This window comes from Salminus brasiliensis, chromosome 23 (genome assembly GCF_030463535.1).
Source record: "Salminus brasiliensis chromosome 23, fSalBra1.hap2, whole genome shotgun sequence".
NCBI classification, from domain to species: Eukaryota; Metazoa; Chordata; class Actinopteri; order Characiformes; family Bryconidae; genus Salminus; species Salminus brasiliensis.
The window spans coordinates 27,671,617-27,815,795 of NC_132900.1; the positions used below are offsets into that span (position 1 = coordinate 27,671,617).

At 43.7% G+C, this 144,179-nt stretch overlaps 6 protein-coding genes across 7 annotated transcripts; 3 read left to right on the plus strand and 3 right to left on the minus strand.

The window, feature by feature from the left end:
- Positions 1-17,720: 17,720 nt before the first annotated feature.
- On the minus strand, positions 17,721-20,196 carry selenop2 (selenoprotein P2). The gene is made up of 4 exons (XM_072669168.1): positions 19,979-20,196; positions 19,638-19,850; positions 19,274-19,382; positions 17,721-17,975 (listed from the first exon to the last, which is right to left on the minus strand). The coding sequence occupies exons 1-4, from the start codon at positions 20,194-20,196 to the stop codon at positions 17,721-17,723; spliced, it is 795 nt and encodes a 264-aa protein (XP_072525269.1).
- A 5,556-nt stretch (positions 20,197-25,752) lies between these two features.
- On the minus strand, positions 25,753-34,919 carry LOC140545658 (uncharacterized). Its single transcript, XM_072668571.1, has 4 exons — positions 31,793-34,919; positions 31,486-31,639; positions 29,341-29,513; positions 25,753-28,283 (listed from the first exon to the last, which is right to left on the minus strand). The coding sequence occupies exons 1-4, from the start codon at positions 31,940-31,942 to the stop codon at positions 27,909-27,911; spliced, it is 852 nt and encodes a 283-aa protein (XP_072524672.1). The 5' UTR covers positions 31,943-34,919; the 3' UTR covers positions 25,753-27,908.
- Positions 34,920-35,029: 110 nt separating this feature from the next.
- toe1 (target of EGR1, exonuclease) lies at positions 35,030-41,033 on the plus strand. The gene is made up of 7 exons (XM_072668570.1): positions 35,030-35,455; positions 37,636-37,676; positions 37,789-37,885; positions 37,969-38,127; positions 39,012-39,271; positions 39,362-39,524; positions 40,304-41,033. Exons 1-7 carry the CDS (start codon positions 35,339-35,341, stop codon positions 40,979-40,981), a joined length of 1,515 nt encoding a protein of 504 aa, XP_072524671.1. The 5' UTR covers positions 35,030-35,338; the 3' UTR covers positions 40,982-41,033.
- Positions 41,034-41,878: 845 nt separating this feature from the next.
- tesk2 (testis associated actin remodelling kinase 2) lies at positions 41,879-91,094 on the minus strand. 2 transcript variants are annotated; one of them, XM_072669023.1, is made up of 11 exons: positions 90,786-91,094; positions 81,438-81,745; positions 72,565-72,686; positions 65,657-65,705; positions 52,268-52,414; positions 49,330-49,412; positions 47,837-47,921; positions 46,677-46,760; positions 46,180-46,266; positions 45,835-45,973; positions 41,879-44,329 (listed from the first exon to the last, which is right to left on the minus strand). In XM_072669023.1, the coding sequence occupies exons 2-11, from the start codon at positions 81,660-81,662 to the stop codon at positions 43,290-43,292; spliced, it is 2,061 nt and encodes a 686-aa protein (XP_072525124.1). In that variant the 5' UTR covers positions 81,663-81,745; positions 90,786-91,094; the 3' UTR covers positions 41,879-43,289. The 2 variants fall into 2 exon arrangements, with proteins under 2 accessions (XP_072525124.1, XP_072525122.1); XM_072669021.1 differs by having other exon boundaries at positions 90,530-91,094.
- Positions 91,095-93,970: 2,876 nt separating this feature from the next.
- On the plus strand, positions 93,971-109,130 carry tmx3a (thioredoxin related transmembrane protein 3a). The gene is made up of 16 exons (XM_072668997.1): positions 93,971-94,001; positions 94,284-94,338; positions 95,558-95,597; positions 95,686-95,809; positions 98,542-98,587; positions 99,758-99,838; positions 100,329-100,428; positions 102,366-102,443; positions 102,547-102,613; positions 104,636-104,734; positions 106,273-106,330; positions 106,627-106,680; positions 106,788-106,844; positions 107,778-107,907; positions 108,667-108,735; positions 108,918-109,130. Exons 1-16 carry the CDS (start codon positions 93,971-93,973, stop codon positions 109,128-109,130), a joined length of 1,302 nt encoding a protein of 433 aa, XP_072525098.1.
- A 4,399-nt stretch (positions 109,131-113,529) lies between these two features.
- dsela (dermatan sulfate epimerase like a) lies at positions 113,530-118,898 on the plus strand. The gene has a single exon (XM_072668829.1). The coding sequence runs from the start codon at positions 113,685-113,687 to the stop codon at positions 117,276-117,278; it is 3,594 nt and encodes a 1,197-aa protein (XP_072524930.1). The 5' UTR covers positions 113,530-113,684; the 3' UTR covers positions 117,279-118,898.
- Positions 118,899-144,179: the final 25,281 nt, after the last annotated feature.

The following is a 144,179-nucleotide window of genomic DNA, read 5'->3' on the forward strand; positions in this document are numbered from 1 at the left end:
ACATCTAGGAAAATAAGTACTTTTCTTGACTTGAAATAAGAAAATAATGCATTGTAAAGGGTCCAGGACCTCATGAACATTGCTTGTGACTAAAGGCGTGGTAGCGAAGTTGGGCGCAGCAATGATGCCGGTCAGAGGTTGACGTGGTAGCAGTACTAGGCGAGGCCTGTGCAGTATTAGTAGATGCTAATGCTGGGCGAGGCTGTGGGCGACACGGTACTGATGCTGAGCGAGGCTGTGGGCGACACGGTATTGATGCTGGGTGAGGCTGTGGCCGACGCGGTAGTGATGCTGAGCGAGGCTGTGGGTAACACGGCACTGATGCTGGGCGAGGCTGTGGCCAACGCGGTAGTGATGCTGAGCGAGGCTGTGGGTAACATGGTACTGATGCTGGGTGAGGCTGTGGGCGACGTGGTATTGATGCTGGGCGAGGCTGTGGCCAACGCGGTAGTGATGCTGAGCGAGGCTGTGGGTAACACGGCACTGATGCTGGGCGAGGCTGTGGCCAACGCGGTAGTGATGCTGAGCGAGGCTGTGGGTAACATGGTACTGATGCTGGGCGAGGCTGTGGCCAACGCGGTAGTGATGCTGAGCGAGGCTGTGGGTAACATGGTACTGATGCTGGGCGAGGCTGTGGCCAACGCGGTAGTGATGCTGAGCGAGGCTGTGGGTAACATGGTACTGATGCTGGGCGAGGCTGTGGCCAACGCGGTAGTGATGCTGAGCAAGGCTGTGGGCTACACGGTACTGCTGCTGGGCGAGGCTGTGGGCGACGTGGTAGTGATGCTGAGCGAGGCTGTGGGCGACGTGGTAGTGATGCTGAGCGAGGCTGTGGCCGACGCGGTAGTGATGCTGAGCAAATGGAGCGGCATGGAGTAATAATGCAGCAGTAATGATGCTGGCTAAGGCCAAATACTAGCCTGGTGTATTTATTAGCCTACAAATCAGTTGCTAGGCTAACAGGGAGCATAAGCTGAGCGTCGTGGGCATTTAGAAAAGTTGCATGATGCATGCAGGGCGTTGTAAGAGAATACTGATGTAGAAGAAGGGGAATTCTGTCAAATTGCATGCTGAGGCTGATTTGTACAGTACGGAGCTACAGAATTCTGCACAATGCGCTAGTTTTAACCAGAAATGGGCCTTTAAGGTGGCGCTGTGTGGCAGTATTATCCATAACATACAAAAACCCAGTCAGGTCAGTATTAAGTGGACTGGGGTTGTGGCCAGCAAAAACAACTTAATTTGGACATTCCGACTAATCACTGCTGACCGCTATGCAGACGGCCGTCCTCTAGGCTAGAACCTCCAATCACGCTGGGCATTCCTGTCATGTTATTGGCGTAACGCGTAGAAACTGCAAATGAAGGGGGAGTGGACTTCCCTCAGCTTTGACACCATCACCCACAGTGCGCCATAGCCGTAGTGTTATTATCGACCGGGGCAGGCCCGCCGCCCCCTACTCAGCCGCGTTCAGCGCTGGGGAGGGGGGAGATGGAGAGGAGCTGTGGGCTTCCTGCGGCCTGGCTGGCTCCAGTGAGCTGGAAAGGTCACTTAGAGGGCCTGGTGCTGGAATGAGGAGTGCGCTAGAGCGCTACACCTACAGGGAAAGAGAGGGAGGAGACCAAACCTGGACTGAACCAAGTCAGCAGATTCACTGTTCAAGGCATTAGCAAATCCAACCATCCAACACAGATGAGACAATAAATAATAAATAAACGATAATAAATAAAATGTTTGAATATATAAAATGATCATATACTGAAAAATCTCTCAGCTTTAAAAGAACACATAGAATAACTTCCTGGGCTGGGCGATATGGTAGAAATACTGCATCACGATATTTAGTTTATATGCCATTACTGAGTTGTAGTCAGGCTGGTCTGACCCCAAGAAAACGGAGCATGTAGTGTTGTTATTATAATAGTAAGACTACATAATTATTTATAATATATTATAATTCATGATTTTTTTAATGTAAATTATGGTGGGAAAAAACACCCTTGGCTTAGATGACACTAGCGTCATCTGACATCATGGTATTGGCTGTATTAGGGGACGGGGAGTGGTCATTACAGAGGTTAGCTGCTCTACAGTGGTGCGTTGAATGCTCTGTACCACTCGCCGGAGTCATCATTCCCCTCTGGCATGGCATGACCCATTGGGCACCACTGATGGGAGGCACTCAATGTGCAAGAGGTCCATTCTCAGTACATCTTCGCTATGGTGGCTCTAGAACATTCCAAGAAGTTAGCGGTTTCCCAGACACTACCACTTTTCTCCAGGTCCCCATTATCATCTAAGCAACATAGTTTTAACCACCTTTAGCCTCATAGCTGAGGCGAAGTTCGGACACATGTCCCATCTCATCAGCAGTGTTTGGGAAAAGGCAGTTTGATTTATCACCCAACAACTCCTTTAAAAGATTGTAGAGGGGGCTCAGAGTGGCTTAGCAGTCTACTGCGCTACCACTGCGGCCCCGGGGTCGCTAGTGCGAATCCCGAGCCATGCTGCTTTGCTGCTTTGCCATCAGCAGCCGGGTCGGGGAGAGCACAATTGGCCGTACTCTCTCTGGGTGGGTAGATAGCGCTCTCTCTCTCCTCTATCTCTCTCTCTTAAAGCGATGTTGGTCAGCACAGGCATCTGTTAGCTGGTGTGGAGGAGCTGGGTACCTGGCGCTTTCCCTCCGGCAGTTCAAAAGGACGCAGTGGATGGCTATGCATGTAACAGAGGAAACGTGTAAAGTCCTTACCCTCCGAGTGTCTCCTCCGGAGCATTGCCAGGGCTAGAGTGGGTTAATTGGCAGTAATTGGCCAAATATATATGACAAATAAAAAAGAGAAGGTGCTTAGTATGACATGTATGAGTGTTATCTGTGTCGAGCAGGCCTTTTTTTTACACAGGGAAGTGTGTGCTGCAGTGGCGTAGAACGGATCTACATCAGAAGCCGGAGCTTCACTGAAAATCTGCTCCCATGATCATCCTCCACCTCCCTCATCTGCCCGGAGATGCACGGCCGCCGCGTGAGGAGGAGGACGAGGAGGGAGGGAGGAGATGGGGAAGATAGATATGTATATCTTTCTTATTCTCCCCTTCATCTCTTTCACAGGCGCATCATAAAGAAGTGGGGGGTGCTGGTGCTGCTGAGGGTGGGGAGGGTTTGTGCTGGAGTAAATTAACAAGAGCCCTTGATATGCAGATCAGTGCCTATTAATCAAAGAAATGCGATTAGGATTTCAAATGGGGGATGAAGAAAGGCTCCATTATCTCGCTGGAGTGTCACGTCTAATAACGCGGAACAGCGCCGTAATTCACCGCGCGCTGCACAACGAGGCCCTCTGCAGACCCCGCTCTGCGTCAGGTGACCCGGGACACGGGGGCAGGGACGAGGACGTGCGGAGAGAGCAGAGGGAGAGAGAGACAGAGTGAGCGAGAGAGCAAAAGAGAATGAGGGAATCAAAAGAGGAAGCTCCGGCGGGATGCGGGCGAGGCAGCCATGTGCACAGGGCTTTGATGTTAAAGTGGCTCTCCATGCTCGGTGGGACGGGCCTGTGCTGAACATGAAAAACCCAGCAGCCTAAAGGGAGATTCAAGCAGCCAGTCAACAGCCAGACCCGTGGCTCACCAGCACTTCTGCTTGCAGAGTTTGGGTCTGTGTATGGATGAGAAATGTATGTTTGATAAGTGGGGCCAGGCATTCGGCCCTCGCATGCGCATCACCGTCACAACTTAAACGCAGTGCACCCTTGACCGTTGGTGGATAGACACAGGAAACAATGATGCTTGACATGGAGCACCATGCGACACCTTCACGAAAGAGCCATTTCCTGTGTCCTCACTACAAAATCGGAGGTCAGACGTTTTCAGGGGAACCTCTAAACAAGCCTGATGCAATGAACGAAGATATGTTTGGAGGAAACAGACGAATTTTATGAAAAGCATACCTCGCCAACTGTTAAGCATCATGCTTTGGGGTTGTGTTGCAGCCAGTGGCACAGAGAGCGTTTTACTTGGAAGATTGAACAATTGATTCCATTCAATAGCACCAAATTCTGGAAGCAAGCATCACACCATCTATAAAAAAGCTGAAGAGCTGAAGGCTTCTGCAGTAGGTTCATGATTCCTAACTTACCTCACAATGCTCAATGGACTACCTCAAGAGGCGCAAGGACAAGGTTTTGCCATGGCCCTCACAGTGCCCAACCTAAAGATCATCAGAAATCTGGATAGTCCTCAAAAGAACAACACAACAAGACAGCCCAAGAATCTCACAAAATTTGAAATGACTTCGAGGCTTCAAGTGGATCATCAGTCTAAAGTTCTACCACTAGGTCCCTTGGGTTGCAAAGTAAAAACCAGAGCCATGCTGCATTGCCATCAGCGTGCAGAGTCCGGGAGGGCATACCTGGCCGTGATACTCACCCAAGTTGGTGTACAAAGTACTGACAATGCAGGGCGCCCAAACTTTTGCTTCAGGCCGTTTTCCTTTCTTTGTTATTCTGACATTGGAAAAGCTGAGCCCAGCTCAAGTTCTTTAACACAAATAGGTCAGATCATGGCCTTGCCCGTCCCCATCCACAGTCAGTCCATGGTTAGGCCCACACATACACCTCAGAACATGCAGGGCGAGCAAGCGAAGACCAAAGAGATCTCCGTATGCAGCAGGCCAGAGAGCGAGAGAGCAATAAGCCACTCAGTGGCAGAATATGAAGCCTCTCCAGTATTAATGAAGTCATAAGCTCCTAAACGCAGTTTTAAACACAGCTGTTCCTCCAGCCAGTGTAGAATTGATTTAGACAATCTTCTTGCTACTGGGAAAAACACATAACTCACGGATGACTGTTGGGGCCTGCTCGGTTTGGCTCCTTTGGAGCTTCCGAAATTATGCCAACATTAATATTTAATCTTGTCAGGGACTTGGGAGATACACACATGTACAAGGTCCTTTGTCTTTGTGTCAGGAGAGAGTCGGCTGCGAGGCGCGGCGGAGAAGCTTTCGTCCAGAACGAAGGGAAGGTGTTTTCAGTGGAGGGCCGCGTGGAGAGCGCTCCGCCTCGGCCACTTCATGGTGAATAATGCAAAGAAAGACAACAAAGAAGCTAGTGGACCAGCGCGGAGAAGCTAGCGTGTAGAAAAAGCCACTCCAGAGAGCACAAGCAAACACAACCTTGCCTCTGCGCTGAATACAACATATACAATAGCACCCAATAGAAGGATTTAATGGCCTTGGCAAGGCAGTGAACCAGGGCTTACATGCTAGAACTCTATAGACGTAGAGTAGACTATTGTATTGTTGGGGGGCACTGTGAGGTTGATGTGGTCAATAAAACGTTGAAGTAACAACATGAGCGACCTCCTGATAGACGTCACATGGGTTGTGTATCTCCGGCTTGTGCACTTTGATGGACCACCAAGTTGGATAGACACTGGAAACAATGGAGCACCATGTAACACCAGCGCAAATATGACCTTCACAGAAGATAACCTTTGTCCTGCATCCTCACTTCAAACTTTGACGTTTTCAAATGAACATCCAAACAAGCCTTATGTGCTATGAAGGCACAAAGTCTTGTGGTTGATGATGTCAAAACTGAACTTTTTGGCAGCAGTGAGAAAATATATGTTTGTAGCAGGCGGGAATTTATAAAAAGTATACCACGCCAACTGTTAAGCCACATGCTTTGGGGTTGTGTTGCAGCCAGTGGCACAGAGAGCGTTTCACTGGTAGATTGAACCACTCTGGAAGTAAACATCACACCATCTGTAAAAAAGCTACAGCAGGTTAATGATTCTTAACAACATGCTCTGAGGGTGATGTGGTCAATAAAACGTTGAAGTAACAACATGAGCGCACCTCCTGATAGACATCACATGGGTTGGTAAAGTCCATCTCTGGTTTGTACACTCATTTGTATGAGGTTTGTATGGACCCATATAGAAATCTATATATAAATATATAATCTATATATAAAGGGCAAGATATAGAATTGAGTGTATGACATTATATTTTAATATATAAAGAATGCTCTTATAGCCAACATATATGTGTCACATAAAAAAAAATGCATATATGCAACTTATTTGAAATTGTCCATATATATATATTATATATATTATATATATATACTGTACATATATACACAGATACATATATGTACTATATATATATATATATATATATATATATATATATACTACATATATCTATACGTCTTAACCTAACAATCAAAAATATATGTATGATCCATATATTATGCATATGCGTTTAATGTATATATCTGTGGTAAGCCTGCCTACTCGCCTCCTAGAGTGTTGCTGCAGTACTGTGTAGAATAAGATTTTCTGGTATGAAGACCAGGACCCCCCCCCCTCCCCTTTTGATGATGTATCTTGAAAGTGGGAGGGGCTTCTACAAAATTACAAAGGCTTTGTGGCAGATGCTGGAGGTAGGGCTGTTACTGGTAGAAATCTGGTAGAATATCATGCATGTGTGGCTATGCAGTCAGGATTTCTTTAGCACTGTGGGAAAGATTCCAAATGAGTAGTATGTATTTGTGCAATGCATGCTGGGTACTGTAGTTAAAGTAAATTGATTGACAAAAAAAACAAAAACAGAAATGATGCAAAATTCTCTACAGATTATTACTTAACATTACAGTGGAGATACAACTATTGAACTGGTGTTAGCCAGCTGATCTTAGCTGATCCTTATATGTTAAGAATGATTTATTAAGAATAATTATTATTTATATACAATAGCACTACCTTCATTTTAGGTCCTTTAACTTCTGGCCACGTCAGGTCAGACACAACTGCGGGATTTGTACTAATTGCAGACGCCATTGGAACACAATAAGAGATGAGCGTTGCTCACTTGGGCCTTGTGCGCAGGCCTGGTGAAAAAATAGTGCTTACCAGGGCGTGCTATGAATCTAAAAACTGCACCGACAGATATTTCATCCCCTGATGTGGAGGCCAGGGGACAGCCACGGGCCTGGCAGAATGAGCCCACTCTGATGCAATGTATGTGAAACTGTATGTGAAACCTCGGCTGGAACACTCATGCATAAAACTAGGAGTTAACTGGGTCCAAAAGAAGTTCTGTCCATTAGGGGACAAGAAGGTCACCCCTCCACAAAACTCTTAATAATGAATGGTGCCGAAAAGAGTTCTGTGTTCTGTGCACAATGCTGTAGGAACCACCTCAGCCACGACTGAGGCTGCGTTCAAGCTAACACTGCTGCACATTACAGGGTGGGCAACCTCACCAAAACACCCCACCCAAACCAGCAAACTCTGTCACATGAGGTTAGTTAAGAGCACAGTTGAAGAAGCTGGTGTTGTTGCACAATCGTGTTACTAGCATGACTGTAGCATAGTTTGTGCACTATATGGACAAAAGTATTGGGACACCTCTTAATCGTTGAATTCACTCAAAGATTGGAGTATCATGCAACCAGCAAAAAACCTTGAATCTTTTTTCACTTTATCACATCATGTGAATCTGGCAGTTTCATGATAAATTGACCAATGGAAATGCTCCAAAATCATTTGGAGTAAAATCTTTTCATATGACTCCCAAATTATTCTGAGCTGCTAACGTGGTATCGTAGATGACGCTGTGTGAGGGTTTTACTGTAACGGTAATGTGCAATGTACAGTATTAATGAGTAATTAGCTCATCATGCTACCTTCTTGTCGATAGTTAGGATCCACTACTAACCTAGCTTAGCTTATAGCTAATGCGGCGTTCCAAGCTCTGAGTAGGAAATTTCAGCTGGAACGCCTCCCACAAATCCCACAGAGCCTCACTAACTTTGGGTTAGAATCCAAGATGGCTGCACTTTTCTTGTCTTTTAGCAAATAGACTTCCAACTATTTGTGTCTCATTAAAGCTGTCATACACACAGTACTGTCCAACACCTATCTGTGGACGAGTTTCCATGATGTTTGGACACACAGAATATCATAGTATAATGTGTGAGCTACTGGTATCGCTAGCAATGCAAACCTGGGACAATGCTTATAATTAGAGTGGGACTTATTTTGGTTAGATTGGCCATAATACACCAGTAAAGGATCGTCAAACCAGTTGAACTCAATTATCAGTTAACAGTTAACAGTTATCGGGATGTTTAACTGGAACGCGGGCATCAGACTTCCGAGGTAAAGGAACGCAGCATTACTTTTGGACTATTCAGAGCTGATTAGCAGTGTTTGAGAAATGGCCTTATTGATGGATTTGACTGTAGACGTCCGAGTTCCATATGGATCTGAACGTTTTAGCATTAGCATTAGCACAAAAAACACTGAGAGTAAACGTTCGTGACAAAACGCCTGTCTCCTCGAAGGATTCTTCTTCAGGCTGGCCCAGCACATAAATCCCGCAATGCTAGCTCTCAGGGTGATTGAAAAGCTCTCAGTGCTGCCCATAGCAGTCTGTTTGTGTCCAAATAGGGGTCGTCTCACACAGATGGGTCTTTCCTTTTCAGAAGTAAAAAGGTTCATCCCAAACCCCATTTCAAGATGTCCCAAGTGAGATGTATAATCAATGTGCCAAATGAGCAGATCTGCAAAAACCAGGAGCCATAGAGCTTCCATTAATCATCACCACGTGGAATCTGATTGAAAGGATGCGCTGCACGCTTGGTTTAGGGAGGACCGAACTGTGCTGTTCTTATTCCTGTATAAAACGCTGAGCATGTTTCAAAGCGCCGGCGTTTCTGTTTCAGAGCTAAATTAGAGAACTGCAGATGTGTCGCATGTCTTTGTGGGTTGCTGATTATGCGAGGTGTGTGAGGTGTGAGGAGATTTCGGTTTCAGGTTGAGAGCATGGCTCGGGAAATGTATTCAGTATCATGAAATCTCACAGGATATAAATAAAGATGGTGTCACTGAAGGTGAAATATCTGCTGCTGTATGTCTTGCTGCATGAAAAAGGCAGAGTCACTGTTGCCTGCTGGCACTCAGGACAGCATGTATGTGTGTGTGTGTGTGAGTGAGAGAGAGAGAGAGATAGAGAGAGAGAGTTAAGTATGAAGAAATTCATATTTCAATTCTCTTTCTCTTTCTATGCATATATATGCACATCAAAATGTTATATATATAGGTTACATTAAACATTACATATATACATTATACATTATATATTGTATATATAAATATACAATACAAATGGATCATACTATTGTTACATGAGTACACACATATTTGTACATATATAAAACATACTATGTATACTATTATAAATATAGATATTTACATATAAAATGCATACTAGATGCATTCATATTCCATATAGATGCATATATAACACATATGGCCCATTTTATTTTTATCATATATATACATTTTATCAGATTTTTCACCCATTTCCTTCCCAATTTGGAATTACCCAACCCGTACGTTTCCAGGACTTCTTCTAAAAGCAAGCCCTGGTGGATTTTGAGGTATGCTTGGGATCATTGTCCCGTTGGAAGGTCTAATGACGTCCAAGCTTCAGCTTCCTCACAGAAGGCATGACCTTTTCTCCTAGGATTTCCTGCTACTTGACTGAATCCATCTTGCCCTTCCACACGCTGCAGGTTTCCAGTGCCAGAGGAAGCAAAGCAGCCCCAGACCATCACAGAACCACCACCATGCCTTCCTGTAGACCATTCTTCCTCCTCCAGATGTCCCGGCCTAAAAAGTTCCAGTTTTGTGTCTTCACTCCACCGAGATTTTGGAAACTTTTGGGCCTATGGATCAGCGATCCAGCAATCCTAAAATGTCATCATGGGATCTACAGGGAGCTCTTACCACAGCTGAAGTCAAAGTCTGGGACTGCTTCTCTGCAGTAGGGCCTGGAGAGCTCTTCAACATAGAGTCCACTAGGAATTTGTATTGTATCCAAGGACGCTGGAGGAAAAAAACTAAAGCTGAAAGGTTGCACAGCTGAAAGAGTTCTGCTTGGAGGAGTAGGAAAGACGTTTTCACAGTTGATGTCAGAGACTGGTAGATCATTATAAGAAACATCTAACTGAAGTTATTTTGGCCAAGGGGGAAATATCAGCGATTAGGACATAGGGGTCCTCATATTTTCCTCTAATTGCATTTCTATTAATTTATTAATTTTATATTAAAAAAATAAAGACATTTCTATAGTTTTATTGGTTTAGCTATATTACCTCCATCTCTTAATATTGTTTAAATGAAGATCAAGCTTTTTCAAACTGCACATAAAAAGTAAGAGTATTGCATATAGTTGTAGGCGAGTCTTTGTGTGTGAGCCTCCCCTTTGTTGTTTTTCCAACACCATCACCCCATCCTCCACCGTTTTTCCTGCTGTCCAGAATGAAATGTTTGCAGCATCACCTCCATGACACCACATCCTGCGGTCACCCTGCGTCACGTGACTGACCCGTGACCTCTGCACCAGCTTGCTTCCTCAGTGCAGAAGCTAAAGTGTATGATCATGGCCAAGGTTGCTAACCCCCTTGTTAACCCTCTTTGTCTGAAAACCGCAGCTAACCTAAAATTCCATCATCAGTGCTTCATTCTGGTGGCTCTCAGCAAGCGTGTGTGATTACTGGCCAGCCGCAGCGGGGGCGGCCCAGACCCTCTCTGAGTGATTACTAATTACAGCCCAGACGGAGGATTCTCAGAGGAAGGTGGGGAAATATGTGGAAACTCCAGGATTCGAACTGGTGTGGATCACCAGGGCGCGAATGCTCCTTAGATGAGCCTGCTGGTGAGACTGTGCCGAGGCTGAATGTCAAGCAGGGTTTAAAGGTACGGGTAACCCAGATGTGGTCAGTCAGCCAAAGCCATATGTGTGTGTGGTTAGTTTAGCAGTGCAGCTACGAGGCAAATGTAGCTTGAGTAGGATGCTTATATCATCGTGGACCTGCCTCAGGAGCTGTTGAGTAATCTCAAAACGACTGGTTTAGGAGGTTTCCGGGGGGCTGTAGGACACACTGTTGGCTGCAAACATTGGCTAACGTGAGTTAGCATAGCTCAAAACAAGAGGAGCAGCTAGCTTTGAGCTTGACTTTTTGTAGACACCAGTTTATTAGAGCGTCAGGATGCTAAGTAGTCGCTTTCATTACTTGTTAGCGACATTAGCCTCGTAGCTTCAGCGCAACATTAAAGAAGTTAGACTCCAAAGACACTGAACCTGATTACCGATCAACTACATTGGAGGTAAGGGTTAAATCTGATTAACTGAGGATAAACGACTTGTCTGTGTGCTCAGTTCAAAGCAGTTGAAAATCCACTGTCCAAAAGTATCCGGACTATCCTTCTAATTAGCCATTGAGATGGTATAGGGCCTTCCTGAAGGATCTATCATCAATAGCCCAGTACTCTAACCGCTGAGCCACCACTGCTACCCAACTGTATACACTAGGTGTTGTATATAGAGGATATAGGGATGCCCTGAAGCAGCCGTGAACACCTGAGTCCAGGTCACAGGTCAGCAGGCCCAAAGATCCAAAGGAGTTCAAAGATCCTCCAGAGCTGGGCTGTGGAGCTGTTGGGGTGCTGGAGCTCCAGCCAATACTACCTGACATGAGTGCCAGGGACTAATCATCCAACACCAGTACTTGACCTCACTGATGTTCTTGTGAAGTGGGGCTCTTGTGAAGAAGGCACGGGTCATGCTGCCTGCCATCAGCAGCCGGAGTCTGAGAGAGCACAATTAGCCTTGCTCTATCAGGGGTGGGTTGATGTTGGTGAGCACAGGCGTCTGTTAGCTGTTGTCTTGGAGCTGGGCATCCGTGCTTTCCTTTCGGCATGTGCTAGTCTTCACCCGCCTAGTGGTTGGTGAAGTTGGAGGCATTGCTAGTGATAGTGATGGAGTTCACATGAATGCGGATTGGGTAATCTGCCTTCCAAATTAGGTAGAAAATGGGGTAAAATTAGAAGTAAATAAACAAGAAAAGATGTTCCACGCCTAGAGTCAAGCCTTCGAGAAGTGTAGAGTCTGTTACTACAGCAAAAGAGGACAAACCGCCCATTACGCTCTTGATTTCAGAAGAAACGTAGGGTGAGCAGGTGTCTGCAAACTTTGGGACATGTAGGCTAGAGGAGGGAAGGAGGTGGGCAGACGTTCCTTCGTCTGCTGTTCTTCTCTGAAAGCCCTTTTTTTTGTCATCCTTCAAGGAGGACCTTCACTACACACCTCAACAAAGGGTGCCTGCAGAAAGAATGGCCCGTACTTAAAGTGACAGCAGCATTAAAGAATGGCCTTCATGCGGCATCTCTGGAGGAAAGTGACATTTAGAGGCACACCCAGAGAACTGTCAGATATTTACTGTGCTATGGGCTGCATGCAGGCGAGTGGCCATTGTAAACCACGCTGACGGCATTGTGGGAGATTCGCATTTAGGCTAGCGGAAAAAAAAACACTTCTCAGGCACATTCTGTCAGCTGCATGACAGGACGGAGAGAGGCTTCTGTCTCTTTCATTACAGTGAGAGACAGCATGGGTCTCCTGGCCTTTCAGGTATTCCTGCTTCTCCCACAATTCTTCGCAGAAGAGGATGTCAGTTTGAGTGCAGATATTAACAATTTCCTAGTAATGCTCAGGGTCATTATTTACTATATTTAATCTTTTTCGTCATTTTATTTTCTGACATCATCCAAATCTGGCTGTTTGTCTATACATTGTGTCAGTTTTCATGATTAATGGACCAATAGAAAAGCTCCAAAATGACTTTGTAATGTAATTAAAGCAGCATTATGTGAAAATGGGTAGTTTTTGCTCCTGGGCTCCCCCTACTGCTAGGATGTATAATTCACTTTTGCTCCACTGCAGTAAATACAAATTGTGCTTTGAGCCAAAAAGGTTAAACTGCCTGTTAACCAATAATTATTGATTTCAATGCTTTTCCAGCTTCCTTCAGTTTCCCTTCTCCAGTCAGCCTTGTGTTAGCCTTTTTAGCTTTAGCTTTAGGCTTTTTAGCTGCTGCCCCAACGCCCACTCTCCACCGATACCCACAGTGACACTTCCACCGGTCAGCCCGTCTCCCTTTTTTCGTCAGCTAAGTGTTAGCTTTTAGCCTTTTAGCCTTTTTAGCTGCTGCCCCAACGTCCACTCTCCACCTGCTTCTCCACAAGGATACCCACAGCGATGCTTCCACCAGTCTGCCCGTCTCCCTTGTCCAGTTGGTCTAGTGTTAGCTTTTAGCCATTTTAGCAAAGCCATTTCAGTAAACAAGTGGACAGTTGAGGTTTAGTAATTAAGCACAGCCTATGAGTCGGGATGGGAGGAATGGCTGCAGGAGAAACATGGTTTCAGGGAATCCATCAACATTGCAGGTGTTCGCCGCTGCTGAGCTGACGTTTGGAGCCTGTGTCGTTTCGGACAGTTTGCAGTAATGTCTCACTTCTCTGAACAGCGTAGTGTGGAATGTTCCAGTACACTGTAGCTCCTTCCTCCAGGCAGCGCTGCTCCAGACACCAATTCCATACCATTACCTTCCTCTGCCAGGAAGGGAGCCCAACACTGCTGTGACACATGCCACTCAGGTGATATACTGGAGGTGTGTGTTTCTCCAGCACAGCTGCAGTGCTCTTCATCATAACAACTAGCTGAGCCTATTTTCTCAGTGTGTTCTTCTTCACCGAGCAGCGCACACACACACACACCAGTGAGTGGAAGCACAGGGTAGGTAGGTGTTTCTAATAAAGTGGCCAATGAGGGGACATACAAGACAGATAGGTGTTTCTAATAAAGTGGCCAGTTAGTGTAAGCACAAGGTAGGTAGGTGTTTCTAATAAAGTGGCCAGTGAGTGAAAGCACAGGGTAGGTAGGTGTTTCTAATAAAGTGGCCAGTGAGTGAAAGCACAGGGTAGGTAGGTGTTTCTAATAAAGTGGCCAGTGAGTGTTAGCACAAGGTAGGTAGGCGTTTCTAATAAAGTGGCCAGTGAGTGAAAGCACAGGGTAGGTAGGTGTTTCTAATAAAGTGGCCAGTGAGTGTGAGCACAAGATAGATAGGTGTTTCTAATAAAGTGGCCAGTGAGGGGAAGTACAAGACAGGTGTTTCTAATAAAGCGGCCAGTGAGTGAAAGCACAGGGTAGGTAGGTGTTTCTAATAAAGTGGCCAGTGAGGGGAAGTACAAGGTAGGTAGGTGTTTCTAATAAAGTGGCCAGTGAGTGAAAGCACAGGGTAGGTAGGTGTTTCTAATAAAGTGGCCAGTTAGTGAAAACACAAGGTATGTAAGTGTTTCTAATAAAGTGGCCAGTGAGTGAAAGCACAGGGTAGGTAGGTGTTTCTAATAAAGTGGCCAGTGAGTGAAAGCACAGGGTAGGTAGGTGTTTCTAATAAAGTGGCCAGTGAGAGTTAGCACAAGGTAGGTAGGCGTTTCTAATAAAGTGGCCAGTGAGTGTTAGCACAAGGTAGGTAGGTGTTTCTAATAAAGTGGCAAGTGAGTGTAAGCACAGGGTAGGTAGGTGTTTCTAATAAAGTGGCCAGTGAGTGTTAGCACAAGGTAGGTAGGTGTTTCTAATAAAGTGGCCAGTGAGTGAAAGCACAGGGTAGGTAGGTGTTTCTAATAAAGTGGCCAGTGAGAGTTAGCACAAGGTAGGTAGGCGTTTCTAATAAAGTGGCCAGTGAGTGTTAGCACAAGGTAGGTAGGTGTTTCTAATAAAGTGGCCAGTTAGTAAAAGCACAAGATAGATAGGTGTTTCTAATAAAGTGGCCAGTTAGTGAAAACACAAGGTATGTAAGTGTTTCTAATAAAGTGGCCAGTGAGTGTGAGCACAAGATAGATAGGTGTTTCTAATAAAGTGGCCAGTGAGGGGAAGTACAAGACAGGTGTTTCTAATAAAGCGGCCAGTGAGTGAAAGCACAGGGTAGGTAGGTGTTTCTAATAAAGTGGCCAGTGAGGGGAAGTACAAGGTAGGTAGGTGTTTCTAATAAAGTGGCCAGTGAGTGAAATCACAAGGTAGGTAGGCGTTTCTAATAAAGTGGCCAGTGAGTGAAAGCACAGGGTAGGTAGGTGTTTCTAATAAAGTGGCCAGTGAGTGAAAGCACAGGGTAGGTGTTTCTAATAAAGTGGCCAGTGAGTGAAATCACAAGGTAGGTAGGTGTTTCTAATAAAGTGGCCAGTTAGTAAAAGCACAAGGTAGGTAGGTGTTTCTAATAAAGTGGCCAGTTAGTAAAAGCACAAGGTAGGTAGGTGTTTCTAATAAAGTGGCCAGTGAGTGGACGCACAGGGCATGTAGGTGTTTCTAATAAAGTGGCCAGTGAGTGAAAGCACAGGGTAGGTAGGTGTTTCTAATAAAGTGGCCAGTTAGTGGAAGTACATGACAGATAGGTGTTTCTAATAAAGTGTCCATCACCATCGCGAGCTGGGATCTGTGAGTCTCGCGCTTGCTGCATTATCTCGGCTCACAGTCAAACTGCTGCGTCTGCAAGGCTCTGCTGATGTGGGCGGGCCGAGGCACAGAGGGGCAGAGACAGATGCGGACGGGACACGCCCCCAGCCCGGCAGGGATTGGTCGTTCTTGATCCAGTGAGTTGTAAGACAAATGAAGTGTCACAGTGGGGAGATTAGATAAGTAAAGTCCACTCGGGTTTATTTCAATTTGGCCAGACCGCTAGAGCGTTACAGGCTGGATCCCTAATGACCAGAGGGGGATGGGCGAAGGAGGAAGGGGGGTGACGGTGTGTGTGAGTGAGTGTGAGTGTGTGTTCTAGGGGAGGGTACACATGGACACGGTTCAGAGATAAAGGATTTAACAGAGTCAGGATATTCACCCTCCACAATGGACCCAATACGAGGCCCTACTGCCACACATGAGCCGGAACCTGCTCACTCGGGAGGTTGGGCTCCTGCAGAGAGCAGAGATGTTCCACACGAGAACCAGAAAGTGTGTGTTTGCCCATGCTGGCCACATCTACTATGTGTGGGCATACACTATATGTCCAAATATTTGTGGACACCCCATTCTAATGAATGTGTCCAGACACACAGCTTGTCTGGTTCCTGTAGAGAGGGGTGTAAAGCCCCCCAGCATTGAGCTGTGGAGCAGTAGAAGAACTGTGTTCTCTGGAATGATGATGGTGCTCCATCCAGTAACCTAAAACTGTCTCTTCTCTGGACAGTAGAGACAGGTACTCTCACAAAAGCAGGATGGTTTCAGAAGAAATAAGGAATGAGCAGGTGTCCCAATACTTTTGTCCTTGTTGAGTACATAGTGGAGATCTAATGTATAATGTATAATTTAATAAAGTGGCCAGTGAGTGGAGGTACACGGTGGAGGTTTTTAATAGAGTGGACAGGAAGTGTATATGTGTGTGTGTGTGTGTGTGTGTGTGTGTGTGCTGAAGTGGATTTCTGATACAAGACACCACCCAGTGGCCGCCAGTGGAAAGGCATGGCAGGCTATCTTTTCCATGCATGGCCTTTGGGACTGCTGTCAGCTGGTTAGGAGGTTATTCTGGTATTCTAAGGTTTGATCAAAATAATGACTCTCTTCAGCCCAGCCTTTAGCTTTCATCTTTATTTGTACATTTTATTCATTTTGCACATTTTTAATATTTAAAAAAATACAGTTAGGATGCATATTTTTTATTATACTTATTTCATTTCTCACTTTTTATATTGATATTTATAAGAAAAGAATAGAGAAACTGCAGTAAGAATTTCATTGTATGGTGAAACTGCTGTTTTCTGCTGTGCTCATGACAATAAACTCTTGATACTTGAATTTAAACGAACTCATTCAGACTGGTTTGGTGTGAAATGCTCTTTTCCATAGAAACGTATCACAGCAGAGGTGAACGGTAGGGTTTACTACCTCTGAACCGTACCTGACTGCATGTTGTTACACCACCTGATGCCTTATACGCTGTTTTAAGGCGGTTCTGCTAACAGATTTAGGCCTGAAAATGCCATTCATGGTGGAGGGGTACATGCAGGGCGCTGTGAGGCAAACTAGTCCGCATAGAAAACGTTTCTTTAGATTTCTTAAGCCCTGTTTGATGGAATTAGTTTACATGTGGAGGTGAGGTAGCGTAATTATTAGCAGAGCTTCTCAGTGATTTTAGCCTAGTCTGAATGCTGAGCCATGGCAGTCACTTTTACAGACTGCGCGAGCCAGCGGCAGTAAAGATTCCGGTGCCTTTTTACCTTCCGTAAATCAAGCTGTAAAAATAAATGAAAAATTAGGTAAATTAAATTCACACCAAACCCCACCCGATTAATGTGTTCATCTCCAACACTAAATTATGCAAGGATGTTAGGTCAAATGTTGCTCCTCACACCTGAGCGAGGTCATCAGCAAAGCCTGCGCTACACCTGTCAGACCACCTGGATCAGAGTTGTGGTCAGAGTTGGAAAAGCATGAAGCTATGGACAGGCCAGTCCAACCAGTGACAGAACAGAAGTGATGGTGCTTCCCACCATTGCGCTCCAGCTCAGCATCCACATGCACGCACCTGCCACAGGTTTGAAGCGCACGCTTCATTAAGAGCTAGGAGGGGAACCTGGGAGCGACCAAACACCAAATGTGTTGGGGTTGCCTGAAGCTTTTCCTCTGAGCCGAACAGGATTTGAGCCACTTGACAGTGGAATGTGGTTGTAGATCAGGTGCTTATCTGAAACGTGGTCACGTGACCTTGAGATGCTAATAGAACTATAGAGGCCTAGCATCAACGCTGAGGTACGACAGGACGCTATTATGGTTTCCCTACTGCATGAAAGGCCTAGACCTTCATGTTTGTTGGTTGACGCTCCTATTTGTGTGTGATGTGGCCCTCTCGCCCCGTGTTATGTGTGTTATGGTGACTGTGTTCGTCTCCACCCGTGGTTATGACCGGATTTTCACTTTGCGAGGAGTGGCTATGGCTGCAGATGGGACGGTCCTGGTGAGGAAGAACCGCTGTGGGCTGTGGCTGGTCTGCAGTGGTTGAGTTCTGCAAAAGACTTTGTCCGGTGGCCACAGTGCTGGAATTTTCCTGATGGGCTGAAAGGGTAGAGTTGAAGCCCACCTAAAACAAAGACATGATTAAATAGGGTCTCGCAAAACCACAGCAACCACCTGGGATAACATAGCAACACTTTAGCAAGCACTTAGCAACACACCAACAGCAAACACCTGGGATACTGTATAAAACCACCTTTTAAACACCATAGTAACCGTTATAGCAACCACATGGAACACCCTAGCAACCACCTAAAATATCATAGCAACCGCTAGTTTTACCCTAGTGACCACGTAGCAGACAAAGCATCTAGTTATTGATGCTATCCATCATAGAAAACCACAGCTACCCACCTGAGCTATCATAGCAACTACCTTGCAACACTTTAGCAAGCACTTAGCAACACACCAACAGCAAACACCTGGGATACTATATAAAACCACCTTTTAAACACCATAGTAACCGCTATAGCAACCACATGGAACACCCTAGCAAACACCTAAAATATCATAGCAACCGCTAGTTTTACCCTAGTGACCACGCAGCAGACAAAGCATCTAGTTATTGATGCCATCCTTCAGAGAAAACCACAGCAACCACCTGGACTACCGTAGCAACTCCCTTGCAACACTTTAGCAACACACCAACAGCAAACACCTGGAATACTGTATAAAACCACCTTTAAACACCATAGTAACCGTTATAGCAACCACATGGAACACCTTAGCAACCGCTAGTTTTAACCTAGTGACCACATAGCAGACAAAGCATCAATTATTGGTGCCATCCTTCAGAGAAAACCACAGTAACCACCTAGTCTACCGTAGCAACTCCCTTGCAACACTTTAACAAGCACTTAGCAACACACCAACAGCAAACACCTGTATAAAACCATATTTCATACACTTGTATAAAACCACATTTTAAACACCATAGTAACCGCTATAGCAACCACATCGAACACCCTAGCATACCATACCTAAAATACCATAGCAACCGCTAGTTTTACCCTAGTGACCACGTAGCAGACGTAGCATCTAGTTATTGAGGCCTTTGACACTGGGAAGGTGAGGACAAGCACATGCCTCCTCCGGTACATGTGAAGTCAGCCTCTGCCTCTGCCTGTCTAACTGCCACTAGTGCAGCATCAGCAGCTCTCAGAGGAAAGCGCCGGACCCCAGCTCTGATACATCAGCCAACTGACATCTCTGCTGGCATAATGGGAGTGATGAGGGGACAGAGCGCCATCTACCAGCCCAGAGAGAGTACAGTGCCCTCTTGGGCTCCGGCTGCTGATGGCAAAGCAGTGTGTATACGGTATACGCTGAGAGACAAGCAGAGACAATGTAGAGATATATGCTCACAGTGCAGTTGCAGATGTCTCGGTGGTACGTGGCTCTGATGGCGGCCTCCACGTAGGGCAGGTGAAGGTAACTGTACGGCAGGATGATGTGAAAGGTTAGCCTGCCACAGCTAGTCAGACAGAGAGACAGAGGGAGGGACAGAGACAAGGGAGAGGCATAAGTGTACATGAATAGGCCTCAATTTCTCAGTTGTCTTTCCGTGCTTCATATTTTGACCTTGTATGACATGGTTAGTGGACTCCAGATCTACTGGACCAGACAAATCAGTGATGCAAACATCTGCTCCACTGAGAGAACCAGAACTAGGACAGTCTCTGCATCAGCAGGCTTCCGTTTCTTCCCTCGCTTGCAGTGAACAGCGTACCGATCGTAAACTAAGAAGTCGTCCTTGTCTCCACGCAGGGTCGCCCACACGTCCGACTGCAGTGGACTCTGCTGGAAGACCGGGATACCCTCAGCGGTCCTTTTCTTCAGCTCCCAGTACATGGCTCTGGAATGGGCCTTCTGCTCGTTCACCACCAAAAAGCCCACCTGCGTCAGATTGCTCCGAGACAGCTTATCACGCAGACCACCCAACCTGCACAAAGCACAAGCTCTGACCTTCAGACATCTGACCTGGTCTTACTCACCAATACAGAATAATACAGAGATCCCAAAATTTCCCCCCTTTTCCCATTTTTATCACCCCCCTCCCCCTCTTATTACCTGGCGGCCTGCGTGAGGCAGAATTGTCAGCTGGCCTTCAGCAGAGCCACCACGGCCACTTTTCCCAGCAGCTCCGTCATGGGGGCCTGGCCATCGATCTGCCAGTGTGGAGCGGGCTTACAGATCCGTGATCCGTTATTGTCCCCCTCTACGAATAGCGGGGACGCCCAGAGCAGAGCGGGCAAAGCGGACAAACACAGAACCAACAGACCCTGCATCGTCCCGGCCTGATTCTACAGCTGAATGCAACAGACATACAAAGGTTAGTTTCCAGGTCCTTCTGATGACTGGAGCACAATTAAAGGGCCACATTGTAACCAATGAAAAATGTAACCCTCACTGGATTGTGGTCCAAGCTTGCCTACGCTCCTCCTACCGCCGTGCCGGAGTCGTCTCTGCACTAGATTTCCCTGATTGAAGACTAGAAAGACCTTCTGATGATGTATCCTGAAGGTGGGCGGAGCCTTGTAGTTTGGAAATACTACAAGATATTTGGGGAAGGCTAATTATATAGTGTGGTCTGCTAGGAAACGTCTGTAGCGTCTGTATTTGTTAGCTGCTGCATCGGTATTTACATCAGCTAGAGCCAGGATTTTTGAGTATTCTCAGTGGTTGCATGCATTTGTGTGATTGTAATGCATTCTGGGTATTGTAGTGAGAGAGTTTGGGAACAGTGGGGGAAGCCACCAGGAATGAACATCAGGAATGTAGAGCTAGGGCCCGATTTTAGCGGTCTTTTGGAGAGTCGTCAACCGTGGACCATACAGCTTGATTTAGGGTGTGTCGGTGTATCTTTGAAACACTCAAAAGTCATGGACTAAGTCTCTCTATTAATCATGGGTGTGTTTTGGAGCGTAACGTACAGTAATAAACCAATTAGTGTGTACGAGCGTCGGGCTGCACGCTTGACAATTCACTGCCAAGACAACAACGCACGTCTGACTGTTGACGTCTGCCTGGGTTGTTTTCGGTCAGTGGAGCTCCTCCTGTGTTTTCGGTAGCTGAGATACATAGCAACACGCCAGAAACTGACCTGAACACCCCTCATTTCGAGACCACCGCGCCCATCAGCGTAGATATAGTCGTAAGCTCTGTTGCTATTTAAGCGACGCAGGCGGAAGGTGTGAAAATAGACTGCTGCCTTGCACAGGGTGTAAGATAGGCCCCTAATCTTTGGAGGCTTTTGTAGAACTCTAATGCTAATGCCAATGCTAGTTTTTAACCTGAAAGCCCATTAAAGCCCAACGCTAAAGCAAGATTATGGTCAAATATAAAATATATATGGATTTCCCTTTAAGACAAAGTCATGATAGCATCTGCCTTTAGTTCTGCACTGGAGTTACAAGGCTAATGTGGCTAACAGGTTAGCTTATAACCACCACAAACTGCATTAAAACCTGCTAATTTCATTCCAGACATGTTATCTGTAAGCCTGGCCAAAACTTATCATACTGAACAGCTAAAAACATTGTAAGATGAGCCTGTACTCTTAGAGATAGCGGAAGGTCCTGCAGTATCTAGAAACTAAATAGGCTAAGCAAGTCTAACCCAGATAGCGAGCGTTTATCAGTACGCTGGCTCGGTAAGGTCGGCACCCCACTGACTGTTTGCCTTGGACCACCCTTGGACCACCCAGATAATGGTCACGCATACAATATCTAGTTTTAATTTTCTCTGACAGATTTGTAATGAGACTTTTATTTTAGAAAATAAACGAAGACAAATATTATAAACAACTGAGAGATGATAATAATAATGATAATAATAATACTGACAAGGTCTGTTAATAAAGGATGTTGCTGCTGAAACTTTACTTATTACTAGTTTTTTACTAAATTATGAAGGATTACAAAATAAAAGTTGGACTTTTGGTGGAAAACAAGCAATGAAAAATGCCTTAACCACCGACGAGGACGCCCCGAAAAAGAACGTGAACAGTTAGCGTTGCCGTTAGTGGGCCAACAGTGGTCCGCTAGCCTCTTGCTATCAGGCCTGAGGTAGTTGTAGGCTTCTACTACGTGTTACTAGCTTCATTAGCTTCGTAGCTCCAGTTCAAAACCAATAAATAAATAATAAAAAAGATAATAAAGTAATAATAATAGTAGTAATATAATATAATATAATAATAAAATAATAAAAAAATAATAAATAATAAAGCTAACACGAAATGGAAGCTAGCCAACAGTTAACAGTTAGGTAACGGTTAGTAAATCATCACACACTCCCCTCAAACCGGACAAATGTAGGCCACAGCTAAAAGCCTGAATGCTAACTGGTGGAGTTTGGAGTTAATGCTAGGACTACGTGTTAGCTTCATTAGCCTCGTAGCTCCAGTTCACAACCAAAGAAGCAGTCAAGGTTTCTGAAAGTGTCTAAAATATACATTCATGGAGCTGTGAGGCTAATGTAGCTAACACAAGACAAAACACCAGACAGAACTAGTTAGCATGACAGTAGGACTAGCCATCTTGAGGCCTAACTGTTGTTATAGAGAACAGTGTGTCAGAAACCACAGAAATAAGACCATTAGAGGTTGAAGGCAAGTGCGTGACAATTTACCATGAGCTGTTTTCAAACGATTGGCTATTTATAAGCGTCTATGTCTTGTTAGCTACATTAGCCTTGTAGCACAGGGCAAAACAGAAGAACGTGTTTGGTGTCTGAAATGGAAGCTAGCCAACAGTTAACAGTTAGGTAACGGTAAGTAAATCATCACACACTCCCCTCAAACCGGCACTGTTTATAAAAACAGACGAAAGTAGACCACAGCTAAAAGCAGGAGTCGTCATTTTGAAGCCAGAATGCTAACTGGTGGAGTTTGGAGTTAATGCTAGGACTACGTGTTAGCTTCATTAGCCTCGTAGCTCCAGCCAGGTTTAAAAGACACCCTGAAAGTGTCTAAAAACTGAGAGTTTAAAGTTTAATGCTATTACTAGTTGTAAGTTAGCTGGTGCTACATTAGCCACATTAGTGCTAACTAAAAAAAGCAAACATGTCTTGGCTGATTAGCTACATTCTGAGGTGAAGGGGCTGAACTCCATTGCCCTAAACACGTTTAACACCTCATCAACACCTAGCACTGCAGTTGTCCTCATGTGGAGCAGCCAGACGTCCCCAGAAGATCAAAATGTGGATGTTTGCATCATCTCGAGCACATTTAGTCCCCATAAAGAGCTAAAAACACACACGCAAAACATTCCAAATCTCAATAATGAACCATTTTAGAAAAGTAACAGTGATCCGTTACTTGTTGAAATCTACCTACCTCTGTTATCTCGCTCGGCCTGTCCTCCAACCCCAAAAAACAAGTGGCGTCTGTTTACTCAGCACTTTTTAAAGGCTCGTCCAGCCCAGGCTGCCCTCCCCTGCACAAACACACACAACCAATGCAGGCACAGTTCAGGGCCTTGGGCTTCTACTACATCCAAAGCAATTGATTTTCTCATCCAAAGCAAACCTCCAAATCCATTCGCAGTAATCCATTACCCTCCACGCTGTTGATCCGGCTGGAAGGCCGTAATGACATCATTTGCAAGTGGGTCAAGCTTGGAGGGTGAAATAGGTACAAAAGCACAGGCCATTCCCGGTTTGAGTACCGGGCCGGTGAGCTTAGGTACGGTAGGTAAGACAAAAAAGGACACCGATGGAAAAATCACACCATTGAGTCACAAATTCCACCATATTATTGGATTTGGAATTGGAGACAGATGAGCGACAAGATAAGAAGTATCAGAAATGTCCATGAAAGTGCTTGTGGACGATGTTCTGCACTGTAAAGCGGCCGTATGGGCGCTAATGCGAGAAGCAGATGACAGTGAAAATGTGGCTTGGACGTTTGCTCAGCCTTATTTGAGCTCCCCACTCGCTGGCGCGGACTGTTGACCATTTGGCGCTGTTTGTTTGAGCTAAACATTTGGCAATCCTGACACATGGAAGGCCATGAAAACAGCCTGGAGTTCGGCGGGACGGCTTCTAGGGGAATGACTGAGAGAGCGGGGTTTTCATTATTGACCAATCAGAAGCTTCTCCCACATACCAGTGGAGATGTCCAGTCCAGGGCCAGACGCCACTGAGAGCTGATGATTTCCCTCGAATCAGAAATGCCGCATCAACGTTTTCCACTGCGGGCCATCTGTGGGGCCAAGAGGCCCTTAAATGGAGCTCTACAGCTACTTTAATGGTTCAGATTTAGGTTTTGGGTTTGGGTTTAAACCTGAGCTCTACAGAAACTTTCCAAGGGATTTCACATGGATTGACATTCTCATTGTTAGCGCCATTAGCTACGACTGGCCGTACCAGCATGGACGCTAATTGGTCCTCATGGCCCTGATGAGAGACTGCACATGGAAATGGCACATCTAGAACCAACCCCGGGCCTTTTGTTAGCTCCCTCTGTTACCAGAATCAATGACCCATTTGGTCAAGAAACGAGTGAGCAGCCAATTTCACTACATGTCCAAAAGTTTGTAGACAGAGCTTTTAAAATCAACGCTAATAAGAGGGGGTTTATTGTCCTATTGCTGCAGTTATAGCTTCTACTCCTCTGCAAAGGCCTTTCATTAGATTTTGTTAGAACATTGCTGTGAGAATTTGATAGCATTTAGCCAGGTACTGATAATGGATTATTAGTCATAGACTCAAAAATGCCACACAAGCAGTATTGGCTGGAGCTCCGGCACTCTAGAGAAGTCAGAGGACTCAGTGCTGCGGGCTTTATACCCCTCTATCTATCGGATGGCTTTGGGAACGGTGAGTTTAGACCCATGCATGGCTGCTCCAGAGCGCCCTGTTACATGGCGATTGCATGCTCACGCATTAAAAGGAGTGTCTTCAATACCTTTAATATGGACTACATGTTCAGTCATGTCAACACAACTGTAAGTGCGTCATTCAGTGTGATAACCCTTTGCTGGGGAGGGTTCAATACCTCCTGTACATCAATAAGCACTGAGGCCCCGTCCTCACGTATAAGGGGAGACGTAGAGACATGGATATTAAAGGCCAAATTATAAAACAAGACAAACATATTCACCATTCGTGTCGCCTTTAACATGTCTGGACGGAGCCTAATCCTTAGAAAATCACTGATCCTGGTTTGACAAGATAGGAAAAAGGTGGGCAAACCAGCCCAAATTCATACTGATGAGTTTGGTTATTTACAGTGTTGTTACGTCAGTGGGGGAATGGATTAATGCATCACTAAAGGTTAGCAATCTACATTTTTCCACCAATTTTAGCCAATTCTGAGTCAATTATCCTGTTTACAGCTTTACTTTCTAATTTCGTGCTGATGTGCTGGTTTAGCTTCTGCTTTACTATTACTCACACCTCTCCCCGAGGCTTTAGCGTGTTATTTGGGACCAAAAAGATCCTGAAAGTGAAGAAAAGAGACTTAGAGTCTTTAGTACTGGACTCCTAAACCTCCTATAGAGCCTAAGTGACGGCCACGGACAGAAAGCTCCATATTTGGGGAACTTTAAAGGGTTAAACGAACCTTCAGATAATCCACATTAACTCTTTTGTGGACACAGTCATTCAATGTTTCCTCTAAACCGAAGATTATTAAAACGGACGCAGCGACAGCCTTTAATCATCTGTTCCAGAGCATCCTGGAACATTGCTCTGAGGATGTGATTGCATTTAACCACGTGACATCAGGTACAGATATCTGACAGCTACTTCTGGTCACTGAATTACAACCGATCCTGGGGCAGGGCAGTTACTGAAATGAAAACCAGGCAAACAAACACAAAATCAAATGTGACTCCATTTTCTTCTCGCTTTATTTTTTTGTCAGGAGTAGCCTGTCCATCGTTTGTTTGGTCGGCGTTCTTGCACAAGTCAACAGCAAGAAGCAGTAAGAAGGAGCGTTAAGCAAGCGGCCTGATCTCTTACTACTTCCTTCAGAGTGGGGGAACCTACCGACAGACCCCTTATTATAGTGGTGGCGAAGGAAACCAGGGGTCGCCACGAATCTACAAAACAAATCCAGCCATTTTACTGCCTCTGTCAACCCACCAGTGACCCTACAGCCAGAGTTTTATATGGAATGTCGATGGTAAGAGATGGGAAATCTGCAAAAAGCAGGGGTTCTTTGGGGGCTATTTTGCCCCAGAACTCCCTGCATGTACCCCATCCACCATGAACAGAGATTTGAGCCCAATCATCTTTAATACCAGCATTAAAAACAATGTCTGAGGTATCAGGCAGTGTATTCATAACCATGCCATCTCATGTCATAACTTTCTTATGTAGCTTGTAAAGGGCTGGTTCTATTCAACACCACTGTAAACGATTCAGATCCGGCAGGTTTAAACACCCCCTTTAAAGATAAATGAAGCCAGAGGCTGAAGGGTGATACTTGAAACTGGTTAAAGTGATGATTTATTTATTCAGAAATCAAGTTTACTCGATCACTCAAGACAAGTCTAAAGCCTCGCTCTTCAGGTTTTGCGCAGCAGCTTCAGGGCTAATATAGCCGACAATCAATGGAAGCCACCAATGAACATTTAGCCACTGTATAATAAACTGTTATCTAGTTACCAGACAACAGTGTAAACTGGATTCCTGGCTGAATCATCATTTTAACCTAACAGCAGGTCGACATACTTGATTAACCATAGTTCTTACTTAGGTTAGAACTTGACGACGATCTAAACCTCTTATTATACGGATAAACAGTCTCTGAAATCCTCTACAACCCAATTAAAGGAATATCTTAGCAAAGGTTCAAATGAACATGATTTATCCCCGGCCCCCAGATGCAGTCAATCAGCCAAGACAGGACTGAGGTCTGTGCTTCTTTACTTGAGAATGGGAGATGGTAGGCTAACATAGCTAGCTTCCCCCCTAGCGTAACCCCATCCCTGAGAGAGTGAGGCCAATTGTGCTTTCTTGGACTCTGGCTGCTGATGGCAAGCAGCATGGCCCGGGACTCCGAGCCTCCTATTTGGTTTTATTTTAACAATCATCTCACCGTAAACATCCGGGCGTGTTTCTGCATTTATTTATGGAAATGAAATCTGTGACCGTTCCAGTCCAGTCTTTGTTAGCATTATTAGCTTAGCATCTTCCACTAACTAAGACATCAGACCTCTGTCCTGGCTGATAGACTACATATTTTACCAAACCTTTAAGAACACTGAGCAGTTTAGGTTGTTAATGATATGTGCATTAACCACAATATAACCCTCTGACTGAAGTCACACTCCCGAACACTGTTAGACATGATGAAACCTAAATAGGCACAGTTAGGGACGACCCGATCCATTGTTCCCGCCCTTGATTGGTTACCGATTGTGACATTCTGGACTGACATAGTTAGTTTGGTAGCCTTATATCTTCTAATCCAGTCTGACTGACCTCCCTCAGCATTCAGCTGTCAGTGAAATCACTACATTGAGTGTGTGATATTCAGTGCTGGTTTAAAGCTGAACAAAGGTCAAATTAATGCTAAATGCTACAATTAAGCATTACCAGATTACCAGCATTACCCCAAAAACAAAGACATGGTGGGACTGCATTTCCCCGTGTGGTTTAGACAGCATGGGCCAAAATGTCTGGAGAAAAAAAAAAAAGCAACTCAAATGCAGTGAAAGCTTTTCACACGCTCCTCACTGCTGCAGGCTGGGAATAATGTCTGTTAAGGGCGCCTACAGGATGCCAGAGGGCACTGCTGTACAACACAGCAGTAAAAACGGAACTGATCGGATAGAGACTACCTCGGGTTCGAGATAGCTGATACCCAATCAGGTTAAATAGGCTTGGATCACCACAGTAGAACGGGAAGAATCTGGACATCCCTTGATATACATTGTAGAGGGCTGCTGTTGCTTGGACTTGTAATGTAGTAATTTCTGTTATCCTTCTTCATCAAAAATAGAAACACACACACACACACACACACACACACACACACACACACCAAGTCTTAGGTCATAATTCCAATCAGTCCGTCATCGCCCGTGCCGTTGCCTTCAGGGCTATTGCACGCCGTTATGATGCCCAGGCCTAAATCCGCCAAGTCCTCCTGCATGCTGGTCGTCATCATCATTTTAGGCTCCAGGCGGTTACACAGCGTCCTGTAGGAGGGCAGGGGGTAGCCCAGTTCTCGCAGGAACTCGTACCCTTTGACTCCGACGGCGCAGCGGATCTTGCGGGCGGTCAGCACAGTGTTGTGAGACCACACGGCCCGCCGGGAGCGCTTGGCCAGGGTTAGGGCCCGGATCTGGTCCTCGTACAGAAACATCTGCAGTCCTTTTTCCATCTTGCTCAGCTTGTGCAGACGCTTCTTCATCTCCTCCGCCTGGAGGGCAAAACAGGGTAGAGCAGGGTTAAGCTACTTTTGAAGCGAGGAGGGATGAGTGACTCATTGAAGTTGCCAATTAACCGTATACCATATCGGGAACCACATTTTAAATTACTTAAAAGGATAATTTCATACCCTGTTCCTCTCGTAATACCTTTTTGTTACTGTACCTTTAAGGCTGATCTATGTAAATGATCACTGTTCTGACTGGATGCTAGGTATTGTTCCTTTTATAGCCCCGCCCATTTACACTGACATTTCTGCGCACTGAATGAGGCACAACACAGGGCAGCCAATGAGATATGTATCCCAAATATCAGTCTTAGTCCTAAGGTTCTTGTCATGTCTTAAGGGTACAGTAACAAAGAAATCTTGTTTAATTGAAAAAATAGGTTGGAAAAATGAAAAGGGTTAAAAAGTAAGCTAGGAAATGGTCATGAAAATTAATTATGACTGTATTTGGTGCAAAAACATCATTAAGTGAAAATAATTTAAGACATACAATAAATGCAGGATACAGGCTCAATTCATTTAAATTAGGCTGTTTTTGCAGCTTAATTCTCATATATAAACCATATGAAAGTGGATAGTATATTTTTTACCTTCTTTTATTAAAGGATGTTGTTTTTGCATGATATGGGCCCTTTAAACCTCAACACTATTTAGTAATATTACCCTCTATTTCTTGTTAGCTACATTAGCCTAGTAGCTCTAGTGCTAAACAAGCCAAATCTTGACCAAAGCATTTGCCTAATGAAATTCCTAATGTCAAGCCAAGCTTAGCACCCAGAAAAGGAGAGGGGTGTTTAAGTGGAATGCTCAAAAAGTGCGTAACGGAGATGAGATTCTGGTTATATGCTTCCTTCCAAGCCATACAGAAACTGTGCCAGCACAGAGACACAAAAGTAATAAGCAAAGGGACGGCACTCAGCTAAACCGCTTCTATTTTTACTCTTTATTATGCTCCAACTCCCAGACGCAATTTGGCACCGGGTCTCTGTCTGCATGCGCTGGGCCCTGTCCTGTTTGTTCTAATGGAGGATGAAGTACTGGCCTCTCTCTGGAGCCGGGCCGTGTGCTGCTGCTGCTGCTCCAGCTGGCTTTTGTAGTGCTGGCAGAGGGAGCAGGGCCGCTCCTCCTCCGCTCTCTGCCGTTCTTCCTCCTCTGGGTCCACTCGCGGCTGCCGGCGGGCATAGCCGTGATCCCCGACATTCAAATCCTTCTCCGCTAAAATAACAAGACAGATATTAGATGTTATTTCAGCCCTCTATTTCCAGATTCTGCAGTCCTCCTCTTAGAGTACCTTTGCTCTGCATATGTTAAAAATGACATATTGCTGTACTTGTACCCACTTTAAACTGAGAACAGGCTTGTTAATGGATGAACTGAAACAGGTGTGCTAAAGTATGGAAACACCAACATCTGCAGGGCTCGTACACTGCCTTGAGGTCCTTCCCGGAGGTAACAACAAGGATTTCCCAAAGCTGAGGACTGTGCAAAAGGATTGTTCCTCAGAATGTTCTATTGGGCTTAAGTTATCTAGCTAAATTCAGTATCATATCTTCCATTTTTGGGCTCCAGGGGGTTATTTCAGACAGTAGGACTTCTATATTTAGCCAGATAACTTAAGCTCCAATTCAAGCCTGTCCAATAGGAGAAGAGCTGATGAATGTTGCGATTGGACAGTCTCTAACTTTGGGCTTATTTTATCTGGCTACACTGAGATGGTCAAGGGGGGTTATTTCACAAAGCAGGATTTCTTATTTTATCCAGATATCTTAAGCCCAAAGTCAAGCCTGTCCAACAGGAGAAGAGCTGATGGATGTTGCAATTGGACAGTCTTGAACTTTGGGCTCAGGTTAGCAGGCTAAACTGAGAACTGGGAAATCCAGGGTGTTATTTCTCAGTTTAACAAGATAGCTTAAACCCAAAGTCAAGCCTGTCCAATAGGAGAAGAGCTGATGGATGTTCCAATTGAACAGTATAAGACTCTGGGCCAAAATGATCTGTCTGACTAAACTTAATAAAGCAGGATCTCTCAGTTTAGCCAGATAACTATAACCCAAAGTTAGTCTGTGGAATAAGAGAAGAGCTATGGGACCATTCCCTCTGAATTGTGGGCAAAACTATTTGGCAAAGCTAGATAGTTTAAACCCAAAGGCAAGCCTGTCCAATTAATTAAGAGCTGATGGTGCTAAGGTTATTTGTCTGGGTAAACTGAGAAATCTCTGGGGTTATAAATTGTATTTTTTCACAAAGCAGGATCTCAGGTTAGCTAGACAGCTTAAGCCCAAAGTCAAGACCATCTAAAAAGAGAAGAGCCAAGACAAGACAGGGCAAGCATATTCACCATAAGCGTTGGACACAGAATTTGGCCTCCGTCTTAACCCATCTGTGAAGTGAACACACAGAGTGACGGCGAGCAGCCATTGCTGCAGCGCCTGGGGAGCAGAGAGGGTGAAGGGCCTTGCTCAAGGGCCCAAAAGTGGCAGCTTTCCAAGTCCCGGGTATCGAACCCACAACCCAGTGCTCAAACCTCTCAGCTGCCGTCAAACTTTTTTCTTAATTATTATTTGCTTGTTGAATTTTTCCTGTTATCCTCCCAACCTGGTACAGCTCGGCCCGGGATTTGAACCCCTGGCAGCCACAGTGGTAGTGCTTTGGACCACTGCGCCACTCGGACGGATGTTTCGATTGGACAGTCTTGAGATTAGGGCATTTCTGGCTAAACTGAGAAATCCAGGGGTTATGTCTTAGTTTAACAGGATAACTTAAGCCCAACTTCAAACATTTTACATTACATTTACAGCATTTAGCAGACGCTCTTATCCAGAGCGACTTACAAGGTTACTCGTATTACAGAGGTGGGCCAATGTAGTATTAGGAGTCTTGCCCAGGGACTCTTATTGGTGTAGCACAGCATAGTCACCCAAATCGGGAAATCGGGAATCGAACCCCAGTCTCCCACATGGTGTTGCTGTAACGCAATGGCAGGTGGTGGTGGTGTTATCTGTTGCGCCACACCAACCACAACCAGATCCTGAAAACCTGTCCAATAAGAGGACACCTATGGGACGCTCCTATTGGACAGCCTTGCATTTTGGGCTCAAGTCATTTGGGAAGATCCTGAAATCCTGCAGAAGCAACACAGCTCCAAACGGGCAGCACATTTCCCCTGTAAGGATGCTGATCTGAGTACCTGGTTCATGCTTGAGTGGGAGGACAACATGAGGGGTGATGGGTGAGGGTGGGTCTGGTACATTGAACAGTGTGGGGATTGCATTGGGCTTCAGTTTCCTCCCCCCTGCTGGCGAGCGGGCGATTTCCTCAAACTGGCTCTCCTCGAAGTGATCCTGCAAGCCAAGACGTACTTTCAGCACATTTCTAATCCAGCATGGAGCCTCCACAATTTTCCAGACTCACCTGAACAGCTCTGACCAGCCCAGCCGGCTGGAGCTGCTGCTGCTACGAGTGCGGGGAGTTGACCGCTAGCTAGCTGCACTTGCCTGGCAGAGCCTGGAGCAGGGGGTGGGCACGAAGTCCCGGCGACAGTTCACAAGCCACCTCCTCATCCGCACCGGGTCTTTCGGGAAGCGAAAGAGCTGCTTCCCGATGGTCGTGGAGTTGGAGCAGTTTGGAGCAGAGCACCCACCCATGGCCTTAAAAACACACTAGTTTTGAGCTCGCGACCGAAGTGACGGGAGCCTGGCCGCTGGCTGCAGCCTCCGGCGCTACCGCGAACACGCAGCTAGCCTACGAGCAGCTCCTCGCTTCAATAGAAACAAACACAACCGCAACCAAAAAGGTGGCCAGTCTCCAACAACGACCCCGGCGAGGTAGATAATCGACCAGCACCTCGAAATACGTAGAAATTTAGCCTAGAAAGAAGTGCAACCCGGAGTTGTTAGAGCCACAATGGCGCTTGTGTGTTTCCTCAGGACGGCCTCGGTGACGCGGCGGCGCTGCGGGTCGGTTGTGGCGCTGCCTGCGTGAATTTATATACATATATAAAAAAAATACGATAACAGTTAAATACACAAATAATAATAAATACTAAAATGCCATCTTATCAATCTGCACCTCCTTTTATTTCCATGTCCTTTATTTTTATTTTTGCCAAACTGGAGATCCAGCATTAGCTAGCGATCTGCTCAGGCGTTCACACGGAAGTCCACAGGCTCACATGGAGTAGTTCTGTAGTTGAGGCAGTTCTGTGGATTTTAGGGGAAAACGGAGGGTTTTAGACTTAATCTGAAGCACAGAAAGTGTTGAGAAGGAAAGACACTATCACCGGCTCACTGTAATAGTTTAGTAAAGCTGGAGAACAGCAGAGATCTGCCCGCTAGCTCTTTAGCTGCGTGTGGCTAACGCTCGTTAGCATCCCCTGCATGTTGCCCCGGGGGAAACACGGCGACTCCGGACGGTTCGGCGCTCAGAAATCAGAGCTTTTTGTTGTACCAGCGGGGAAAGACGAGAAATGGCGACCTCGTCCATGGTTGTACCGGTTATAGACGTGCAAAATGACAACTTTAAGGAGCTGTGGCCGTCCATGGTGCTCGGCTTTAAAACGTCTTCTTTCATTGCTGTGGACACGGTGAGGACCCACTTCTCAAATGACCTCAGGATACACCTCAGCTAAACCTCACCCTGGTCAATATAGATGCACTATAGGGACAAAAGTATTGAGAATTGTGGGCAAAACTATTTGGCAAAGCTAGATAGTTTAAACCCAAAGGCAAGCCTGTCCAATTAATTAAGAGCTGATGGTGCTAAGGTTATTTGTCTGGGTAAACTGAGAAATCTCTGGGGTTATAAATTTTATTTTTTCACAAAGCAGGATCTCAGGTTAGCTAGACAGCTTAAGCCCAAAGTCAAGACCATCTAAAAAGAGAAGAGCCAAGACAAGACAGGGCAAGCATATTCACCATAAGCGTTGGACAGAGAATTTGGCCTCCGTCTTAACCCATCTGTGAAGTGAACACACAGAGTGACGGCGAGCAGCCATTGCTGCAGCGCCTGGGGAGCAGAGAGGGTGAAGGGCCTTGCTCAAGGGCCCAAAAGTGGCAGCTTTCCAAGTCCCGGGTATCGAACCCACAACCCAGTGCTCAAACCTCTCAGCTGCCGTCAAACTTTTTTCTTAATTAATATTTGCTTGTTGAATTTTTCCTGTTATCCTCCCAACCTGGTACAGCTCGGCCCGGGATTTGAACCCCTGGCAGCCACAGTGGTAGTGCTTTGGACCACTGAGCCACTCGGACGGATGTTTCGATTGGACAATCTTGAGATTAGGGCATTTCTGGCTAAACTGAGAAATCCAGGGGTTATGTCTTAGTTTAACAGGATAACTTAAGCCCAACTTCAAACATTTTACATTACATTTACAGCATTTAGCAGACGCTCTTATCCAGAGCGACTTACAAGGTTACTCGTATTACAGAGGTGGGCCAATGTAGTATTAGGAGTCTTGCCCAGGGACTCTTATTGGTGTAGCACAGCATAGTCACCCAAATCGGGAAATCGGGAATCGAACCCCAGTCTCCCACATGGTGTTGCTGTAACGCAATGGCAGGTGGTGGTGGTGTTATCTGTTGCGCCACACCAACCACAACCAGATCCTGAAAACCTGTCCAATAAGAGGACACCTATGGGACGCTCCTATTGGACAGCCTTGCATTTTGGGCTCAAGTCATTTGGGAAGATCCTGAAATCCTGCAGAAGCAACACAGCTCCAAACGGGCAGCACATTTCCCCTGTAAGGATGCTGATCTGAGTACCTGGTTCATGCTTGAGTGGGAGGACAACATGAGGGGTGATGGGTGAGGGTGGGTCTGGTACATTGAACAGTGTGGGGATTGCATTGGGCTTCAGTTTCCTCCCCCCTGCTGGCGAGCGGGCGATTTCCTCAAACTGGCTCTCCTCGAAGTGATCCTGCAAGCCAAGACGTACTTTCAGCACATTTCTAATCCAGCATGGAGCCTCCACAATTTTCCAGACTCACCTGAACAGCTCTGACCAGCCCAGCCGGCTGGAGCTGCTGCTGCTACGAGTGCGGGGAGTTGACCGCTAGCTAGCTGCACTTGCCTGGCAGAGCCTGGAGCAGGGGGTGGGCACGAAGTCCCGGCGACAGTTCACAAGCCACCTCCTCATCCGCACCGGGTCTTTCGGGAAGCGAAAGAGCTGCTTCCCGATGGTCGTGGAGTTGGAGCAGTTTGGAGCAGAGCACCCACCCATGGCCTTAAAAACACACTAGTTTTGAGCTCGCGACCGAAGTGACGGGAGCCTGGCCGCTGGCTGCAGCCTCCGGCGCTACCGCGAACACGCAGCTAGCCTACGAGCAGCTCCTCGCTTCAATAGAAACAAACACAACCGCAACCAAAAAGGTGGCCAGTCTCCAACAACGACCCCGGCGAGGTAGATAATCGACCAGCACCTCGAAATACGTAGAAATTTAGCCTAGAAAGAAGTGCAACCCGGAGTTGTTAGAGCCACAATGGCGCTTGTGTGTTTCCTCAGGACGGCCTCGGTGACGCGGCGGCGCTGCGGGTCGGTTGTGGCGCTGCCTGCGTGAATTTATATACATATATAAAAAAAATACGATAACAGTTAAATACACAAATAATAATAAATACTAAAATGCCATCTTGTTAATTTGCACCTCCTTTTATTTCCATGTCCTTTTTTTTTATTTTTGCCAAACTGGAGATCCAGCATTAGCTAGCGATCTGCTCAGGCGTTCACACGGAAGTCCACAGGCTCACATGGAGTAGTTCTGTAGTAGAGGCAGTTCTGTGGATTTTAGGGGAAAACGGAGGGTTTTAGACTTAATCTGAAGCACAGAAAGTGTTGAGAAGGAAAGACACTATCACCGGCTCACTGTAATAGTTTAGTAAAGCTGGAGAACAGCAGAGATCTGCCCGCTAGCTCTTTAGCTGCGTGTGGCTAACGCTCGTTAGCTTCCCCTGCATGTTGCCCCGGGGGAAACACGGCGACTCCGGACGGTTCGGCGCTCAGAAATCAGAGCTTTTTGTTGTACCAGCGGGGAAAGACGAGAAATGACGACCTCGTCCATGGTTGTACCGGTTATAGACGTGCAAAATGACAACTTTAAGGAGCTGTGGCCGTCCATGGTGCTCGGCTTTAAAACGTCTTCTTTCATTGCTGTGGACACGGTGAGGACCCACTTCTCAAATGACCTCAGGATACACCTCAGCTAAACCTCACCCTGGTCAATATAGATGCACTATAGGGACAAAAGTATTGAGACACTGCCAAGGGTCCAACCAAGGGTATTAGAAGAGTCTATCCTGCTTTAGTTGGGAGTAACTGTCCCTACTGTCCAGGGAGGAAGGCTTTCTGCTAGGTCACCACCTCAGCTCATCCCAAAAAGTACTGGATGGAGCACCAGCCATCAATCCAGAGAGCACAGGTCTTCTTCTGCTCTACACCTCCATCCATGCTGGGGGGCTTTATACCCCTCTAGCCCACGCCTGGCATTAGGCAGCATGGCACATACTTCTCTATGGGGGCTAGACAAGCTGTTTGTGTGTTTGCACATCTGTGTCAGCAATGAGTGCATGCATTCATTAGATGGGGTGTCCACAAACATTTGGACATGTAGTGTATGTAGTGGCACAGATTAGCGTATGTATATAAAATGTAGGTATTAATGTCATGTGAAGTGATTAATGGATTTAACAGCTCCTTTGTAGAAGATACAATGAGGCGTAGTCTCGGGAAATATTGGAAAGAAGAGGTTTTTAAGTCTAAGTCTCAGCATTTTTTGGTTTTTCTAACTTTTCACCGCATTTCTGTGTTATTTCCACTTGTTATTTTCAACTTCTGAAAAGCTGGTCATCCAGAAGAACACGCACCCTATGCTGGTAACACTGGCTGCGGAGCCCCTGACCAGCTGAGGGCTGTATATTGGCAAAAACCTGGTGATATGTCTCACAATACGGGAGTCAGAATTCTTTGTGATCCTGTAAGCAAGATGATTTATTGTAATTAAAAAAAAATCTAATTTTAGGAAAAAAGCAGATTTATTTGCATAAAATCTAAGTATAAATAAAACAGTGCGATCTGTGGCTAGAGCTCAACACTGAAATCTAGTGGTCAGGATTGGCTGCCATCAATCTTTACATGCAAGCTATTAATACACAGTCTATACTGAGCTTTTGAGAATTAGTATTAAAAACATAGGGCCCTATTTTAGAGATCCATTTAGTGAGCCGTCAACCGTGCACCATACAGCTTAATTTAGGGCGTGTCTGTGTGTCTCTGCTGTCGTAACGATCGAAACACTCAAAAGTCACGTACTAAGTCTCTTTATCAATAATGGGTGTGTTTTGGGCGTAGCATGCAATAAACCAATCAGCGTGTCCCTCATCGTTCCCTTTAAGAGCCAGCTGCGGTCTGACTTTGCTGGGTTGCTATTTCAGTGGTGTAAAGCGTGGTGGGGTGTACGAGCGTCGGGCTGCACGCGCCTGTGTTGACAATTCACTGTCAAGATAGCACTGAACATTTCACTGCTGACGTCTGCCTAGGTTGTTTTCAGTCAGTGGAGCTCCTCCTGTGTTTTCCATTGCTGAGATGCGTCGCAATACGCCAGAAACTGACCTGTACGCCCCTCATTTTGAGACCACTGCGTCCATCGGCTTAGATATATTCACAGGCACTGCTGCTATATGTACGATGCAGGCGGAAGACATGAGAATAGACTGCTGGCGGGGTGTAAGATAGGGCCCGATATCATGATACTTCGATAAAGCTAAACCATCAAACCCAAACATACCCTTTACTGGTGAAGGCCAAAGCTAGGCAGGCTCGATATACACGCCTCCATCACCTTCAAATAGCGTGATGATGACCAATCTTCAAACCCATTGATAGTAAAAATAACGAAATTTTGCAGCTACATGTTCAGAACCTGTATGTAGGCTTCAGGCTGGGCTGCACCACGACTTGCCTAGCACTAACACTGCCAGAAGTGCTTTGGCTGAGGTGTTTGTGCCGAGTATGACGAAACTCAGCGCCTCCTCGAGCACCTCCATATCTGAGAAAAGCTGTGAAAAAGTCCTTTTCTACTGGATATGACAGAATATTTACCCACATGTCGATTCACACAGGATTAATATAAGCTGAGGTTATTTTTACAGCTTGTTTTACAGAAGGTAAAATGTGCCAGAATCTTTTCTGATCCTTTACTGATCTTTAATGACTGACACGGCACCGAAGGCACTGAGAACCTCTGCTAGTCCCTTATGAATAGGGCTTAAGTCAAACCTAATGTCCTACTACCAGAACCTTTACCTGACCGGCCCTAACTGCTGTATCTCCTCCTCTGTTGTAGGAACTGAGCGGCCTTGGAGCGAGGAAAGCTCTTCTTGCAGAGTGAGTGAGTTTCAGTAAAGGCTACTGAGAGCACTGATGATGAATGACACAATGAATGTTTACATGTTCGTGTGCATCATAAAGGTGAGTTGTTGTTTTTTTTTCTCTTCAGGTCAGTTGAAGATCGGTACAAAGCGATATGCCATGCCGCTCGCACCCGCTCAATACTGTCTCTGGGGATTGCCTGCTATAAGAAGCTTGATGAGAAAGTAAGTCTTCTGACTTGGCAGACTTCCCTGCTTCCTTTCTGTATACCTTGCATTAAAGGCAGGTCTTTGATCTCTGTTTCCAGGCCGACAGCACATACCTGGTCCAGGTTTACAACCTGACGCTGTTGTGCTCGGAGGAGTACATCATCGAGCCTCAGTCCGTGCAGTTCCTCGTACAGCATGGGTTCGACTTCAACAAGCAGTATGCTCAAGGCGTCCCGTATAACAAGGGCAACGATAAGGTGAGACCTCCACTATATACCCGTATGTTTGTGGACACGTCTTCTCAGGAATGCATTTCGCTGCTGTGTTGCAAGCTGCACATGCGCACACACACAGCTTGTCTAGTCCCCGTAGAAGAGTATTGCCAAAAGAATAGGACTCCATGGAACTGATTGGAACCATGCCGAATGTCAGGTGTGGGCATATGTCTGTGTTTTCTGGAATGATGGTTGGGGCTCCATTTAATACTTGTGGTGTGAGTTGGGGATGAGGTGAGGTAGAGATCGTCCAGCGTTATCCTGACCGCACTAATGCTGTTTTATCTCTGAATGCAATCAAATCCTCACAGTAAGACTCCACAATCTAGTAGAAAGCCAGCTACTGCAACAAAAGCAGAATAAACTTTTTTTTAAAATCCCTAAATGAGCAGTTGTCCCAATACTTTTGTCCATAGAAGTATCTTATTAGTAAGTATGGTTTCCATCCGCAGTGTCTAGCATTTGATTGACTCTGACTGTTGTAGGCGTTAATCACGATGCCTGATCCTCAAATGATAAAAGTCATTTTACATTTTTATTGTGGCTAATATATATATATATATATATAGCCCCCATAGCAAGCACTTAGCAACGCCATAGCAACCACTTGGAACAGAGTATGAACCACTTTAGAAACTACCTGCAATACCTAGGTAGCAACTGCTTATCCTCAACTAAGCAACCATCTGGGTCACCTTAGCAACACCATAGCACCGTAATGTATGCAGGACAATGATCTTTGTTACATGTCTGAGGAAGTGGCATAGCAACCACCTTGAATATCATAGCAACCACTTGGAATATAATCACAAAATCAATGCAGTTGAATAGGCCGCTGAATTATTCAATGTTTCATTTTTCACAAGGGAGGAGATGCCCAAGGAGTAAATATGCGCACCCTGTTTGTGGAGCTCCTGAGGGCGAACAAGCCTCTGGTGGTCCATAACGGCCTGATCGACATGGTGTTCCTGTATCAGTGCTTCTATGCCCATCTGCCCGAGAAGCTGGGGACGTTCATAGCAGACCTGTCTCAGATGTTCCCTGCTGGCATCTACGACACCAAGTACGCCACGGAATACGAGCTGCGTCTCACCGCGTCCTACCTGGAGTACGCCTATAAAAAGTGGTACGTTCACAAAACAGGTGCCGAGTTACTGAGAACGACCTGCAACACCGAACAGTTATCGTTAACGAATCTGCTGAAATGTCTTCACAGTAAGCTGGACAATGCCAGATCCGTGGAGGCGGGTTCGAGTGGACCTGGGTTGTTCCTGGAGTTTTGTAACTACACCGGACGCCTGCAGAGCTACGTGGACTACAGGCCTTGCTTAGACAGTCAGAGCCATGATGGCAGCCTGAACATCTGCATTCAGTTCTCTGTGAGTTGCCCTCACAAGGATGCTTCCTGAGACGTGTGCTGGACACTGATCTTCATTACACGTCTGATAAAATGGCATAGCAACCACTTGGAAGAGTATAGCAACCACCTTACAATCCCTTTAGAAACGACCTGGGATACCATAGAAACTGCTTATCTATACCTGAGCAACCACCTAGCAACTCCTTTATCAGCTACCTAGAATACTATAGAAATTGCAACGCCCAAGCAACTACTTGGGATACCATAGCAAGCACTTAGCAACGCCATAGCAACCACTTGGAACAGAGTATGAACCACTTTAGAAACTACCTGCAGTACCTAGGTAGCAACTGCTTATCCTCACCTAAGCAACCATTTGGGTCACCTTAGCAACACCATAGCACCGTAATGTATGCAGGACACTGATCTTTGTTACATGTCTGAGGAAGTGGCATAGCAACCACCTTGGTGAAATACTTAACTAACTACCTGGAATATCATAGCAACCACCTTTAACCCCTTGGAAAACTACCTGGGATACCATAGCAACTGCTTAAATACACCTGAGCAACCACTTAGCAACATCATTTGGGAATTGCTTAAGCTGTGCAGAGTTTGCTTTACTGTTTCAAGTGGTTGCTATGGTATCCTAAGTGGTTGCTTAGGTATAGATGAGCAGTTATTATTATTATTATTATTATTCCCTGCTGTCCCTTCTAAAAGTGATCAGTGGGTGTGTTCCCATTGTCTTCAGCATTTCTGTCCTCACAGTCGTTCTCTGTTGGGTTGCTTTGCCAGGCTTATGGATGGTGTCCCAATGGCTCTCAGTGCCCCATGTCCCACGACACGGACCTCATCATTCAGCAGGACGAGAAAACCAGAGAGGACAAGAGGAAAAAGCGGAAGCGCAGGAAGAAGCAGAAGGCTGCCCAGCAACTGCAGGAGGACAGTTCACCCAAAGAGAAGAGGGCTCACCTGGATGACATGGAGCAAGAGCAGGAGGCTCCGGATGAAGAGGTTGCTGAAACCATGGCGACAGCATCCGAGCACCAGACCAGAGGGGAGGAGGTACAAGCGACTTGCGATACTGACCCTTCACGGACAGACGGGGCAGCTGAGAACGGAGGCGGGGATTCAGCTCCTGCTGCCGACAAAAACGCACGGCAGGCGTCTAAAGGCCCAGCGGGAGCCAGAGAGAGGAAGGCGGAGGGAGGAACTCACAGAGCAGGCTTCGATGCCTTCATGACTGGGTACATTTTTGCTTTTGCCAGCATGCTAAAGTCGGAAGAGTCTTCTGCACAGCCTGGAATACCCGGCTGTGCGAACAAACTGTATCTGAGCGGCAAGTCCGTCCCGCTACACGTGGTCAAAAGCACCTTCTCTAAGTCCTCAAAGGCTCATGTGCACAAGATGGAGCAGGTGTGGGGGAAAGGCTCCTGTGGTAACAGTGCGGTTAAAGCAGAGGGAACTGCATAAAGACGTTTGTTTTGTTTTTTTGAGTAAATAAAGAAGAAATTTGATTTATTAATATTGTTATAAGGGCTGTTGTTTGCTTTGCTGCATTATACCCTAATACTGATGTTGCTGAAGACTGCAGTAAGCAGATGTGCCCTCACACCATTTATGATATTTTGAGCCCCCTTACCAAGCTCAGTTCCAGGCAAGTAAAAGGGCACCAGTCAAAAGTGTAGCTGAAGGTTTTTCTAATTCCTATTTAAAAATGTAAGACTAAATCAACACAGTGTGGCCTTCACCTTCACTTCACCCTCAAATAACAGCTACAGAATCATGCCGATTCTCCACTGACTGTAACAGGGGAGAATGGCCTCTCTGTCATTGCCACGCCGAGCCGAAACACGGCTACTGCACTATGGAACTTGGGTGGAGCTTCGTCAGACCTCTCAGCAGAACTACGTAACCAGTCATATTAGTGTCATCCTGTGTCAAAAACCTTGGTTACCCACAGTTCTCTGCACACATACCACACGAAAAAGCCAAGCCTCCAGAGTTCGTTTAAAAATGTTAGATCGTAGGACAGCCCTACCTCCAGCATAGGCTTTGGAATAGCCAACTCTATTGGTATCTATTACATCAATAATTAAGGCAGAGTTACTGAGGCAGAGTTGCATATCCACCTCTAGGGGGCGTACTAGTCAGGTTTGGAACAGCAAAAGTGTAAATTATCAGTATGATTTTTTTTTTTTCTTTTGTTTAAACAAAAGGCTTCAGACAGTATAGCTTAATGTTTGTAGATGATTAAAAATGATGAGTTTGCTCACAATTTTAGGATTCATTGATGCATCTGAATTTCTCCTGCGGTCATTAAGACAACCCCGTGTCACAGAGATGAAAGAGAGGTACAAATGAACAAACTCGACAATAAAATCGTTAAATTTATTTTTAAACAGACTAAAACAAAGACACAAACAAACACACATGCATTTATACATTTAAAAAAATCTGAAGCCATATAAATGGAAAAAGTAGGTCCTGATCTGTCTTTGGTAGAAATATACATCTCTGATTCCATTACAAATCTAAACAGCCAGGAAAAGGAAAAATAAGTCAGAAAGCGGCGAAAACAGCATTATTTACATAAATCTGTGTTTGTCATAATGTATTAATAATAAGCTGTACACACACACACAGTTGACCAGCAGGGAAGTAAGACATAGTAAAATCACTGTTTCTTCCTCATAAATATCAAAATAGATCATCTCTATAAAACTAGTCTGCTTCAGTTACACTTATTGCATAGAAATGTAGTGAGAGGAAAAAAAATTACAATATTTAAACCATTAAGTTCTTCCTCCATTTCAAGTGCAATTTACATGTTTTAAGTAGTTACAGACATGGACTTTTCAGAAAAGATCCAGCTGGTGCTTCACTCAGAAGAAGTCGCTCGGCCTTTCGGAGGAGGAGGAGGGGATGTGAGAGCAGCTCTCGCGTAAAAACGGGTGAACCGATTGTGGGAATGGAATGTCTCGGGTTTGTTTTCCAGCTAATTTTGCTTGTGCTAGACTTCTACTAACAAATCCACTGCAGCAATACGCTGTGAATACGGACGAAATCCAGACAAAAGGGCCTGTTTACAATTAGCAAAACCCAGGTTATATACACAAACACAGAATCTGTGGATTTGCGACGTAGAAGAAAGTGTCTAACCGGTTAAGGAGAACATAGTGCTGCTCGCAAGGGTGTTAAAATACATTCAAGCAAACGTGTGGATTGTAATAATAACCCTATGTAACATTAGCCCTATGTAGCGTTAGCTTATTTCTTCTCCTTCTTTGTGAGCCCTTGATGGTCTGTTAGGTCACTGGTTCCAAACCCCTGGTCCTGGAGGACCCCCCTGCCCTGCAGTTTATTATTACTATTATTATTATTTTTTTTTTTACATATACACCTTTACACAGTGTGTACCCTGCTCCCAACACACCTAAACCGGGCCAATCAGCTCATTATCAAGCCCTCCCTAAGTGGAAGGTAGCGTGTTAGAGCAGGAAACCACTAAAATGTCCAGGTCAGGGGTCTTAAGGGACCAGTGTTGGGAACCAGTGTGGATCTGTGTTTCACATGTCAATGCCACACGCTTGCGTTCAAACCCCATGAGTGCTTAAGTTAGGAGGGTCTCCTTTCTTCTTCCTTCAAGAAATGAAAGGAAAATAAAGTACATCTTTTAAGTGAATTAAATAGAACCATGAAAACCATGTGCTTGTTATCAGTCTTCGGGAAATCCCACCGTTCCTCTTTTCCCAGGGGACGATTTCTGAGGCGGCATCTTTCAGATGTCGCAGCGGGACAGAAGGTCAGATGACCTGGACGCCTGGCAGGGTGAGAGGACGATGGAGCGGAGCTCCTGCGGTTCCATTGAAACCCCCAGGCCGAGAGAGTTCCTGTTGGTGGAGGAGGACAAGGTCAGCGTGGCCTCTTGATCCTCGGCCTCCATGTCCTCGCAGGGCATCAACCTCTGTCCGTTTCGGTTCTGCATCCGGACCAAGCCCAGTGTCTCCTCTTTATCCTTATTGTCGTCGATGGGGCTGCCTCTGCTGCTAGAGCAGTCCATGGCTTCTGCCTCCGTGTCGGTGGAGGCAGGGCATGACCAGTTATCGTCTGCCTCCACCGCCTCATCCGGTTCCACCCCGCTCTCTGTCCTTGGCCAGTAGGAAGACGCAGGGCATGACTGGCTCATCTCTGGCTCCGTCTCCTCTTCGTCTGGCCCCTCCTCTTCATCCGGCTCCACCTCCCTGTCTGCTCTCGGCCTGTAGGGTGGGATCTCGGTCACGGTGTATTTCTTGGCCCAGCCACAGAGCGTCTTGGGCCTGGCCTCCCCGGCCTCTCCGCTCCTGGCTGCACAGAATGTTTCACACAGGGCCGGCTGGGGCGAGACAGGCAGCGAGCGGCACTGCCGGCCGGGCAGCTGCCACAGTTCGGGCCATTGGGCTGAGGAGCCCCCGCACACAGCGCCGCTGCTGGCGTTGGGCTGCGGCTGGTGCGCACTCTGGCTGCCGTGCGGAGAGCGCAGGTCAAACATAAGGGAGAAGACAGACTTGCTGGGCATGTCGAAGAACTTTATCTTGCCCCCCTTTAGGTCCTCCCTGGCGCTAAAGGGGTTGACCTTAGGGACCCCTCGTGAGGGTTCCCGCAACCCGGGACTGGAGCACTGATCCTGGACGTTGATCTTGCGGACCGGCTTGCGGGAGAAAATGTCGGACTGGCTGCGAGATAGCCAGATGTTGCGGCGCGGACGGGGCGACTTGGGTGGGATCTTGTCATCCTGGGGACCCAGAGGGTTCAACCTCTTCATGCTAGGGAACTTTTCACCTGGAGAGAGAGAGAGAGAGAGAGAGAGAGAGAGATATTGAGCCTGCATTTTGAATAAGGTGCAACTTGGGGCATAGTAGGATATGGATGGTTTAGTCGAGTGGTTCCCACCCCTGGTCCTGGAGAACCCTTTACCCTGCACATTTTAGTGGCTTCCTGCTCTAACACACTACGTACCACCTATGAGGGGCTTATTAATTAGCTGTCTAGCAGGATCAGGTGTAGCTAAAGAGCAGGGTAGCTAAACATTCAGAGTTGTCATTTCGCACATGTAGATAGACATCAGATGCTTTCTCACCACAGGTAACCTTTCCACGTGGTTTAGGCAAGGGGCTAAGCACCTGTGTTGCCGAGTAGCATGGCATGGCCCAATGTGAATCGTCCGGGAAATTACCTGCTCAATTCACACATGGTCTCACTCTGGCATTACCCGGACTTTGTACAAGGGGGCAAGTCTGAGAGTAACACCTGGTACAACTTATATGGGTCCTCTGGGCAATTTCCAGAAAAGTTCTGGGTTACTGAGCATGTGTGAAAAGGGGGGCTTCCAAAGTGCAGGGCAGGGGGTTGTCCTCCAGGACCAGGGTGGGTTATTACGATGTTACTGTTGCTAACAATGAACAGAGCTGAACAGCCACCAGTTTTCATGAGGGGGGAAAAAACAATTACTGGCTACAATCCTGTATTTATTGTCAGAGTGTAGTAGCATGAGCCCTTTTGCACTCCAGAGGGCGCCAGAGCTACGCTTTACACACATACTGGACTGGACCCAAAAGCAAAGGCAAAGTGCAATATTGATGTTGATACCACGCATACCACAATTTTACTGCGGTGAGCTGCATGCTGTTCAGAGGGAGGTTCTTGCAATGAAAGCACTGAGAGAGAGAAGCCAGCGCTGCAACGGCCAGAATAAATTTCAGGGAGTGATGAAACTCTGTCAAACCACAGCCAAACAGAAGGTAGCGTGAGATTGGCTGAACAGCACCACCAAAACAACCTCGGTTGGGTCTGTTTGGATGGCAGTTCATGTCCCTTTGAAGGCAAAAGCAATAGAACTGAAGTGAAGCGATGCTGAATGACTGATGGGGAATCTGCGGAGAGAGCTGAGCTCCCTCCTCTCCCAGTTTGTACCCTGGCCATGATTAACTGCCAAAAGAAATTAGAGCATAGGGCTGTAAAACAGAGATGGTAACTGGAGCCTGCAAGCAAGCAGACACTGTGCATTAGCGAAGGGACTCTCATTAGGAACATCCAGCAGCGGGATGACGAGGGAGGATTACTTGACGAAGCGTCTGGTGGGGGACACTTTCCTGCATGTTTTACAGCTTCCTCGTTCCAAGAAATCGCCGTGGCCAAGCTATTACACGGAACTCCGGTGTCGAATAGCAGGACCCCAGCCATGTGGGGTTTACAGTAGACTGAGGACGGCTGCACCATGCAGCCCTGTTTGACTACAATTCTGCATCCAGTCCTATTGGGTTTCAGGTGGAGCTCCCAGTACACACCTTTAGGGATGGTCTTTTTCTCAATCTCTGTTGGAAGGTGGTGCCTCTCCCTTTCTGATTCTTCAGCTTTCAGACGCCTCTGAATTTCCTCCAGTCTCTTCACTATGTCTGGGAATGAGGGCCTGAGCTTTGGGTCCATCTGAAACACATGCAGGACAGTGGAAATGTTAGTCAGGAAGGATTAGCATTATTAGGATTATTAGGGTTCTTTTACCAGGTGAAACAACAGTTTGTGTTCAATGATCTCTCCATGTTCATGTTCATAACTAGATAAATCTGCACCAACAAGAACGAATACAGAACTAAAAGATACGATGCATGGAGAACAGCTTTCCTCTCACTTACATTGCAGCAGTTGAAGGCCAGCTGCAGGAAGTCGGGGGGACAGTCTCCAACCATATGCTGGAACGCGTGATAATCCAGCCCAAAATTCTGCGGACAAACACCAAGAAAGCCTTTTTTTTAATACAACCTGAGACACCACATGTTCTGTTGACGTCTTTTGAGCCGCAGCGACTCTAGTGTATTGCAGCTGCAACCAAACCACTGATGAACTTTTTCCAGAGTCTCGCTAGACATGTAGTCACAGTCACGCAAAAACAGCAACTTTACAAGAGGAGGAAAAACCATCATTGAACCCTTTCAATAGAAAACAATGTAAAAGGATTTGATTGTTCTATTGGTCCATTCATCATAAAATGTTTGACACGATATCAAGAACAACTGCCAGATTCAAATGATGCTAAAAAGCCAAAATGGAGTTACAAGGCTTTTGTGTGACAGCGACGATATATATAATTGGGGGATAGAGAGGACTTGCGCAAAGCTCAAATCTAACTCACTTCAGTGCGGGGCAAGAAGTCTGGGTCAGCCTGGATCCTGGCGATGATCTCGCACAAGATGATGCCGTAGGAAAACACGTCAGCCTGGAGATAAAAATATGGAGGAATCACGTTTCTGCGGTCAGATCATCATACATGTGTGTGACCGGCAGATGAGCAAAATAATTGAAGCAGGGATGTCCTAATCTAATCATACTGGTATCAGAGCCAATCAAGGCTTAATGTAACGGACTGAAGCGAAATACCAAGTGGTTGCTATGGTATTGCTAATTGGTTGCTATGGTGTTTCTAAGTGAATGCTAGATGGGTGCCATAGTGTTGCAAGGTGATTGTTACAGTATTTTAGGTGGTTGCTATGATTTTACCAAGTGGTTGCTATGGTGTCCCAGGTGGTTGGTATGGCATTGCTAAGTGGATGCTAGATGGGGGGCACAGTGTTACAACAAGGTTATTGTTTTGGTATTTTGGGGTGGTTGGAATAGTGTTGCTTACTGGGTGCTAAACAGTTGCTATGGTATCCCAGGTGATTGTTACAGTATTTTAGGTGGTTGCTATGGTTTAGCTAAGTGGTTGCTATGGTGTTTCCAAGTGGATGCTAGATGGGAGCTATAGTGTTGCAAGGTGATTGTAATAGCGTTTCAGGTCGTTTCTATAATTTTGAAGTGGTTGCTACTGTGTTGCTAACTGGTTGCTATGGCATCACTAAGTGGATGCTAGATGGGTACTATAGTGCCGCAAGACGACTGTTGTTGTATTTCAGGTGGTTGCTTTAGTGTTGATTAGTGGTTGCTAGGCAGTTGCTACGGTATCCCAGGTGGTTGCTATAGTGTTGCTTAGTGAATTGTAGAAGGGTGCTATAGTGTTACAAGGTGATTGATTTGGTATTTGGGGTGGTTGAAATAGTGTTGCTTACTGGTTGCTAGAAAGTTGCTATGGTATCCCAGGTGGTTGCTATAGTGTTGCAAGGTGATTGTTATAGTATTTAAGGTGGTTGCTATGGTTGAGCTAAGTGGTTGCTATGGTGTTTCTAAGTAGATGCTAGAAGGGTGCTATAGTGTTGCAAGGTGATTGTTAAAGTATGTGCTATAGTATCCCAGGTGGTTGCTGTGGTAACCCAAAAGAGGGGTGCCCAAACTTTTGCACTCCATGCTGAAGTTCACCTTTTCGTTGTAGGGTTCATCTCTCAGCACCTCTGGAGCCATCCAGAACGGAGAACCTACAACTGCCAGCTTCTCCCCGTCAGCGCTGTACAGAGACACACAGAGGAAGGAGTTCACAGGAGTGCAGGACACTAAGCATTCAGAGCACATTCACACAGTCCGTCTGATAAAGAGCCCGTCTGATCTGACGCTGCGGCGCCTCCAGCTGGACCGAAGGTGAGGAAGGAAGCCTTTGATCAGGTTAACAGAAGGAGATGAGGGCCGGGTGGAGAGACCGTGCGTTTGTGTGAGAGTGAGTTACAGAACTGGACTTTCAGCTGCTATGGTATTATTAGCTCCCTTAAGAGTTCACTTCTGTACGCTATGTTCCTGTAGAATCAGATGACCCCCTGCTCACACACTCGTACAGTGCTCTGGCCGGCTGCAGTTTAGGGCTCCAACTCACAATCATTTCCATAATCAGATTAAGCAGCCAATTAGAATTCTGATTGATTGGGGGGAAAAAAGGCCTGCTTTGGTCTGTCAATCTGGAGGTCGGCTGACTCTAGACATCGTCTCAAGTTCAAGTGGTTATCAGTGACATCATGTGATCAGATCTGATGCTACTGAGCACAGAAACAGCCGGTCATCAGCCAGGACCAACACGCGGAGTCCTAAAACAGCTCATCACACCAGAGAAACAGCCACAGAAACTGACCGCCAGCCAGGAGAGCATCTTTCAGAACCTCAATTCTCATTGGCCTAAAACACAGTGTCTGTGTGGTCAGGAGGTCAGACTACGTATCTGCGTCCGTGTGGACGAGTCTGTCAGCTTTAGCAGCCCTGAGAACGGTCATTTAAGCATTTCCATATTTGGGTGGCACAAGGCACAGCAGGTAGTGTGTGTGTGCTGGGCAGCTCTAGGATCTGGGATGGTGGAGTCCATCTTCACTCCAGTTTGGCTGTGAAGAGTTTGGTGTGTGCCAGGGGGTTTCCTCCCACCTCCCAAAAACACAAGGTAGGTGAATTGGCAATGCTAAAGTTGACCAAGATGTGAGTGAATGGGGGATGTGTGGTACCCTGTGATGGGCTAATGGCCTGTTCAGGTGGTATTCCTGCCTTGCACCCAATGATTCCAGGTAGGCTTGGGACTCATCACGACCAGCAAGAAGTGGATAATAAACAGGGATGCCTGGAAGTTTCCATATTTTTGACCTTTCAAGCACATAAGTCATCTAAGACCTTACACCTGACCACAGTCCCACAGTCCAAGGCTCCAAACATGTTGATCTTCAGAGCTGCTGGTGTTCTTGGGGCTAATGGGCCGGCACCCTGTGCACGAATTAATCTTCTGGAAGCAAATTCTTTGGATTTGCATGAAACGCAGAACTGATGCAAATTGGATTTCTGTCCATCTAACAGACGCATTTCTGTGGTCAGGTAAAAACTAAGGGTGGACACTGTCCACAATTATGAGGTGCATGAAAGAACTAGTGTAACTAGGCTCCACTCACTCATGACTGGGGATCTTCTCCGCAAGGCCGAAGTCTCCAACCACTGCAGTGTAGCCGCTTTCATCCGATTTGATCAGGCAGTTCTGTAAAGACAGGACAAACACACACACACACACACACACACACACACACACTTACTGCTGATGTATGGTACCAGATGACTTTGGACTATCTAATACTAATGGCCCTCAGCTCGATTCCTTTTGGACAAGCTTGCATTATGTAGCATTTTTACATTCTAATACAAAATCAAGCTGTTAATGCTTCACAGACTTGTAATAAGAAGAGTAGCGTTGATGTCGTTGCTACTGTGGGCTCGGCATGCTGACGCTACTCTTCCTGACTGTAGGGGGAGCCTGGGAACAACCATTCAAACAATCCAAATTTCCATAGTGTTGCTTTAATGTAAGAATTAGTATTTCTTGCTCCTGGGCTCCCCCTACAGTTCCAAAGTGTAATTCATGCTTTGAGACACCCCTAAAGAAGGGCACCCATGCATTTCCTGATGAGCTGAGAAATACAGAACGGCCACGGGGGGGACGAAGTAATATTGAAGAAATTGACACAAATATGACTCGGCTACGCAGCATTATGCAGTTCCTACAAGCGTTGTCCTGCCTGCTGTGTGCCGAGGCCGGAGTAGTAACTATAGAGACACTATTCTCCCTACATCAACATAAAGTCATCATGTCATCAAGACTTTGTAGTACTCCAAGCCAAGTGCACAGTTATGTGGTGGTCACTGTACTGTCTGTGCAGCTCATTCCAGGACTCAGGACATAGTTGAGGATGACCCCTTGACATCAGAGGTCACAGCCAAGTTCATTTACTACTGGATTTCCCTGCTCCAACAGACTTACGAAACCTGGGAATTAACAGGTAAGCTGAGTCAGGTGAGCAGGAAAAGCTCAAAACTGTGGGTATCCGGACTTCCAAGACTGGAAGTGCCTTCCTCTGCTCTACAGGAAAAGGTTTCACGCCGCAATCCTGAGAGGTGGGACCCGTTTGGCGAGGTCACCATGTAGCCTGGTTCCATTTGTGTGACCAACAGGCCACTAAGGAGGAGTTTTTAAATGGGACAGTCCTTACAAGGACCCCAACTAAGCTAGCCTAGGCTTTAGAACGCAGATGCTGTACATCAGGCACTGTTACCGATGTAGTCTGTTTAATTCTAAGGAATAAAAGAGGACTTATAAATGAACTTATAACAAATCAACACAAATGCTATGAGTAAGACAAAAGGATGGGATGATCTACTCTGTGGATTACAACAACGCCAGCTAAACAGAGTTGTGATGCAGGAGGGAAGCCAGTGTGGAGGGTGATTCCCACAGCGTATAATTAGAGGAAAAGTAAGTTCAACAGCTGATGGTTCGCACAGGAAATGCCAGTGCATTCCAGACACAGCTGAGGGCTGTGCACCTGTCCTGATTGGGACGTTGCTCCTATTTGCAGTATGCAGGAATGCTGCGCTGCTGCAGACGATCGTCTGTGGCTGATATGATATGGGGGAAAAAATAAAAAACCCAAAAAACTGCGTCCTGAACTGCTGCATGCTTACCAAGACTCGCATCCTTGTTTTCATTGAGCAGACCTGTCAAAAGCCAATCTGGAAAGCATGTAGCAGTTCGCCATGCTTCGTCTCAAGTTGAGACAAAGACGACGTGGGTGTGGCCTAAAGCTCATTATTACCTTCAGTGCTCGAACCACGCAAGTGATTTTAAAAAGAACAGTTTGGTGAAAAATCAGATCAACAGATTTGCTCACTGGCGCCACATACAGTCAAGGCATGTCTGATATCTGATGTGTGCTAGGCTAAAGTTGCTAACAAACACTGGCCGTGGACTGTCACCAATCTCATCACAGTGACAGCCAATGACATGACCTGACATTTACACCAAGAAAGGCAGTGAATGGTGGGAAGTAGAGATATACAGACGAAGCTGATTCCGAATGTGATCAATTCTTTAGTTTTCAGGAATAACTAAGATTCAATTACTACTAAATTACTGCAAAACGAAGTCATTTTAATGTAAAAACCTCATATCCTTAGTTTTTCTCTACATTTCGTCAATCTGTATTTGTATAATAATTTGCATGAAAAAAAAAATGGCATGATTAATGGACATCATCAACATAAATGCTCCACAATGATTTGACTGAAACTGCCTTTCTGCAGAGACAAGCTTTTGCCCGACAGCGATGACATGCAAGTTAAGAAGTTGTGAGGTGAATGCCTACGTGTGGGCTTACATACGCTCTCATAGAGTTGCAATAACATAAGGTAGTACAGACTAATGCTGCGTTCCGATTGAGCTTGGATGTTGTGGATTTTCCACGCGCCCACAATTCGGATTTCCTACTCTGAAAGTCGGGGCAGCTTCACCAACCCAGAGTCCAAAATCCAAGATGGGTGCACTGCATATATACAGTAGTAAAAGCAGTAGTATTATACAGTTTACAGTACAGTATCAGCACTGCCATCTACTTATGTCCCATCAAACCAGTTGTACCCACATTACTGTCCAACATTATCTGGATGTGTTTCCATGGTGTTCAAATGCTCAAAATACCATATAATGCGCTGTTATCAGCTGGTATTGCTAACATTGTTAACCTGGGACAATACTAACAATGTCCACCTAGGACACTAAATGTGGGACAGGTGTTGGTTAGGTTAGATATGCCATAAAACACCGGGATTAAAGGATGTAAGGAGTAAAGGATTGTCAAAACCAGTTATGATAAACTTAATTCCTAGCTCTGACATTTGACTTCCGAGGTAATTGGAAAGCAGCACTAATATCTAATAATCTAATAATTCTCAAAGCCCCCCACCTCTTTTTATTCTTTACTTACTTTACTTATTTTGGTTTTGAATAGCAGAGCTCTATGAGGATTCGTTTCAGCCTATTTGGGCTGTGTGACTGGTTCATACCTTGGAAGTGAGGTCTCTGTGAAAGATGCCCTTGGAGTGCAGGTAGGCCAGGCCCATGGCGATCTCCGAGGCCAGTTTAACCCGTGTGGCCCAACTCAGGAACTTGTTGCTGTCCAGCAGCTGCTCCAAGTTACCACCGTTAATGTACTGAGAGAAAACACAGAAATGCAGAAAGGTATTAGATCTGATGAGGTTGTATAATGACCAAAATCACATTTACTCGCTCATACAAAGGAAAATATCAGCTGCCGGGGGGTGATAAACAACCTGGTGCACCAATATATTAAACATTTAGGATCTGTTGTATTTGATAACTCTTTATATGCAACATATGATAAATATTTAGTAGTCTAATGGTTGATTACATCATTTTTAGGTTTGTACACAGAGACAAAAGTATTGGGACAGCTGGTCATTTACAGTTTTTTTTTTAAATCAAAGGGTATATAAAAAAGGGTTTATTCTGCTTTTATTGAAGTAACCGTCTCGACTGTCCAGACTTCCTACTAGATTTTATAGGAGCATTGCTGTGAGGATTTGATTGCATTCAGGGACAAAACCGAGTTAGTGAGGTCAGTATATTGAATGATCGCCACCCCACCGCATTCCAAAAGTATTGGATGGAGCACCATCCATCAATCCAGAGAACACTGTTCTTCCACTGCTCCACAGCTCAAAGCTGGGGGCTTCATACCCCTCTAACCCATGCCTTCCATTAGGCAGCATGGTGACAATAGGTTCATATATCAATAGGCAGTCCTTCTCTACTTCTAGACAAGCTGTGTGTGCACATATGCACATCTGCATCAGCAGTGGTTGCAACTTAAAGAAGCTGAATGCATTCATTAGAAGGGGTGTCCACAAAGTGTAGCTAACTGTAAGAGGAAAGCCACATTGTGGAAACAGAGCATTGATTAAAATTGATTTTCTCTGGAACCGGCCTAAATTTGGAAAACCATGGCAATGACAATGGAACCGTTTACAGAGGACGAATAGTTTAACATTGAGGGAGATCCGACAGGAATCCCCTAAGCAGTTTTAATTCCAGCCTTCTGTTTTATACTACATCTCAGCATGACCGCTCCATTATCCACATACAGCTGATCTTGCCCCAGTAGACCCTGGAGCCACCCTGCTGTTCAGGCAGTGTGTTACAGCAATATCAACTCTAAGACTATTACCCTAATACAAATACTGATACTTTTACAAGTCTTCCAGTGCAAAAGGAGATTTCTACAGTGAAAACTGGCAAATACAGAGATCAACAGTAGGGACGTCCTGATCAAGGCTTTTTACCCCTGACCCGATACCCTGCAAGTCTCTAAATGCTGACTATTGGCCGATACCGACCTGATCTTTGTGTTTCTGCAAATAATGCAGCCCCACAACTTAGGCAAGATGTGCTAATCCACAATAGAAAACAGCAGTAAAATCACTTTTTCACCCGTTTCTATTATTAGACTAAATTATAAACTTATAAACTTTGGTTTAGCAAACGGTTTTAATATCTTACAGGCCAGTCTGACTGACTGACTGACCGACCTGACCATTCAGCTTCCAGTTCCGTTACAACTCTGCAGGCTGATCAGTATACAGTGTATGTGTATTAGCATTAGTCGCCTCCCTAGTTCTGAATGCACCGAGCATTTCCACCACAGGATTGTTAGATCTTTGCTGTTTCACAACAACAACAAAACTAGGTGGTTTTGGCAGCGCTGAGAAAAACAGCAGAAGTTAGACCAAGTTTAGATTCTCTTCTTCTGACAGATTAACTAACTCACTCTTTACCTGCTGCTACCTCACTTTTACAGCGAGGTTCTAACTTTCCGGTCCACCTTAAATAATGCAGCAGTTACACTTTGCTGTTGAAATGTACGTAATGTAACTGCAGCACTATTTAAGGTGGAATGGGAAGTAAGCATCAGCATAAGTTCTGGCTGCTAACTGGTTATGTGGCCACACTCATCAGCTCAAATAAAGCTCTGTTCTGTTTTGCTCACTGAAATGAAGTCACAGATGAACTACCCTGTCCAGGGTTAATTAAGCGTGTGTTTATGTGTGCATCAAATCATTTAGTGTGTGTGCATTAGCATTAGCCTCCTCCTAAGTTCTGAATGCGGCGGTTCTCTGGCTGGTAGGACAGAGCATTTCCAGCATAGCTTGGTTTCTAACCAGGCGGAATTTAAGAGTAAAGACGGGATGGGAGGAATGTTAGCTCAGCACATCAGCAACAGTTGCAACGTATAGCAGTTATATGCATATATATTAGTAGGAGTGTCCACAAACATTTGGAAAGGTTGTAGTGCTGATTCATACAACAGAAGCCAATATTTTGTCCGCTGAACGTTTCCACTGAAGCATGCTTCTAAATACTTCACAATTTAACGTTCCTGACTCTACTTTTGAGCCTCTAAATGGTTTATAAGTTGGCTGCGTTGGGGCAGCTGTCTTCCGATTGAAGTAAACAAGGCAAAAAATAGCTGAGCACAGAGGAGACGGTTAGGGCTGTATATTTAGCCTCGGATGGACTAGTTTGGCTGTCGGTCAGCCGTGAGCAAGACAACTTATACACCAGCATCTCTGTTCCCTTGCTTCAAATAACTGTTGCATCACTCTTCTTCTTTTACCAGTCCAACGCTGCGGCCTATTTACACTCCAGCTGGTGGAGACGGGTGCTGATGAGGCATTAGCGTGATTTCTCTGATGGCTGTGCTGTAACGTAACATAACATGTAGTCGTTACGTAACGCGGCTTAGAGAAGATAAGCAAAGAGTCAAATGACTGATGGGCTCTTCCGTGGCGGTCTCAGCTGTATACAGAGTGGATATCGTAGAAGAGTATTATCTGCGTTTCAGAGCCCGATTAGCCTCTTGCTCCAGCAGGGAAGATGGCTGGGAAAGCGGTGCTTGACGTGACGGGCTCGTTTCCTCGCGCCGTAGAAGATAACTGCAGCAGTCACCTCCGTCACGCCCTGCTCAGCAGAGGTGGTGTGAGGGGTGTTTAAAGCTGAGGTTTAGAACGTAAGAACACAGTGATTCTACGAGTGGACTTTAGCCCTGTTGAGTAATCCCATTCACGCAGATTAGAGCGTAAAAGATAAACGAGTGGAAGAGATAAAGGTGTGAGGGAACAGTTCTATTTACAGTCAGGACCTGGTCAAGACACCAGAGCCTCAGAAAGCAAGCGTCATGTTCTTTAAATGTGCAAGAGGTCCCATGACTAATTCACTCAACTGTCTTAGACCTTTCTTTCGATGGTTGGTTCTCAAGCAGTAGTTGTTAAGCAGGGTCTCAACGCTGTGGAGGATGTGTGTTCCACTCTTTCTTGCACAACTGCTTCAGCTACAGTCATTTATGGCCTCTTTTTAAAGAGCAGTCGGAGCCTGAGAGAGCACAATTGGCCTGGCTCTCTCTGGGTGGGTAGATGGCTCTATTGCTCACCATATGACTTCAGTGTGATGCTGGCCGATGCGAGGGTCTGCTGCAACATCACCTGGCAACCAACGCATTCGGAGAAAAGCGTCGGGTACCAAGGTCTGATGCATCAACTAGAAGATCCTTGTGGCAGCCAGCGTCATACTCGAATAGTATTAGAGAGAGAGTGAGAGAGCACCATCTACCCACCCACCCAGAGAGAGTCACAGTGGTTGGAGTATTTGTTGGACCATTTAAAGACCTCCTCAGCTTCAGCTCACGGGCAGATGGCCTGAAATTCTCTTGAAGAATGCAAGGCTTTGCAGCAAAGCATCCCCAAACCATCATACTACCATCACCATGCTTGACAGCTTGCATGATTTACTTACTTTAGTGTTGGCAGTGTTGGCCAAACACTATTAAAAGACATTCAGTGAAGTTACTTATGGACGTCAGACTTTTGGTATGGCGTATCGATGTAGAGCCAAATCTACAAATGTCCCTTGTGACAAATGTCCCCCCCCCAATTTTATTCTATGGACAATCTAGCAGGTAGGCATTATCATATTGAGACGTTAGGCATAATCATATTTTCTTATATATATATATATATATATATATATATTCTTCTCCAATCACATGTGACCTTACAGGCCTAGGAACAGAGGATCTTAAGGACCTCTGGTCTAGGAACATGCTCCCATTGTGCCATGCTCAGTTTAGTGACTCCTAATTCCTGTTGAGTTCTCAGAGCCCTGCATGGCGTGGGGGTGATTTCAGGCTACATAAAACTGGGCCACTGTCGAGTCTTTCGCCCTCTGGCTACATCCCTGCTCTGCAACTGTAAGAGAAAATCCATGTACACTGCATTTCCACTGCTTTCCCCTGCACACAACCCCTTTAATATACCGGCAGATCGATATAGAAGTATCGATATTGTGTGTTCATGATGTGATTATGTGTGTTCATTACTGAGAATTCATCCTAAAACAACGCAAAAACTGTCCTTAAATTTTAATAGAACTCAATGCAAAAAATAAAAAACACAATGTTCACCATACATCCAAAGGTTTGTGGACACCCCTTCTAACGAATACACTCTGCTACCTTCAATTGCACCACTGCGGACACAAATGAGCAAATGCGCACACACAAACACTTACACAGCTTGTCTGGTCCCTGTAAAGAAGTACTGCCTATAGAATAGGACTTTCTGAAGCAGATGAACATGAACTTATTGGCACCAAGCTGCCTAATGTCAGGCGTGTGCTAGAGGGGTACAAAGCCACCTAGCATTGAGCTGTGGCGCAATGGAAGAACTGTGTTCTCTGGAATGATTGTGCTCCAACCAGAGTTGGGATTGACCTAATGGCAATGCTCCAAAAACTAGTAGAAAGCCTTCCCTGGAGAGTAGAGACAGTGATTTCAAAAAAGCAGGATAAACCCTTTTAAATACCCTTGATTTTAAAAGATACAACGAATGAAAAAGTGTCCCAATACTTTTGTCTAATGTGAAAGTCATTTTTGAGCCTTTCTATTGGTCCATTGCTACTGCTACAACAGTTTCTTTTTCTTTTGCTACTTTGGAACTGAAATACGCCATATTTATAGATAACAGTGAGTCATACAGTGTCAGAAACCACATAAGCAAGACTATTAGAGATTACTGAACACCTCCACATGAATTTAGCCCAGTGTGTGAGGACGTGGGCGTACAGTTAGCACCAAATTAACTGGTGCGGTATATACTTCCGTTATTAGTTAGCAACATAAGCCTCGGCGTTCAGCCGCCACACAGGTCTTGGAGAGGGACACCATGTAGGGTACACTTGGACAACTAGGATCGTTCCAAACTCCTGCTTTAACTGGATTATTTTATTTGAAATATCAATAAAATCAAATGTTGAAGATTGTCTAGCTAACTGAAACATGAGCTGGAGTAGGAAATAACCAATCGCAGCAAAGTATCTGTGCGTGTGCTCTTGCTTGACTACACCCCACTGTCTCCATCTCTGCGTGTAACCCTGCCCTCATTCTGTGTGGCAGCCTCAGACCCAGCACGGGATTACCAGCTCTTTACCCCAAATTCCTCCGGAGCACCCCTACATCTGGCGTCTGCCCACCTCCCCCTTCCTCTTGTACTCCTCTTTGCTAAAGGGTTAAACCTAAACCTAATCCCTCGCCCCTGTCCTGAGCGTTTGATCAGCGCTGCCTGATTGGGTACACACACTGACGTGCGCTCCTCAGCCAAGGCTGGGATTACGCTCTTTCCTATTGGAGGTGATTAGGTTAGCGATGCGTGTCCACCTACTGCTCTATATAAAGCTAATCCTCAGAATGGAGCACTAACCTGGACGAGCTGGACGGTGCTCAGTATGACGTGCCGTTTATTTAGGTAGGCAGTCATGACTGCTTTAAAGCAAAGAATAAAGAATCAGCCAATCGGCCTAATAGCCCGCCCCCCCCCCCACACCACCACTGTGCCAACAACACAGCTCTGACCGATCGAGGCATGGACTCCATAAGACCTCTGAAAGCATCCTGTGGTCTCTGCCACCAAGATGTTAGAGAGGTGAGGCCACAGATCCACAGATCACATCAATGATCAAGGAGGTCAGTTAACTGGCACTTTTGGTAGGCACTGACCACAGCATGCTGAGGACACCCCACAAGACCTGCCTGATGTTCTGACCCAGGCTCTTGTCAAAGTGGCTCAGATTATGCTTATGCTTGCAAACACCATCACCACCTTCACTAAAAAGTGCTCACATTCTGCCTGTTATTTATTAGTCCCAATTGATTGTTGTTCCCTGTGGGGACACGGGCGGTGGGACGGTGAGACGGTTGCTTACTGTAGCAACATGGAAATCACCAGAAATTCCACACACCCACCAGAAACTCATGCCTTTTGTGAAAAGAAAATATGGTAAACCAGCAGAGACTCCACATTAGGGTTCGTTTACTTGGTCTCCTTTGAACTAATACAACGCACTGCCCCCTGCTCATCAGCAACACCGTGCAGCTCGGGTCTCATTAAGGGAAATATAGGGAAAACTTTCAATCCAGCAGTACAAGGAGTCGTCAGTGGCTGGAGTGAGACTGGGTTGCAGCAGCTTGGAATAATAGTATAATCCCCAGCAGGCCAGGGATTACCCGTGATTATAATTGCACTAATACGCCTTTCCGTTAATGTGCCTCAAGCAGTGGAGAAGCAGAGCAAAGGTCACAGGGCCGGCGGCAAGAGTGAGACTGAACAAAGGCTGCGCCGGTCAGACTTTCTGCCGGAAAGGCTTAGTGTCGGTCAGCGTGTCCAGGAAGGACTCGGGCTGTTGAATAAACGGGTAAAACATCTACATCTAGGACAACTACAACTACTAATGGCGTCATTGTTGACACCAAGCTAAATGACCTGCTGAAAATATTTATATAAATATGTAAACAAAGCTCCAGATATCATTCCTGGATTGATTTAAGGAATTAAGGATATCCTTAGACCACAGGTTTGGCTGAGGTGGTATAATGGTAATAAGGTAGATCACTGTTTTGACACAAATAATGGTATTTCAACATTACAACATGTGTGTGTCAAATTTCTATTGTACGTTTATCTAGTACACCGTGAAATAATCCCATAATCACATGTACATTTAGGAAAGCCACGCAGGTGTGTCCGAAAATACTGATACACTTCAGTACTGCAATATTATGTTTTGTAATACTGTCCCTTTGTTTTTGATTCTCAAAAACATCATTTTTAAATCATATTGTATTATTAAATGAATTGTATTTATATACAATTCCCGCATCAGATTCAAAACCCTGACGCTGGCCTACAAAGCCAAGAACGGACCAGCCCCTCCGTACTTGATGGAAATGGTCAAAAGCCGATCCGCACCGCGAGCCCTTCAAGCTTCAAGTACGGCTCGGCTCGACCCGCCATCCCTCAAAATCCACGGAAGACAAGCGTCCAGGCTCTTTTCTGTCCTGCACCAAAGCGGTGGAACGAGCTTCCCCTGGGTGTCCGAACGGCAGAGTCAAACGCTCACTGTCTTCAAGCACAGACTGAAGACCCTCCTCTTCAGAAAGTACTTGGACGAATAGCAGAGTACTATGGTCACCTTACTGACTTGTGCTTAGTAACATCTAAGCTTAGAGATATCTTTGAACTACTAGTCTACTCTAACTAGCTGAGTTTTTTTTCTTGGGGAAATAGCAAAGCACTTGAGAGCACTTGAAGTCGCTCTGGATAAGAGCGTCTGCTAAATGCTGTAAATGTAAATATATATACAAAGACTGGTAGCAGACAGTGATTCACTTTGTGTTGTCTTTAAATCCTCGACCACTAGATGTCAGTGTTCTACGTCATTTACGACTCTTCCGCTCCGGTGTAAACCAAGACAGTTTTCATCAAATTTGCTAAAAACTTAAAAAAGGCAATATCTTAACCCCTGTATCTTGATGAATATCAAATCATCAGGTCCTTGTCAATTTACAGCCCTAGCAACAAGGTGGGGGTGCTGTGGAAACTCACTAACGATGCTCTGAAAACAGGTGAGAAAACAGGCCTGCGCTAGCTAAGAGTTCAGCGACCGTGTCTCAGTTTTTGTGCTGTAAAGCTAATCTGGCAGTGCAGATTTTGACTTCCTTGCTAATGCGAGCCAGCTTCTCTCTCCTGATCCTTGCTGCTGGTAATACTGAATACTGCGCTAATAGGGAAATAAGTAGATATCGCCCATCTGCACCACAGTGCCACAGTGCCACGTTTTAGACATCAGACTAAACAGCTTCAGGGGTCATCCAACCGACCTCACACGAAACAAGACCGAGCCCCTATTTGCTGCATTTGAGTTCACCCTCCCTACTCAAGTCTCACGGTTCCACTTCTCCAGTCCAGTATTCACCAGCTTCTGAAAACCCTGCTACCAGCCTGTCACTCTTGACCTCGACCTGGACACCACGCTGCGGTTCATCTCCCAAACAGAGAAAGCCCAGGTGTCTGACGTGGTTCCAGGTATTTAGTGTTATTGATGACAGGCCTCGGCTTGTTTGTGGGGAGCTGTAGGTTAAGACCTGAGGTGTAGGTTACAGACAAGGCGGGACAAGGCCCTGTATCTGTTACTCATCCTGTTTACTCAAGGGGGGGGGGGGGTTTCACACAGGAACATGTGCTGATAAAATCGTTACTCAACCAGACTGGTGTAAAGACCTGTCACTGTTCTAGGCAATCAGTCGCCTGCAAGCCTTTTCCTGACCTAATCAATACTAATCAATAGCACAACGTTATCTGTTTGGACAATGTGAGCACATGGGCTGAGTGCTTTAACATAAATCATGCCTAGGGGAATAACGGATGGGCTGACTAATTTTAAATAGAGGCACAATGTGTCGTCTGTTGGTCTTTACAATATTGATACTGCAGAAATTAGCCCTCACTATTTATGTCTATATAAAATATATAAAATATATAAAATACACGATAATTTCATTGAGAAAAGATCCATTTAACCAACTTTAAATGTTCTAGATTAACTGGCTAACTTTAGCCACAGTTTTGGGTTCTGTAAGAGCTAACTTTAGCCACAGTTTTGGTTCTGTAAGAGCTAACTTTAGCCACAGTTTTGGTTCTGTAAGAGCTAACGTTAGCCACAGTTTTGGTTCTGTAAGAGCTAACTTTAGCCACAGTTTTGGGGTCTGTAAGAGCTAACTTTAGCCACAGTTTTGGTTCTGTAAGAGCTAACTTTAGTCACAGTTTTGGGGTCTGTAAGAGCTAACTTTAGCCACAGTTTTGGTTCTGTAAGAGCTAACTTTAGCCACAGTTTTGGTTCTGTAAGAGCTAACGTTAGCCACAGTTTGGGTTCTGTAAGAGCTAACTTTAGCCACAGTTTGGGTTCTGTAAGAGCTAACTTTAGCCACAGTTTGGGTTCTGTAAGAGCTAACTTTAGCCACAGTTTGGGTTCTGTAAGAGCTAACTTTAGCCACAGTTTTGGTTCTGTAAGAGCTAACATTAGCCACAGTTTTGGTTCTGTAAGAGCTAACTTTAGCCACAGTTTTGGTTCTGTAAGGACTAACTTTAGCCACAGTTTTGGTTCTGTAAGAGCTAACTTTAGCCACAGTTTTGGGTTCTGTAAGAGCTAACTTTAGCCACAGTTTTGGTTCTGTAAGAGCTAACTTTAGCCACAGTTTTGGTTCTGTAAGAGCTAACTTTAGCCACAGTTTTAGGTTCTGTAAGAGCTAACTTTTCCCACAGTTTTGGGTTCTGTAAGAGCTAACTTTAGCCACAGTTTTGGGTTCTGTAAGAGCTAACTTTAGCCACAGTTTTGGTTCTGTAAGAGCTAACTTTAGCCACAGTTTTGGTTCTGTAAGAGCTAACGTTAGCCACAGTTTGGGTTCTGTAAGAGCTAACTTTAGCCACAGTTTGGGTTCTGTAAGAGCTAACTTTAGCCACAGTTTTGGGTTCTGTAAGAGCTAACTTTAGCCACAGTTTTGGTTCTGTAAGAGCTAACTTTAGCCACAGTTTTGGTTCTGTAAGAGCTAACTTTAGCCACAGTTTTGGGGTCTGTAAGGGCTAACTTTAGCCACAGTTTTGGGGTCTGTAAGGACTAACTTTAGCCACGGTTTTGGGGTCTGTATGGCTAATCATTTTTTGTTTTTACTGTAAAGCTTTTCTCTGTATTCATCCTGATACAAGCCAAACCGTTCCTCATTTTGCAGTGATCTGAGGAAGTAGATGAAGCTCAGCCACAAAACATAATATGTTGTACAGCGTCTGTGGGGAAGTAATTCTATAGATTTGAGACTTAATTACCGTCCCATGATCTGACAAATCCTGTATTCTTAACAATATGTTTAGCTTGGTTCTGTTGTGCTACTGATGATGCCCTAAAAACACTGAGCCTCAAGCCTCCCCTCACGTTTAGGCCCAATAACGTGCATTCCAGTGCTGTTTTCATAAATACAACTTCTACCCCCGAGCACATGTGCAGACTCGCATGTTTGAAGGTTACATTCCACCGTTGTTTTGTGCGAAGCCTGGGCGATGCCGCCCCCTACTCTTATTCATCCTCTCCTCACTCTCACACGGCTAACTTTTAATTAAATCCGCTCCCACAGAATCACATGCCAAAGCAGTAGCGTTTATATTTAGCTGCCAATCACCAAGAGCACAGCGAATGCAGTCTGGGCACAGGCAACTTGAAATTTCACTACTGAATATATTAATTATGACTGACCTACAGATTCATGTGATTATTCATTACCTGAACAATTCCTTTTTTAATTAAAACTATAGCAAAATAAATGACTTCTGTAAACAGTACTTAATAAATGCTATTATTATTTTAACATACATATATATATATAAACAATATACGCAGTTAAAAAATCAAAAAAAGGCACAGAAATGTCCGTCAGGCCAAGTTTTGTACCATCAGCCAGACATCAAACTATTAAGAAGTCACTAAGAGGGTATACTCTTAATATGGAGTAAGTGTGACAGCCTTACAGGCAACTCCACCTTTTATAGATTACAGTCAACCGCATTCAACCTAATGAGCTTCAACTGCTGGACCAGCTTATGTAAGAAGTTACAGTATTGCAGTTTTATTCAGATCGGAATTAATCTGATTATGTTACTCACGCCACTTAATAAGTTACAAAGAAAAACCTAAAGAATTCACCTAAAGAATGGCTTGTACACTTAGGTCAGGAAATATAGTGTCCATTTTGAACATCGCAGTGATGGCAGTGTGCCCCCCCTTGTAATTCTCCAATCTAAATAATGTACAGAGTGATTACTCTGCAGTGGTTTTACATAAGACTGGAGATATGTTAGAAAAATATTACGATATTTAAAGACACGTTTGCAATATTTTGGAAAGCACACACCTTTAAAACTGCTCTCAAAATACTCTCCCATACTTAGTACAGTAGTACAAGCGTGCAGTCGGTCGGGGTCGTTTAAGCATTGATGATCTTTATGTTGTGCTCAGAAAAGGCAGATTTTGTCTCATGATAACAAAATTATCACGATATGATGGATCATAACATTGATCAGAACTGTAGACTTACTGAAAGTTTACTTTACAATAGAAACTATGCCTTTAACAGAAAAAAATCACAATTTTCTGGTTGTTTTCAGTCCAAAAGTACAATTTCAGTCAATTTCCAGAGAATTTCAGACAAATAAGATGAAATGTCAACTACAAATAAGGAACAATGCTTATATATACAGTCTTATGCAAATGTTTGGCCACCCCTGGTCACATTAAGTGAAAATAAGTTCTCCACAGAGCGAGCTAGATAGATAGATAGCTAGATAAGATACTTTATGAATCCTGAAGGAAATTTATCAACCAGTAGTACACTGGTAGTAGTACAGTACAGTATTTACAATTTACAGTACAACACAGTAAATACGATTCAATAATAATAATAACAACAACAACGAATAATAAAGATTAAAAATACAGATAAATAAAAATAAATAATAATGAATTATGGAATAATATATAATAATGTTTTAACACTAATATCGTCCAAAAATGTCTGCATGTGGAAGAAGCACTCCTTTACATATTCTACAGCATAATTAGTTTATTTTTGCTAGATCTAATATATTGCAAAAATCCATGATTTTTAAATACATGAGGCAAATTGAATACATCATGTTCTGTTAAATTCAGTAAATAAACAGTAATAGTGTCGATAATGTGTAGAATCTTTTTGTGTCCTGTAGACAATTAGTTCACTTAGAAACATAAGAAAATGTGTCATTTGACCAGGGGTGCATACTCTTTTGCATAAGACCGTATATACCGTATATCCCTACTCCGTCAATAGTACTGCGCTATATAGGAAGGGACTATTTACCTGAAGTAGTGATAGAACACACATGAATTCAGAAACTTCCTCATCATCACTGTGGCTTCAGCACCGGCCACATAGATAAACATACGAGTGGCTGAGCCGTGTTAGAAGCTCCCTATGTACACAAACTGAGCTGTGAGTTAAAAGTTAGTAAAAGCGCGGTGTTGCTGCAAAACATTAGCCTCCCATTAACGAACTACGTGGGGGAAAAATCCCAATTTCACAGCGTTCAGTGGCTTGTAACACTGTGGTCCACAGTGTAGTGAGCTATGCTGTTTACTATTAATTACGAGTGCATTGTAGGAAATTACATTGCCCTCGAATTCCACTAAACGATTTGGACACTCAGAGAAAAATTGGCTGACCCATTTTTTGAGTGCCCTAAAACTTCAATAGAGAGAGATTTCAATCACCGCTGTTCTGAACCTTCAATGGAAGTCAATGTGAAAAGATTTTATTGGAGGTAATTTTGGGGCACTGGTCCATTCAACATTAAATGTGGACACCTGATTGATTTGAATAATGCCAAAAAGTGAAAAATAGCAAAAATGGAGATGACTGCAATGATGCAGTTTGCTTCCAAATTGACTGGCCTTTTGCACTTTGACATTACTGCAATTAATTACTGCATTAAGTTCATTAATAGAGGGGATTCTGCTCTTACATACTTTAAGTTCAGTGACCGCTCACATTAATTTCTAGAATCTCAATATTTGAGCTGCCCTCATCAACAATGGATACCTCAGTTAAGTAAGTATTTCACAGTATCCCGTTTCTTCAACTGTCTAAAACTCAATTTGCCCCGAGACGTCTTTTTCCATGATTCCCATCCTCCTGAAACGATAGTAAGCAGCTCGCTTACAGGACAACACCACCTAAAAGCTAAACTTCACTTAAGACCTTCTAGACAAGCGACCACAGGACCGCAGGACCACAGGACAACAAAAACAGTCTTGGGGGATAAACAGTTGAAGTGAGGTGTAGCGGGCTCGGAAGGTATTTGGATATGAGTAGGTGTGTATGTGCATGTATGTGTGTGTGTGTGGTGGCGGGGGGTTGCTTGGAGGGGTAGTGGAAGCTTGTCTGTGCCTGCCCTGGAGACTCCTCTTACCTCAGTGAGGGCATGGAGCTGACCTTCCTGCACACACACACCCATGAACCTGCAAAGCAGAAAACAATAACTTGGTCAAAACAGCAACTCTTTCTGTGGTGGAGGGAGTGGGTTAGGAAAATAGAAAGGGAATGGGGGTGGGGGGGCTAGAGGATCTGGATCTGTCTGCATATGGATGGAAGAGTGTGCCCCCCCGAGTGAGACACCGAGTGAGACCCAGCCAGACGAGAGCGGATAGGAACGGCGCAGTATAATAGATAACACTTATGAGCCAGCAACACTCGACGTGTGAGCGCAGCACCAGCACGGCCCTCATTTCCATTTTCACTTCATTTTACACATCGCGCGCCATCTGGAAGACTGTTTATGATTCCCTGCTCAACTGGAACAGGTTTACAGTTGGTACATTTATTTCCCAGTGTCAGAACGAGGGGGTTTTCTCACACACACGCCTCCAAAGTGTTGTTGAGATAGAAAGTGAGATCTCTACACAGGAAAATTGTGCTGGTGTTGTTAAGAAGGACTTCATCAGATCAACTTCCCAATAAAAACCCTCCCACAAACCCTCCTACGGGTTTGACTTTGGCCTTAAAGGAATACCAGGTTTTTCAACCTCTGAGAAAGGGTGCTAGAGCCGGACTGGCACTTAACAACCTACCATTCAGAACCTACTAATTATCTAGTGCCTTCTAATTTAGTACCTACAATTATTCAATAAGTACTAATGATCTGCTACCTACAAACTATTCAATTCCTTCTCATTCAGTACCTACTAATTATTCAATAAGCATTAATTAATAATTAAGTACTAACTATTCAGTATCTTCTAGTTATTCAGTACATACTAATTTAGTACCTATAATTATTCAATAAGTACTAATGATCTGCTACCTACAAACTATTCAATTCCTTCTCATTCAGTACCTACTAATTATTCAATAAGCATTAATTAATAATTAAGTACTAACTATTCAGTATCTTCTAGTTATTCAGTACATACTAATTTAGTACCTATAATTATTCAATAAGTACTAATGATCTACTACCTACAAACTATTCAATTCCTACTCATTCAGTACCTACTAATTATTCACTAAGCATTAATTAATTATTAATAATTAAGTACTAACTATTCAGTATCTTCTAGTTATTCAGTACATACTAATTTAGTACCTATAGTTATTCAATAAGTACTAATGATCTACTACCTACAAACTATTTAATACCTACTCATTTAGTACCTACTAATTATTCAACAAGTATTAATTAATTATTAATAATTAAGTACCAATTATTCAGTATCTTCTAGTTATTTAGTACCAATTATTCAATAAGTGCCAATTTTTCAGTACCTACTAACTATTCAATACCTACTTATTCACTACCTACTAATTATTCAGCACTTCCTAATTTAGTACCTACTTAATATTCAATAAGTACCAATTATTCAAAATGTATTATTTAGTACCTACTTATTATTCAGTACCTGCTAAATTAGTATCTACTAATTATTCAATAAACACTAATGATCTAGTATATTCAGAGTATTCAGTACCTCAACAGTTATTAATCAATTAGTACTTAAGAGTCACTTCTTACTAAACGGTTTAGTATCTACTTATTCTTCAGCACCTAGTAATTATTCCTTAAACACATTATTATAAAACCGATGTGGCTCAGAAAATGGAATGACTTCCTTTAGTCTGGACAGCAAAGTTCACAGTGGAAGATGCTAGGCTAGCACTGCTAACAAACCCTGGACTTGGACTGTCACCAAAGTCTTTCAATTTAGTTAAACAGCATGGATAGGCTACTGAGATTTGTCTGTGGGTACGTTTCTGTCCATGAGAGGAGAAATTGGTGACTGTCATACTCCAGTGTGTGTTAGCAACGTTAGCCTAGCATGTGCCATTCCAAACTTTAATAATCACACATGTCTTGGCTGATCCCCTGTGTCTGGGGTCAATAATCAGTCATGTTCATCTGAATTCTTCAACAAACAACACCGTAAACTACAGAAGTACTAGTGGAGTGCATGAGACAGCTTTTTCTGCTTTTTATGGTTATCAGGCTAAGCCAGACATCTTTGTGGAATGCAGCCCAGGTCATTTTTAACAGGACAAACATGAGGAAACTTGAACCCACAGGCTTTATTAAGTCACATTCCAGCTGGACGTCCCCCTTGTGGACGCACTTCTGGCAGGACAAAAGTGGTAGCTGAGCAGCTTGTTGCTCCTGTACATCCCCTCACGCCAGTGGGTACACAATACCCCGTTTTGGCCGCGGCTTCGGGGAGTTAAGGCCCAATAAACTTCACGTCCTGATGTTTACTGCTGGCCCTCGTTGGGTTTTTATTATTACTTCTTTAAACAAAGGTCCCCTTAGACCACTCGTCAGCGCTAGGGGCCCTCCACCCCCGGTCAGGGAGATGCAACAATGGCACGATTGTAAAAAAACCACACAGACCCTCTCTCTCACTATCTCTCCCCCTGGTTCTTTCCCCTCGCTCTCTCTCCTGCTGCTGTACAAACACTGAGCGGGGCATCGCAAAAAATAGAGAGCCCAAAACAACCCACACGAGGAGTCCACTCGGTTTGAACTGGAGATCCATTTATAGACAAATGTGCACATGCATGAAAGCTTCGAGGTTTACGAGGCTGCCGCCTTCCACAGCCGGCCGAGACTGGCCCCGACGCTGGAAACTCATTTTACTGGAAAAGAAGAGTCACTGCTTTACATTCGAGCCTCTTCTTCTCATATGTACAACAATCGTGACCTGCCAACTCTCTGTCATCAAATATCTCTCTAAACCTGGTGTCGGGATGATGCTACCGGGATAAGATTAGCTTTCTACTGTTTGAGATTCTAAAGTGGGAGAGGGTATGTGGACATGGTACTCAAATGGCCCCCAAGAGGCATGAAGCAATCAGTAAACCAACATAAAGAGCTGAGGCACTGCCTTACGACCAGCGCCCTTGTTTACAGAAACGTTCAGTCATTAAATAACACTTTTTTTTAAAGGGTAGAAGCTACCATACATAGCAGACAGCCTAGCTTAAGGGGTCAGTCATTTAAGTTGTTCTGATGTTTAAATAGTATGTATGTGACTTTGTTTGGGGCCCAGATGCAGTTTTACAAGCCTATTTACCACCCTGTTATTTTGGCTCAGATTGAAACATGCTTATTTTCCGTTTACAGCGGGCCTGTGCAAAATGACTAAGCTTTTATTGGCTGGTTTAAGTCACTGTGACAGCCTAGCCTAGTGTAGCCTAGCACAATTTTTTGTGGCTAGACACAAAAAAAATATTAAAAAATAAAGGTGCTACAAAGGTTTCTTTGAACCACTTTTGTAAGAACACACACCCGGTGGTGGTGGGCAGCCACCTCAGTGCATGGGGAGCAACTAGGGGCCAAGTACCTTGCTGGTCCTGGGGATTGAACAAGTAACCTTCCAGTCCCAGGTCCACTTGCCCAATCATAAGGTCACTTTGGTGTTAAGATGAAAGGTCCTTCACGTTTACAGATCCCTGACCAAAATGGTTCTTTGTGGAAGAAAAGTGGTTCCTCTATGGCACAGCTCAAAGAACCCTTTGTAGAACCTTTATTTTTGTGAGTGTAGTTAGCTCTTAGCATTTTTGTATTATGGTCTCCTTTTAGTAGAGTCTAAGCTTAGAGGTATCTTTGAATTTTTGGTCTATTCAACTGGCCGAGGCTATTCTTGAGTAAACAGTGAAGCACTTTTGTAAGTCGCTCTGGATAAGAGCGTCTGCTAAATGCCGTAAATGTAAATGTCCTTGGCTTCTTGGCTTTCCCATGCGGATACCCGCAGTGGTACTTACTCTTGGACAGCCTTCTCTAGTGGGCCGAGCTTCTGTTCATGACTGTGATGTAAAAGTTTAGGAGTTTTGAAATTGACCCGTTTTCCAGCTCTCTTTGGGTTATGCAACTGCTAGGCATCATGCTCTGTTTCTGAGATGAAAATAACCGTCCATGTTATGACACTTGTTTGGCAAGATGCGGAAGCCTAGAGTCAAACTTGAGAGCTGCACTGGACTAGGGATAGTGATAACGAGTGTCGTATAGAATTATTAGGGATACACTTTACCATTTTTCCACTAGAATGCTAACGAACTACGTAGTAATACTCTCGGGAACAGTTAGGGCCACTTTTTTTACAGCTGCTAATTGAACTGCTTTCATACTCTTCACCTACCGATCTGACAGACTGATATCACTCCCCTACCAATCTCAGCCAGCATGTCCTGTGCGCTCCAGATACGATCAGATGTGGCAGAAAGACATCTGATATCCAGACTGGCTGAATGTTGTTTTCTACTCATTTCAGAAGTAAAAATAACAACCTTAAAAAAAACCTAGGTTTGAAATCGTCTGGATAGCATCTTTCACTATCAGATTAACAGAGTAGAGCATTAGTGTGTAGAACGTAAAATGTCAAAACACAAAGCTCAAACGTCCAATTAATGAGGTGCTCCTGGGCTCCCCCTGCAGTTGAGGAGTGTAATCTGCTTTTACACCACTGGCGTAAATACAAAACCATGCTTTAAGTGCATATTCATGGACAGGTGTAAACGTGCATTGGCTGAGAAGCTCTAGGTCACTAAATCACTAGGCTAAATGTAGGGCTGGGCGATATGGTAAAAATACTGTATCACAATATTTAAAGACTTTTTTTTTAATTTATTTATCACGATACATGTAATCACAGACTAAAACTATCAGTTGCGACAGATCCTTAAAAACTACTATTCTGATACTCTCCCGTACTGAATACAGTAATTTTTATTCAACATCTGCTGCTCTTCATCTAATTAAACCAGTTTAATTACACTGTCTGTAATGAAACCTGCAGCTGATCAGTGTTCATTAAGCACTGACAGTCTCCTCCATATGCTTAGAAAAGACTATTGTTCTCACGATAACAAAATTAATTACGCTACGATAAAATATCGTCATACTGCCCAGCTCTAGCTAAAAGCTAGCACTTCTGTTTATCGTCCACGACCCCAGAAACGACCTGTACTACCTCAGTTGAACCAAACTGGAGCTAAACACGTATCAAAAGGGGAAACATTGGCTTACCTATTATTTATTTATTTATTTTTACAGGCAAGACTCAAGAAAGCCAAACCCAGAGAAGCGAGAGCTTGCTAACAGCACCGAACAGCGCACTGAGGGGACAGAAGGAGAGGACAGCGGCACTATCCGGTGAGACTTGGGGACAATTAAAGTGTTTGTTACATAGTGTTATAACTATGTTAGGATATGTGGCTTCTGTGAGCCGTCACCGGTGCCGTAAACTAACCAATAAAAGCAGAGCTTATCGTTTTTTATCGTTTCCCCCCCCCCGAAAATCAGCTTGCCTCATTCTGAGGTAAAATAACAGGGTTGTAAATACGCTTGTCAGCATTTTTCGCCATATTCCTACTATTTATACATCTAACAACTTCAAATACGCAATAACTGCATTCTTTGCCACCTTCAGCATCACGTCACTATACTGTACATGTGTACCCCAAGCAAAATAAATAATAAATAAATAAATAAAATCAAGCACAAGCTTTGGGCTAAGATTTTGCCCAGATTTCAGTCCAGTCCAAGTGCATTCAGTCGACCAACACTGAATTCAAGCCAGTAACATGATCTCATCCTCTTATCTGGTTTCTACATTCTTTTATTCATGGTTAGGAATGTTACCTTTGACTGAAGTAATGCCGATCAGACACCAGCCTCCCGCCCGAAGACACAGACAACCTCAGGCACCAAAAACAAGGTCAAAGAGAGAAAGCCAAGACTGTCCTTTCAAGTCCTTGATCTCAACGTGATCTAAACTAAGGACGATGTTTCAGCCCATCCATTCTTAATGGATTTCTGACCTGCTTTCGGAGGGACACGGCACAAAGGGGTCATGCGTGTCTCCAGCACAGGGGGAGACAAAGTGACAGGGACTGAAGATGAAAGCCATCCATCCAAAAGGCCATCCTCCCTACGGAGTCCACTGATCTGAAGCCACTGAATGTATACGAATTCACTACACCACAATGAGCAAACCTCTATCTTTGAATGAGTGGATATTAAGAAATAATAATAATAATAATAATACCCTTTTGACCATAAACTCATAGAAACGATATGTAGTGAATAATCAGGATAGTTGTTGAGTAGCATTTTGGAGAAGGGAAGCCTATGCGTTTAGTATCGTGGGCTGTTTATTCTCTTAACAGATGTAAATGAGTGTGTTTTCAATCTGTTCCATTACACTTATTACTCTTTAATGAATGCATGTAATGAATGTTTAAAAGTACTGATGTGTTGCTGTACTGTTCATGAATAAACCATGAACGCTTCATGTACATGCAGTCAATTATAAAGCATCATCAAGTATACTCAGGCTGCCGCCATCAATCTCGTCCCTGTCCAATGAGAACATGCATCTCCAAAACAGCAACTTTTTGCTTCGACTTGCATTGAAAGTCAAAGCAAAAAGATTTTAGAGCATTTCTATCAGTCCATTCACCCAGAGTTATTTACACAGTGTTCAGGGTAGCTACCAGGCTCAAAAAAGAGACAAAAATGATTAATTCTGCATAAATAATCAATAGATTAATCAATGGAAAAATAGTGATTAGTGTATTTGTACCAAATATAATATAGTGCAGTCTAATGTGCAGAAAATCAGCCTCTAGAGTAATATTGCAGCTGTATTCCCATCAAATACCATCAATCATCTGATCAAACAAACGAAGAGATCCTGCTTCTACTAACATCATATAGTAACCAATCACATGTCTGAAGTTTGGAAGAGACAGCATTTGTGATAAACCATCCAGTATGTATGAGTGTGTGTGTGTGTGTGTGTGTAAGTATGTGTGAGTGTGTGTGTGTTTGACCTGAGGATGTTGGGGTGGGAGAGTCTGTTCATGAGCTGTACTTCTCGCAGCATGTTGGCCCGGTTACTGCTCAGCTTGTTCATCTTCAGAGCCATCACCTGGTCGGAAGCTCTGTGACGCACCTGGAACAAACGAACAAGCAAATAGATGTATTGATCATTTATGTCCACAATTTTAAAAGTAACTATTGGGATTTTCAGCACCACAGTCTCTATTCAGTCACACTCTCTACTCAGAATGGTGTAATAAAGAAACACCCAGCCAGTGAGCAGCGATTCTGCAGACGGAAACACCCTGTTAGTGAGAGAGGTCAATAGAGAGTCCAGCTGAATTCAAGCTGACAGAAAGGCTACAGTAGCTCAGTCTAATGTAAGCACTCTGTACAACCGTGGTGAAAGGATCTCAGGTCAAATCCCACATAATACTCATTAATATTCATCAAAAAATAAATAAAATGGTAGAAGCTGCTTAAAGTAAATGCCAGCAACCAATTCACCCTCGTGGTTCTTCTACTTGTGGCTCAAAGGTATTTATTACCCTTTTGTCTGGCAGACACCTCTGCAAAAGGAAGGACAGCTAAACACCAATGATCCTTTCTGCAAACACAGTGGTGCCAACTTGTTTGACTAAGAAAATATCATCATAATATAGGTAAAGCAGCTGTGCCAAAGAACGCTAGGTGCCTTTTCTTTTCAACACATTTGGACCTGGGAATCTCACAGAACATCTGAAATGCAATTAGTATGATAACTGTCCACTAAGCACAATTGTCTTTTGTAATTTGCTGAACTATGTGACTGCTTGTGTAGTTTAGTACCTGTGCCATGTCTGATATTAAACAGAGGGTAAAATAAGGCAATAACCCATGTCTTATACAGCAAGTTTACTAGAGTTAAGTGGTGCAGTTCTCTTGTATCTTACAATGGCTTAGTGGTTTGGGCACTATCCACTTTTTTTATACTGTTTTATCATGCTGTTGATGTTAGCGTATCAAAATAATATTCTGACCATTGCACATGTTAAATTTAGCTTCGTTTGCAGCAGAACAGTCTTCTCACCACAGAACAAATTCAAGCCGGAGTGACCGAAGCCCACTTATAAACGCTTAGACTAGAACAACTCGAACCACTAGTGACTAATACTTGAGTGACTGTGGTTAAAAAGATGCGGTTTTGGGTCTGTAGCTCACTTGCTAAGCCACAAGCCCAAGCCTTTCCTTAACTAGCTCAGCTACAGCGCCACAGAGTATCAGACAGCCCAAAGCAGCTGCCCTGTTGACTAACCGCTGAACTACCGACCCAAGTGTAGACCATAAAAACATTTGACTTTGAGAGCGAAGTCGAGCTAATAGTGTTGGGAGTAACAGAATGAGGGGCCAGTTCTGCTGTGTTTGGACTGGTAGCCGGCTATCTAGGCTTAGATACGTTATCTAGCGGGCTAAACACCACAGCACAGGCCATGTTTCAGCTTACCGAGGCTCAAATCACAGGTTTAGAGAATGAACCCTCATATCTGAGAGCGTAGAGTCTAGTGAATGGTCTTAGGAGTGTTGGATGAACCTGGTTCATCCAGGTTTGCTTGCTCAGTCTTTCAGTCGAATTTGGACCAGCTAAACTTGAAACTACAGTCGGCTTGGTTTTTTTTTTGTCCCCCTCACCCACAGTTTAAATGCACATGGGGGAATGAGCTAGATGTGCTAGACACTAGACACAGGATAGATATTTGATACATCAGACAGGTCTTAATTTTGAAATACCTTCCTCATTTTGAGATAACGTGGTATACAGTATTACCATTACACCACCCAAGCTTACAGTGGCTTTGAATGTGGCTAAGTCAATCAGCTATCGGGTTTTATAAACAAAGCAGGAACTAAATGAGAGATAGGTGGCGTGATGGGTGCACACACTATTAATAACTTCTTGTTGTCTACAAGGAACAATTCCTGTTAACTGGGAACCGGACCCTACGACTGGATCTCTCTGGCCAGCAATTAGCAGCCTGTCAACTAGAGATGGCACTTCCCATTCCTCAGCTTAAATGTGAGCACCCATGTTGGGTTGTGAGCACTGGATTTCCAACAGGTTGTCCAATCAAGTTCCAAGTCATCACTCTTTGCACTAATCTCAGCGTCTAGGACTGAGATTATACAGCTACGTAATTACTGAAGCACAAATTTGGCTTTTCTGGGGTCGACCATGACCCTCGACTCCTGGACTCCAGAATGAAAGTAAGAGGTTAATGGGCTAATACACAATAATACCCAGAATTTAACTGGTTTGGGTGCCAAAAATGGCCATAAAAATCTCAAGGCAGTTTGGAGATAAAAAGGGAACAAACTGCAATTTATTAAAAGAAAGAAAACCCTGCCAACTGTGAAGCAGGCGAGTGGATCCACCATGCATTGGGGTTGTGTTGCTGCCAGTGCCACTGGCAGCTGTATGGGCAGAGGGAAGAATATTCCACTAAATACCAGCAAATTCTGGATGCAAATGTCAAACCATCATTCAAAGGGCCAAAGGGTAAAAATTAGAGGTCACCTTCTACAACAGGATAACGATCCAAAACGTACCTCAAATCCACCATGAACCACCTGAAGAGACACAAACTGAAGCTTTTGGTACCCCCCCCCCCTTTTTTTTCATACCTACATCATAGACAAATTGTGAATAGCTCTTCAACAAGCTGTTCAGCAAGACGACCCAAAAATACCTTAGAAAGTAAAGCCTTCTGCAAAGATTAAGGGAAGAAGCCAACTGCAATGCTCCTTTTCCCCCTGCTTAATTTAAATGATTTTTAACTTGTTTATTCTCACAAATGATTTGGACTTTTCACATTTGGCATACTTTAAAAAGTAATGCTCATTATTAGTGTAAATTCTGAAAAATATTAATTATATGTTTAAAAATATGCCTCAAATCTTAAGATTAGAAAATGTTTTTTGATTTTTGATTTATTAAATGTAATTTATGAACAGTTTTACTGTTGTTATACTGTACTATTCTATTTATCATACTTTAAGTTCTGGGGAAATTATGAAAGTAAAGTTTGTTAAACTGGGAAAGGAATGCTCTAATAAAGCTGTGATGCAAACTAATTATTACGTGACATCGTTCCTGTAACATGTAACAAAGTAACCTCACTGAAACCTTAAAAAAAAATATTACAGAATGTTTCTATAAAGTTCTCTGCTAGCTGAGTATGTTCTTCCAAAGTGGTTGTTACTAAGGATTGACTCGGTGAGATGCCCAAACTTTTGCACAGGCCACATTGATTATTTTTGATTTTTAGAATCATTAGAATGCGTCACATGGCCAAGAGTACCCAACTTTTTGCACACAGCTGTACTTTTAAAGTATTACATGTTTGCGGCACAACATTTTAACATCTTCAGGCATGAACTAGTAGCTAATTAGTGCAATTTCTTGGACCGTTTCTGGCGTCTCAGAATTTATATTAATAATAACCATAATTCAGAACAGTAATATTCAATATACTTAATACTAATTCTGACCTCTCCTGCAGTCGGTCACTCTGACTAATAAGAGCAAGTCATTGTGAAAGCAGGCCTCAGGCTTGACTCATTAAGTGAGGGATCATCACCGCCGCCATCATCACCGCCATCATCATCATCATCATAGCGGCAGAAATGACCAGGCCCACAGCCTTGGTTGAATTTCTTAAGACGAGAGCCTTGTTAACTAGTTCACAAGCTCCTCGCGCTAACGATCTGCAGCAGACCTAGTTCGGAGCTTCCTCTTCATCTGCTTTTCTCCGATGGACGAAAATACGTTCAGAACGCTAAACCACAGGAAGCCTCTGTGACAGAGTGAGAAAAAAAATAGATTTTCAATGCTGGCTGGGGCTAACTTCCTACAGCTGAAATACACAAGATACACCACGCAAACTACAGTCCTGGTATTAACTCACAACATGAAGTGCAGGGAACACACACACACACGTCAAATACAGTCTAGACAGTTTGACAGGAGGTTAGCAGCTAGCAGTAGCATTAGCATTAGGGTTGCAGATGGTCATTTAGGCTCATACAGTGTTTGCAAAAGGGTATTTCTGAAGGAATGAATTGTTGTTAACGAAAAAGCTGAGGTAAAGTTTCTTGCACTCAGTCAAAATATTAGCAAACATGCTAGTTAGTGTCATAACATGTGCATTTAACCAGAGAACAGGGCAAGCGTCACCTCAGACAGTGTGTTAACTGTGAGTAGGGGAGATATTAATAAAGGTCAGAAGAGGGGGAAATAAATGGACACTTGTTTTTGCTATATTATGTGCACAACATAGTCTGGCTAAGGAAATACAGCTTCTCTAATCAGATTTATTAGCCAGATTGTTAGCCACATCCACATTTACACAGATAGAGCTTTGTTGTCGTAGCCAAATTACGTTCCTAATGATGTCTGGACCCAGTTCATTTCGCTGTGTAATACGAATGGTCAAACTGTCAACTGATGGAAAACATGTGACCTACAGTGCTATATGTTAATGCTACTCATTCATTTTTTTTTTTCGTTTTGCTAGCATAGGTTTGCTAGCAACATGAGTTGTCCATTAGGAGCCTGATTTTTAGAGGTACGGTCGTTCCATATTTTATAGGATCTGAATACTTGCTGATGTTTCCATACCGGTCCCCAAATACTTCATCACAGAATCATCATTAAACCAGTAATATGTATGTTTCATGATTAAGCATCATTTAAGGTGTTTAAATATAACCTGTAGAATATATACAGCATAGGCGATGGCGCAAATGAACTGAAATCAGCCGTAAATACGTTAAACCCATGAGGTACTACACCTGCATGCATGAGTGCATGCTAGTTTGTCCTCGTCAGCTTGGTTTGTCTGGACCCCAGAAGGTTTTTCTGTCTGATGCTCGACGAACAGGTCGAGAATAACGTCTTAGGGATAAAGCCTGAGAACGGTTTGTACAGTGGATGTACATGGGGTCACATTACATTTGTGATAATGTGAATGCTGCTTAATTATTTAAATAAATAATTATCATAATAATAATAATACCTAATTCTAGGAATTGGTCAGTTGGTTTTCTATTTGATATGGACACAGTTTTAAGCAGGTGTGTTCTGATTTAGTCATGCTGAAGAGTATAAGCATCCTTTAAATGCTCACCGATGTCTTTGATGACTTAAGGGAAAGGAATTTTAGCCAATTGGTCACTTCGCCAGCGCACTTGATTGAGCTGATTTAGCAGTCACCTGGATACCACCAAAGCTTGCCCGTGAGGAGTCTAGCTGCAGATGGCCATCTGTAGCCCCCCGCACTGACTTTACGGCCCACCTAGAGTGCAAACAGCCTGTCCTGGCCAACACCCAGGCCAAGACACTCCCTCGATCACGCACACTTACATTGACAAGCTATTTTGAAATAAATGGATCACTGCTATCTGGTCAAATGGCAATACCAACAAATCGGATTGTATGATTGCTTTTGACTGAAGCCGAGTTGGTTCTTACCGGTTCGGGTTCAGATTGCTAGTTTTGGTTGTTTAGGTACTGGTTTCTAGTCTAGAACTCTCAAAACAATCAGTATACTGGAAATGTCCGTGTTTAATAATGGTGGGGTTTGCTATGGTCCATTGTTAGGGATACAGACAAGTGGAGGAGCTTGGGAAAACGCCACAGTTAGCTGTTGTGTGTTACTATAAACAAAAGATACCATACAGAAGCATGGGCTTCAGCCCTAAATGTGACACCGTTCAAACATGAAGCAAGTCAGGTCCCTTAAACAGAGGAATTAAAAGCGACAGTGAAAATTCATCAGTGTTTGAGGTGCGATGCCAGTCCAGACAGGCTGACAGCAGGCAGCCCATCCCCCCAACCACACGGGGCAGTTGGTTCAGCGAGTGAACCCTGTCTGTGCCACACATGCCCAAATGATCTTGAGCAATTGCTACACTGACAATCCCTGCAAGGTATCGTACTTTCATAAGCAGGCCTTTAAAAGTGTACTGTGGTTATTAGGGTCATTAGCAGCAGAGCCTTTAAGTCCTGCAAGTTGTGAGGTGAGGCCTCCATAGACATCAATTACCCTGCTGCCAGTTCACCAGCTGTCCTTCTTCTGAGCACTTTGGGTAAGTACTGACCACTGCATATTGGGGGCGGCCCAAAAGACCTGCCTGATGTTTTGGAGATGTTCTGACCCAGTCTGTCGTCTAGCTTTCACAATTTGGCTTGTCAAAGCGGAGCAGATTCTTATATTGGCGGTAAGGCGTTAAAAAAAAAACTGGAAAAATTAGCATGCATAAGAATCTGTTCCAAACTGTGATGCTAGATCTCCAAAACATCATGCAGGTGTTGCGGGCTGTTCCCAGTATACGGTGGTCAGGGTCTACCAAAAGAGCTCCAAGAAAGGGTCATGGACACCTAAGGCTCCCTGATGCGATCCAACTTGCAAGACCTAAATGATCTCCCGCTAGCGTCTTGGAGTCCATGCCTCGAACGATTCTCAGATCTGTTGTGGGGGCAAAAGGAGGACCTACTCAATATTAGGCAGGTGGTATTAAATGTTATGGCTAAACTGTGTAAATTGGCATCAATCCACATTTGTGAGCTGGCTAATGCAGAAGAAAGCCAGGTACACACTTAAAAATAAAGGTGCAACAAATGGTTCTTTAAGGGATGCTTTACTAGAACCCATTTTTGATTCCTTAGAGAGCAAATATGGAAAGTATACATGTGTCTAGAACCTTTAAATAGTTTAAAGAGGAGGGTGAAAAGGTTCTTTATCCATTTAAATGGAGATTTCAGTCACATTTTAGCTTTGCGAGTGCAGCTAACGTTGCTCTGTCAGTGGCTACACTAGCAGTCAGGACTTCTTTCCCACCATGGGGGATTTACAGTTTACAGTTGTATGGAGTGTCTGTGTAATGCATTCTGGGAAATGTACACACAGATGAAGAAACAAGAGTACCGTAGAATACCGTAGTTTCCCCACAGCTAGCTATAGTGTCTCCGGGACATTTTCTAGAACACCACTGAGATGCAAAGCAGGTCTTGGATCTGGCTCACATCATTAGCCTATATGAGTGTAATTAGCATTTTAATAATAAGACTATGATAATATTAATCATCATTATTTTAAGATTGTTCTTATTTTCCAGTCCTACCGATGGAGTTAGATCCGGCCAGGCGAGTAGCTCTGCTCCCAGGCCTCATCTGACCTCCAAACTCCACAGGACTCGTTCAGGGCATTGCATTAATACAGAGACAGTCACAGAAACTAGCACATCTAACAGCTTCCTACACCGGTGCCATTATTTAAGTCATAAGTCTGTGGTTCTACACGGTGTTCTCCATGAGCTTCCCACACTGGTTGTGAATCACATCTGAGCAGCGTTAAAAAAAGCTGTCCATCATCACACAGTTAGCCCAACATCACTGTCCAGTGCAATGTACTCCTGCCACTCGCTCTGCTTCGCTGGACCAGCGCTTATTTTATTCTCATGGAATGGCAACTATCTTGCACAGCAGTAGCCCAAAGCATGTCTCCTGGCAAAAAAACAACCACCACCACCATCTGTTCACAGCTTACATTGTTTCCAATTGTCATCTAACGTAGCAAGAGCAAGTGACCCTCTATTGCCATGGGGAGAGGGCGGCAACAACAATGAACCGGCAGGTCCTATGAGGTAGTTTAGCGAGCAGAGTTAAAAATACCAGTCTGAACTTTACCCTGAACTGACACGCTGACTCAACCTTAACCTCAACCAGAGAGGCAGCTAAGCAGCATCTGAGCCGGCACAGTGAACTGGCATGCTCTCAACTGAAGCTGAATCAATTCTGCTTATTTGATTCTTTGACCTCCCTACTTTTGTTGACAAAAAACAAATCGCCCAATCTCCCAAACAGAGTCGCTCGGCCAAGGCATGTCTGGCGTCTTTTTTTTTTTTTTTTACATTTCTGATGCTACAAGGAGATTATAAGGAATATATCCTTAAAAAGGGTTGGAATGTTCTATACAGAACCACGACAACTGAAACGGCAACAATCGTATAATTAGGAATGAGCGATATTCACTTTTCCCATCATCAAACCATCTCCAAATATATACTAGGTGCGTGGAGCGGCCCTATTTACATCACTTTTGTGCTTCCGGTTTGCTCACATTGTCACAAAGTGAGTTAACGCAATGCAACACTTTAAATACCTAATTTGATAAATGTTAAACCATCAACCTAACAACAACCGATAACTGTGCTGCGAATCAGGAGTGAAAGCTAGTTCGCATTAGCCTTTAGCTAACATGACAACATTCTCGTCACGCTTGATTCTGGTTGACTGAAACGCTCAAACACTCGATCAAATCTAAAGGATGAAGTTGAGCGACTGATGTTAGAAGGACAGGACGCTGAAATTTAGCCTTCTCCATGGTGTGGGTTCTGCAGCCCACTTGCTAAGCTGACCTTTGTTAAGGTAGCCCATCTAGAAATCCGATGAGTGCTGCGCCATCATCACCATATCGCAATACACCTTCCTAAATTTCCTCTGAGTCAGATAAACACCCACCTAACTCAACACAACTGCAGGTGAAGGATAACTGCCAACACTAACCCGCATTGGCTGGCATGACACCGAGTGATGGGAAGAGGGAGGGACATCTGACTCACCCAGAATCAAAAGCAAGGTAAACTTTGCTCTCTTGGATTCCAGGCGACTGCTTTTATTGCCTACGACAGTATACAATCTTTTTGCTGGCGTTCCTCAGGGTTCAGTTCCAGGCCCACTGTTGTTTTCAAAATTGGACCATTAAGAAAAGCTGTGTTCAGAACCAAATGGCTTCCCTTTCTAACGTCACCCAAAGCCTTTACAAAGTTGAGAACACAGTTGATTTACCTTGTAGACCTCGGAGAAGAAGCCTGAGCCAATCCGTTCGCATATGAAGTCATCAAGGCGCGTCAGGCAGGAGAAGGCACTGATGAGGGCACGGTAGGATGAGGGGCAAACCCGGTCCAACTGGGCAGGGCCCGTCTCACCTCCAACACCTCCACCGTCCAGGTCCTCCAGCCGGTCCGGCCGCATAGGGAAGCCAGCAATGGAGTTGCGCTTGCTCCTCTCCATTGCTATTGCTGCACGACTAATGTGGTGGAGGGCTTCTTAATGAGCCTTTCACATTTTCCGGGGTGTGACTGTCCTCAGCAGACCTTGGAAAACAAGACGAGAAACAAATAAAATCATTTTAATGATCTATAGTTGCTTTGAAAAGGCGGCTTTAAAATGGTGATTGCCCCCACCATCAAAGCCTGCTAAATTCATCACATAAAAGAAATGGGGAAATATAAAATATGCTCTGCAGATTCATACTTCTCCAAAAATACCATCCATTGTTTCTTTTTATTCTAGCAGAGGCACCAATTCTCCAATTACAGCACGAACGACCAAAGGTAAAGCATGGGGCCACGCTGGTCTTTAAAATGCCTAGTCTCAAAGACGATGTGAAAATGCCCAGTGTTTAGAAGCTAGTGACAGCTACGGGTGAGCAAAATGATAATCATCATCACCATCATTGTGATAAATTGCTTCACATTAGGTCATAATAATATCAATCATCATCATCCAATGGCCACAACTGTTTATTCCTTAAGCCTTTACACAGAGGCAAATTTTATCCCTTAAACATAAAATAGAAAGGTGCTATCAAGGGTTATTTGTGTGATGCCGTAAGTATGCTTCCATTAAAGAACCATGACTTTTGCCACGCTGGTGGTTCCCATCCCTCTGCTGTGACCCCTCATTGCTCGCTAGCAGCTCAACAAAGAGTCAACAGTTTACTCACAGAGAGCCAATTCACTTCGGCCTGTGGATGGGCCACCAGGCTGGGTTTACAGAAACGATGGCAAATGAGGTCAGCTGAGAATGCTACTTTAACCTCGAGAGACAAAAATGACATGCTGAACAACCATGCTGAAGGTGGATTTCTGCGTTTTCTTAAATTGTGGACGGTTTTAAAAAAGGAAGTTTACCTTGTTTACCTGCCACAAAGAACGCCGCTATGTTTCCCGTAGCGATTCTGTGAGGTATAGCTCATCTAGCTCATTGTGCAAGAAATTTACACCACTGCAGTAAATACAAACACACTCATGGGCCATGTACACATGCATTTATGGACAAGCTGAGATACAGAAGCATTGTGAGGTGGTAAAGCAATATTACAGAATTTTACACTGATATGTCTCGGGATATGCAGAGTTAGGCAGTTCTTTAGAGAGGTCTAATGCATCTCCACCAAAGTGCCACAGTGCAGTAGCAGCGTTCCAGCCTGTGGTGGGAATGCCAGAGACGCCGTTCTCCCCGTTACAGTCAGTGGAGCATCAACATGATCCTGAAGCCGAAATTAAACGGTAAAAATGCTTTTTTTTTTGTTTACGTGAATCTGACTTTACGAACCTGATTTTGAACAGTGTTGTGTTTTTGTTTGCTGCCAGGCCAGTGCTCTAATCTCTCTTTAGCCCTCCTAAACACAAAGTGTACCCACAGTAATGGGCATTTGGATGAGGTTGTTGACCCAAGTGGTCTTTTCCTGCCCATGTATGCAGTTCACTAGAAAAGATCACTGCATATCAGATTTCTTGCTGTCTAATATGAAGAAAAAAAATCTGATTTGGGCCTCCAGCCTGAACTGGGCCTTTGTATCTCTGGAAAATAGTCCTAAATGCACCATGGCATGCACTGTAAACTCTACAAAATGCCCTGACTAACAGCAACAGTTCCCACTCTGTCTCATTTTGTCACACTAAAAGAAACTGAAACCATCGGAAACCTTTATTTTCATCACAAACGACGACGACGACGACGAGGGGTTCCCCCCAACTGGTAGCATTCAAGCCTTTTCTCTGATGTATTTCTTTAAAGGGAATTAAAGAAAATTCAAGCCTTATTTAGAGCATCCAGAGCATCACTCCACTTCTTGTGACCACTACCTCCAAAGGCACGAGCAATAAAAAAATTCTGCTATGCTTCTCTGAATCACTTGCCTCGCTGTGAAAACATGCAGAATCGAGCTGCATTCTAAAAAACATTCCCATTTCCCCTTATTCATCTAGAAAACAACACAGCGGACGGATACGGGGTAAAATGCCACCCCTCGACATTCCAGTTCATTCCCTTGAAATTAAATAGAAGAAGAAAAAAAGCACATAGACATAATGTGTGGCTTTGCCAGCTTCTAAACACCGGCTTCCCTCTCGGGCAGTTGTGCGCCGCACCCCGGTTTAGAGTCACTTAAAAAAAGGCCACGCATTCATCCAGCCGTCAGCGTTCTCAGCGGCTGGCTCCTCTCACGACAACACGATAAATCACCCAATGCGTATCTCTGTGGAGTCCCATCACTCTGAGTAGCAGATCAACAGAGCCGCTGTGAGAAACCATCATCTAATCAACAATATTTAAATCAACAGCATTAAATCAGGCTTCTCAGTGATCCAAGAGCATCCTGTAAGACTGACGGTGCTGTGAGCGTCACGGCCAACTGCAGCTCCAGATGAGTTTCTGCGGGTGTTTTGCTGAACCCTGGTCATGTAATCCAACAACAGTCAATTATTTCGAACAAAATCCACCAATCAACCATAATATTAAAACCATGGACTTCACAAGACCTCAAAAGGTCTAGCATCTAGCACCACAGATCCTTTTAAGTACTGCAACTACTGCGAGGTAGACAGGGCCTCCATGAATGTCCACAATGAGCCTCGGGTGTTAATGACCCTGTTCTTGCCCTTCCTTGGACTCGGACTTCTGGTTGATAGGTACTGACCGCTGCATACAAAGAAACCTGCCTGATGTTTTGGAGATGTTCTGACCCAGTCTTCCAGCCATCACAATTTTGGTTCTTGTCAATGTGGTCCTGAATCTTACTGTTTGCCTATTTTTCTGCTTCGGAAAACATCAACTCCAACAACTGACTGTTTACGTACTGACTAATATGTAGATCCCATCCCTTGACAGATGCCATCGGGACCAGATCATCAATGTTGTTCACCTCATCGGTCAGTGGTTTTCATTTTCTGGCTGATCAGTGTCCTGCAGGCCCCTCTTGCTTTCCACTTTCTGTATTATTAAACATACTAGTCTAGAACATCAGCTCATCAGACTGGGGTGGGAGGGGAGGTATACTGATTTACATAGAATTCTGTACACAGACAAAACAGCCACAAACAACCTGACTCAGCTCTCTCTCTCGGCTGCTCGCCCTTTCACTGCCTTTAATTGTGTCGGCATGTGTATTCTGTCTGGGGTTGTTCACAACTGTACACCAAATACACCAAAAAAAACCTGTATGAGGCCATAATTATTATTATTGCAAATATTTTGGGATAAACACAATCAGAACATTTTTGGTTTATACAGGCTTTGGAGATTGTATCTTTTTCAGTTTATCAGACAGCAGAGGCTTTCTGGTCTAACAAAAAAGGGTCCAGCATTGCACCAAAGGAGGGGAGGGATACACTATATGTCCAAATACGTATGGACACGCCTTCTAATGAACGTATTCAGGTCACAGGACACGACTTTAGGTCACAGCTAGTCTAGTCCCTGTAGAGAAGTACTGACTCTCTGGAGCAGATACACATGAACCTCTTGGGACCATGGCTAATGCCAGGCGTGGGCTAGAGGGGTATAAAGCCCACCCCAGCGCTGAGCTGAGGAGCAGTGGAACTGGAATGATGGATGGTGCTCCATCGAATACTTTTTAGGATGAGTTGGGGATGAGGTGAATGAGATGAATGCAATCCAATCCTCACAGCAATGTCCCAAAATCTAGTAAAAAGCTCTCCCTGAACAGTAGAGACAGCTCATCCAACAAAAGCAGGGTTAGCTCTTAGCTCTCTGGCGTTTTTAATATCCTAGAATTTGGAAGAAACAATAAAAATGTACATGTCCCAATACTTTTGTCCACAGCATACATTAGGCCGCAAGGGAAAAGTCGGGTCTTGAGGGAGCAATAATGGGCAAGTGTAAAAATCTGAGCCACTCTGACTGTATTCAGTGAACCAAAGTCTCGGGATAGCTAGACGACTGGTGGTCTAGCTATCCCTGGTGGTCTAATGACTGTATTCAGTGGTCAGTACCTATTAAAAATTAAAACTGATCCAAAGAAAGACAACCGGTGAGCCGGAGACATGGTCATGGCACCCAAAGCTCACTGATGCTCACGGAGGCCTCACCTCACAACAGGACTCCAGGACTAAAACGTTGAGGGATCTGCTGCTAATTTCTAAAGGTGCACCTTCAGAGGTCTTGTGGAGTCCATGCTGTGACTGGTCTCAGCACAATAGGCACTTACATATCATAAGGCAGGTGATATGACCCCAACATGATTCCTAGAGTGTCCCAAACGATCAAATAAACCCAACTGCACAGGCCTTATCTTCTGGCTAGCCTTATAGTGTGAAGTTCAGTTCATTTACAGGCAGTGATTCAGCATTCTTCGTGCACTTTCCCCCAAACAATGATAACAATGACTGACACCTAGACTTGAAACGCTCAGCAAAGAGGACACGTCTAGCTTCCCCCCTGCCTCCATGCTTTTGCCTCAGCAACTGGCAGCAAATCAAACCACACAAGACCGCAAATAGTAGAAGGCCAAACAGAGAAAGGTCCTACTTTCGGAGCGCTTACGAAAGGCCACAGGTATTTTTCAGAGTGGCCTGATCGGGCTGTGCAATCTCGGCAACACACCGTGTACCTGAACCATGGCATGCCTGACATTCCTCAGGTTTGAAAAAAGGACCGGGGAGGACTTGGAAGAGGGAAGGCATTTTTGTAATTGTAGTAGGGATGCTTAGCTAGGGAGTGCTAACATTTTTGCACGAAGGTGAAAAACATCAGACGCTGGAATCACGGCTGCCTCAGCATGAAGAGCCAAAATGACAAACTGGCGTCGGTCGGTTGGACTGTATTCCTTATCACCGCCAAGAAGGTCACTCTGAGCGAATGACAATCACAACAAGTACCAGGGAGTTTCAGGGTGGCGAACTTCAGCGCATTAACGGACATGCTATTGCTATTATTAGCGCCACATTAGACCGGTTTGGTTCCCTGTTAAAAGTAGAGGTTCGACTTTTAGGGGTTTTAGAATTTGAAACCTCTTAAGGTGCTTAAGAGAAACTTTAAATGAACCTTTTTCTGTTTCTCATTTTCTTGAAAGCACCTCAAGAGGTTCCTCCAGTTTCAAATTAAAGAACCTCCAAAAGTTCCTCAAGGATCTTATACATTTAACAGTGTACACTGTAAAGGGGCGTCACTTAGCCAGGTTCCATTTAATAACATTGGGAATAAATATTAAAAAATAATGAAAACAATGGGAAGAACAACAGTTGCGAGATCTGTGTATTGTATTATATCATTATACTATGGTCAAAGCTAGTGCTGTAGGCCAGACGCTAGTTTTTTAGTGTGTAGGAATGTCCAGATTCAATCCAGTGGACCGTAATCGGGCGAGTCCAGGCATATTTTAATGGATCGGGTATTGGCTATTTTAATCCCAGTCCAGATTCTGAGTCTTTGCTTTATCCATGGTGTTCAGAGCATCATCTGGTGTCCTCAAGGCACCATTAACGGACATTATCCCCAGCTGGCTGCAGCGGTGCGGACCTTCTCAGAAGATAAATAAAGAAGTTGAGAGTCATTTTACAGTGGAACATGAAAACAGCCCATAATAATATCTGACCTTTTATAAAACTCTCACTGAAGGGCGTTTTTGTTGGTTCACATCCATGTACTTGATTGACTGGTATACACACAGCCATATTTACTTATTTATTTCACTAAAAACTTTAATTTTGTGCAATTTGGGCCCTTTAATGCAGGACTCCCCCGCTGTAACAGACCTAATTCAGCTCATCAGTACATTAATAAGCCAATCCTGCATTGATTCACGCATGTTAAAGCTGGGGAAACCCCAGATGTCATGCAGACGTCCAGGAGCAGGCCTAAGGAACCACTGTTTTAATGGATAATTGAATTGAAAGCGCTGAGGCAGACCCTAGCTCCTTGTGGTCTGATCAGCTGTCTGAAGCTACAGCGAGTGCAAATGTTGCCTCTGAACATGCAACAAGTGAAAGACGGTGTCATACGAAACTCATCAACACGGCCCTTTCACAGGGGTTGCTTAGCAGCCGTCGACTAGCCGTGGGTAGCAGCTGCAGTAAGTAGTGAGCTGCACTTGCTTACAGCTCCACTGACGTACCTGTGCATGTGCAGCGCTGCTGGATGTGCAGCGTTCATATGATAAACACTGATACACAGATGATTGTTTGTGTGTTATGGGGTAAATGGACTTCTGCCCCAAGTGCCGTCCGATTCCTTTACATTAGGATCCCAGATGGTTTAGCTTTAGCTTCTTATTTTACACCAAAAGACCCTAAGAACAGATTTCTGTCCCTGATAGAAGCTGGATGGACTAAGATGTTTTAACAGGGATATCAGTACTAAAGTTTCTGGATCTGCGAGTTTTATTTTTAATTCTGCCTTTAATTTCCTCTGATCTTAACCTGTAGTTAATTAAACAGTGTGAATTTACAACGTAACTGTATAAATCAACGAAGTAACAGTACGAATTAAAACAGTATTGAGTTCATTTTATGAAGAAACATGTAAATATTACAAGTAAATGTAAATATTTACATGTAAATATTATGAACATTGAGTTTAGAACAATCAGTATGTACATCAGAAGTAACAGTGTTTATGTGTAACAATTTTTACTTAGCAAAAATTCGTATTTATTTTAAAAAATCGGCTTTATGAAGTAACAGTATGTATTTACAAAACTTTTTATTAAAAGCAGCGTGTATTATGAAGTAACAATATTGCTTTATGAGGTAACAGGTACGGTTTAGTTAAGTAGCAGTATGTATTTCTGAAGTAACAGTAAGATTTTACAAAGTAACAGTATTTTATGATGCAACATGTAAATATGTATGTATTTATAAAGTTACATAATCTATTTAGTATCTAACATTGTATTTACAAAAAAATAATAATGTAGTCACAAAGTAACAGTATGAATTTAGAAAATAATAGTATTTTTACTAACCAAGAATCTGTATTTAATTAAAAAGCAAAGCGGTTTTATAAACTAACGGTATGCATGTGTATGTATTTACATAGTAACCGTGATTTTTATTTACATAAAAAATAAATATATATAATATATATAAATCTGTAATATAAGTATTATGAAGTAACAGATATGGTTTTATGAAGTACCAGTATGTATTGATTAGGTACCAGTATTTATTATGAAGAAGCAATATGGGTTTATGAAGTAAATGTTATGGTTTTAAGAAGTACCAGTATGTATTTAGGAGGTACCAGTATGTATTTATGAAGAAGCAATATAGGTTTATGAAGTAAATGTTACGGTTTTAAGAAGTACCAGTATGTATTTAAGTACCAGTGTGTATTTAAGAAGTACCAGTATGTATTATGAAACAGCAATATGGGTTTATAAAGTAAAAGTTATGGTTTTAAGAAGTACCAGTATGCATTTGAGGTACCAGTATGTATTTATGAGCTACCAGTATGTATTTATGAGCTACCAGTATGTATTATAAAGAAGCAATATGGGTTTATGAAGTAAAATTTATGTATTTAAGAAGTACCAGTACGTATTTATGAAGTACCAGTATGTATTCGGGAGGTACCAGTATGTATTCGGGAGGTACCAGTATGTATTTATGAGCTACCAGTATTTATTATAAAGAAGCAATATGGGTTTATGAAGTAAACTTTATGTATTTAAGAGGTACCAGTATGTATTTAGGAGGTACCAGTATGTATTCAGGAGGTACCAGTATGTATACAGGAGGTACCAGTATGTATTTAAGAAGTACCAGTATGTATTTAAGAAGAAGCAATATAGGTTTATGAAGTAAATGTTACGGTTTTAAGAAGTACCAGTGTGTATTTAAGTACCAGTATGTATTATGAAACAGCAATATGGGTTTATAAAGTAAAGGTTATGGTTTTAAGAAGTACCAGTACGCATTTGAGGTACCAGTATGTATTCGGGAGGTACCAGTATGTATTCAGGAGGTACCAGTATGTATTTAAGAGGTACCAGTATGTATTATGAAACAGCAATATGGGTTTATAAAGTAAAGGTTATGGTTTTAAGAAGTACCAGTACGCATTTGAGGTACCAGTATGTATTCAGGAGGTACCAGTATGTATTCAGGAGGTACCAGTATGTATACATCAGGTACCAGTATGTATACATCAGGTACCAGTATGTATTCAGGAGGTACCAGTATGCATTTGAGGTACCAGTATGTATTCAGGAGGTACCAGTATGTATACAGGAGGTACCAGTATGTATTCAGGAGGTACCAGTATGTATTTAAGTACCAGTATGTATTCAGGAGGTACCAGTATGTATTTAAGTACCAGTGTGTATTTAAGAAGCACCAGTATGTATTATGAAACAGCAATATGGGTTTATAAAGTAAAGGTTATGGTTTTAAGAAGTACCAGTACGCATTTGAGGTACCAGTATGTATTCGGGAGGTACCAGTATGTATTCAGGAGGTACCAGTATGTATTCAGGAGGTACCAGTATGTATTTAAGAGGTACCAGTATGTTTTATGAAACAGCAATATGGGTTTATAAAGTAAAAGTTATGGTTTTAAGAAGTACCAGTATGCATTTGAGGTACCAGTATGTATTTATGAGGTACCAGTAAGTATTCGGGAGGTACCAGTATGTATACAGGAGGTACCAGTATGTATACAGGTGGTACCAGTATGTATTCAGGAGGTACCAGTATGTATTCAGGAGGTACCAGTATGTATTCATGTATGAAGGAGCAGCTGTGCGTTTGGGCTGCTCTGCCCACCTCCTCCACAGCCCCTCTGCACAGTAAGCTTTGACACTTCAGGCAGTTGAGTTCAGGGCTCCTAAGAGCAAAGCTCAGGTGTTAACTTACCTGGCCGTCTGAACTGAAGCCGGGGTGAAGTTTTGCTCGGTCGAAAGGTCTTACTTAATCCCATTGCATTTCCTGAGACGATGTTGAGCCCTTTTCACCCCGCAGTCCAAACACAAACACGGAGACTCGGTGCAGTCCACAGCAGCTATGCAGAGTTCGGCCCCCTCGCGAGCTACATCTGAACTCCCAAACTAGCCCACTAACTAACCTCACTCCCCGCTACTGAAAAGCACCCCTCAGAGACACAGCTACAGACCTGAGCACAGACATGACCGAATCCTGTCCATATACAGTCGGAGAACTGCGTAATGACCACAGGAGACAAGGCTGGAGCGGTCAGGAGGAGATAAACAACGCTCGAGGCTGAGGTTCCTTCCCTTTCCAGAGTGTTCGCGGATTCAGCTTCCTCACGTCGTCTCTTCTGGCATTTCAGCTCGACTCCCGATCCCTGAATTTAGTCGGGAAGTGGTTCGTGAAGACGGTCCTCAAGTTAATCTTCGTCAAAACACACCGAAGTAAATATTCTCGACTGCGGGGGACTCTCCATGTCAATCGACTCCTCCTCCGCCTCCTTTAGTCATATACGACTCGTCAAAGAATCGGTTCTTTGAAAGCGGCTCTTTTCAACAAAAATCGTTCAAACGGACCCGCGAGTCCAACTTTAACCCAACTTTTATTTTTTAGCACTAAAATTCAGATTTTATTGTGTATTAAACTGTAAAGCAGTAATAATATTATATTACTTTTATTCAGGAATGCAAGCGTAATAAATATCATGTTAAATGCATAAAAACAAATACTAAATTCATATCAAATCAAGGTCAAATAATATAGCATTAATAAAATGTAATAATGTATTAAAATAAAATATGCTATCTAAAATACAACGCAACAACTAAAATAATTAATTTGTAACTTTTTAATCCAACTACGTATAACGTATTACGTCTTGTATTATGAAACAGCAGCAAAAATTACCTGTATTCAATGGATATGTCCACCTCACAATTGTTTGTTTAAATAAATTAATAAATAATAATAGTACAAACAAAAATAGTAAACAAAAATAATAATGCGGAATCATACGATATCATGATTGGCCCCCCCAAAAAAACAAGAAGAAAACGAACTGGCGAAATTAAAATGTATCAAATTTCTAATAATATACGTAATAAATAATACATTTGACGGAAAAATTACAGTTAATTTATTTGCTTAAAAGAAACCAGACTCGCTGAACCGACTGTTGCTGAAGGTGCTTTGACTTTGGGAGCTGATGAATTGTTTGGTCGTTCGATTCACTCGATTGAAATGAATCGGCTCGTCAACTGAATCGAGCTACCCTTTCTCCCTCCCCCTCTGTGGTCAACTGAACTTGCCTTTTCGTGCTCGTTCAGAGCGACACTCACTTCAGCCAATCAGAAGCGAGAACGCGACTTGAATGAATGAGTTCTTGTCCAATAGGAAGGCAGAACGAAGGCGGGTTTGACGTGTTGCTCTACACCAATCAAAACTTACGTCGACCAACGAGGTGAAGCAGTGTGTTTGTATTTTGAGGAATAAGTCTTAAAGATCTATAATATAAAATAAAATAATAAATCATTTAATTTAAAAAATCAAAACTACAAGTTTGATAAAAGTATCGGTGAAGAAAATTAGTCTAATTAGCAGAAATGACACGTCAGGCAATAACAACAATCCAAATTTATGCCTTTAGCGCCATCTACTGTCCAGACGCACGTGTATCAACAAGTCCAGAAATATCAGTGAGTGGGAAGGTAGGGAAAGTCTGTCTGTCTGTCCTCACTATCCACCTTGTAGCTCCACCTTGCTGATGTACAGATTGTGGTGGTGCTGTTTTGGGCATGCACAGTTTGCATTAGCCCAGTTTTCTTATAAGGGGCCAAAGTATGATGTTAGTGGTGGGCTCAGGGCCAACATCCAACAATATTTAAGTAATAAGGGAAGTAGTTTTAAAACTTTAATGAGTTTTTACACACTATTTCATCACTGTCCAATGATATAACATCTCAAAAAGGTGACTTCACAGGAAAAGTATTTTAGCAATTAAATTTCTGCATTTCTGTTGGTTCATTCATCCAGACTTATTTACAAAATGTACAGAGCAGATCCAGGGTTTAAACCCTGGAGATACATGTTTTTCGTTGGACAGCAAAGATATTTTGTTGCTAAAATACATTTGTCTTTATTAAATAACCCTCGAAGAACCCTTGAAGAACCTTTCAGAGGTCTCTTTGAGTTGTCATGGTTCTATATAGAACATTGCCTTTACTAAATAATCCTCCAAGAACCCTTGAAGAACCTTTCAGAGGTCTCTTTGAGTTGTCATGGTTCTATATAGAACATTGCCTTTACTAAATAATCCTCCAAGAACCCTTGAAGAACCTTTCAGAGGTCTCTTTGAGATGTCATGATTCTCTATAGAACAGTTCCTTTACTGAAGAACCCTTGAAGAACCCTTGAAGAACCCTTGAAGAACCTTTCAGAGGTCTCTTTGAGTTGTCATGGTTCTCTATAGAACATTCAAGGATTTCAAGGATTCAAGGATTCAAGGAGACTTTATTGTCATTCGCATCACATGTGGTACATGGGGTGGAACGAAATTGTGGTACCCAAGGACCCAGTTTTACCCAGACAGCAGTACTTAAATAAATCAAATATACATAAATATATAAAAATATATGTAAAAATGAAAATAAAATACAGAGAGAACATTTTACTAACATGAAGAACCCTTGAAGAACCTTTCAGAGGTCTCTTTGAGTTGTCATGGTTCGATATAGAACATTGTCTTTACTAAATAATCCTCCAAGAACCCTTGAAGACTCCTTGAAGAACCTTTCAGAGGTCTCTTTGAGTTGTCATGATTATCTATAGAACATTTCCTTTACTGAAGAACCCTTGAAGAACCTTTCAGAGGTCTTTTTGAGTCACCATAGTTCTATATAGAACATTGCCTTTTACTGAAGAACACTTGGAGAACCTTTCAGAGGTCTCTTTGAGTTGCCATGGCTCTACATAAAAGCATGGTCTTTACTAAAGAACACTTGAAGAACCTTTCGAATGTCTCTTTGAGTTGTCATGGTTCTATATAGAACATTGCCTTTACTAAAGAATCCCCGAAGAACCCTTGAAGAACCTTTCAAAGGTCTCTTTGAGTTGTCATGGTTCTCTATAGAACATTGTCCTTACTGAAGAACCCCTGAGGAACCTTTCCAATAAGACTGAGAAACATTTCTAGCAGGCTGGTTGTGGAGGGAGGTGCACCCAGCCGGCCTCCAGATTTTCCTTCCAGTCAGCCTCTAATCCGGGGCCTAATCTGCTGCCGGTCAGTGGGTTACTAGTTTGCTGTGTAGCAGTTATGGTAACAGCGTCTTCGGCCTTCTTTTGGTCTAATCTGCTTCACGGCTGATAATGATAATGGCAAGAGCGAGACTCCTCGTCTTTTCAGGTAAGACACTAAAACAGGACAATAATAATAATGGCTTTATTTATTTATTTATTTATTTATTTATTTAGCACTTTTAAGTTCAGGTTGCTTTGCACAGGAACAGCCACAAACCACTGAACAATGTTATAAGAAAAAAAAGATAAAAAGATCGTCAGGCTATGATGTAGTGCTAATATAGTACGATTTGGCTAATTCCCTTGATATTCATTGTCCGTATTAGTACTCAGTGTTTGTTTGCATGTATATTTATTGTATTTATTGTATTTACTGTTGATTTCTCAGCTTTCCTTTTGGGCTTAACACTCGTGTTGGCGTATGTGGAAGAACTCGACGACACGTAGGCTAATTTTTGCTGTTCATTTTGTGGAAAATGTTAAAATGTCATAAAATAATGGTTCATAGCAGAGAAACCTGCAATGAGTCCAGCTTGGATTTCTTTACAGTGCTGGTGATAGAAACGAGGCGGCGCCATGAATAAATCACCCAAAAAAATACCTTTTATCGACTATCCAAACCCACCAGTGAACCTACATGAGTCTTCTGGATTTATATACAATGATGAAATAGTGATAAATCTTTAAAAAATTAAACGATTAAAAAGATTTCTTTAGGGACTAATTTATGGCACAGTACCCTGCATGTATCCATCCACCATTAACATATACATATTATATTTAACATCTTTCAGACCAAAATCCTAAAGTTAAAACCATGGTAAAACAGGGTCTCAGGCAGCAGGTGAAGTATCTGTGAGCATTTGGTGTAATAACTCTATCTGTAAGTGAGCTTTTAGAGGTCTTAAGCTCTTTAGACGTCTGGTTCCATTCACTACCACTGTGAAGAATTCTGATTTGGCCAGTTTCTCTGGAACAGAGTGTTTCACACCAAACCCACTCTTAATGACTTTATCTATATTGTAATCCTTTAATTATTGAGAAGTTTTTAACATGAATTGGAATTCCCCTTTAAAGTGCTGGGACTACATAGATGCACAGAATGGAAAAAAGTATTTGGACACCTGCTTATTCCTTGTTTCTTCTGAAATCAAGGGTATTAAAAAGAGTTTATCCTGCTTTTGTTGGAGTAACTGTCTCTACTGTCCTGGGAAGAAGGTGTTCTACTAGATTCTAAAGCATTGCTGTGAGGATTTGATTGCATTCAGCTACAAGAATGTTCTGGATGCTCTGGATGTTGGATCAAGTCATTCCAAACTATTTAATGTAGCATGATCCCTCATTTCAGAGAACACAGCTCTTCCACTGCTCCACAGCTCAATGCTGGGGGGCTTTATACCCCTCTAGCCCACGCCTGGCATTAGGCAGCATGGGGCCAATAGGTTCATGTTTATCTGCTCCAGGGAGTCCTATTCTACTGGCAGTACTTCTTCTCTACAGGGACTAGACCAGCTGTGTTGTGTGCATTTGCACATCTGTGTCAGCAATGGGTGCAACTTAAAGTAGCTGAATGCATTCATTAGAAGGGGTGTCCACAAATATTTGGACATATTGTGCAGTTTGGTGGAGCATTATTGTTCATTCCTGTTCTCCTCTCTACAGATTTAATGAGAACCGGAAGAGCGAGCCATGGCTAGTGGAAGTGAGTGTGTCTCTTTGGGACATTTGATCCAGTCCTGCTTTGCTATACATGCTGTCTGTCAATCATGACTGTTATGGATGCTTTGCAGTTTTATGCTCCGTGGTGTGACTTCTGCAAGACGTTCGAGCCGACATGGTATGAAGTGGGCGCAGAGCTGAAGAGTTTGGGCTCGCCTGTTAATGTGGGGAAGATCGACACCACGACCTACAGCAGTAAGTGCAGAGAATCACATCACTAGAAATTTGCATGTAATGAAATTGACCAATTGGAGATTCCTCTACCAGACTGAGAACCATTTAAACATTCAGAGGGTTCTCTGAGTCGCTGTGGTTCTATATAAAACCTGCATATACAGAACCTGCCCACCGACTCGTATTATATACTTCTGAACCTGCCCATCAACTTGTTGTATATACTTCAGAACCTTTTCATTGACTTTTATATACTTGAACGCCTGCCCATAGACTTGTATTATATACTTCAGTGTCTGCCCATAGACTTGTATTATATACTTCAGTGTCTGCCCATAGACTTGTATTATATACTTCAGTGTCTGCCCATAGACTTGTATTATATACTTCAGTGTCTGCCCATAGACTTATTTTATATACTTCAGAACCTGCCCATAGACTTGTATTATATACTTCAGTGCATTTCGACTGACTTATATTATATACCTCAGCACATTTCCACTGACTTGTATTATATACTTCAGCACATTGACTTGTATTATATACTTCAGTATCTGCCTTTAGACTTGTATAATATACTTCATCGTCTGCCCATTGACTTGTATGATCTACTTAAGCACATTTCTACTGACTTGTATTATATAATTTAGTGTCTGCCCATAGCCTTGTATTATATACTTCAGTGTCTGCCAATAGACTTGTATTGTATACTTCAGTGTCTGCCAATAGACTTGTATTATATACTTCAGTGTCTGCCCATTGACTTATTTTATATACCTCAGAACCTGCTCATTGACTTGTATTATATACTTCAGCACAATGATTTGTATTATATACTTTAGTGTCTGCCCATAGATTTGTATTATATACTTCAGCACATTGACTTGTATTATATACTTTAGTGTCTGCCCATAGACTTGTATTGTATACTTCAGTGTCTGCCCTTAGACTTGTATTATATACTTCAGTGTCTGCACATAGACTTGTTTTATATACTTCAGCACATTTCCACTGACTTGAATTATATACTTCGACACATTGACTTGTATTATATACTTCAGTGTCTGCCCATTGACTTGTATTATATACTTAAGCACATTTCCACTGACTTGTATTATATAATACAGCACATTGACTTGTATTATATACTTCAGTGTCTGCCCTTATACTTGTAATATATACTTCAGTGTCTGCCCATTGACCTGTATTATATACTTAGGCACATTTTCACTGACTTGTATTATATACTTCGGCACATTGACTTGTATTATATACTTTAACACATTTCAACTGACTTATATTATATACTTCGGTACATATACTTGTATAATATACTTTAGTGCCTGCCAATTGACTTGTATGATCTACTTAAGCACATTTCCACTGACTTGTATTATATACGTCAGCACATTGACTTATATCATATACTTCAGTGTCTGCCATATTGACTTGTATTATATACTTCAGTGTCTGCCATATTGACTTGTATTATATACTTCAGCACATTTCAACTGACTTGTAATATGTACTTTGGCACATTGACTTGTGTTATATACTTCAGTGTCTGCCCATTGACTCGTAGTATATACTTCAGTGTCTGTCCGCTGACTTGTATTATATACTTCAGTGTCTGTCCACTGACTTCCAATTCATATTATATACTTTCCTATTATAAACATTAGCACTTGCTGATTGACGTTATATACTTTAGCACCATCGCAATGATTTATACTGTATACAAAAACTGCCTATAGTTTTCTATCATATGCCAGTGGTTCTATACAGAACAACAGCAACTGAGTTCTTTATCTGGCTAAAGAATTTTCTACACTGGCTCACCAGGTTCACCACTATTGCGTGTCAAGGAATCCTTTTTGCTTTGAGTGAATACTACCCAAGAGTACAGCGCTGCAATTCAGTAGAGTATAGATGCCAAATGTTGGTTAATGGCAAATCGACTTAATTGTTATTAAATTGCTCTGTTTAAGTATGCTTTTACTAAGTGCAAATCCAACCAGACACAATACCTTTCTGAGTGGACACAGCGACCAATCACATTCTAGCACGACTAGCAAGAAGGGCTTATCTGTATCTAATGGGATTAGTTAAATAGCCTAATACCTCCAACAGCGTCCCTCATTGGATGTCTTGCTCCACATTGAGCTTCCCTCATATTCATGTCCAGATGGCCAGTTTGCGTGGGCTGCATGTTCAGTAAGCAGAAATGGCCCCAGTTCCCAACGTTCTCTAGAAATACAGAGTATACTGTGGACCTTTGCCTGCAGTTTCAGCAAGGCCACAGTATCCTCAGCACAAATCCCCTCCTGGAGGCTATTTTAAGTAAGCCTGGCAGGTTTAAGCTCTGAGGACGTGGCCATCTCTAACAAAAAAGGCTGATGAAGACTGCTGCTGCTTTTTCTACATCATTTAGGTGTAGATGCCAGATGCCCTCTGCACATAGTCAGATTCAGAAACAATGAAGATAGTCAGAAATCAATGGTCATTGAGACTACAGGCACAGCCATCATGACTATATCTGACTAACAGACAGTTTGGAGACATTTAGATTCCATGTGACCTGAATGTACGGCAGTATCTGAGCTTGTTCAAAAGTTTGGAATCATATGAATGCTTTTATAATAATGTATACACTGTTAAAATGTCCATATGAGAAGATTTGGATTATTGAACGCACTAATTTGTTTACAGTAACCAAGCAAGCAACCAAGTTTTTCTTTATTCCCTCCTCTCAGGTGTTGCGTCTGAGTTTGCCATTCGTGGATATCCAGCTATAATCCTGTGAGTGATCATCACCTTTATTAGCATCAAGTATGACATGTAACATATCTCTGATAAAACACATGAGCTAATCAGTACTTTAGTCATCAGTAGACCACAGTAAACCCCCTTTTAAGGGTATAAAAGTACTATTCAGTCTGTCTGTTCATCCATTTATCCATCCAGCCATCCATTTATTCATTGATTCTTTCATTTATACATCCAACCATTCATCCATACCTCCACCCATCCATTTATACAACCGTTTATCCATTGATTCATCCATGCATTTATTCATCAATCCATCAAACCATTTATTCATCAATCCACTCATCTATCCATTTATTTATCCATCCATTTATCCATTGATCCATCCATTTATCCATTGATTCTTCTATTTATACATCCAACCATACATCCAACCATTCATCCATCCCTCCACCCATCTATTTATACACCGTTTATCCATTGATTCATCCATGCATTTATTCATCAATCCATTCATCTGTCCATTTATTTATCCATCCATTTATCCATCGATCCATCCATTTATCCATTGATTCTTCCATTTATACATCCAACCATACATCCAACCATTCATCCATCCCTCCACCCATCTATTTATACAACCATTTATCCATTTATTCATCTATCCATTTATCCATTGATCCATCCATTTATTAATTGATTCTTCCATTTATCCATCCGTTTATCCATTGATTTATCCATCCATTAATTCAGCAAACCACCCATTCATACATCCAACCATCCATCCATCCATTTATACATCCGTTTATCCATTGATTCATCCATGCATTTATGTATCAATCCATAAAACCATCCATCCATACATCCCTCCACCCATTTATTAATCTATCCATTTATCCATAGATTCATCATCTATTTATTCATCGATCCATCAAACCATCCCTCCATTCATCTATCCATCCACTTATCCATCAGTCCATCCATCCATCCATCCATTCATCCATCCCTTTATCCTTTTATTTATTCATCCATCCATGTATCCATTCATCCAGCCATCCATCCATATATGATCAGAATTGATAATAAAAATAAGTCTCTATGTATTGGTTTTAGATGTTTCTGGTACATCAGTAATATTGACTGTATTATTATTAATATCTCTTGTTAACTGAATTGTATGTTGTTGTTTTTTCGCTCTGACAGTCTGAAAGGAGAGAAATCATATGAGTACAAAGGACCAAGAACAAAAGATGGCATCATTGAATTCACCAACCGAGTGGCTGGGTATAAAAAAGTCCTCCAGTATGCAGAACATGAGACCTGGACCAGGCTAGAGTTGGGCCAAAACTGAAGGAGTGGTTTGCTCCATATGACTCAGTTACAAGCAATGTGCTACAGATTGCTAACATCTAACGTCAAAGAGCTTTAACATAAAAGAATTTCAGTTTACAACACTAAGAACCACACTATTAATACCATTCTATACGGTAGTGATGATTCTGAAAATGATTCTTTGACTTATGCCAGTTGTCAGGCCTTCTGCGAACTTCAAGAGTACACAGAGGGTTTGGTCCCCAGTGCACAGGGGACTGACTTTCATTTGAAAATATTTCAAAGAAAGCTGCTTCTGGACATCTGCCTCCTGCTGAGGCCTAATGGAACACACACTGAGGCTAATCAAGGCCTTCTGGACCATCTGAACATTTGAGCCAAGCTGAACTCTGTAGGAGAGTAAAGACTGGCCCTTGCTTATATAATTTCTGTCTTTCTCCAGGCCTGTGGTGCGGCCTCTGACCAGCGTCCAGCTGTTCCAGCACGTCATGAGCCGGCATGATATTTTCTTTCTTTACATCGGCGGGAGGTCACCTCTGAAGGTAAGAAACACCTGAAGTGAAGAGTTTGCATATTATAAATAAACTTTCAAGTTCTACAGAAACTTTCAACTGAACAGTGGAACTTCCTGTTGTTTGAATAAGCCCAAGCAACCCCTAGAAAACACTGATATACTGAATATATAATAACTTCTAATGGATTCAACCATTAATGGTCCTTTACATGTGTCAACAACAGTGTGGGGACAATATGGTAGTGTTGTGTAAAGAGTTTGTAAAGGTGTTATTAAAATTTGATGAGCATAGTCTGCATTTTAACTACACGTAGACTGTGGTTTATGCTACGGTCTACCAGCATAAACCAGCTTAGACCAGCATGGTCTTTGGTGTTTGAGTCATTTTTCTTATTTGTCCAATTTGGCATCAGAATGAAGAAAGACAAACAACGAAAGCTGACAAAATGAACATTTCCAAGCAATATTCACACATATCTGATATCAAGACCCTTCTAGTACTTTTATACTTTGCGCTTGGATCATCTGGGCCCTGTTTTAAGTTGTTAGGCTTGAGGTAGCGGTATAAACACTGTTAACATGGCTAGCTAGGGGGCAAACAGGTGTTTTTGAGAACCTTTAGCAACACTCCCTTGGGGAAAAAGGAGGTTTTATGTACAGGTCTGCAGGGCTGTCAAATTCAGTCAAAAATTCCTTTGCACAGAACAGGCCTTTATGATTTAGCTAGCTAGCACAGGCCTGACTATGTGGCTATGCTAGGAAACATGGCTTTTCCAATCTATTCCTATTCATACCAGCTTAAGCTGTGTTGAGCTGCTCTTCCAGCTCAGATGGTCAACCAGCTAAACCAGCTTTAAAGCAGCTTGACCAGTTTACAGTCCAAGCTGGTTTAAGCTGTTTTTTTTTTTTTTGCTGTGATGATGTGGATAAAAATGAGAAGATCTTACACTTGTCTTAGATGAATCATATTCAGAGATTGAGGTAACGTCAGACGTGAGACATTATTTTGATCAAATCGAGAAAATCCAAGGGTTGTTTCTCATTTTCAGAAATGGGAGAACATTGCTCAAGTCTCGCAATGCTCTTAAAAAGGACAGGACCGTGTCCAGGAGAAATGAATGAGACTAAGAGGAGATCTTAACTTGTATATTTCAGGTTATTTTCACAACTTGTTGTACTTTAGGTACAACAGGAACAATAATGGCAGATATTTGAAGGTTGAGGCACGATGACAAGTAGCAAGTTCCTCATAAAACAGTAGGAAGGATCTTGCTGTCCTGTAGACGAAGCCCAGGATGGACAAATTTGCCTCAGATTAGCTACAAATTAGCCCAAATTAGCCGACTAGCCATCTAGATAAGTTTGCTAGCTAGCTAACTAACTAGCTAAATGTGTTGTTAATGTAGCTGACATTAACTTTAGGTTAGCGTGTGAGAACATATTGTCGTTTACAATATTATGCTTAAAATTAAGGTAAGGATAAATTGGATAACTAAAAAAGCCTATTTTGTAATGTATTGGTATGCTAAGAGTTAGTTAGCTAGCTAATCATAACCTTTAGATGAACCTTTTATTTTGGGCAAGGGGGCAATTTACACTAGTTAATGTGGTTTTGGAAGTGACCAGATGTAATGTTATATATATATATATATATATATATATATATATATATATATATATATATATACACACACCTAATATTAATGTGCAATATTACCAATCTTTTTGCTAGGTAATTAAATTAGCACCTGCCTGTTTAGTTAGCTACCATCATCCTAACCTGGGGCTTCTTCTGCCTATCCCTATTGTAAAATTGGGAATCCGTTCATTTGCATTACGGGAGCTCAGCTTCGTTTGCCTTTCGCATAAACTCGTATCTGGAAATGCGCTGAAGGCATGTACCTGTAAATTAATGTTCACATTTAAAGAGAATTGTTGTAGTTTGACTGTTTTTCTCCGCTTCAGGTCCAGTACTATAAAGTGGCAGCTGAGTTTATCATGTACAACTATTTCTTCTCTGCCCCTGAGGACGTTTTACCAAAGGTGACATTCTTCTTCATAGTTCCCATCTGATTTATACATTTCAGCACGTCCGTTGTTATTAAAATGTGTTATAATGTAAATGATTCTTTATTTCCAATCTCAGACAGTAACTCTGCAAGAGGTTCCGTCCGTAGCCGTGTTCAAAGATGGAACGTACTACCTCTACAACGGTGAGAACTGCTGAACCTGCTTCTTGCACCAACAGAAGCAGGACAAGGTTAAGTTGGTTCTACTTCGGTTCACATGCAAAGCCGTAGTAAACTGCACTGACAAATCATTGCATTTTAATTCATATTTATAAACAGTACATTAACATTTACATCCTGAACTCTGGTGGCTGTGTCCACAGTTTGGAGCTGGACGTCAGTTGGAAGTCCTTCAGTTGCATCAACATGTATCTTACAACCCTTACCAAGCATTATAAATGATCCGTATAATCCATAACAATCATCATCATCATCAATAATTAATCATCACAGCCCTACACACAACTCAATATATTACAAAGTCTGGCTGTTTCTCAGCGTCTGAGCTCCAGGCAGTTTCCTGTCATCGCCTGTCGGATGGTGCCGTCCCAGTCGGCCCGCTGAGGCAGCTGGTAGTTGAAGACCAGGGCGTCTAAGCAGAGGGTGACCAGGAAAGGGCTGAGGTAGTAGTCGTTCGGCAGCCGCGGGCAGCGGTGCAGCACCCTCAGCACAAACTCCAGCCCTGTGTAGTCTTCCTGGATCAGCAGGTTGGTCTGCTGCACCTCCCCGTTGTCGAAAAAGGCCTTCTTGATCCAGTACTTCAGCAGGAAGGGGTCCGAGCACTGGACCTGGATCCGGAACACTGCGGTGTCCGAGGAGTTCTCCACCACAAGGATGCTCAGGACGTCCATCAGACTGGTCTGGTGGAAGATAAGGAACGCAGTGGAACAGCTTTCAGTGCTGTGGTCCCTTTAATGAAGAACACATTCACCGCTGCCTATGGGCTGTGGTATACTTGCTTTGCTGCTAATCAAGCATAACTGATCACATACTGTCTTTGTCCATGTATCTTTTGTTTATCGGGGGAATTGAAAGCTACGTCCTCTAGGGGGCAGGTCATGCCTGAACAAACCTCACTGGCATGAGGGTGCAATTTCTGATTCAGCACAAAAAGATAAACAGCATACACAGCAAATATAGGGGCTAATGTAATGTAATGGAGCTCATACACCATTGTTAGCATTATGCTAAATGCAGGCCTACATCTTCATTGTTCAGAAAACTCGAGTAGACTTGCTTATTTGGTTTCTGGCACTGTTTGACACTGTTATCTATAAACATGGGCAAATTTCAGGCTTTCGGATGGCTAGCTACATTAGCCTCATAGCTTCAGTGTAAAAGTTAAAGAAGCCAGCTTCAGGATTAAACAACATTTAGGTGATTTCTTTTAGGGAATTCTTTGTTATTTTGGCCGAACTACACCTTTAACATGGATCAACATTTACAGACTGCTGGCAACTCTCCAATCAAGAGGGAGGGAAAGCTGGAACAGTCGGCCCAGTGCTTTGTCAAGAACTGAAGAACCAGTTTAGGGTTTAGTGTCCGTAGTCAGTCAGGAATGTTTACAGTGAGCTGACGTTAACGTTAAATATGATTTTAAAGAACTGCATTTCATTAAAGACAAGACCCTGGAATTATCTGCTATTAGTGCCTCTAAGATGGACATGGAGTAGACATGAAGTGCAAGCAGTGCCATAAAGCAAAATTTACAAAACTGCACCGGCTTACCTTCAGTTATGCAAATGCTTCTCCCACATTATACGTCAATACAGTGAGGATGGAAGTTCTGTTGAGATGTCCGGTCATTGCAGACGTCTGATCCTTGCAGTTTGTCCAGCTCTCTGTGATCGGAGCAAGTGCAAGGGTCCTGCTCTGCCCTACATTAGAGAGTTTTCTGAAGGTTGTGTCTAAATATATCCACAATCCACCCTCTTTGTCAATTGACTTAGTCTAAGTATCCTGTTTCTTAGGATAAAAACAAATTTCCTTGTGTGGTTGGTGGCTTTAGGTGAATGCCTTCAAGGAATGTTCCATTGAGCACTCCCAGTATCTGCAGTTCAGGGTTAATTAAATTTTCCTATTAGGCAGAAGTGTTTGTTAATGCATGTGTAAATGTGTATCTGGGAGTGTAATCATACATTTCAATTGGTTGTTTCTTTTAATCAGAGGAGCGTGACGGTAATCTTTCAGCCTGGGTGGACCGAGAACGATTCCGCTGTTACTTCCAGATGGACAGCTTCACGCTCTACCAGATGGGAGATAGAAGTACTGTTAGATCACAACACTTTACCATTACAACTACGCTGCATTACACTACAGTATTAATATTAACTTTACACCATAATATTACTATTACACAGCAACATTACACAATAACAGTATTATTACACTGTAACTTTACACAATAACAGTATTATTACACTGAAACTTTACACAATAACAGTATTATTACACTGACACTTTACACAATAACAGTATTATTACACTGTAACTTTACACCATAAAAGTATTATTACACTGAAACATTACACAATAACAGTATTATTACACTGTAACTTTACACAATAACAGTATTATTACACTGTAACTTTACACAATAACAGTATTATTACACTGAAGCATTACACAATAACAGTATTATTACACTGTAACTTTACACAATAACAGTATTATTACACTGAAACTTTACACAATAACAGTATTATTACACTGTAACTTTACACAATAACAGTATTATTACACTGTAACTTTATACCATAAAAGTATTATTACACTGAAACATTACACAATAACAGTATTATTACACTGTAACTTTACACAATAACAGTATTATTACACTGTAACTTTACACAATAACAGTATTATTACACTGAAACATTACACAATAACATTACTATTACACTGAAACATTACACAATAACAGTATTATTATACTGAAACATTACACTATAACATTACTATTATACTGAAACATTACACAATAACAGTATTATTACACTGTAACATTACACAATAACAATATTATTATACTGTAACATTACACTATAACAGTATTATTACACTGTAACTTTACACAATAACAGTATTATTACACTGTAACATTACACAATAACAATATTATTATACTGTAACATTACACTATAACATTACACAATAACAGTATTATTACACTGAAACATTACACCATAACATTACTTGTACACTGTAACTTTACACCATAACATTATTATTACACTGTAACATTACACCATAACATTACTTTTACACTGTAACTTTACACCATAACAATATTATTACACTGTAACTTTACATAATAACACAAACACTGAAAAATTACACCATAAAATACACCATAATTACTATTACACTGTAACACTTCTGTTACACTGTAACACTTCTGTTACACTATAACATTACAGTATGTTATTATTACACCTTACTTTTACACTGTAACTTTACACCATTGCATTACTATTACACTGTAACACTACTCTTACACTGTAACAGTACAGTGTGTTATTATTACTCTGTGACATTATTATTACACTGTGACTTTACACCATAACATTATTATTACACTGTGACTTTACACCATAACTTTATTTTTTCATGATAACTTTACACCCTTACATTACTTTTTTGTTCTGATTGGTTGCTGATTATTGCGCAGTGTGTAGAAATACAATTTACATTATTATTAATTATTATTGGGCATATAGCTTTACTAATTACTAATAATTAAGCTAAGCTAAGCCAATGGTTATTGGTGAATAAGGCGTTATTGTATGTCTCATTCTTTTCAGCTAAACTTGTAGCTTTGGCGATACTGGATGAGAAGAATCTAACTCCGGAGAGCGTTCGGTAAGAGACTTATTGAAAGCTGTGTGATTTGGCTCGGTGTGTGTGATCCAGTCGGCATGACATAACTGGATTTCCTTCTGTGCTGGAACACAAAACCTGATGTTACCTGGCGGGTGCACACGATTTTTTGTTTTACAGGCAGCAAAAATCATAAGATTTAGATAGAAAATGCTATGATAGGATACGTTGTGCTTTATATTAACAGGATCATGGTAGAAATAGCAACATAAAAAATGTTCACTGTGTTTACTGCCAGTCACTCATATTCTCTATTACTTCATCTCCTCTCCTGTTAGCTACAAGGCTCTAATGGAACAAGTGGCAACAGAATACCGAGACCATTACAACATGTGAGTAAAATAAAGGTTTCTAAATGGTTCTCTCAAATGTACTTTTGACTGAAGAGCATCCTTTCAAAATCGGCCGAGTGTTTAATGCGTCCATGTCTGTGTTGTAGGGACTTTCAGTTCGGCTACATGCATGGGACCGACTACATTAATGGCTTCATAATGAGGTGAGCGTGGCAGATTGCTTAAGGCTAAACTGATAAACAAACAGCAGATGGAAAGTGCTAGAAGATTCTCTTGGGTCACCATGGGTCATGAATAAGTAATATACTTCAGATGTTGGTGAAGAGTGGACGGTTTCTATGCCCTGTGTAATATATTCTCCATTGAAAGGAAAATGTAGTCCAGGACTAGACTTAATCCCTGACCTGATGCGCCCCTCAACCCTCAGCTTTAAGGATCTGATAGAATTCACAAGGACTTTGAATCCTTGTGTTTTTGTCCATCACTGTTCTCTCTCTAAATTACCCAGCCTGCATTGTGGAGATCATGCAACCATTGTAAAAACAGTGATAAAGAAATTTTGCTAGACTGCTAGTGTAGCCACCGATGTACAGGCTTCTAAATACAGATAACTATGTGGCTTTGGTCTGTTTTAGCCAACTATTGTGAAGAAAATCAAGCAGCTCATCCTCAAACATCTGCCCAAAGTAGTTGTAGGTCCTCCCACCTGTAAGAGACATCATCAGAAGGGAGGAAATCTGGCCTTTCAGCCAAGAAATTTCACTGAAGAAACTAATGTAGCACCAGGGAGCAGGCAGGCATGTTTACAACAAATTAGCAGATGAACATAAACCTACTGGCACCATGCCTAATGCCAGGTGTGGGCTAGAGGGGTATAAAGCCTGTACCAAGCATTGAGCTGTGGAGCAGTGGATGGTGCTCCATCCAATACTCCAACATCTAGTAGGAAGACAGTTACTCTTTTTAATACCCTTAAGCAGGTGTCCCAATACTTTTGCCTATATAGTGTAGTTAATGTAGTTTCAGGTTAAATTCCATTCTGTTCTGTTGTTCCAGCAGCTGGAAGTTTAGGCAAAATCAGTATAGTAGCATATAGTAGCATATTTGCTAATCTAACCGATTGTTCTTTTCACCAGTGAGCTGGCAATGCCCTCTCTCATCGTGATGAACATGACCATTGATGGGTACTTTGTACCAGAGCGTAAGATTGAGACCATTGAAGAGCTCCTTCAGTTCCTCAACAACGTCCTGAATGGAAGGTCAAAGGTTTGATAAATTCAGTTATTCTCACTCAGAAACGTTCTCCAGAACAAAAGTTTGGACCCACCTGGTTGAACATATGTTTACAAACTACGCCAGCAAAGTCTCAGGCAATGCGGAGCCTCCTCAAAACTGGTTGGAAAGAGATCCAAGGTTGCTCCTTATGTAGGCGCTTGATTGCCATCAGCAACCGGAGTCCAGGAGAGCACAACTGGCTGTGGTACGAGTGGATCAGTCACAGCAGTGCTGCAGCTGGAGTGTTTAAACCCCTCAGTGTCACTGCTGGACTGAGAATGGCCCACCAACCAGAAATATCCAGCCAACAGCGTCCTGTGAGCAGCGTCCTGTGAGCAGCGTCCTGTGAGCACTGACGAAGGACTAGAGGATGAGCAACCTGTGCAGCAACAGATCAGAGCTTCTGCCTCTAGCTTTACATCTACAAGGTGGACCATGGACTGCAGTGCTGAGAATGACCCACCACCCAAATAATACAGTCTGCTCTGTGGTGGTCAGTCCTGTGGTGTCCTGAGCATTGAAGAACAGGGTGATAGGAGGCTAATGCAGAGAAACAGATAGATACAGTCTGGAATTACAGAACTACACAGTGCTCCTATTCGGGAAGTGGAGCTAAAATTAACAGACACTCAGTGTAGAAACATGGAGGTGGTGTTAATGTTATGGCTGATCTGTGCATATTGTACATATTTGTATCTTCCTGCGTTGGAAATGTCTGACCTCTCACCTCAGTGTGTTTTTTTCCTTTAGATACTCGGAGGGAATGGGTTTCTGCGTCGTATGAAGAGACTTTACTATCGCGCCACGTCGGCTATAAAGGTGAGACCTCGCTACCCTTGAAGGTCACCGATCAGATTAATTCTGTGTGTTTTTCCCGAAGGCGTACACATCCTGAACAAATGCTGGCAAATATTTAGAATAACGTTGACCTGGTTGCCACCTGTTTACACAATTTCTAAGTGCTGAATGCTAATGCTAATGCTAACCCCTCTCCCGCTCAGACGAGTTATGCCTCCGCTCCCTTCGTCACCTGCTTCCTCTTCTCGCTGCCCGTGGGCCTGGTGCTCATAATCATTTGGGGCGTGTGTACTGCCGTGCCGGTGGACGATGATACGGCAGGTGAAGGGGCTCTGCTGGCGTCGGGGATCCGTCCTGCGGTCACGCAGAGGAAAGGGTCAGCACAGAAGACCAATGAAGCCAAGAAGGAAGATTAAAAGAGCAGTTGGACCCAGCGGGCTAATATGGCTAACAGTGAATGGAAGCTAGTGGGGTCATTCCAAGGCAAGTTAGCAAGGGCCTACCTGGTCATGTCATGGATTTCTACAAAAAAAAAAGCTAATTTATTACATTTGTGAAAGTTTATACATTTATACCAATACATTAGCATGATTAGCATGAGACATAGCATTTGTACCTAGTTTAGTCATTCTACGAGCAGCTTAACAAAGTATTTTAGGTGCAGTTTAGGTGGCCGGAGTACAAGAGAGCACAATTGGCCTCCAGGTGGGTAGATGGCGCTCTCTCCCCATCACTCTTAAGTGATGCTATTGTGTTGCTTTGTGAACACTAAGTCCCGGTGCTGGCAAGCTTGAATCACAAGCCATGCCGCTTTGCCATCAGTAGCCAGAGTCACCACATGCTCTGGCCGCGCTCTCTCCTGGTGGGTAGATGGCGCTCTCTTCCCCCCTTCACTCTTAAGTGATAGTGGCTGGCACAGGCATCTGTTAGCTGGTGTAGCGGAGCTGGAGACCCGGTGCTTTCATCTGAGCGCGTCGGCTACCTGGTGATGCCTGGTGTCTGGCTTTGCATGTATTGGAGTGTTGCAGTGTTGGGAGCATTGCTTGTGCTAGGGAGGAGCTACGAAGGGGTGGGTCAGCTGGTGGGTCAGTTCAAATGACTTGTTGGGTTGATTTGTGTTGAGTAAAAAAAAGTGAACAGCTGGTGAACACTATGCCGCTTTGCCATCAGTAGCCAGAGTCTGAGAGAGCACAACTGGCCGTGTGCTCTCCAGGTGGGTCGATGGTGGCCGGATGGGCAAATCCATTACATGCCCAGACAGGTCCTGGGTAAGTTGGGGTGGATTGACCCAGGAGCCACCAGTTAGCACAATGTCACTGACATAATGCTAAGTTGTGGCTGTTTGTTGCCATTGATTTTTAGCAATGTTAGCTTTTTGAATGGAACTTTCCCTTTAATGTTTCCCTTTAATGTCTAATGTCTCTCCCATGCTTTGTCCATGTGTGCGTGTATATATCTAGAAGACTTGGGCAGATGTTTAAGACATATGTACAGATGTGTTGTATACATACATGTACAGTACATATTAATGATGGGACACATGCATAATATATGGATCATGCATATGTCTTTGACTGGCAGGTAAATCCATACATGGAGCACATATGTAGGAAAAATCTGTACATTTTAAATATTGCACATATACGTAAAATGAACACTGTATGGACAAAAGTATTGGGACACTTGCTCATTCTTTGCTTCTTTCAAACTCAAGGTTATTAAAAAAGTTTTTTCCTGCTTGTGTTGGAGTAACTGTCTCTACTGTCCAGGGAAGAAGAAGGCTTTCTACAAATTGTACAGATTTTGGAGGAGCATTGCTGTGAGGATTTGATTGCATTTAGTAAGGTCAGGATGTTGTGGTTGTGGTGATGATCACCACCCCCACCTCATCATCCCTAACTTCCCAACTCATCCCAAAAGTAAAGCACATGCTCCACAGCTCAATGGTGGGGAGGGATGGGAGTGGCTTTATACTGCTCTAGCCCACACCTGACGTTACTCTAGCCCACACCTGACGTTAGGTATGGGGTCAATAGGTTCATGTTTGGTTGATCTGCTCCAGAGAGTCCTATTGTCCTTTTAGCAGCACTTCTCTACAGGGACTCGAGGGGCGGTTTGGTGTCACACTATTGCTATATATATATATATATATATATATATATATATATATATATATATATATATATATATATATATATATATATATATATATTTTTATTTTTTTTATTTTTTTTGGGGGGGGTACATAATAAATATATATATATTTATTAGACACATATTCATATATTATGGTTCATGCATAAATTTGTACACTTAGATTTCCAGAGCAACTTACAAGGTTACTTGTATTACAGCGGTGGGCCAATGCAGTGTTAGGAGTCTTGCCCAAGGACTGGGAATCGAACCCTGGTCTTCTGCATGGTGTAACAGCTCACTGCCAGCTAGTGGTACGCCACACCAACCATTGGTGTTTTTGATTGGTTGGTAAAAAAATATATAAAACACACACACTCACACACACACTCACACACACATACACACACACACACTCACACACATACATATAAAAATATATTAGACTTGTAATTGATTCAGTGAGCTACACTTTGTAGTGCACTACATAGGGAGTAGGGAGCTCTGCATCGTAGTGGTGCCTGGCTTCTTATTAGATGTAGCGCCATCTAGCGGCGGTGTTCAGTAAACGCCAGTGTCTGTGGGCTACTTGAGAAAGGGAAGTTGGGAAGTTACTCATAGTCAGCGAGTTTTAGGGCATGGCACCTTCAACCCCGGGGGCGTTACAGCCCATATAACCGAGTAACGCCCGGCCATGAGCACCAGCCTGACTCCCCCTGCTGTGCTGCCCTGAGTTCTGCAGACCTTTGGGAGGTGGGGTTGGGAAGGTGGGGTTGGGAAGTGGAGGGGAGGGCTGGGGGTTACATAAACTAAGCGTGCTGCGATCATGCCGTGAGCCAAACGTTGTTCTCGTCAGACCGGATTAAGGGGGATTATCTCGCCTGGGTGTCTGGGTGCGACCACGCGCGCGAGAAGGTGTGGACGAGCAACAAGGATGGCTTTGAACAGGGGGCTTCACCAGAGGAGGCATCATGAACGGGGGGCTGCGTAGGAGGACTTCTCTCTGGGGTCTGTGGATGCTTCCTGTGCTGTCAGCAGGTCGCTATGCGTTGAGTGTTCAGAGGCTGCAGATCTGATGCTTCTCTGCTTTGGCCTGAGGGGCTTTAAGCCATGGTTGGGGTCTGCTTGAGTGGTCTGCGTAGAGCTTTTGAGATAAATGGACTTTTATGGACTTTTTATGGATCAAAATCCCTTAAATTGTTCCTCAGTGACTGAAGAAGAAGCAGAAGGAGAGATGTGGATGTTGGTTCTCGACTGTTCGTTTTTTAAAGGAACCTTTAAGTAAAGAGCTGTAGAAGCAGTCTGACCCTCGAGTTCTGGAGGGGTCTGCAGAGACCTCTTTTGGTATGTAATTATTTTTTCCTTTTTTTAAAGTAATTTCAATAAACTTTTTTTTTACCAAATACCTCTAGAACCAGTCTAAACCCCCTACATTTTTGTTTGTTTGTTTGTTTGTTTTTTTTAGAAAAAAAAATTAATCTAGAACCAGTCTAAACTATTTGAAATTGGACTGGTTGTTGTTTTTTTTGTTTTTTGTTTTTTTTTGCATTTTTGGCCAAATAAATCTAGAACCAGTCTAAATTGCTGGATTTTTTTTTTTGAAACATCACATTTTAATCACCTTTTTGTTTTTGAAAAAATGGGTTTGAATCTAGAACCATATTTGAAACCGCTGTTTTTTTTTCATGTTTAGCCAAAGAAATCTAGAACCAGTCTAAACCCTTATTTTGAAACTGCTAGTCTTTCTTCCTGTTTTTTTGTTTCTTTTTTTTTGCTAGTTTTGAAACATCACATTTTAATAAACTTTTTTTTGTTTTTATTTGGATCTAGAACCATATATAAAACCACTGTTTTTTTTCATGTTTAGCCAAATAAATCTAGAACCAGTCTAAACCCTTATTTTGATATATATTTATATTTTCTTTTCTTGTTGTGTGTTTTTTCTTGTTTTTTTTTTTGAAACATTACATTTTAATCACCTTTTTTATTTTTTTTACTTTTTTAGAAAAAATGTGTTTGAATCTAGAACCATATTTGAAACCACTGTTTTTTTCATGTTTAGCCAAAGAAATCTAGAACCAGTCTAAACCCTTATTTTGAAACTGCTGGATTTTCCTCCTGTTATTTTTTTTTGTTTGTTTGTTTCTTTCTTTTTTTGTTGGTTTTGAAACATCACATTTTTTGAACTTGAATGTTTTTTTTGTTTTGTTTTTATGTTTTTTTTTTGTTTGTTTAATTTATTTTAAAGAAAGATCACATTTTACACTCATGACATGACACAGCGGCTGGAAAAAAAAACCCTAGGCTACACTTGAGTGTACTGGTATTTAATTGACTTTTATCAGACAGCCTCATACCTGAAGTGGCTGAAGTGGATTTAAGACTTTTATCGGGAATAAATCTGTGATCTGCTTTTGGACTATTCCTGAATGCTCCGGCTTCGTGGGGATGGGCTGGCTCACAACTTCTGAAATATTTAATAAATGTTAATCAAGATCTTTATAGAACTTTGACTTTTTTGACATGGTTCAGTGGCTGAAAGAGAAGAAAATGGGAGAAATAAACTGTTGTTGGACCACTTGAGTGGTCTGCTGGACCTCTTTTGACCCAGGACTGATCACATTTTTTTTTTTTTTTTTCATTCATTTTTCATCAAGAATTCAACCAATGCTTCCATGAACATTAACGAATGACATGAACATTAAGTAAGCTTCCTACTGTCACAAGCACCCATGGTTAAAATCAGCTGATCAGAGAGCTACATGTTGTTGGGCGGTGTTAGAAAGGAGCTTTTCTAAAAGGGAAAAGGAAAAAAATCCACATCTGGTTTTCGGATCATGGCTGTTGAGTGCACAGTGAGGTCTGGGGTTCTGCTCTGTCTCGCCACGCTGGGATTCACTTTCTCTGCTCTTCACAGCATCTCCGTCAGGAACAATGCAGAGCAAGGCAGACTCCTGGAGGAGAAGCATTTACCATCCCGTGTTCACCCCAACCTCTTCTTTGACCTGTCGGAGGTGCAGCAGCTGAAAAAGAAGGCCTCCACTACGCACAGCCACATTTTCAGAGTGATCCGAGAGGCCGTGAGCACCATGCTCGAGAACCCAGAGTTCTACCTGCCGCCGACGAACCACGAGGACTTCGGAAAGAAATGGAATGAGATCTACGGCAACAACTTGCCACCCCTGGCTCTCTACTGTCTGCTTGAACCTGAGGACACTGCCGCTTCCCAGTACTTAATAAAATTCCTGGATCGCATGTCGGAATATCCAGACTGGACGGTGAGCAGTGCTCCACACGACGAGGTTCCAGTGGCCCACTCCCTCACCGGCTTTGCCACAGCTTATGACTTCATTTATACCTACCTGGACACGAATCGAAGGCACCGGTACCTCGAGAAGATCCGAGCAGTCACAGAGGAGCTCTACGAACTGTCCAAGCACAGGGGTTGGGGCAAGCAGTTCCTACAGAACCACCAGACTACAAACATACTAGCCATCCTGACTGGAGCCATTGTGACTGGTGAGCACAAAGACCCCGAAAGCATGATCTGGAAGCAAGTAGCCGTGAACTACATGGAAAAGACCATGTTCCTCCTGAACCATATCGTGGACGGTTCCTTAGACGAAGGCGTGGCGTATGGCAGCTACACGGCCAAATCCATCACGCAGTACGTTTTCTTGGCGTCGCGCCATTTTGACATTGACAATACGAAGAACAACTGGCTTCGGGCTCACTTCATGTTTTACTACGCCACCCTGCTCCCCGGCTTCCAGAGGACCATAGGCATTGCAGACTCCAACTACAACTGGTTCTACGGGCCGGAGAGTCAGCTGGTTTTCCTGGACACGTTTGTGCTCCGAAACGGCTCAGGAAACTGGCTGGCCCAGCAAATCCGAATGCATCGGCCTAAAGACGGACCCATGACGCAATCGGTGGCCCAGCGCTGGACTACTTTACATACTGAGTTCCTTTGGTATGATGCGGAGCTTTCTCCCAGACCTCCTCTCGGTTTTAAGAAAGCTGGCATGCATGTTTTTTCCAACTGGGGTGTGGTGACCTACGGAGCAGGGCTACCTCACGCCAGGGATAAGACTTTCGTATCCTTTAAATCAGGGAAGTTAGGTGGCCGGGCAGTGTATGACATCGTCCACGCTAGGCCCTACTCCTGGGTGGAAGGCTGGACTAACTTTAATCCAGGCCATGAACACCCAGATCAGAATTCGTTCACCTTTGCTCCAAACGGGCAGGTCTTTGTCGCTGAGGCTCTGTACGGGCCAAAATACAGCTACCTTAACAATGTGTTGGTGTTTGCCCCCTCTCCCACAAGCAGGTGCAATAAACCATGGGAGGGGCAACTAGGGGAGTGTTCCAAATGGCTTCGATGGGGAGAAAAGGAAGAAGGCGACAGCGCTGGGGAGGTCATCGCCGCGTCCTCACACGAGGACACGTTGTTCGTTAGCGGGGAAGCTGTGTCCGCCTATTCGTCTGCCATGAAGCTGAAGAGTGTGTATCGGGCTCTGGTTCTGCTCAATTCTCAGACTTTAATGGTGTTGGATCACGTGGAGAAACAGGAACAGTCCCAGCTGACTTGGTTTAGTGCCTTTTTCCACAACCTTGACATTGATCTGAAATACGTGCCTCACAAGTCGTTGGACAGGTACAGTGGAGCTCTGATGGACGTGTGGGATGCCCATTATGAGATGTTCTGGATGGACAGTCAGGGAAGAAGTCCAGTTGCCAGAATACAGGATGTAGAGCAGGTCGCAGAGTTCAAGAAAAGATGGACGCAGTTCATAAATGTGACTTTTGCCATGGATGGCGTAGTCAGCAGGGTGGTTTACCTAATGCACGGCCCTTTTGTCAAAGTTTCCGACTGCAGGTTCGTTGACGGCAGCAAAAATGGGGTTCGAGTATCCGTCACTCTCAATGACACGGAGACTACTGTCTCCATTGCTACAAATTACAAAGATATAGGTGCCAGGCACAGTTACTTGGGTTTTGCGGGATTTGCCAAAGCAGAGAACAAGCACAGGACCATTCATTTTGGTCAGGGAGTTCAAACTCCACTCAGCCCAGAGCAGAAAGCCTCCACTTTTGGCTTTGGTTTTACGTTTGGCATGGTCGCAGTGTGGATTCTGTGTTCTGCCGTCACATTTATGACCATAAAAAGGAAGTTCAGCATCTCTATTAGCAAGCTTATCCGTTTAATCTTCGTCCCAGTGTTGTTTTTCTGGCTGTTGGAACTTGTGGTGATGTCCCGTAGATGTGAGGAGGCCCTGTGTGGCCTCGCATGGCAGGATGTTCGTGTTTCGGATGAGGCCGTTGTGAGAACCACGATCCCCGATCCCATCCCGGAAGCCCTTCCATTCATACTCATCACATCCCTCCCAGGTTCCGGGGCTGAAATCCTTAAGCACCTTTTTGACAACAGCTCAGACTTTGTGTACCTCAGAATCCCTTCTGCGTACCTCCGTGTGCCTGAGACCACGTTTGCGCAAGACTCCCTGGTGGATGCCTGCGAGTGGTCCAGGGGAGATGCGCAGAGTGGGAAGTTCCTGGCCGTTCAGGGATGGTTCCACTCCATGATGCATAGCATGAGAATGCACCTGCAGAACATACCGCTTTCCAAAAGCAGTTCCGGAGCAGGGAGGAAAGGTCAGGGGGTCAGGACAAAACGTAGGAAGCTCTTGTCGAGAACTACAGAGAGGAGACAGGCAGATCGGGATGTGGAGTATATTAAAGAGCTTCGGCGGCACTTGGTGACCTACCCGAGTGCCTGCCCTGTGCTGAACCTGCGGAGCGGGAGCTGGTCCCTAAAACTCCCCTTTGTTCACGAGGTCATTGGCCGCTCATTCCGCTCAGTCCAAGTGGTGCGCGACCCGCGGGCTTGGATCTACCTGATGCTGGAGAACAGCAAGCCAAGCCTTTATGCTCACATCCATGTTAAAAAGCACTTGCTCGACATCATGAACAAGAGCAGCGGCGAGGCGGGACAGGGGTGCACGAGGTTCGACTCAGCATTTCAGCCTCTGCGAAGCGTCCTGGCTGAGCCAGACACAAGCCCAGAGCTGCTGCTTGCTCACCTTTGGCTGGCTCACACCTCCGCCAGCCTCAAAGCGAGCACGGACCTGCCTCCTCTCACCTATCTCCGAGTGAAGTTTGAGGACGTCGTGCTTTTCCCTGAGGAGACTGCAGGCAGGATACACAAGTTTCTTGGGATTCCCGTTGCACCTGCTGCCATAAACCAGCTTGCGTTTGCTACGTCCACAAATCTATATAATCTAGCATATGAAGGGGACATATCACCTGATAAAATCAACAAATGGAGAGAACACATGGCCTCTGAAAAGATCCGACTTATAGAAGAGATTTGCTGGCCTCTTATGGAGACGCTTGGGTACAGACAACACCGTCGTGCACGGTTTGGGTGAAGGTATTTAAAGAGGGACTCCAGAAAAAAAGGATGTAGGCAGTTTTGTATTAGAACACCTTTATAAGTAGCTTTAAGTCAATTTATCATATTTTATGTTCCTGAATGTTGGTGTCTGCTCCCTCTCCCACAAGCCGGTGCAATAAGTCATGGGAGGGGCAACTGGGGAAGGCTAGGGGAATCCCGTCGCCCCTTCTAAACGGCGACAGGCGCCGCTTGGAAGGGGCGACGGGACTCCCCTAGTCTCCCATCCACGCCTCAAGCTTCTACAGTATATATGGGCTGCTGGGGGGTGTTCCAAATGGCTTCGATGGGGAGAAAACTGGGGAGGTCATCGCCACGTCCTCACACGAGGACACGTTGTAGGTTAGTGGAGAAGCTGTGTCCGCCTGAAGAGTGTGTATCGGGCTCTGGTTCTGCTCAATTCTCAGACTTTAATGGTGTTGGATCACGTTGAGAAACAGGAACAGTCCCCGCTGACCTGGTTCAGTGTCTTTTTTTTTTTTTCCACAAACTCGACATCGATCTGAAATACGTGCCTCACAAGTCGTTGGACAGGTACAGTGGAGCTCTGATGGACGTGTGGGATGCCCATTATGAGATGTTCTGGATGGATGGTCAGGGAAGGTGTCCGGTTGCCAGAATACAGGATGTAGAGCAGGTCGCAGAGTTCAAGAAAAGATGGACGCAGTTCATAAATGTCAGCTGGGATGGCGTAGTCAGCAGGGTGGTTTACCTAATGCACGGCCCTTTGGTCAAAGTTTCGGACTGCAGGTTCGTTGACGACAGCAAAAATGGGGTTCGAGTATCTGTCACTCTCAATGACACGGAGACTACTGTCTCCATTGCTAAAAATGATAAAGATATAGGTGCCAGGCACAGTTACTTGAGTTTTGCTGGGGTTTCCTTTTCCAAGTTAATTTGGCTCCTCAGGGCCTCCATTGGAAATATATAAAATATGTCTCATGAACATCTCCCCAAAGTCTATTAAATGCCTGCTGTATTTCACCAGTATTGCTCTCCTCTCCTGGAATAGGGGTCAGGTTTACATCAGCATCCCCCTGACCAATCACAAGACTAACATGGCTCCACCCTCTCTTCGAGTCTGAAGAGAGTCCCTCACATCTGGGAGAGACGGGAGGTCCAATGACCACCACCATCCCGTGCCCAATTCCACCGGCACAGCACATAGCCGGAGAAGCGGCCGTCTGGGATTCCCCTAGTCTCCCAGTCACGCCTCAAGCTTCTACAGTATATAGGGGCTGGTAGCTGTGTTCCAGATATCAGAACCCCAGTGAATCTTAAATATCTGTGAAATTACAACTCTCAAAGTTCACGTGCTAAAAAAACGTGTTGCCATGGTAACATAAACCATTTTTTTGTTTACCACTGATAAAGGGCTGTCAGTCACATAGGACCATGCCCAGATGGTTCTCAGAGAGGTCTGAGGAGTGCATTTCGGGGGGGTTTGAGGAGTGTTGTATCATATTTTACGTTCCTGATTGCTTCACTTAACAGCCAAGTTTATTGTGATACCAAAAAATTAATAAATCAAAATGCGTTCCCAGGGTTTTTAATTGTCTAAGTATGCAGAATGTTTAGTTAGTGGAATTCCTCTTTAAATACAAGCAGATTCCAAGCTGTTTTGCTATTTTTAATAAAACACAGAATCATTTGTAATAAAAAATATTTTTCTTATTTTAGTTTGTTTATTTTCCTACAATACCATTGAACTGGTCTTACAAGCATGTTCCCAGTATCTACCAAAAGCGGGACAGGACTTCTTCAAGGTTCTGCTGCCAACATCTTGGTGCCAGATACCACAGGACACCTTCAGAGGTCTTGTTAGAAGTCTTTTAGAGAGTCCATGCCGCTTTTTGGGCGGCACGAGGGGGACCTACCCAGTATTCGGCAGGTGGTTTTAATGTTATGGCTGATTGGTAGAACTGTCATATTAAAGGTCATTGGCTTGACCTGTGTCCTAACATGTTTAAGGTGTAGTTCTGTAAAGGCAGGGGTTCAAGTAGCATACAGAGGCCCTGTCTAAAGGCCGCTGGTCATTCTCTAGGAATGACGGTTCCACAGAACAACTGTGAGTGGTTAAGCCTGAGCACTTTCAGGGCAAATGAGGACACGAAATTTCCCGTGCCAAGAAGTACGTGGGAACGTTCCAGACAAGCGGAGCTGCTGTTGCACGGTTCGCCGTCTGCGTTACGAGAAGCATCTGGTGTTGCATCTCTCTGAGATGAAAGCTTTCGCTGCTATGTTTAGCGATCGAATGGCTTTTACAGGCCATTAAAAAATGCAGAGAGATGATCTGAGAGGGACACTGTGAGAACAGCTCAGCTCAGAACATCCAAACCCTTGCTGTGTGAAACCCACGAGCTTGCTGTGAGTTGCTGGAATGTGAAGTTTACTTGCTGTCAAACACAACCAAAACTGGAGCTGGAACTAGCTCACGGTGAGAGGACTCAGCTAGGCTCAGCTAACAGAAGGAGTGGCCTATTGCTCTACCATCCCATGAAAGCCCATGAAACACCCATCAGCCATTACATTAAAACTACACCCTGTCTAATATTGTGTAGGTCCTCCTCATACCACCAAAACAGCTCTGACCCACGAGGCATGGACTCCACAAGACCTCTGAGGGTGTCCTGTAGTATCTGGAACCAAGACGTCAGCAGCAGATCCTCTGGAAGCAGTTCTGTAAGTTGTGAGGTGGGGCCTCCATGAGCCTCCATGACCCTGTCAGTCAATGATTAATCGGTTGTCCTTCCTTAGAGCACTTTTGGCATGTAAGAAATATTAATTGTTGCATAAAGCTGCTTTAATGTCTCTTACACTACATGGACAAAAGTATTGGGACACCTGCTCATTCATTGTTTCTTCAAAATCATATTAAAATTGATCCTGCTTTTGTTGGAGTTTCTACAGTCTCAGGAAGGCTGTGAGGTCAGGATGTTGGATGATGATCACCACCGCAGCTCATCCCTAAACTCCCCAACTCATCCCATCGACATTCCAGAGAACTCTCCTCTTCTTCCACTGCTCCACAGCTCCGTGCTGGGGGCTTTATATCCCTCTAGCCCACGCCTGGCATTAAGCAGCATGATGCCAATAGGTTCATGTTTATGTACTCCAGAGAGTCCTATTCTATTGGCAGTACTTCTTCTCTACAGGGACTAAGACAAGTTCTATGTGTGTGCGTGCATCTGTGTCAACAATGGGTGCAGCCTAAAATAGCTGAATGCATTCATCAGAAGGGGTGTCCACAAATATTGGGACTTAGATTGCCTTTGAGGGTGTGATGCAGTGTGAACAAGCAGTGAGAGATCCTGCTTCCTGAAATACCTTCCCCTGCCCCCTCCTTGGCCTTCACGCGAGGCCTGTGTTAGGTCTCATGAGTGGTAGGTGTTGCAGTAGACAAGCCAGCGACGAGAGCTTCCATCTGCCCCTCATTCCTTCAAGTGCAGGAATTTCCGTCAGCACAGACTTGCCAGCACTGGCTGGAAAGTCTGTGCCACTCTGTAATTTCTTGTAAGTGTGATTTTCCAACTCTGCTGTTATGTAATTAAACCACTGTAACAACTGAGAGAGAGAGAGAGAGAGAGAGAGAGAAACTTGGCCAGACTTCATGTAGAGATGCTGTCATTTCTGGCATGCCAGAGTGTTTTCACTGGGTGTTTCTCAGAACAGTGGGAGAAATGCAACCTTCCAGCCATAAGCCACAGAGCACACAGCAGCTTTTTCACAGCCCTGCATTTTAAGAACACTTTTCTATCCGGTAGGAATTTGGTGGTAGGGCCGGTGTTTGGAATAGCTGGTCATTAATAATTCCTGTTATTAGATGAGGCCTTTTTAGCCGGGCTGGCCTAGAAGAGGCAATTTTCCTCTGTCAGCCAGTCAGACAGAGGAACCTTGTTGAAACACGCATGTACAGGAACGGCCTCTTGTCTTTTCTAGGCAATATTTTCTAAGCTAACCAGTATCTGTGCTGCAGAGAGGTGCTGTAATCGTAGGTAAGCTGAAAAGTTGGCTCTCCTTGCTTTAAATAACATAGTAAAGGGCCACTCTGTAGCAATAGCATGTCGACTCAACCTCGCTACCGCGGCTGCCTGCCCAGTCCAGCATTCCTAAGCCAATGTTAGCCTCGCTACTGATGTGTTGGTATTGCTACCGTGGCCTCGCCCAGCATCGCTATCTCTGCATTAGCACTGCTAACGCTGCATTAACCTTGCTACCACACCAACCGCCGCCATCTCCCAGCATTGCTACCGCGCCGACTACCGGCCTTGCCCAGCATCGCTAACGCCATGCTGCGCCCTTCACATCTATGAACTAGTAAATATGTGGTCTACATCTTAAGGCTCCAAGAAGCTTGAGTCCTTTACCAGGCAGGGTCACGTGAGATGCTACATGAAACATAACCAAGGTCATTTTCATGCCACAGAACTTTTTTCACAATTATGAGCAGATATTTTGCTCCTCGTTGCTGAAATGCCATAAGCGATTCTACACAGCCAATGACGGTCCGTCACAACTAGTCTTGCCCTGGTCAGCCATAACATAGTTACCACCTGCCTAACATCGAGCAGGTCCCCCTTCTAAAGACCTCTGAAGGCGTCCTGTGCTATCTGGAGTCCAAATTGTGAGGTGGGGAGCACATTAGGTAAGTACTGACCACTGCGTAACACAAAAACCCCACCAGATCTGATGGTCTGACCCAGTCGTCCGGCCAAAGTGGCTCAGATCCTGATACATGCCCTTTGTCCTGTTTTTAAAACATGACCCTAAAGGACTGTAGGCAGAAACTACCATCTACCTAATATTGTGCCCCCAAAACAGCTCTAACCCGGCGAGGCATGGACTCCACAAGACTGCTGAAGGTGTCTAGTGGGATCTGGCACCAAGACTAACGTTATCGGCAGATTCTTAAGTAAAGTCTGTAAGTTGAGAGGTGAGGCCTCCATGGATTGCATCCGTTCACTACAGACACTACATTTCCCACAATGCCCCAGCATCCTTCCAAAAGTCTGGAAGGTCAGAAGGTATTTCTTTTTTTTGCACGAAGTAATAGATATTCATAGATATTTAGAAGAAGGTAATGGTAGCTCATAGCTCCTATGTTTTGGTTGATGCCACTTATAATTGTATAACCTACCAAACATACATATTAGACCACTGAAGCAACGGCACCAGTTAGCTAGCTACTTTTGCTAATCTGCTTCATCGTTATCCATATCGTAGTACAATAAACAAACAAACAAACAAAAAACCCACACTTGATTGAGTTTTGTTGCTCGTGGCACATAAATACACAAAGGTCTTGTGAAAAGAAGCTGGGAGGAAGGAGTCTTTTGTTTTCCTGAACACAGAAAGCCTCGAATCCACATGTCACTGTTGATGAATGTCATGATTTTGATGGTGGCTGGAACCCGTAAAGTCAACAGCAGCCAGAAGGCCTGAGAGGATGCAAACCTGCAGCTCTTAAATCATCCACTGATCAATATCGCAGTGTGTTTCGCCAATTTTAAACATATGAAAGGCTCTCCAGCAGTGGAGCTGAGGAAAATACAGAAATCTGGGACAAAAGTATTGGGACACCTGCTTATTTATTGTTTCTTCTGAACTCAAGGCTATTAAAAAAGAGCTCATCCTGCTTTTGTTGATTAGTGACTGTCTCTACTGTCCGGGGAAGAAGCAGGCTTTCTACTAGATTTCAGAAGAGCATTGCTGTGAGGATTTGATTGGGTTCAGCGACAATTGTTAGTGAGGTCAGGATGTAGGATGGTCACCACCTAACCTCAAACCTCTTAACTCCCCAGGTCATCCCAAAAGTATTGGATGGAGCATCAGCCATCCTTCCAGAGAACACAGTCCACTGCTCCACAGCTCACTACCCCTCTAGCCCCCCTCTTAGGTTTATCTGCTCCAGAGAGTCCTATTCTATTGGCAGTACCTCATTACAGGGACTTAGACAAGCTGTGTGTGTGTGTGTGTAGGTGTGCATTTGAACATCTTTGCCAACAGTAGGGGCAACTCATAGGATCTCCATGGATTGTGTCAATTCACTACAGGACTAAAGCAGGTCTTTCTAAAGACCCCATTCTCAAACGCTTGCCCTTGCTGGGGAGGGTTTTAAATGATTGACCAGCAGAGGGCGATCTAACCTAGCAGATTAAAAAATGCTCCAGCAAGCAGTTCCTATCCTGCCAAGTGTCCAGCCCAGCAATGTCAGTGGTGTCAGTAGCTGAAACGCCCTTACATACACTATATGTCCAAATGTTTGTGGACACCCCTTCTAAAGAATGCATTCGGCTACTACTGTCTTGGCCCTGTAGATAAGCATAGCTAATAGAGAAGAACTTGCTGGCACAGATAAACATGATGCCAGGCGTGGGCTAGAGGAGGGTATAAAGCCCCCCAGCCCCTATTGACCTGCAAAGCAGTGGACCTGTGTTCCTTAAAATGATGGTTGGTGCTCCATCCAGTACTTTTTTTGGGATGATTTTGGGTGGTGATCATTCAACATGCTGACAGCACTAACACACTTGTTGCTGAATGCCATCAAATCCTCCCAGCAATGCTCCTCCAAAATCCAGTAGAAAGCCTTTTTCCCTGGCCAGTAGAGACAGTTTCTCCACCAAAAGCAGAATAAGCTCTTATTTTAATACCCTTGATTTCAGAAGAAACAGTGAATGAGCAGGCGTCCCAATACTTTTGTCCATTTAGTTTAATAATAGCGGTGGATTAATGAATAATTCAGGAGCAGTCAATCATCTACTGTTTATTGTCTTTAGAATGGACATACAGTGCCCTGGCTGTCAGTGTTGATTTTGGTAATGATGACTGATAGACCCCGTCCGTCCTCATCTGACGTTGATGACCATCTCCGACTGCCGAGTGGACTGTTCTCCACTGCTGTCCACACACATCCTGTATGGTGGCTGGCTTTGTCTTCTCCACACGTTTTTCTTAACACAGTCCCACAAGCTGAGAACACTGTACCAGCTGTTAAACATGATGGCGGGAGCATCACGCTCTGGGGCTGTTTTGCTGCCAGTGGAACCAGCGCTACATTGGACAAACAGTGGATGGAATAGTGGCAGAGGACTACCTCAGACTTCCTCTGCGTAACCTGAAATCGTCAGCTAGATAGTTGAAACTTGGACACCGTTTGGACACAGGGTCTTCTAACAGGACAATGACCCTAAAACACACTTTAAAGAAGGGTCTGGAATGGATCAATCAGGGTAACAGTAACCTTCTGGAATGGCCTTCCCAAAGTCCTGATCTCATTCCTTGTTAAAAGGATGTTAAAAGGGATGAGATCAGTGGTCAGTACCTACCAAAAAGTTAAGATACTGACCACTGCATACTGGAAAGACCTGCCTGATGTTTTGGAGATGTTCTGACCCAGTAGTCTAGCCACCACTTCAATGCCGGGACGGAAAAAAGCCTGGATGCTTGTCTTCATGGATCTTAAAGGATGGCGGGTCAAGCCGAGCCGTACCTGAAGGGCTCGAAGGGCTCTTGGTAGTAGTACTATGTAAGGTGTTACATAGCTGTAAAAATACTAAATAATAATTCTGTATAATAATAATAATAATAATAATAATAATAATAATAATAAATAATAATAATTAGTTAATTAGTTATAGTTATATAAATATAATTGGGGCTTCAGTGCTAGATATAAGTAGCACTTCTTCCCAGTGTACCACCACCCTACAGAGGGCCTTTATGCCTTATTTGTGGCTTGACTATGTGCGCGCTTGTGCACAGCAGGATCATCTGTGCTGCATTAACAGCTTTTTAGTGCACAACAGGTGTAAAGCATATGTTTTCAGATCAGTTTAGCACCTCAGGTGTTAATTTAACAGTGAGTGTGTGATACTCACAGGAAGTCTCCTAGAAAATTGGTTCCATGATCTGCCAAAACTCCTTCGTGACATATTTCTCAAGGCCGAGCAACTCCTAGCACTGCGCGCTTAAAAAGAGGGTTCTTTAAGGGTGCTTTAATAAAGGCAATGAATGGTTCTACTCAGCATCTCAGCATTACAATGCTCAATGCTTTAATGTATTTACTAGTTCATTGTTGCACTTAAAAACAAATAGATAGATGTTTCAAGTTTCATAGATGGTTCTAGATAGCATCAAAAACATTCTGTCATAGAACCTTTATGTGGTACTATAAAAGTAAAGATGTCTAAAAGAACTCTTTGCACAAAACCATAGAATTTCTACTTTCGGTTTTGTCTGGGTCTCATAGAACCTTACTTTATTAGTAAAGATTTTTTAGGCCTGTAAAAGATGTTTGTAGAACCCTTGTATGTAGAATGTAGAACCCTTGTTTATGTAGTGTATGCAGAACCCTTGCTTTTTAGTTCACATTTGCCCAATTAAAAAAATTGTTCTAGATAGCACCAAAAATATTTCATCTTAGAACATTTTGTAGGGTTATTAAAGTGGTCAGAAATGGTTCTTTGCACAATGCCATAGTCAATCTACTTTTGGTTCTGTTTGGGTCCTTTCAGTGGATGGTTCTTCAGTGAACCGAATGTTGAGAATAACCCATTGAAACACACAATGGAAAGGTTCTAGAAATAACCCTTGAATTCTCATAGAACCTTTACATCATTTGTAAAAGGTTTTTTAAGCCTGTACAAGAGTTGATATACAAGTGTATGTAGAACCCTTGTTTTTTAGATCTCTTTTGTAATAATTATCAAAAATGTTCTAGATAACATCAAAAATATTTCATCTTAGAACATTTTTGTGGGGTTATTAAAGTTTTCAATAAGGTTCTTTGCACGAAACCATACAAGAACTACATCTGATTTCCTAAAAACCCTTTCAGTCTTGTGTGAACACCAGTATAGAACTTACACTACATGGCCAAAAGTAATGGGACACCTGCTCATGCATTGTTTCTTCCACAATCTCTGCTGTCCCAGGAAGAAGGCTTTCTACTAGATTTTAGAGAGCATTGCTGTGAAGATTTGATGGCATTCAGCAACAAGGGTGTTAGTGAGATCAGTGTGTTGATGACGATCACCACCCCACACCTACGTCTGGCATTAGGCAGCATGGTGCCTATAGGTTCATGTTTATCTGCTCCAGAGAGTCCTATTCTGATGGCAGTACTTCTTCTCCACAGGGACTAGACAAGCTGTGTATGTGTGTGCATTTGCACATCTGTGTCAGCAATGGGTGCAACTTAAAGTAGCTGAATGCATTTATTAGAATGGGGTGTCCACAAACTTTTTTTAGTAGAATAATAGTGGTTCTCCAATGGCGTCACTCAGAGAACCCAAACAAAGCAACTCTTTAAGAGTCGTTTGGAATTGCAGTTTCTCTATAGAGAGTCTGCAGTGGCTCTCTATAATATGGGAACGTAAAGGTGGTTCTCTCTCACTCTCCTGATGCTCTGGATGCAGGCGAGGCGCTCGGCCAGCGTTTGAACATTCACGCGGGGTGCAGAACCCCGGGCCCATGATTAATTTACTCGTCGCAGCGACTTTGATGAATTATGTTGTGTTGCGAGACCAGTGCCATTTATTCTTCTTAATGTCAAGCCCTTGGAAACTGCACACTGATAGAACCGCGAGGAGCTGTGGTTAATACAGTCAGGAGTCCACAGAGGTATAAGGGGTGGGAGGGGCTGGGGGGGATTTAGTCATTCGGGGTGTGTTGCACTGACCACGTGCTTTTGGGCCCTCGGGGAGTGCATTAATATGCAAACACTGTAGCTTCACTCTCAAAAATAAAGCCTCCAGAATGGTTCCTGGCTTGGTTGTACAGTTCTACTGGACCATTCAGTTGGTGTAGGGCAGTGGGTTTGTTCGAACCAGGGGAAACATGAAAGTGTTCAAGCCAGGGGACCTCCAGGACCTGGGATGGACAACACTGGTGTATAACCTTTACATTATACGAAGGTTCTTCACCCCTGCACATCTCATTTATAACCATGGTTCCTCAGAGAACCACACACTGAAAGGTTTGGATGGTAGCATGGTAATACAATTACAGCCTGACTAGGGTTGGTTATCAAAAGAGAGGACACTGGAGACACAGGGATGTCCATTGTGGTTAGTATGTTGTGGCTTGGGGGGGGGGGGCCGGACTTCAGGTAGGCCTAGGTTGTAGGCCTGTTGCAGTGGATGTGTGTGTGGATAGGAGGAAGTATATAAAAATCCTGCAATTACATTAATAACTATTAATAGATATTTACTTATTTACCAAAACTAATAAACAGCCATAACAGACTAATTTATTAAGCCCTGTGTCCCATGTGTCTTAAAAAAAAAAAATAAATAAATAAAAAAATTAAATTAAATTAAAATATTATTAAATACATCAGCAAAAAATCAAATATCAGGTAAATCATCATTAAAAAAAAAAGGCCAAACAGTGATTTAACAACTGATGGATCAGTCAGAAAAGCCAAAGTTTGGACACGGTAGCAGCTACAGGCTAAATGTAGCGGCTAATGCTAACTAGCAACCCTGACTACAGCACACAAGCATCTTTTTCCTTTGTAAAAAAATCTACAAGAAACTAAACCAAGCTCCCAGGGCTGTCTCTTTCCACCTTTGTTTAAAAAAAAGCCATGAAAATAGACCAACCTGCCAAGCAGGCAAGGAGTCTAATGAGCTCAGATGCTTTGCGTAAGCTCCACATTCACCATTTGGGGGCTCTTCAGCCCCTTTACGGGTGAGGTATCTCAGGGACCTCCGGGAGCTTTTCTTATATTCACTTTTAAGTGCTGAGCTCTGCAGTCAGTTAAGCGAGATCCAGATCAGATTCCGAAATGTGAATGAACCTCTTTCACGACTAATCCTTATTAGCATTCGCTCCCAACCCTATTTTATCAGTGTAATGGGATGGTAAAATTAATAACAAATACTGACTCAATTAATGAATCACGCTGCTCTAAGCGGCCATGTAAGAGTCTTATCGAGGGCCTTGTAATGATGTGCACAGATCGCTAATCGGGCTATTCGAAATGGCTGTTCGTAGGGTCATTAGATCACACGCACTGCCTTCCATTCAGCCTGGAGAAGTTACCGAAACATAATGGGGTTTTAAAAAATTCACAAACTGTGAGGAATGAACAGAGAGAGAAAAAAAAACAGAGGTCCATGTAATTGCATCCATTAACTGACGATTTTCGAAACCTTCTAAAATCTCGTGCTTTCAAGCCAACGCTGCCCTTCCTCTCGTCTGAATCAGGGGCCGATACAATCTAAATGCTAATCAATTCCAGCAACGAGCCCCGTTTTGGCATGGCGGATTCTGTACCGCTCTCCCTCTTGTCCACAGGGACCGAGAAGACGAGAGGGTTTTGTTAGCATGCTGAGGTTCAGTGGGTCTCATACCAGCGCAGGCTAACCGCGGCTTATTAGATTAAAGCCTGACGGCCTAGCGGACCCGCAGAGGCTGTATAAAGAGTCCCCCTTTATGTAAAGCCAATACGGAGAGCGTTTTTTTTATAAGCACCGGCTAATGAAATGTTAGTGTACACAACTCATACAAACCGTCTGCACAGCCCTTTAGCATAATGCTAATGAACGGTTATGCTATAATTATTGATTATAAACCCTACCATGGCATCTCTTCTCTGTACCCTTTCCTGTCTGAAGGCTGCTTGGTGCTTATGAAGTTATACAGAGCTGTGCGAGACAGTGGATAAAGGGGATCCATACTCCATTTTGGAGGATCAATGCTCCATGAAGCCACGAGCAGACAGGGGATTACACTAATAGTCTTAATACGCACCGTTAGGCCTTTTACTACACCCATGTCTTGGCATACCAAAAACCCTGTCCTGCTGCTTACCCTCCTTTCCCCCCCATCTGCACTCTCGAGCTGGCTAATTATCAGAGATGGTAAGCGTTACCTATGTTTGGATCATAGCTTCTACAGCAGGATGGTGTTTCTCTGGCTTTTGGGAGCTGTTATTGCTGGTTTAGTTAGCTATGAAGGTATTTAACCCATTCATAGCCTTTCATTCAGGCCTTTCTGCTTGTGGCAGTTGAAGGAAATTGCGCTCTTTGGTAGCAACTGATACCAGGTTGGACCATCTTTCCAGAACATCAGCAAATGTCCCACTGAACCCAATGAGAAGCTGTTGCACACTTCTTTTAGAGCCACTGCATAGCTGTTTGAGAGTGCTTCAGGGGCTTAAATGGGAGAGCACTTGGAATTCTTCTTATCGTTATGGTTGTCGGTTGAACCAGCATTTTGATTGGTCGATGTAGTGGCACGAAAAAGTATTTCCTCCAGTTTATCCAATTTTCTCCAGTCGTCACACTAAATGATTTCAGATCCTCATGCAAAGTGTCATGTAAGACCAGAAGAACGTCCCAATTGTCCCAACACTCCAGTCCTATTTATTACAGGGGCTGCTGTGGCCTCTTAAAACGGAAGGGGCTTTAAGTGGTTCTCTGAGTGATTCCATAGAAGAACCACATTGGGTTCCATTACAAACCATGTTTATAATAGAGATAAACTACATGGACAAAAGTATTGGGACACACCTCCTAATCATTGAATTCAAGTGTTTCATTCAGTCCCATTGCCACAGGTGTATAAAATCAAGCACCTAGCCATGCAGCATTCCTTGCAGTCTGCTAGCTGATGCATCAGAGCTGTGTACCTGGTACCTGGTGCCTTTCCACGAGCGTGGCTGTTGCATCGGATTGAGGGGTTACATGTGATTGAGGGGTTGAGTGGATTGAGTACCAAGTCTAAAATCTAAAATTTGGGAGGAATATTGGGTTTAAAAAAAACAACAACAACGTTTGTGACGTGACATAAAAGATGTTCCCTAATGAAGGGATGCTTGTGCACTGTACCCAGGCTACAACACCAGGCCCAACACACTCCACATTAATTAAAACCAGAGCAGCGTCCCCTGGGTACTGTAGTCTGGTCCACTCTGCAGCACAGCGAGGGCAAATTGAACATAACCTCAATCTCGGCTTTCCCCCAAATGCAGCGGTGAAACCGCGCCGTACGGTAATTAAGGAGACAACCGCCCCTTGAGTGGCCTCCTTCAGTTCCTGCACCAGCTCCCCATTCTTTAATTTTTCATTAGGGTCCCACCGACCCTCACCTCATTTCGGAGAACTTCTATCAACGACTGGACAAAGGTTTCCTCCCTTTACCCTCTCCGCAGCAGCGGCCTCACCCCAGAGACTCGCGCCAGGCCTCTGCAATCTAGCAACGATTACCTGCCACATGTCCAGCTAAGAGAAGTCTTTTTTTTGTCTTCTTCTTTTTTTTTTCTCGAGACTCACGTCCATGCCATTGGAGAGACAATGAGCTGGCAACACCCCTGACACTGACACCATCAACCTTTGTATGACTTAATGTGTGCCGTAGAGAAGATGAGGTCCAACCTGGTCGATAATGAGCTTTCAATGGGTCCCTCTCCACCGTCTCTGCTGTGCAGTGCTGCTATGGTGGTCTGTGGTTGAGGCAAGCGGCCAGTGGGACGGCAAGGGGGCCGCAGCTCCTGTTCAGGGGCCGGATAAATATCAGCAAATTCAGAAAGCTTCATAATGGATAGGGGACAACCGTTTACTCCTGATTAAAAACCCATGCAAAAGTTATGCGTTGAGCTTTGCGCACCAAGTCGCCTATAGAACTGCACTAGAACGTTATTCAAGAACCTGGTGTTTTGTTTTTTTTAGGTGTGGTTCTTCTCTTTTTGGGATTCCTTGGGGGGTTAGGGGGATTAGAACCCTAAGTGGTCTGCATGGTTCTCTTTCAGGCTTCAGGGGAGCTGGCAACACCCCAATAATAACGCTTAATGCCTTAATGTACGACTTAAGGTGTGTAAAGCCAAGCAGAAGACCTGGTCGCACTTGCCTGGGTCCTTCTTCACCGTCATGCGATGCATTGAGTCTTGCTCTGGTCAGTGGTCAAGGCAAGCGGCCAGTTTAGCTGAGCCAATGAACCCACCCACTCACCAGAACTCCCCCTATCACTTGCAATGCTCCCGACACCAGGAAGTCCAAACTGCCGCCAATGCAGCATCACTAGGCAGCCAGCGCGCTCGGTGGAAAGTGCCGGATCCCCAGCTCTGATACTGCAGCCAAACGACGCCTGTGCCAGCCAGCATCAATCACAATGGGAGTGATGAGGGGAGAGAGCACGGCCAGTTCATTGAACCGTTCATTGAAAGCATTGACCAAAGTTCTATTCAATACATATTTACATATTAATGCAGTTTAATCATAGTTCAACGCACCAAAAATTGTGACCTGCAGCTCGCTCAGAACCGTGGCCGCATTGCAGAGTGATTGGCAGTGGAATCAAAACCTTGTCAGACGGGCCAAATTTAGTCCTGCCCAACTAAAATCCAATTATCTAGTGGAATTCGAGGTAGGTGAAATGAACATGTTGCTAAATCTGATTTGTTCTTTTACTGATCATTTAGTCCCGCCCATTTTAAATCTAACAGAGGAAAACTACGGGAAAAGTAGTGGAATTATTTGCGAAATTGAGGTAGGTTGCATCAGCATATAGCTAACTCTGATTGGTGCTTTGGCCAATCTGACAATCTGACTCACTTAGGCCAGGTTTAGTCCCACTCAACTAAAATCCTACAAAAAACCTACTGGAATTATCTAGGGGAATCAAGTTAGGTAAAATTAACATGTTGCTAAATCTGATTTGTTCTTTGACTGATCATTTAGTCCCGCCCATTTTAAATCCAATAGAGGAAAACTACAGGAAAAGTAGTGGAATTATTTGCGAATTCGAGATAGGCGGCATCAGCATATGGCTAACTCTGATTGGTGCTTTGGTCAATTTGACCATCACATGGGCCAAATGTAGTCCTGCCCAACTTAAGATTTTGCTAAATCTGATTGGTTTTTTTTTGACTGATCTGACATCACACTTAGTCCCGCCCATTTTAAATCCAACAGAGGAAAACTACGGGAAAAGTAGATTGGTGACCTAGTGGAATTATCTAGCGAAATTTGAGGTAGGTGGCGTCAGCATATGGCTAACTCTGATTGGTTCTTTGGTTCAAATTTAGTCCCACCCAACTAAAATCCAACAGAGGAAAACTGCAGAATAAGTAGTTTAATGAACTAATGAAATTATTCAGGGGAATCGAGGTCGGAGGCGTCAGCATATGGCTAACTCTGATTGGTTTTTTGGCTGATTCGACGTCACATGGGCCAGATCTAGTCCCGCCCAACTAAAATCTCTCCACAGAAAAGACAGCCATCTTTCTTTTTTTTTCTCTTTCAGTTCAGAGTAAATCTACCACAACACCTATAGATAATATGAGAGAGTCATGCAAACGAGTAGGTGGGGGCTTTAGGCTTTACGAAGGCGTCTGTATAACGCAACGCAGAAGTGAGGCGGATGTAGATCGGTACATTAGCACTTTGTTTTTTGGGGAAAATGACATTTGACAAAAGCGTAACAGGTGGTAGTGTTTGTTCAGCCGCCGCAGGGTAATTTCAACAGGATCACGAGTGTGTGTGCTCAGAGTGAGGCTCACTAATACACCAGCCTGTACTGAACAGTGGAGCGGTGGGTGAGTGAGGGAGGGAGAGAGAGAGAGAGAGAGAGAACAGCAGTAAATCAAGGGAGTAAACACACACTGGAGAATAACACCTCCGAGAGGGAGAGAGGGAGAGGAAGGGAGGGAGGGGGATAAAAAGTGTCAGAAGGAAGGGGAGAGGAAGGGATGGGAGGAAGCAGGGGAGCAAGAAAGAGAGCACAGAGGGGAAGCAACAGAGGAGGGGAGATCAAGAGAAAGGCAGAGTGAGCAAGAAAGAGAATGAGAATGAGAAGAGGAAGATCTAGAGAGGAAGAAAGAGGGGGAGAGCGGGATATGGAGGGGGGGCTGGTGACAAAGAATGAGAGAGAGGTGTACATAGACAGAGAAAGAGATAATGGATGGAGAGAGTGAGGAGGGAGAGACGCTGCCTGCACGGCTCCATGCTGGTCATCAATCACGGGCCGTGGTGAGCGTCACCGAGAGCCACTCGCTCAGGCTGTCTGACCGCGCCTCAGAGTTACAGCTCGCTTATACAGAGCACTCTCGCCGGTAAATACTGCATCGCCGGGCCCATAATGTTGCTCTTACCTTGGCAAAGGCCTGTCCAGACTCACGCCAGATCTGTCTGACATCTAATGATCTGATTGCTTTTTATACGCTGGACCTCTGCGGGAGCTGGACCATGCTGTCAATGACTTACAGTTCATTGCTATTCATTCTGGAGGGTGGCCAGAGGTGTGTGGAGCAGCTCGAACCCATTACTCACAGCAACAGTATTGTTACTTCTGTGGAAATAATGACTGCAGTAAAAGTACCTCTCCAGGAAAAGAAGAAGAAGAAGAAGAAGAAGAAGAAAGCAGAAGAGCAAAAGCAGCGACTCCAAAAACTCCCAGAATACCGAGTTGCCTGTAGAACTGCTCTAGAACCTTTTCAAGAACCTGGTGTTTGGGGGATGGGAGGTGGGAACAAAAAGAAATTAGTATCCCAATATCACTGAATTATCCTCGATAATGGACTTGAGAAGTACATGCACTATATGGACAAAAATATTGGGACACCTGCTCATACATACTTGCTTTTGTTGGAGTAACTGCCTCAGGGGAAAAGGCTTTCTACTAGATTTTGGAGGAGCATTGCTGTAAGGATTCGATTGCATTCAGCGACAAAAGCTACAGTGAGGTCAGGATGTTGGACGATTACCACTCCACCTCGTCCCCAACTCCCCAACAAGTATTGGATGGAGCACCATCAGTTCTTCCACTGCTCCACAGCTCAACACTGGGGGGCTTTATACCCCTTTATAGCCCACGCCTGGCATTAGGCAGCACGGTGCCAATAGGTTCATGTTTATCTGCTCCGGAGAGTCCTATTCTTTTCGCAGTACTTCTCTACAGGGCCTAGACAATGTGTGTGTTAGCAATGGTGGTAAATAAGCTAGTTAGGCCGGTTGAGTTGTCTCCTGACAATTAAGAAGCTCTGTGGGAGCCAACACTACCGTTCTGGTTGAAATTAGGACTAAGGGTAGCTATTTTGTGAGCAAGCACTTTGGGCTACTTTAACTGAAGCTAACTCTGCCTTAAACCATGCTAAATCTCCAGCTTCAACTGTTTCAGCTTGAACTTGGTAATGCCGCTTGAAAAGTACTTTTCCTGCCCTTCACTGTATGAGGTGAATTCTGCCGAAGGCATGATTTAAGTGCCACTTCTCGCTAGCCAGCATACAGCACCCTGCTAAGAAGAAGCTAACGCAGCTTCTCCAAGTAAGAACCTGAAAGCTCAGAAGCGCTACAATGAGACCCAAAAGATAAGATATTGCACACTAAATCTTTACACCTTAAACCCAGCAGTGCAACGCTTTCCTAAGCGGTGAAGCCGTGCTGTGCTGATGTTTAGATAGCGATGTGCTTCAGAGAAAACCGAGTTTACATCTCAGGATCCCGTTCCCTCTGTATATGAAAAATTACATTTCCTCCATAGGGTGCCGTAGCTTGTCCCTAATGTCGCTTCACAGCGTAAGGGTTATTATAAGGCGGGAGCTTTAAAGGGTCAGGCCATTAAGAGGCTTTTAATAAAACCCGGCCGTCCCCTGCAGAACTGTGCGGCCCACCTGGAGGAGCTTTTTCACACGCTCCCCTAAAGCGTGGCAGAAATGGTGGGGGCTTTCTCCAGTCCTCAAGCCCCCTGCTATGACTCATCTCAACAGCCAAAGCCCTTCCTTCCACAAGTCGTGCTGTCGTCGTTGGGGTGTGTGGAGATGGATGCCTTACCGCTGTGCGCCGGGACACTGGCTGTGCTACAGGAGCACAGGCTGGCGTCATACTGTACATGTGTCACGGTATGTTAGTACAGTAGTCCGCGTGACATTTGTACAGCTAAGATTATTAGCTGATACCTGTACCTGTATTCATTCCTAAAGTCTTTCTTAGTCCATTATTTTGATCTAACATTGCATTGTGAAAACCTGGCCCTAATCCTAATCCTAACCCCAACCTCAACCCAAAACCTAATCCTAACCTTAACCCAAAACCTAATCCTAATCCTAACCCACATCCAGTCCCTAATCCTAACCTCAACCCAAAACCTAATCCTAACCCACATCCAGTCCCTAATCCTAACCTCAACCCAAAACCTAATCCTAACCCACATCCTGTCCATAATCCTAACCTCAACCCAAAACCTAATCCTAACCCTAACCTTAACCCAAAACCTAATCCTAACCCACATCCAGTCCCTAATCCTAACCTCAACCCAAAACCTAATCCTAACCCACATCCAGTCCCTAATCCTAACCTCAACCCAAAACCTAATTCTAACCCACATCCTGTCCCTAATCCTAACCTCAACCCAAAACCTAATCCTAACCCACATCCAGTCCCTAATCCTAACCTCAACCCAAAACCTAATTCTAACCCACATCCTGTCCCTAATCCTAACCTCAACCCAAAACCTAATCCTAACCCACATCCAGTCCCTAATCCTAACCCACATTCTGTCCCTAATCCTAACCTCAACCCAAATCCTGTCCCTAATCCTAACCCACATCTTGTCCATAATCCTTACCTCAACCCAAATCCTGTCCCTAATCCTAACCACAATCCAAAATCTAATCCAGGCCCTAATCCTAACTTTAACCTCAACCCAAAACCTAATCCTAACTCTCATGCTGACCATAATCTTAACCCTAAAGTCAATGCAAAACCTAATCCAGGCCCTAATCCTAACTTTAACCTCAACCCAAAACCTAATCCTAACTCTCATGCTGACCATAATCTTAACCCTAACGTCAATGCAAAACCTAATCCAGGCCATAATTCTAACCCTAACCTTAACCCAAAACCTAACCCTAACTTCAACCCAAAACCTAATCCAGGCCATAATTCTAACCCTAACCTCAACCCAAAACCTAATCCAGGACCTAATCCTAATTTTACCCTCAACCCAAAACCTAATCCTAACCCTCATGCTGGCCACAATCTTAACCCTAACATCAATGCAAAACCTAATCCTGGCCCTAATTCTATCCCTAACCTCAACCCAAACTCTAATCCTAACCCTAACCTCAATATATATATAAATATATGTTTTAAATTATTATATTTTCATTTCATTCACAATTCACAGTAAAATGGACAGAATTGTTGTATATGTTCTGCTCTATGCAACAGCTGTGATTGGCTGGGCAGTACTAGGGGTGTGCTGAAAGCGAGTGTTGTGATTGGCTCAGTTCATCAGTAGTCATCATCATATCTAAAAGGGATCAGCTGTCCCATTTCCCTAATTACTGCTCCTTCTCTCCATCCCACCTGCTGCTCCTCTCCTCTCCTCTCCTCGATTCCTCCACCTTCTTCTGGGGTAGGAGAGGAGCAGTAAGAAAGAAGGAGGAGGAGGAGGTAAAGGAGGAGTAGTAAAAGTTTCTGGACACAGACCTCGAAGACCTGATATGGGAGAACTGTGTGGTGAAGTATGTATATTTTGGGTGACCCTTGACCTCTAGTATTTGTTAGCCAGACTAGCCTTAACGCTCTAAGACCTACAAGCCCTGATTTGAGGGAGCTGTGTGGTGGTGTTTGTATATTTTGGGTGACTGCTGACTAGCTAAACTAGCCTTATAGTTCCTGTGCTAAATTTGTCTTGACTGATCATCCACATTTCAGGTCAGTTAGAATTTTCGCCACCTATTGCTTTCCTGTCTAGCCAACTAGGTAACTTTGGGACTGTTTTCCACTGAATGCTAAAGCTTAGGGTTCTCCAGAACATAGTGTTTGTCAAGGCATATCCAATAGAGATTTCCATAATTAGATTTTATTCACGTTTCTAAATATTTGTTGGAATAAATCCCCATAATACATAAGCACATACCCCCATATCACAAAGTGTAGCTTTAGCAGTTAGCCTGTTTACACTAGGGTGTCTTTTCAGAGTGATAAAGCAAGCGGGTTTAAAAATCGCTCTGGATAAGTGTTTGCTAAATGCTCTAAATGTAACTGCGAAGATCTTCGGTGTGACAGAAGTCTAAAACCTGGAACGGTTTAAGCTTAGCAAACCAGCCCCATGAGAACCTTGATTAAAGATGCAAATAAGACGCAGAGATCTGCGTGTTAAACTAGCATTAAGAGACTACAAATTGATTGCAATCACTTAATTAGAGGCTCTATCAGCCTAGGCCATTGTTCGTAGTTCTAAACTCTTCTAAATTTTCGGCCTGGCTTTTTGTCCCTTCTGTAAAGATGCCACTGAAATAAAAGTGACGTGGATATTTTAGTCCCCTAGTCCTCCTTCAGTGCAATATCCACACTTAGTGGAGCCCTAGAATGTCTCAAACTACATTTTTGAAGGCATAGTCGAATAAGGAGAGTTTGGGATGTGGACATCGCAAACCGTGGAACCTCAAACACTGTGGTTCCTCCCTCCAAAGCAAATCCGTAACCAAATCCTAACCAAAACAGAGCCAAATTTACTAGCAAGAACCCTGGTCAAAGATGGTGAGACTGTAAAACGCGACAGTGACTTCAGGAGAATGTGGTGGTGTTGGTTCTGGAGAGCAGCTCATCACCTCAAGACTTTGCTAGTTATGGAAATATGGGTTGCTACACTAACCAGAGCTTTTTTTTGTTGTTGCAGTGCCAGTGTCCCCAAAAGAGGAGCTCAATCTGAACTAAACTGGACGTCAGAAGGAAAAATACCAGCTTTTTTTTTTTTACTGGTAAGACGCAAGAAAGCCAAACCTGGGGAAGCGAGTGAGGGGCAAAGCTACAAGCTAACCGACTACAATCTCTTCAGCTTGCTAACAGCACATTGCTCCGAGAGGACAGCAACGAGAAGACAGCAGCACTATCCAGTAAGCTTCAGGAATACTTTCTGTGCTTTTGTTAGTGTTAACATTATACTAGATACAATATGTTCTAATGGGTTCTGTAAGCCACCACTGGTGCAGTAACCCACCAGCTTCATTCTGAGGGAAAGTAACAGGGTTGTAAGTAGGGACTGCATTTTTTTTTATCTCAACCACCTCAAAAAATACTTTTTTTGGCATATGAAAATATATTTTGTGGAGTACATAGAGCAGAAAATATTCTGTTTGTTGGAGTAACTGTCTCTACTGTCCAGGAAAGACTTGTTACTAGATTGCTGTGAGGATTTGATGGCATTTATTAACAAGCCTATTTGTGAAGTCAGGAAGTTGGATGATCACCTCCCCAACTTATCCCCAACTCATCCCAAAAGTACTAGATGGAGCACCATCATCGTTTCAGAGAACACAGCATTTCCCCTGCTCCACAGCCCAATGCTGGGGGGCTTTATACCCCTCTAGCCCATGCCTGGCATAAGGAATGGTGACTATTGGTTCATGTTTATCTGTCTAGGGAAGAAGCAGGAACAATATTGTTAGTGATGTCAGGATGTAGGATGGTCACCACCCAACCTCAAACCTCTTAACTCCCCAGCTCATCCCAAAAGTATTGTATGGAGCACCAGCCATCCTTCCAGAGAACACAGCCCATGTTTAGGCATTAGGCAGCATGGTGCCTATAGGTTGATTTTAGGTTTATCTGCTACAGAGAGTCCTATTCTATTGGCAATACTTCTCTACAGGGACTAGACAAGCTGTGTGTGTGTGTGTGTGTGTGTGTGTGTGTGTGTGTGTGTGTGTGTGTGTGTGTGTGTGTGCGCACATTTGCACATCTGTGGCAGCAATGGATGCAACTTAAAGTAGCTAAGAAGGGGTGTCCACAAACATTTGGACATGTTATTTATGTATTATTGGCTTTAGTTCTTTTTCCATCGTCCGTGAGAGAGTTCTCCATTGGAATGCGTCCAGTCTGAGGTCTGGCGTTTGGGATTTGTGGAATGTGGAAAACTGAAAACTGAAAGCTGCTCAGGCCAACAACAAAACCCCTCCAATTTCTAAACCGAGGTTTACGATAAGGCCAGGTAACCCTCCGGCAGGTTCACTCTTCAGTTAGAGAACGAGATTATCCTGAGCAGACGGCCACGTCGCCGAGCACGAGCGCAATTTCATTATGGCCGAGAATAAAGCTTTTTAATAATACGCTTAATTCCATCCTGCTTCCAACTCGCTTACAGGACTCCGAGATAATAGGGGGAGGGAGGTGAGACACATATACGTCCAGTTGGGGAGATTACGCTGGCATTATGAGCTAATAACCACCTCTGGCTAAATCACAATGGGGGTGGGGGGGATTATTGTCAGCAGCGTTGAGGCAATGACACTAGTGATGATATCTCTATCTCTGCTTGTGCAATGTTAAGCACACTGGATCAGGAACTGAATCAAATCATTGTCACTGTATCGGAAAACATCAAGTATCGGGAAAGGCATAAATCCTGGAGGAACAAAATCGACGTTCCAACAGATACGTTTTGGTAAAGGCGTAAACATCTCCGAGCGACAAGTTTAATTGAATTTCTCAATCAATTTGCAGGGGAGGAAGATACACTCCCAGAGTAGATCATCTAACAGTCTGAAGTCATAATGGCTGTTTCCGTCTTATTGACTGTCTGTTGCGTGCCCTGGCATGTTCCGACGCATGCTGCAAAATACTACGAACAGTTGGCGGCCATCTGTTATCATGGTGGAGCTGATCAATTGTTTTTCCTCCATATGACACATGCGGAGGATGAAAATAAACCCGGAGCGGCCTCTGCGGGGGGCAATTATCTGATTTGTAAATCTATCATACAGAAATCAATGACGATGAGGCGGCGTGTGCCCTGGAGGGCTTAAATTCTATTACTCAGTGTCCCATACACTCCTCACACTCCATGCCATTGGGTGCTATAGATAAGAGGATGAATTTTGGTCATCCATTTGCCATGCAGGCCAAACTCATTGATTTCCATAATGATCCACCTCTCTCCACCGCTATGGCTACTGTTAGCTATTACCGACCGACCTCAGGTTATATCATGTATTAATACCAGTGGTAAACTGGGACTGTTAGACCTTGGCCTTCAGATCAGGTCATAGATCATGTTGAAATAGGAAAAGGAAAAACTCCTTTATGATGATGCTAAGCTCTGATAGACCTACTGCAGGACTCTAGTGGTACGTTAGTTAGAGGCCCCCTGTGAAATCCTGTGGTTCTGGGACAGGATGGTCAAGGGGAATGGGGGAGGGAAAGTTCTGGGGTTGTGTGTGGCAGGCTCTTGACCATTGACCAGTCTTCTCCAGACGCTCCCAATAGGACTCCCCCCATCTCTTGCGATGCTCCAGACACTTGGAGGGTGAGGACACGCACATCTCTTCTCTGATAGATAGGTTTAGAGTCAGCCACCGCCTCTTTTCTAGATCACCAGCTCTGATACATCAGCAAACAGACCCCTTTACCATCTACCCACCCAGAGAGAACTATGGCCAATTGTGCTCTCTCAGGCTCCAGCTGCTGATGGCAAGGCAGCATAACCCAGGATTAAGGAGCAGACTAATGGGCTCGGAGCCCAAGGCCAATTTTTGAAGGAGCATTGCTGTGAGGATTTGATTGCATGCATTAGTTAGTGAGGTCAGAATGTTGGATGATCTCCGCCCCACCTCATCATCCCCAACTAGCGCACGAATCATCATTCCAGAGAACACAGTCCCACTGCTACACAGGTCAACACTGAGGCGCGTTATACCCTTCTAGCCCACGCCTGGGTTACTATTAGACATGGTGCCAATGGGTTTATGTTTATCTGCTCCAGCTACAGGTTTATCTGCTCCTAATCTATTAGAAATACAATAAATAAAGTAGCTGAAGGGGTGTCCACAAACTTTTAAACATATAGTGTATATAACAGCAGGGTCATGAAGCAGGACTCTCCATATTTTCCTCATTGGCTGTGATGTACAGCAGCTTAGCCACCACCGATAAATCCATTAAAATCAACGCAGCTTTCCGAGAATGAGAGGGAAAGAGGGAAAATGGCCTTTGGAAGGGAAAAAAAGGAGTGAAAAGGAGTGAGGCACATGTAATTCCATGTGAAGTCTTGTACTTATTTCTATCAGGTGGCTTGTAAACTAACAGCTCCGGGGGCCAGGGGATGACAAATATTGTTCATAATGGCTGAAAACTAATGAAGCATGAGATGGCAGCAAGAGCTACGAGAGGGCCAGAGGCGAGCTCACTCACTTCTCTCACTCTGCCTCTCTCTCTCTCTCTCTCTCTCTCTCTCTCTCTCTCTCACTTGTTTATCTCTCTGTTCTCCTTTCCTCTTCCTCTTGCCTCTTCCCCTGCAATTCTTCACCTCTCCTTCATCCCCCATCCTCCACCTTTCACACTCCTCATCCCTCTGCTTCTGTTTTTCTGCGCTGGCTGCAGAGCAGTTTCCAGGTAGGCCTGACGAGCTGTTTAGACACCGGTGTTCGCTCTTTATGCTACGGTCACATTAAAGCCAGTCAGTGTGGCTGGAAACCGAGCATGAATAGTGGATTTGCTTCAAGTAACCATAACTTAGAAGTGCAATAGACTGCTGAGCCACTCAGAGCCGAGAGCCGAGTTCGAATACAGAGCCATGCCACTTTGCCATCAGTGGCCAGAGTCTGAGGGGGCACAATAAGCCATGCTCTCTCCGGGTTGGGTAGATGGTCGCTCTTAAAGCGATAATGCATCCGTTAGCTGATGCATCGGGGTTTGGCACCCTGAGCATGTCGGCTGCCTGGTCGTGTCGCAAAAAAAAGAGGTGGTGACTGGCTCTGCACGCATTAGAGGAGATGTGGTAAGCTCTAACACTTTGTTTAGCTAGCTAGCTCAGCTACCGATCCACCGAGTGTTGACGCTCAAAACTCGTGTCTGAGAGGGAAGTCGGGCGACTGGTGTTGGGAGTAACAGAAAAGGGAAATGAGAGAGACCGGTTCTGCTGGGTTTGGGACGGTAGCCGGCTATCTAGGCTTAGATAAGTTGGCTAGCAGTCCAAACGCCACAGCGCAGGCCATCTTCCAGCAACCTGAGGCCCAAATCACACAGGTTTAGAGGACGAAGCCTCATATCTGAGAGCACAGAGTCGAGTGAATGGTGTTAGCAGTGTTTTCCACTGTTTTCAGTCGCTAAGTTTGATGGGCTTGTTTATGATTGAATGACGTTTATTTAAACATATAAGATTTAATGAATAGGAATGTGGTTGTTCTACCTCCAGTGGATGGCTGCACATCACTGGACATCATGTTTTTTTCTAACAGGCGAAACAGACCATAGTTTGGAAATTCGTACCAACTTCATTTCTCCTTTCATTCCTGCCCATGTGCTCCAAAATCCATTAGCTTAGTGTCACAAAGATTAATTCCTCCCAGTGCCAGTGCCACTTTTGGTCAGAAACCTGGCCGATATTCCGCCGTGGCCTCAACGAAATTGAAATCATAACCTGTGGCCTATTTCTGTGGAGGGCTTGTCTGTTCCCTGTTGCTGTAAGCACATTCAGCTGACCGGCACGCTTCAGGAAGCTGCAGACAGCGAGACAACAAACCTCAAGACCCTTGTTAGCTCGGTTTCACGCCGTGCCCACAGCGCTACTCTTCACATCCTGGGTGGGAGACGTGCATGTGTGGTGGGTGACGGGTGGGTGCGTGGGCTTCTCCAAGTTGTCTCATTCCATAATGCTTTCAGGTTGGCCCTCACCGGACGCCGGAAGGACTTCTGTGTTAGATAGAGGATCACGCTGCATTAAGACTCCATGACAGTTTTAGCATTCCAAGAGTCTTATGAAATCTAATTGCATTATTTGGGTCTGGTCTCTTCAAAAAGTAATTAAATTATCTGCAGGTCCCTCAGAGAGAGAAAGAGAGGCAGAAGTGCCGGCATGCATTATTCATGCCACGCGCTGGAAGCTCATTAAGTAAAATGGACCGCTTCAAGTTTATGATAAGCATTTTTTTTTTACTGTATATGTATTTATGAGCGTCCCGTTCCCAGAGAAAAAAAACGCATGTTTGCGAGGTAACTTACTTTTTTATTTTGTTTGTTTTATTAATAGCATTTGGATATCATAATCAGACCAAATCAGCTAACGGTGATTATAGCCTGCTGTAGAATGTACGATAATGCAATACCGCACGAGAAACGGCAAATGTAATCGTAGGCAATATCCATGACAGATTCTGTTACGCTGGAGATCAGAGTATATTATGAAGATTTTCTAGAAACAGATCAACTAAACATTTTTTTTTTTTTTTTTTTTTTTTTTTTTTTTTTTTGGACAGTACCAGTCAAACTTTTAACACTGGGTATCCAGAGTCATGACCGGGGGGGGTTCAAGTAGGCCTGAGTTGCAAGTTGAACTGAAAGTTGGTGATAAGGTCATATTGACTATTAAGCCCATTGATTGGTCTTGCTAAATGAGTAAATGCATGGTTCTAGAGGTATTTCCACCCTCACATATACACATTGCCTCGGCCCTAAAACTTTTATGACGATCAGCATGCGTTTAACCATGGGTGTCCAAACTTTTGACTAGTTCAGTATATTTTGCCAGAATATCATTTTAAAAATTATTTATTACTGTGAAAAATGTTATACCTTTGTTTTCATTTGGTGTGAATGCCGAATTCACATTAACCTGAACCCGAAAACTGTCATTTCCAGCCAATGACTGTATTTCTCATATACTATATATAAAATATACATATACAGTCTTACCCAACAGATTTAGCCTCCCTGCAAATGTATCCTCAAGCTCTTACTCTTGTTTATGCAGCTCGTGGGTTGTTTCTGGCTACACCGGAGGCTCTCAAGGAGAACTGGAGTTCATTTTTGCTGTTGCTGTTGTTTAGCAATGCTGCTCATTGATTTATCCATAGATCTCAACTCCACTGACCACCTGTGGGAGGAATGGTCCAACGTTTTGTGCATAGCCTTCCCGAATACTGGAGGCTGGATAA

Coding starts and splice junctions, on each gene's coding strand:
- toe1 (XM_072668570.1), top strand. CDS start 35,339: ATGACGACCTCGTCCATGGTTGTACCGGTTATAGACGTGCAAAATGAC. Junction 37,677..37,788: donor AGGAAAGCTCTTCTTGCAGA/GTGAGTGAGTTT, acceptor TTTTCTCTTCAG/GTCAGTTGAAGATCGGTACA. Junction 39,525..40,303: donor ACATCTGCATTCAGTTCTCT/GTGAGTTGCCCT, acceptor TTGCTTTGCCAG/GCTTATGGATGGTGTCCCAA.
- LOC140545658 (XM_072668571.1), bottom strand. CDS start 31,942: ATGGGTGGGTGCTCTGCTCCAAACTGCTCCAACTCCACGACCATCGGG. Junction 29,514..31,485: donor CCCACTCAAGCATGAACCAG/GTACTCAGATCA, acceptor TTGTTATTTTAG/CGGAGAAGGATTTGAATGTC. Junction 28,284..29,340: donor CGGCCCGGCTCCAGAGAGAG/GCCAGTACTTCA, acceptor TTTGCCCTCCAG/GCGGAGGAGATGAAGAAGCG.
- tmx3a (XM_072668997.1), top strand. CDS start 93,971: ATGGCAAGAGCGAGACTCCTCGTCTTTTCAG. Junction 106,845..107,777: donor ATTAATGGCTTCATAATGAG/GTGAGCGTGGCA, acceptor TCTTTTCACCAG/TGAGCTGGCAATGCCCTCTC. Junction 108,736..108,917: donor GCGCCACGTCGGCTATAAAG/GTGAGACCTCGC, acceptor TCTCCCGCTCAG/ACGAGTTATGCCTCCGCTCC.
- tesk2 (XM_072669023.1), bottom strand. CDS start 81,662: ATGGAGAGGAGCAAGCGCAACTCCATTGCTGGCTTCCCTATGCGGCCG. Junction 72,687..81,437: donor TCTTCTCCGAGGTCTACAAG/GTAAATCAACTG, acceptor CGTTTGTTCCAG/GTGCGTCACAGAGCTTCCGA. Junction 46,267..46,676: donor ACTTCTTGCCCCGCACTGAA/GTGAGTTAGATT, acceptor GTTTGTCCGCAG/AATTTTGGGCTGGATTATCA.
- dsela (XM_072668829.1), top strand. CDS start 113,685: ATGGCTGTTGAGTGCACAGTGAGGTCTGGGGTTCTGCTCTGTCTCGCC.